The sequence below is a fragment of the Myotis daubentonii genome, chromosome 17 (assembly GCF_963259705.1).
Source record: "Myotis daubentonii chromosome 17, mMyoDau2.1, whole genome shotgun sequence".
Classification (NCBI taxonomy): Eukaryota; Metazoa; Chordata; class Mammalia; order Chiroptera; family Vespertilionidae; genus Myotis; species Myotis daubentonii.
In genome coordinates, this window is record NC_081856.1 from 46378166 (window position 1) to 46522344 (window position 144179).

At 41.1% G+C, this 144179-nt stretch overlaps 3 protein-coding genes, 1 long non-coding RNA gene and 1 pseudogene across 11 annotated transcripts in view; 2 read left to right on the plus strand and 3 right to left on the minus strand.

The window, feature by feature from the left end:
• LOC132219733 (uncharacterized) overlaps positions 1-10073 on the minus strand; it is a 10578-nt gene extending 505 nt beyond the window's left edge. Inside the window, exons 1-3 of one of the 3 annotated variants that reach the window (XR_009449587.1) lie at positions 9421-10073; positions 7287-7458; positions 1341-1446 (exon numbers count right to left, since the gene is read on the minus strand). This is a non-coding gene — a long non-coding RNA (uncharacterized LOC132219733). The remainder of the gene's footprint in view (positions 1-1340; positions 1447-7286; positions 7459-9420) is intronic. The other 2 variants (XR_009449588.1, XR_009449586.1) reach the window with 2 other exon arrangements.
• A 14452-nt stretch (positions 10074-24525) lies between these two features.
• On the minus strand, positions 24526-63446 carry TMEM67 (transmembrane protein 67). 3 transcript variants are annotated; one of them, XM_059672236.1, is made up of 28 exons: positions 63184-63446; positions 61277-61365; positions 58753-58846; positions 57437-57536; positions 55552-55621; positions 55374-55448; positions 53520-53582; positions 49600-49754; positions 49376-49484; positions 48141-48227; positions 47760-47825; positions 45666-45822; positions 44688-44811; positions 42633-42738; positions 39702-39758; positions 38641-38739; positions 36854-36952; positions 36551-36637; positions 34109-34208; positions 33877-34016; positions 31626-31766; positions 30550-30630; positions 29946-30062; positions 29535-29651; positions 29329-29433; positions 28688-28790; positions 26234-26376; positions 24526-25775 (listed from the first exon to the last, which is right to left on the minus strand). In XM_059672236.1, exons 1-28 carry the CDS (start codon positions 63407-63409, stop codon positions 25695-25697), a joined length of 2991 nt encoding a protein of 996 aa, XP_059528219.1. In that variant the 5' UTR covers positions 63410-63446; the 3' UTR covers positions 24526-25694. The 3 variants fall into 3 exon arrangements, with proteins under 3 accessions (XP_059528219.1, XP_059528220.1, XP_059528221.1); XM_059672237.1 differs by lacking the exon at positions 29329-29433 and having other exon boundaries at positions 63184-63436; XM_059672238.1 differs by lacking the exons at positions 33877-34016; positions 34109-34208 and having other exon boundaries at positions 63184-63436.
• Positions 63447-74099: 10653 nt separating this feature from the next.
• Positions 74100-76855, plus strand: LOC132220138 (cytochrome c-like; annotated as a pseudogene).
• A 2263-nt stretch (positions 76856-79118) lies between these two features.
• On the plus strand, positions 79119-88236 carry RBM12B (RNA binding motif protein 12B). Of its 4 annotated transcripts, none has more exons than XM_059672240.1 (3): positions 79205-79220; positions 84042-84087; positions 84662-88236. In XM_059672240.1, the coding sequence occupies exon 3, from the start codon at positions 84692-84694 to the stop codon at positions 87602-87604; it is 2913 nt and encodes a 970-aa protein (XP_059528223.1). In that variant the 5' UTR covers positions 79205-79220; positions 84042-84087; positions 84662-84691; the 3' UTR covers positions 87605-88236. The 4 variants fall into 4 exon arrangements, 3 of the variants coding, with proteins under 3 accessions (XP_059528223.1, XP_059528222.1, XP_059528225.1); XM_059672239.1 differs by lacking the exon at positions 79205-79220 and adding an exon at positions 79236-79611; XR_009449585.1 differs by lacking the exons at positions 84042-84087; positions 84662-88236 and adding an exon at positions 79836-80518 and having other exon boundaries at positions 79119-79220.
• Positions 88237-91207: 2971 nt separating this feature from the next.
• Positions 91208-113801, minus strand: CIBAR1 (CBY1 interacting BAR domain containing 1). The gene is made up of 9 exons (XM_059672252.1): positions 113647-113801; positions 112978-113212; positions 110276-110344; positions 109187-109288; positions 106095-106100; positions 104959-105063; positions 99853-99966; positions 94303-94422; positions 91208-92217 (listed from the first exon to the last, which is right to left on the minus strand). The coding sequence occupies exons 1-9, from the start codon at positions 113736-113738 to the stop codon at positions 92128-92130; spliced, it is 933 nt and encodes a 310-aa protein (XP_059528235.1). The 5' UTR covers positions 113739-113801; the 3' UTR covers positions 91208-92127.
• Between the last annotated feature and the right edge of the window lie 30378 nt (positions 113802-144179).

The following is a 144179-nucleotide window of genomic DNA, read 5'->3' on the forward strand; positions in this document are numbered from 1 at the left end:
TCTGGCACACAGGTGTGCCTTGACGCTTGTCTGTCCTGAAATGACTCGCTAAGTTGTTGGAGATTGAGATTGAGAAGCTGTGAAGGCCCCTTTATTCACACAGTCCAGAGCAACACATTTTGTAATTAAATTAAAAGGGGGTCGAGAGGTCACAAGGTTGTATCTCCTCTTTAGAAAAGTTGAAATGACCTAACCTTGAAGAACACTATTTTGAGTCATTAATTCAATCAACCAATAATTTTTTGACAGTCTGGGTGTCAGACGCTGTTCTGAATACTGAAGATCAAACAGGACCAAGTCCCTGTTCTCGTGGAATTTATAAACTAGTGGGGAAAACAGTACAGAAGACACCCACAGGCATTCATAGTTGAGCCATAGGAACATCCTCAGGGTGGGCTTAGCGGCTTATGCCCCTTTATCACCTTGCTTGATACTCAGAGACTTGGGGCTGTGTTTTCACGTCATTATGCTAATTAGAAGCAGTAACTTCCAGTTAAAGCTCTGCGTGTTTTTGACTTCTCAAAGACGATTGACATGGCTTTAGAGATCTATTTTTGTCTTGCTTTCTCAATTTTATGTCCTTTGTGGTAGCCAACAAGGAATATGGCACCCTGTCACGGTGCTATAGTACAAGCTCTGTTATCCACAATACTTGAGCTCTCTGTGATACTGACATGCTGAGAAGCAAACCTTTGATTTAGCTAATGTAATGTTGTGCTTTAAGCGTTGGCCTTAACCTGCCTAGGGTTTTACTCTTTGGTATATTTAGCTTGTTTGGGTATGGCTGCTTATGTTTCGATGTAAATGTTAATGAGCCAGAAAGTCTTGGCTGAGGCCAAAATCTGGGTAACGTTTGTGCTGGAAAAGTCATGAGAATGACCTTCAGATTTCTTCTGTAGGCTGGTGGCTTGTAAAGGAGGAGGGTTAGCTTGGAGCTTAACACACACACCCTCCCCCGCACCCTTGAAAAAACAGGCAGTACGTTAAGCAGGGCACACGAGGTGTTGCATTTCAGCTACGGAGCGATATCTAATACCAGGTCAACATTTGTGTTTAACTCTGGATGCGCTGTATTAAGCAGTTAAGAACACATTTTCTCGAAAATATCCCACGAAGTATTCATTCATTACAACCAGAAAAATAATATCTTTACAATGGAGATATCTGCAGATAGCACCATCACCAATGATGGTGATTTCATGTTCTTATACTAGTTAAAGTGGTAACTTCCAATTATGTTGATTTCATGACATTATCAATGATATTGATTAGTGATGGACATGTCCTCTCTGATGAGATGCAATGGGAAGTACACAGCATGACCTCAGTCATATTCTTACCAAAGAATGTCTCACCGGAATCGAGTCATTCGGAAAACAGCAGAGGAACCCAGACAGTGGGACATTCTGTCAGGCAGTTGGCTTGGACTCTTCAAAAATATTCATGCTGTGAAAGGCAAAAAACAAACAAAATAAACATGTGTGAATTATGGAGATGGGCTGCTGAATGACGAGAGTGCTAAATCCAAAAATGAAGAATAGGAGAGGAGCAAGGAAGAAAGTCTCTGTAAAGGATATTTGGGTGGAAATTGGAATATAATCTTTTTATTAGATAATCTTTTTGTGTTGGTATTAAGTTCCTTGAATCTGGTGATTATGAAGGAGAATGTCTTTATTTATAGGAGACACATGCTGACATTTTTAGGTGCGAAATGTCCTGAGGTCTGCAACTTTCAAATGTTTCCGAACAAAAGTTAACAAATGAAGTGAGAGAAACAAACATGGCAGAATCTTAATTGTTGAATCTAGGTGAAGGGAATGTGTGTGTCGATTGTATTATTCTTTCAACTTATCTGTAGGTTTCAACTTTGTAAAAATAAAAAGGGCGGAGACAGGGAAAGTCTATTTTAAGGTAATTATTACGGAAATCTACAATGAAAATGTGAACCTAAAGATAAAAGGCCTTTCAAACTGAGAAGCAGGAACATCTATTTGAGATCCAAGAATAGCTGTTCAAAATGCAGTGATTCAGGCAGAAACCCAAAAAATGTTCCAGTTAGGAGGCAAAGGCAATGGGTGTTTATGAGAAAGGGAAGGGGGACAGTTCTATCAGAAGGAAGGCATAGATAACATGGCGATGTTCGTTCTAAAGCATGTTCAGTCTGGTAGGCATCAGTATGGTAATCCTCATATCTGCTTTCTTGCTATTCTTGCAAACCTCTTTGGGACATAGTGTTGCCTGGGTTATCTTGCCCTGTTTCAGACATTCCAAGGCTTTGAGGCATCAGATGTGAAAGGCAGTTCCTCTGGCATTGCAGGTCCAGCTCCACTGTTAAGTGGCTCCATTGATTATTTTTTTGCAAAAACAGATGTAAGAAAACACACATGCACACAGTTGAGTTGCCACACCTCCGAGGAGTAAATCCAGGACCACGGATGACACTTTGCAGTGGGACTCACAAGTGTTTCGTTGTGGTGTGTCCTCTGTCATCACAGCCCTGTGATTGTGGGCAATCTGCCTAAACTCTGTATGCATTTCCGAGGGCTCCCGTAACAAACGGTGTGGCTTAGAAAACAGACATGTATCGTCTCACAGTTCTGGATGCCAGAAGTCGAAATCGGGGTGTCATGGGCTGGCCATGCTCCTCCTGAAACCTATAGGGCAGTGGTTCTCAACCTGTGGGTCGCCAACCTGTGGGTCGCAACCCCTTTGGGGGTCGAACGACCCTTTCACAGGGGTCGCCTAAGACCATCAGAAAACACATATATAATTACATATTGTTTTTGTGATGAATCACTATGCTTTAGTTATGTTCAATGTGTAACAATGAAAATACATCCTGCATATCAGATATTTACATGACGATTCATAACAGTAGCAAAATTACAGTGATGAAGTAGCAACGAAAATAATTTTATGGTTGGGGGTCACCACACCATGAGGAACTGTATGAAAGGGTCTCGGCATTAGGAAGGTTGAGAACCACTGCTCTAGGGGGAAAGAATCTTCCTCGCTTCTTCCTTGTTTCTGGTGGTTTGCCAGTTCCTTGGCGATCCCGGTTCACGGCTGCAGCAGCTCAATGCCCTCTGTGGTCACAGTGTTCTCTCTGCCTTGTCTGCCCCCTTCTCTCCTCTCCTCTCGGAAGTCAGCCGTTATGTTGGGTCAGGACTTACCCAACCCCCTCATTTCAAGCTTGCTTACTAGTACATCAGCAAAGACCCTATTAAAATAAGGTTGCCCTTATAAGTGGTAGGGGTTAAGGCTCTGACATATCTTTTCGGGGGTCACAATTTAACCTATAACATGCTCCATCCTTCTTTCTCCAACCCCCAAACAAGATTGGGGAGCTGATGTGCAAGGTGAAGTCTGAGGTCCCTTCTGCCCCGAGAGTCTGAGACTCTGTGTGTCCACCATTTTCAGTCCAGACGTGAGTCAGCGTTGGACGGCTAAGGAACTCAAGAGAGACTTGGCGAGGAGGAAGTCCCAGGTCATGACAGACCGAGAAATTCGGCCTTTGGAAAACAGGGTTCCTCAGACTTCATCTTGGATCATGACTCATGTGTCCATTCTTGGCATAACGGGCTGTTTTGTTTGCTTGTCACAGTTATCCTCTTTGTCCTCGTTTTTATTTGTCTGAATAATTGATGGTCAAAAGTTTTTAATTTTCTGTAATTTACATAAAATAAGATGCATTAAAAAAACAATTGTCATAGGACAGATGATTTCATAATTTGGATAGGCCACCAACTGGAGCAGATTAATGAGGAAAAGCAAAAACTCTCTGTCCTTCAGGCTTATTTAAAAAAAAAAAAAGGCAAGATAAGAAGAGAGGATGTTCTGTAATGAATGAGGGCAGCCGCACCTTCAAACCAGCCGGCCCCTCCTGCTGGGCCAGCTCTGGCCATCTGGAGGAGGAGACCCTTTGAGGCCTGCGCGGTGGGGGGGGGGGGTGTTGCAAGCAGGGGGCAGCATCAGTGGAGATGAGAACCGTCCACATTCTTTCCTCATGTCCCTGTGCTTCAAAGAGAAAACCGTGTCAAAGCCCCGGAAGGGAAAAGCACTGAACAGCGAGTTGAAAGAGGACTTGTTCCCAGGACCCCGGGACCACAGGTCTCAGTGGGACATGTACACAGAGATGCATCTGCCTTCTTCCGCGTCTCCCTCCGTGCGACCCGAGGTGGACACCAGGCCTGTAAACCAGGACAGGGTGGTGGCCCATCTGGGAGATCTCGGACTTATGAGCAGAAAGTAAATACCTCCCCAAAATGAAATCCCCTCCAAAGTTAAATGATGCTGTGTTTTCCCTGGCTTTCGGAAACTATTTAGATAGCCACTTGGTCATTTAATTATGTTGTCATTAGGAAAGCCTGCTCAGTCACTTGCTGCCCACGCTAGATAAAACCACTGGAAATTCACACAATGTCATTATTATGCTGGTCTTTCTCTGCCATTCACCCAGCATTGGGAATGATGGGTTTGTCAACATTTCCATTAATCCATCCTATTTTCAAGGCCTCCATCTTAGTTGCTGAAAATTGCATTGTACTGGATGGACGCCTAGAGGTAATTTCCTTTAGTGTTATAGCAGCTGCATTCTTTCACGGCTGTATGTGACTTTGCAAGTGATTTCATTCTCTTTTTGTTTAAAAACAGTAATTCATACCTAAGTCTCAACTCTTACTCAGGATTACAATGTGAATCATGTGAAGTAAACATTTACAAACAGCACACAATTCAAGTCTCCATCCATCACCATTTATCTCCCTTACAGCCTCCTCTACCTCCCGCCACCCACAGCTAGAAAGTTTCAAACTCGGTAACCATGCTCTTAACCACTGCTCTCCATTGCCTCTTGCCAAATGTAATGGATGTTTGTGTTGGTGACTCGGTGGTTTCTGTTCCTCTTCAGAAGGAGCTACATGCAAAGCAGAATTATCACTAAGGAGATAACTTATAAAGAGCAAGGAGAGACTTGCTCTTTTAGGAGATAAAGTCAGAGCATGGAGAGACGGTGACATATACGGAAAGGCTAATGGCATCAAGACACACAGTACTGCAAAAATATACCCACTGCTGTGACAAAGCTGTTGAATTTAGGGAGTCATGGAACCCCTTCTGGATACTGCCAACTTCTGCCTCTCTGTGTTGGTGTTTTCTTCTTAGAAATGTTTGACTAGTCAAAGCAGCAGCGCTCTGATCGACCACACTCTGTCCTCCCTTCTCTTCCCTTCCCTTCTCGGGTCTTATCTAAGTCCTGGGGGTCTTATGCCACCAGCACCGGCTCTGTCATAGTAACCTATGAACCAGGAGGTCATGGTTCACTTCCCGGTCAGGGCACATGCCCAGGTTGCAGGCTCGATCCCCAGTGTGGGGCGTGCAGGAGGCAGTCGATCAATGATTCTCTCTCATCAGTTTTGTTTCTATCTCTCTCTCCCTTCCCCTTCTTCTCAGAAATCAATCAAGATATATTAAAAAACACAGGAAGAGCTCCTCCGCCTGGCACTGCAGGCTCTTCCTGACCTGGCCCCACCCTCATCATCAGCATCCCTCCACCAGAATCCTCTGGCCATCAGCCTCCTGCAGACATTTGTCCTACCACCTAGAGACCTCTCCTCCCATCTCTCCCTACGCCCCTTCCCCTGAAAGCTGTCTCTGACAGCTGGCTGCTGGTCTCCTGAACTGGCCCCTTTCTCCTCCGGGGGGCCGATGGTGCCGGACAGCGGGACAGTCTAGCCCCATTGTGTTTAGCTCTGTGGTGAAGGAGTCGCCACACAACACAGGGGTCCTGCCACCTGGCTGCCTATTTGAATTCCTTTATCACAGTATTCCATAATTACCCATTCACCCGCCTCTTTCCCCATTTGACTGTAAACCCCCCCCACCCCCAGTCCTGCGTCGGATCACCGTGGTCTTTTCAGCCCTTAGCTGAGTTCATGGCATTCGAAGCACCCAGTAAATGTTTCCTGAAGGAGTCAGAGACGGAACTAATTAATCCCATTTGTTCTTTATCCAAACGGTGTGACCTTGGGAAAGTTATATAACCCGTCTATAACTTTGCTTCCTTGTAAATTGGGTTAGTAACACCTGTTTGTAAAGGTCAGTGAGATAATGTTTCTTTTCATGTAAATGCTGGGTTGGGGAGTGAATATGAGGGGAGACCCATGTTACATGAGGAACAGACCCACAATAATGATAATATTAGTAAAAGCTACAATTTTTCAATTGCTGTCACATACTAAGTGTTTCAGACCATTCTATCATTAAACACTCCCAAGTCTTTGAGGAAGGGATTGTTGTACCCATCATACAGATAACACAGCTGAGTCCGAGGAAGTGAAGTACCAGCCAACTGGCAGAGCTGGGGTTCACAGCGTGCCTTAGAGGCTATAAGCACTGCTATTTGGGTACCATCTCAGGGGCCAGCTGGCCGCAGGCTCCACGGCGGCGTCAGGCAGCAGCCCTGGTCTGGGCTGTCCTCGGGTCACACTTGCCCTGAAGAAGCTGGAAGAGAGCAGGCACAGCAGGTGCTACAAACACCAGAGGAGGAGAGGGGAAGTGCGATTCGGCTTGTGGAAGTACAAGCCCAACTGGCCACCGGGCACCGACCCTCAGTGAGGGCAGAGGGAAGGAGGGAGGACGGCGAGCTGAGAGGCAGAGAGCAGCGCGTGGGCCGCTGGACTAACCGGAGACGCTGTGTGTAAGGTGACGAGGCGCTGCCAGGCCCAGGCTGTGCTGGGCAGCACTCCCTGGAGCACACAGAGGTCCCTCTCTCTCCTTCGTGTTCACAGAGGCGAGTCCATGACATAGGGCCGCTTACATGCGTGCCTGTGTGCACATGTGCACACACACACACACACACACACACTTTGATACTGAACCCCATCACACGCATGACTCTAACTTTCTTTTCCAAGTTTTGTCTCTGTGTTTCCTATGGTCTCTGAGAGCAGCTGTGTTTCTAGACAGTGGGGTGCAGGTCAGATCAGAGAGGAACTGAATAAAGTAGTCCCCCTGATGAGCCAGTTCCTTAGCTAGAAGCTCTGGGCCTTCTAGTCCAGCGATGTTCAACTGGCATGCTGCAAGAATGTTAGTAATTAGTGCATGCATGCCACGAGGTGAAAAGGGTTGAAAAATCGCCCTGTGAGTCCATCCAGAAGAAATGTCACTTAGTGGGTAAAGGTAGGAGCCTGGGTTTACATTTGTCACCACCTTTTAGTGAAATTAATTACCCCGTGATACTGAATCTGTTTCCTCCACTGTGAAGGGGGAATAGTAATAGCACCTACCTCGCGAGGCTGCGGAGAGCGTTAAACAGACAAGGCTGCTTCTGTGTGAAGCCGTTCCGTGGCTAAGTGGACATCATTGTTCTCTCTAAAGCTGCCAGTGGTCAATGGTGGTGCATTCACAACTTGTCTGTAGGCTTTTTATTTGGATGCTTTTGGATTTTGATGAGCCAGGCTTTGCAAAAAAATTGACAGATTGGAAAAAAGAAAAGCCAGTGCCAGGGCTTTAATAAAATGACCCCAACCTTTGGGAAGCTGGTGAAACGGGTTGATAGAGCCTTATCTCTGGGCACCTCTGGGACACTTCTGCACCTGGCCCGGCAAGGGGTCCTCACATGTGGCCACCTTGGCAGGCCAGGCTTGGCGGGATTCTGCCATCCCCAAACCTTGCTGCCTGCGATGCCTCCTACAGCTGGGAAGTGGTACTCAAACCGACATAGCTCTCTCCCAGCAGGCGACTAAGGCTGTGGACCTGCTCATGGCAAGTGAGGAGGAAGTAGGGTGCAGTCCCTGAGGGTTCCTTCTTCTATTCCTCTATCTGGGGGACTAGTACAGTGCCTGCTGAAAGCCCAAGGGCAGAACGGACACTCTCGGTTGGCTGATTCCAGCAGGGGAAAGGGTGGTCTCCCACCTTCCAGCTAGAAGGCCCGTTAGAGTCATCTAGTCCAGCCTCGCAAAGGCTCGACATCCAGCTTTGCTTCTCTGCAATCTCTGGACCTTGAGAAAGAAGATACCTACAGAAAAGGGCTCCTAGTGGCTAACTGGGCTCAAATTTTATTTTCATTTTTGTAAATATTTGTATTGATTTCAGAGCGGAGAGAGAGAGATAGAGAGAGAGAAACATCAATGATGAGAGTCACTGATAAGCTGCCTCCTGCACGTCCCCCACTGGGATTTGAGCCACAACCCGGATGTGTGCCCTGACCATGACCTCCTGGTTCATAGGTCTACGCTCAACCATTGAGCCAGGCCAACTGGGCCAACTGGGCCCAAATTTAAAAGCAGAGCCTAGCGGCCATGTCTAAGCAGGGGCGTCTCCTGCAAACTGCACTTCAGGGAGAAGCCGGCACTGAACTGCCTGCCTCCCCCGTGTTCCTTCCGTCTGAACCAAACCTTACAAAGGAGTTCCTGGAACAGTATTTCAATCAATAGGACTAAGGCTGCCCGTTCATTGGAGCTGCATAGCTATACCCCATCCATCAGCATCTTCACTGACCAACCAGGACAATGCTTTTTGGACCAATCAAACTTCAAGGCTCTGGAGTCCTCATTTGCATGAGGATGAACCAATCAGAGACGAGGGGCGGGGACTTCTGTCAGTATGTCACCTCCCTTCTGGCTCAGAGACTGAGTTTCCCCGCTGGAGCCTCCACACCCGCTATCTCACCAGAGCAGAGCTGTCAAACCAGTGACCTGGCCCCTGGCCACCTGGCCCCAGGGCTGCCTCACAGCCAAGCTGTGCAGCTTCATAATGGAGCTGTCATCCCTGAGCTGTTCCACAGCCACGCTGGATCACAGTTGAAACTGTTTGCACTGAGTAAAGGTTCCCTCTTCACCGCACCCCAAACTGGGCGCTCCTGCTGGCATTGAACTGGGACCAAAGACCACTGGTTGACACATCTCCTGTGTGTGATGGGCAAGCCCACCCAACACCCCCAGGACCTCTTAGCTCACGGTCCTGGATGAAGAGGACATGTGCAGGAATGTGCAAGCGAGAAGCCACCAGGAGCGCCTTTCTCATTCAAGCCCAAACAAGGAGAATCTGAGAAAGGCGCGCCCTTTGCCGTTATCTGCCATCAGAAGAACTGACTAAGCAAAACTATGAGCAGGCCAAGAATGAGCTTCCTCCCGATTTATGAACCCGATTTCGTTCTTGCTGTGTTTAATCGATTCAGCTAATAAAATGCTTTGGTTTTCCTTTATACCAAGCAGAGAAATTTCCCTATAAAAGTGTCCCAAATGACTGTACTTTTGAGTTAAGTGTGACCCTCCTGGGCAATTTTTGTGCATATTGGAATTTATATAGTGTTACAGCCCTTTTCGACGTGTTTATTGACAAGAATGATCAATGAATAGGATCTCCTGATAGAGAATGAGCGTAGAGCCTCCCTCCCCCTCCCCTTCCCCTTCCCCTTACCTGGCAGGCATGCTTAGAAGCTGACCTGGTACATCCTTCTTTGAGAACTTCTCTCCGTTTAATTATCTGATGGAGATCCTGAAATGTTTTGCCAGATCCCCAAAGGAAGCAGTGGGGAAAGACAGAGTTACCTGCTCAGATGTAAGGAGGTTTCTAGGTGCCCCCCCATGCCAGTCAGGCACAGTGCTCTCTGGCCTGGCACATGCCCTCATGAGCCGTGTCGTCTGAGGCAAGTCACACCACCTCCGTGGATATCAGCTTCCTTATTTCGGCAATAGGAATGTGCACGGCTGCCCTGCATGCCTATACATGGTGGTAGGGGTGACATGGCACAAGGTACAACAAAGGGCGTTGTAGAGGCAGCAAGCTATACACATGCAAGGGATAATTATTGTGCTGTTACGGCGGCCTGTGATTAACTGGCATTAGTCTGGAAAATTTTCTTTCCCCAGGTAAAAACGTCTTTGTTTCCAAGTTAAAATGGTTAACTTCCTTCCAAATGGGACTGGGCATTGATCTCCCTGTTCTCACTCACAATGGAACAGTATCTCTTGGAGATCAGTCTAAATGTTACCTTTGTACCCTCTAGCACTAAAAATAGGTTTGGGACATTATGTCCCTGGATTTGAAAATCATTACCCACAAAAGTCTTTTCCTCTTCAGTTCTGCAGAGCTGTTCTGGGCCCACACAGAGCTGGCGGGGAGAGAGAGAGAGAGAGAGAGAGAGAGAGAGAGAGAGAGAGAGAGAGAGAGAGAGAGAGAGAGAGGAAGAGAAGGGGAGGGGAGGGGAGGGGAGGAGAGGAGAGGAGAGGAGAGGAGAAGAGAAGAGAAGAGAAGAGAAGAGAAGAGAAGAGAAGAGAAGAGAAGAGAAGAGAAGAGAAGAGAAGAGAAGAGAAGAGAAGAGAGAGAGAGAAGAGAGACTCTCTCGTGTTTGAGGACTTCAGGGTTGGGACTGAGAGCACTTCCCTCTACTGCTCAGTTTAGTCAGAGCCGTAAATCCTAAAGTTGGAAAGTGATCTGCACCAAACTCCTCATTTTAAGATAGCTCAAAATATATTAAGGAAGTAACATAGGTATGCTGGCAGGTTAAGTTGTTACTTTTTAAACAATTCGATTTTCTGATTTCCAGGCCAATGGTCTTCCCATCACATCATTAATAATATGGTCAACTTCGACCACCACCACAACAGCTACTGTTTACTGAACAATGAGTATGTATTAGACATTGCACTAAGCTATGTATTTATTCATATATTCACTCATTTGTCTCCTGCAGAATCCAGTGTGGCCGATATTGCTCCTATTTTACAGATGAGGACAGTGAAGCTCAGAAATATTAATTACTTGTCCAGAGTCTCGGTGCTGGTATGTATGTACATTGGCTCACAGTGCAGAGCAAGAAGGGGAATGTGTCCGTGGTTGTTGCTGTTGTTAATGTATAACATTGTGTCTGCATCTCTTAAAAAGTTAAAAATGAACCCCAGCCAGTTTGGCTCAGTGGATAGAGCATCGGCCTGCGGACCAAAGGGTCCCAGGTTTGATTCCGGTCAACGGCAAGTACCTCAGTTGCAGGCTCCTCCTCGGCCCAGGCCCTGGTCTGGGCTCGTGCAGGAGACAACCAATCGATGTTTCCTGTCTTCCCTCTCTCTCCCACTCTCCCTTAAAGTCAATGGAAAAATATCTTCAGGTGAGGATTAACAGAAAGTAAAATTAAAACACACACACACACACACACACAACGTTAAAGATGAAAAATCATTCCTTACCCCAAATATCAAGGGCCCTAGAAAATATACTTGGAATTGAACCGTCACACAAAACTCACCCGAAGCGCCCGACTTTGTATGGACAGGGCTTACCTAGAAACGAGGGAGTGGAGTTTCCATGTCCTTCCTCTTGCCAAGCCTCTAGGACTCAGACGCAAGGTGAGTCAGAAGAGAAATGACAGGCCTTTGGCCACAGTGAATAGACGCATTTCCCTAATTGCTCAGCAGCAAAACAGTGAGGCAACTACTTTATGTGCGAGGAAGGTCAAAAGCATTTTTCAATCTCAATGTTGCTTTACGAACAGTTAAACCAACCTCTGCTGCGCCTGCTGGGTTTTTATTCTGAAGATCCTATACTTGGGCTTTTTCTCCTCTCGTCTTATGGGACTGATGATCTGAGGCTCACCAGGCCTACAGGAGTCAGTTGCAAGTTTGCCCCCTCCTTGATCTCATAAGTTTCCAACTTTTCTTAACAAGTATAATTCCTCTCCAAAGCCTCTCCACACTCTGGCACAACTTAGAGAGCTTGAGTTTTAAAACTCTGAAAAGGATTTAATGATAACTCATTTTTCCAGAAATTCTGTCCTTTCTAAAATGCTAGCTTTACATTAAACAATGCTATGAATGAAAGTCTGAAAAGCATCAGAATAAGTTCCTGAAATTTCTCCAGTACAAAATAAAAGCATAATAAGGGAGGGAGAAGAGCCGTCCCAGAAATCAGCCCAGGTTCCTCAAGCCCAAATAGACACTGGGTAAAATTTGACAAGAATTTAAAAAATATAGAAACAATCTCATGGTTGATTATTGACGGTTTTTGGAATGCAGTATATAATGTTCCTGGGAAAGAAAATCATGAAGGTCATTTAACAGGACATTTAAAGGCGGTGTGTGGCTCAGTGGTTGAGCATCGACCTATGAACCAGGAGGTCACGGTGTGGTTGCGGGCTTGATCCCCAGTGGCAGGTGTGCAGGAGGCAGTTGATCAATGCTTCTCTCTCATCACTGATGTTTCTCTCTCTCTCTCTCCCACTCCCGTCCTCTTTAAATCAACAACAACAAAACATTTTTTTAAAGAGCAGAATGAGCTGTCATAAGTGGGGTCAACATCCTCAGTCCTGCCCACTGTGTCTCTTCCATTCATGTATCATGTGTTCACATATCAGTCCATGCCTAGCATTTCAACACTTAGGGACTGGAGTCCCTACTAAACTCTAAGCTCATGGAATCCAAAACTGAAACTTTCATGGTCTGTATCAGTGGTTCTCAACCTTCTGGCCCTTTAAATACAGTTCCTCATGTTGTGACCCAACCATAAAATTATTTTCGTTGCTACTTCATCACTGTAATGTTGCTACTGTTATGAATCATAATGTAAATATCTGATATGCAGGATGGTCTTAGGTGACCCTTGTGAAAGAGTCATTCGACCACCAAAGGGGTCGCGACCCACAGGGTGAGAACTGCTGGTCTATATCCTTGAGAAACACTCTGTGAATTGGTGGAAGTAGACACTACATGAGACACTATGACGAGCTGTAATACCTGCTCAATGGAGACAGGTACGAAATGGAATGAGGCTCAGGTTGTGAACCTTTGGGGAATCAGGGATGGATTTACCAAGGAGGTGACACTTGAGCTGGAGCTCAAATGCTAACTAGCGGTTAGCCAGCCAGGGAGAGAAAGGGGGAGGGACACTCCCGATGATGCCACCGATGCATGAAAGACCACGGTGAGTTTAGGGTGGTGATGGGGAAGAGGCAGGGAGGCTGAACCAGCAGGCAGATTCTGGGGGCAGATTCCGAAGGATGGTCTCCACATCACCCAGCAGCCAGCCAGGCCGTCAACCAGAGCAAAACCCCTGGCCATTCAGCTCGGCCCTATTCTCAGCACATCTGCTGGCCTCTGTCTCAGTCCCACTCACCTCCCAGGAGAGGGGCATGGGGAGGGGGAAGAGTTGTCCTATTCCAGGCCACAAATTAGGAATTATAGATAACTGAGAACTGGAGGAGAATATCAAGGGAGGACCTGGCCTGCTAGATATACACTGAGTGACCAGATTATTATGACCACCCCATCAGTACAATGAAGTGAATTAGTTATGCAAATAGTAGTAATAATAAAACCTTGAGAATATTTGCTTAGCAAGTTTTCAATATTCAGTATTTTTGGAAGTGTCAATGAAGTACTGATGGGGTGGTCATAATAATCTGGCCGGTCATAATAATCTGGCAACTCAGTGTATATTAGAAAGAGAACTTGGCTAGAAATATCAAGGGTAAGTGGAAAGGAGGGAAGCCTGGAAGCAGAGCAGTGAGGACTACAGGGTTATAGGTTATCCCAGTTTATTAGTCAGGTTCTCCAAGGAAACAGAACCAAGAGGGTGTGTGCATATGTATGAACATATTTATTACGAGGAATTGGCTCACGTGCCTGTATAGACTGAGAAGTCAAGACCCAGGAGAGTTGGGGGTTTAGCTCCAGTTCAAGTCCCAAGGCGTAAGCACCAGGAGAGCCAATGACGTAAGTTCCTGTCCCAGTCCCAGTCCAAAGGCAAGAGAAGACCCATGCTCCAGCTCAAAGATGGGCAGAGAGGGAAGTCTCCCAGCCTTTTATTCCAGCCAGGCCTTCCGTGGATTGAAGGCTGCTTTACTCAGCCTACTGACTCCAATGCTCATCTCATTCAGAAACACCCTCACAGACACACACCCAAGATAATGTTTAACCACATATCTGGGCAGACAGGTTGGCACATTAAGTTAACCACCAACACCCCTGGTCACTGATTTTCGGGTCTCTCCACAGCCTTGCCCCCTGCCAGTTTCCAGAGTGATCTTCCCTTCAAGCCATTCTGGGTCTGCCACCGGCCTGTTTGGCGTCTCCTGCCACCTGCAGGGTACGAGGTGAGCCTTCCAGCAGGGGGCAGGCCCTTGCTGGGGAGGGGCCTCCTGGCCAGTCTCCACAGGCCCATCTCTCCCTCACCCTACATCCCCGCCACACTACCCAGCTTCCTAGCGGAGGCTGCACTCGCCTTCCCCGGGATACTTTTAGCCTTGCATTCCTTTCCCTTCCCACCGCCCTGGCTAACTCCTAATTCATCGCCAAGACTCGTTTTAGGCCATTCTTTAGGCCATGTTTCAGAAAGCCTTTCCTGACTTGGCCTACCTCCTCGCTCTGTTGTCACCCCAATAAGTTGAATAAGGAAGGAATAAAAGAAAGAAATTATCGAACAAACAAAAAGAGCGCCCATCCGTTCCAAAGCATCTTTTTTTATGCCCCTGTTTGGCAGTATTACCCTCAGCATCCCAGACTGCATTCTGTACCTGGACAGATCTTCCTAAAGGAGCACCTCTGCTCAGCCACTTCTGTGTCTAGACACCCCCGTGCTCCCCTCTTGTCGAATGCACTGATGAGGACAATCATGATGGTGATGACAGCAACTTACTATTTGCCAGGCTTGGGACAAACATTGTATACACCTTCAGGAAGCCGACTGAAAAGATCATGGAGGATCTTTTCATGGATCTTGTCAGAGCATTGTGATTATCATGGCTCTGTAGTATCATTTGAAGTCAGGTATACACCACATTTTCTAATGCAAATATTTTTCTTTTTTAAAAAATATATTTTTATTGATTTCAGAGAGGAAGAGAGAGGGAGAGAGAGATAGAAGCATCAGTGATGAAAGAGAACCATTGATTGGCTGCCTCCTGCACAACCCACACCGGGGGTCGAGCCCACAACCCGGGCATGTACTCTGACCGGGAATCGAATCGTGGTCCCCGGTTCATAGGTCACTGCTCAACCACTGAGTTACGCCAGCCAGGCAATTTTTATTTCCTGAGGCAAAATTTATCTTAGCAGACATACCTCAGTGGCATGGACCACTCATTGGTATATGACAGCTCATGAGGGACACAAGCCTGAGGTAGATTTCCTCACCAGGAAACGTTTGCTGGAACAATCCTCATACTTCCTAGAGCATGTGCACTTACTGGCACTCGTCAGTAAGGCCATACTCTTTTCTGTGGGTTGAACATGTCTTTGTCTTCTTTGTGCTGCTTAAAAGTTCTCTAATCAAAGTTGGCTTGGTGCTTGGTCCTTCCTGCAAAAAAGCCAGCTGGGGTGGAAGGTTCTACCAGGAGCAAGTTATAACACAGCCACTCGCCTTTCAACACGACCGCTGCAAAGCCTCTCCTGCGAGGAACCCAAGGCTTTAACTTTATGAATCATCAAAGCTTTCTCTGATACATGATGTAGAATAGCCTTTCCTTTGCAGATGTCACCAAGTGACATGCGCATGGCGTGCAAGCAGAACAAAGGAGAGGTCTATCCCAAGCTGAGCCATTGCATAACTCTCTATAGAAACTCTTGACCCATAAAACGCTCACCTGCTTTGTGGAGTTTAACTAAAGCAGAATGGTGCTCTTTTTTGAAAGATTTGCTTTATGGTTATCTTCCTGTCAGAATTCCAATTATTCTGTGGTTCAGTGGGAATGTGTCTAGCTGGTTTAAAATTCTTTTTTTGGGGTAAGAATGTGAAAAAGATTTTTTTTGAAAAGCCTGTAATGGAAACATTTATATAATAACTAGAGGCCCGGTGCATGAAATTTGTGCAGGGGTGGGGGCAGTCCCTGATTGCCCCTAACCACTCTGCCTGCCTGATTGCCCCAACTGCTCACCTGCCTGCCTGATCACCCCTAACCGCCTGCCTCTGCCTCAGCCCCACCACCACAGCTTCGTCTGGAATGATGTTCGGAAAGTCGTTTGGCTATCTGGTCTAATTTGCATATTACACTTTTATTATTATAGATGCTGAGCTGCCTCAAATACATTTTATTTCATTATTTGCAATACAGTGTTTTAAAAATAATGTTTTGAATTGAGCCTTATGATTAAAGTGGTAAACATTTTTTTTGGTGCACTTGAAAACATGGTAATTCACTTCTGCTCAAGAATCAAGAGGACCCTGAGGCCAAGTCATGAGAGGGATGCCCACACACCAGTCATAAACATCCACAGCATTGAACTTGGAGTGAGAAATAAACTTATATTGTGTTAAACCACTGAGACTTTTATTTTTGTTTTTAACAGTAGCCACTAGTATGTCACCGATTGTCCTTTCTCCTCCTCTCTTTTCCTTGATCCTATTGTATTTATGTGAGTAGGTCTTTCCTTCTCTTTTATTTTTCTTTTTAAAAAATTTTATTGATTTCAGAGAGGGAGGGAGGGAGAGATAGAAACATCAATGATGAGAGAGAATCATTGACTGGCTGCCTCCTGCATGCTCTCCACTACCCACCCCCCCCCCCCCAGCCCAGTGGGGATCGAGCCCACAACCCCAGCATGTGCCCTGACCAGGAATCAAACCTTGGACCTCCTGGTTCATAGGTCAACGCTCAGCCACTGAACCACGTGGACCAGGCAGGTCTATCTGATATAATAACCAGACCAAACTGCTTTTATTGGATTTGGGATTAAGGCCTGGACAGTGTTGATATAAATAAGCAGACTCAATGGATTTAATTAGGAGAAAAAGTTCAATTGATTCAATTTTTTTTTAAAGCATACATGTTACATATCTAGGGCAATTTTTATTAAACAGCTGTAGTTTAAAGATCACATGAGAGTCTCATGGTAATTGTGGTAAATGCAGTTACCTCAGTGCTAGGGGTCCAGCAGATGTGCACGCACCCACCCTCAGGGGATGCGAACCAATGTGCATGGACTGGGAAAGAGAGATTAGCCTCAGCTCTCGGCCAGCGATCTTCACGAGAATGGCACCGTGGCTGCCAGTGTGCAAGCGCAGACACTGTAAGTGTCAGGCAGCGGTCAGAGCAGGCCGGGAAAGATATTAGTGCTGCATAGGACTGGGTGAGGCTTCCAAAAGGATTAGAGTTTCAAAACGGCTTTAAAAAAGTCCCCAGTGAAAATGCCAGTCTGATTTTGTGGAAGCTGCTCTCTTGTCGACGGAGTGTGGCAATGAGCCCTCCCCCTTCTCTCCTTGCTCCAAGTTGGCGGCTCTCCAGCTGGGCTCGGTGACTCCCATTCAGGGGCTGTCTCAAGAGGAGGGCTCCAGGCAACTCATTCCAGATCTGACCAGAAGAGCTGACCCTCCAACCCTCGCCCCGTGAGCTACATGAATGTTAACTCCCATCTTTCATGGGACAAGTATGTGAAGGAAGCCATCATGGTTCTGGTTAATCTTTTCTTTTTTTTTTTCAGTTCCTTCTATTATTCCTCCTGGGGCTTCTCTAGATCCTTCCCACCCTAATCACTACTCTCCAAATAAAACCCGATTTAGGAAGGCCCCGTAGAATCAGTACATTCAGAACTAGACATTATACCACTAGAGGCCCGGTGCACGAAATTCATGCAAGGGTGGTGGTGGTGGGGGGGTGTTGCTCAGCCCGGCCTGCACCCTCTCGCAATTCAGGACTGCTGTATCCTAACCGCTCACCTACCTGCCTGCCCAATCGCCCCTAACCACTCTGCCTGCCTAATCACCCCCAACTGCTCACCTGCCTGTCTGATCACCCCTAACCCCTCTGCCTGCCTGCCTGTCTGATCACCCCTAACCCCTCTGCCTGCCTGCCTGCCTGATCTCCCCTAACTGCCTGCCTGCCTGCCTGCCTGATCGCCCTTAACCGCCTCTGCCTCGGCCCCTGCTGCCATGGCTTCCTCAGGAAGGACGTCTAGAATGACGTCTGGAAGGTTGTTTGGCTGTCCAGTCTAGTTAGCATATTATGCTTTTATTATTAAAGATGCCTAGGATGTGAACAGCACATAGTAGAGCCATTTTCTCCTTTATTTTGGACACTCAGTGAATGGGCCTTACATTTCATTAACAGCCTCATCCTGTGTTGTTCCATATTGAGCTTCTTTGTCAGCTGAAGCTTTTACTCTTTCCTGGAGCATTGCTGTTGGGCCAGATCTCCTCTGGTTTGCCATATCTACACTTACCTCGGGTACCACTGAAGCCTTCACATGCAAGCATGTCCCGTTAACTGGCGTTGTGGTTGTCAAAATGATAATTCAGTTACAATGATGTACTATACTTATTGTGCACTTCCTATTTTAGGCACCATGCTCACAACTCTATTCTCTCCTTCAGTTCTTACAATGACCCTCTTGAGGCAGATGTTTATTCAGTTTTACAGACGAAGAACAGGCCTATCGAGGTGGAAGAGTCTGCTTACGATCACACACAAAGGACAGACAAGTGGGGAGTTCAGATCCAAGTCTCTCAGAATTCAAAGCTTTTGCTCTTAGCTACAATTCTACTCTGCCTCTGTATCCTACGCATACAGACAACAAAAAACAAACAAGCAAAAAGGACTAAATGAGGGCTCTTCTTGCAGCTTTAGAAGAACCAAGGAAAGTGGACAGAATAGATGAAATGGGCTTGGCGTCTGGTTTGGCAGGTTAGATACTCTAGTGCCTAAAATCTATCTTATAACTCGTTACCCTCTGGGTTGAGAGTTTCAGTGGCCTAGTAAGTATCATTGAAAACGTCTCCCTGGCAGCTGGCATTGCTGTGCTCTTCGAAAACAAGGCAGCCGAAAAGCATCCATTGTAGCGACACTCACATAATAATTAAAATATTGGGAATCAAAGTGCCACATAAACTCTGGCGATGGTTATTTCCAATCAGAGCTGGCTTGCGAAAATTTCAGTCGTTTTAAAACTATTTCTTAAAATACCCCGTTCTGCTAACAACTGCTTTTTCCTGCTGCGTCGGTTCTGTCCCTCGGCTCCTCGCAACTAGAGTGGATGCAAAAGAAACCGCCAACAGGAAACCCTGATCAGAATAGCGGCTGACCCCCAGCAAGCAGCGGGCCTTTCCCAGCGGGACGAGGGCACCGGCTCCGGCGATGTCTCCTGAGCTTGGTCTCTCCCTTTCTGGGTAATGACCCTTTGAAACTCTGTGTGACGACGGCTCTGAGAAAGGCTCCGGAAAATGAGAAACGTTCAGTGGTAGAAGCACATTTAGCTAAAGCAAAACACAGTCTTCTTTGGTTGCTGCAATGGGGAAGATAAAAAAGACGAAGTCGATGGAATCAAGCACTTAGTTTTTTCTTGCTTTGACACGATAACCCTTTACTTTAAGGAAAGCCTTTCTCTCCTGTCGGTCAGTTCTGTCCCATGGCCAATGTAGAGCCTCTGTAAACAAAATTGCTCCCGCCTCAGGGACTTGGCACACCTGTTCCTGCCATCGGAGCATCGTCACCCTCATTCCCACCTGTCCCTCCCAGCTGGCTAAAATTCCTCTTCCGGAGGCCATTCCAGGCTACCAAACTGTTTTAGGTGTTGGGCTCTGTGCCCTGCAGATTTGCTTATTGGTGCTTGTGGTGGTTAGAATAATGCCCTCCTTCCACCCCTAACCCCCACCCCCACCCCCACCCCTGCCATATCTATATCCGAATCCCCAGAACCTGTGAATATATTACCTGTTAAAAGAGACTTTGCAGGTGTGATCAAGTTAAGGATCTTGAGATGAAGATTGCCTGGTGGGCCCAGTGCAATCACAGGCCTCTTTATAAGCGAAAGAGGGAGACAGGAGAGGCAGAGGCAGAAAGAAATCTGAAGGTGCTGTGCTGCTGGCCTTGAAAAACAGGCAGAGGCCCCGCGCCCAGGAAAGCAGTTGGCTTCTAGAAGCCAGCAAAGGCCAGAAAGGTCTCCCTTGGAGCCGCTGGATGGACACAGCCCTGCTGACAGCGTTGTTTCAGCCCAGTGAGACCCAGACTTCTGATCTCCAGAACTGTAAGCGGATGCATTTGTGTTGTTTTAAGCCACTAAGTTGTGGAAATTTTTAACAGAAGCTGTAAGAAACTAGTACAGTACTTACAATATCTTTTCTATCTTTTCTGTCCAACCATAAGCTCCATCCAATTAGAGGCTTCTGTATCCCTGGCATCTAGTGCCCAGCATTTGTAAGCACCGGATAAATATTTGTAAATTGATTCTGCTCCATCGAAGTAAGCAGTAATGGCATTATGAGATCTCACCCAGGGCCTCCTCGTTATAATAGTCAATAAGCCCAGCCAGAACGCCGGTTCATTAGTTCCTTCATTTGCTGTTATGTTCCTGTTGTAATTGGGATAGAAGAGTGCGCGAAACACACCTGGTTCCCCCCCTTAATGATGAGAATTTATAAGCGGCGCCACCAGCTACCAGGAGCTCTCTTTTCTGTGACATGGTTGTGCCTAAGTGTCCAAAGTAATCCGACGGGGATGAAGGGGATGAAGTAATTCTTTGGTGAAAAACCGTGTTTATCTTTGCCGTCATTGGTCAAAACAAAACAGTAGATTTATAATGGGAAGGTGTGTATTAGAAAAGTTGACTGTAAGTTCAAATGGTTACTAGAAAGTTGTCTGAGTAAGCATCGATGCCAAACAACTTGGACAGCTAGATGTGCACCCCACCATTCTCTCCCAAAGGAAAAGAAACAGGTACAAGGTAAGGGCAACTGACAGACACCAGACCCAGTAACAGGCTTGTCCAGAGCTCTCAGGTCAAGACTTTGTATGATTGTTTTTCTCGTTTTCTGCGTCCATCAAGTAAAAAAATAAGTATAAGAGATGTAGATTAGGAAAGTAATAGCATAATAGCATTTAGAAGTATACAAATATTATATAAACAAAAATAGGAGTAAAAAACACATATTAATATAATCTTATACATGTGAAAAACATCTGGTAGTCTTGCTTAATATGGTAGCCTCATTTAGAATAAAACAAACAGAGAACCGAAGAGAAGAAAGTGCACTTCCTGGTCTTTGAAACCATACTGCCTTTGGCGAGGTTAAAGTGGCCACATTAGAATAAATATGTAACAGCCCTAACCTGTTTGGCTCAGTGGATAGAACATCGGCCTGCGGACCAAGAGGTCCCAGGTTCAATTCCGGTCAAGTGCATGTACCTTGGTTGTGGGCACATCCCCAATAGGAGGTGTGCAGGAGGCAGCTGATCGATGTTTCTCTCTCATCGATGTTTCTAACTCTCTATCCTTCTCCTTCCTCTCTGTAAAAAATAAACTATATTTAAAAATAAATATATATATAACATAATAGGTCATATATGATGTAATGTGTATCACCTGATGTAAGAAAACGGTCACAAAGAGTTCCATTTGAGGAGATTGTATTTGCAAAAGAGGCATTACGTACTCTGGGTAATGGTTCGCTTTCTTAAATAAAAGTTTTCATGTAAATGTATATTGCATTCAAATGAGGGAAGGGGATTCCATAATCATTAATCAGCTCTTTTTGTTTTTCCCTGCGACGTGACTTATTTTGTGACCCTGTCCCTGGGAGATAGGTGAAAGTATATCTTTACTTTGAGCATTCAGTTCCCAAATCTGACCTGGAAAGCCTCCACAGTACATACGGAGCAGTCCGGTTCATCCTCTGAGCGGTGATCGAGGGGAGGGACAGTGTGGGCACGGTGACAGGCAGTGAAGTGAGAGAGGGAGCAGGGCGTTCTCTGGGCTTCGTGGTCCTGGGAGCTCACCGCCCTCCGGAAAACCTGCTGAAGAGCTTAGGGCGCCCTCTACTGCCCTCTGCTGTCACCGCGGCTGCCATAACAGCACGAACTTCATGTCTTGAATTTACAAACTAGCCCTGTTGAAAGTTTACAGACTAAGACTGAACACCTCACTTCACATAATAAATGTACCAGGAAAGTTCATTTGCTCCATCTACATCCTATCAATACTTGGTATTCTAAGTTTTAAAATTTTATCTGTTTTGGTAGTTCTGTAGTGAGTGGTATGTATTTTATTTTGTCTTCTCATATAAAGGCTGTGTTCTCATATTAAGTATTTATATGTACTTATTTGTCACTTGGAACCCTGTATTGAGAGATGTATCTTCAGTTTCTTGCCTATTTTTCTCTTAGTTTTTCATCTTTTCCTGATTTATGAATTATTTATTCTGAATGGAAGAGCTTTGTCAGCTATGTTTTTAAATATTTCTTATATTAAGGTTAATCTTTTTATTCTTATAATGGTATATTTTGATGAACAAAGTTCCTAATTTCAATGTAAATAGAAAAGTTATATTTAATGTGAAATACACATAAGTGTAAATTTAATGTAGGATGTAAACTTCAACTTACTAATGTTTTCCGTTAAGATTGGTCTTTTGGCCCTAGCTGGTTTGGCTCAGTGGATAGAGTGTCAGCCTGCGGACTGACGGGTCCCAGGTTTGATTCCAGTCAAGGGCACATGCCCGGGTTGTGGGCTCGATCCCCAGTAGGGGGCGTGCAGGAGGCAGCCAATCAATGATTCTCATCATTGATATTTCTCTCTCTCTCTCCCTCTCCCTTCCTCTCTGAAATCAATGAAAATATATTTTTTAAAAATTGGTCTTTTGGGGGATCTTAAGAAATCTTGTCCTGCACAACATCATAAATATATTTTGTTATCTTCTTTATCATTTAACCTTTCACATTTTATATCTATGATATACCTGAAGTTGACTTTTGTGTGTGACAGTGGGGTAGAGATTTTTCCATTGTGATATTCAAATGTCCATTGAAAAACCATCCTTTCCTCACTGTACTGCATGTCACCCTTGTCAGACTATGTACCTGTGGATCATTTTTAGACTCAATCCCAGTGTCATCTGTTTATCCTGGAGCTGCAGAATTATTCTAGGGGCCTATGCATTTCTAGGGGTGATACAAAGTGCACAGCAGCTTGTAAAGAACCTCTAGGTCAGCGGTTCTCAACCTGTGGGTCGCGACCCCTTTGGGGGTCAAACGACCCTTTCACAGGGGTCGCCTAAGACCACAGGAAAACACATATATAATTACATATTTTTGTGATTAATCACTATGCTTTAATTATGGTCAATTTGTAACAATGAAATTGGGGGTCACCACAACATGAGGAACTGTATTAAAGGGTCGCGGAATTAGGAAGGTTGAGAACCACTGCTCTAGGTCAGTGGTCAGCAAACTCATTAGTCAACAGAGCCAAATATCAACAGTACAATTGAAATTTCTTTTGAGAGCCAAATTTTTTAAACTTAAACTATATAGGCAGGTACATTGTTATTAACTTAATGAGGGAACTCCTAAGCTGGCCTTTGCTAAAAACGTCCTCAATCTGATTGAGGTACGTTCGCCGAGGTCGACCCCTTCCAACTCTCCCATCCACACTCGTCTTGTAGACTTGTTTCGTCTCTTTTGTCACCCGCGCGCGATTTGTGGACGCGACTAGCACTAACCACTGCACATGAGACTGCTGACTGACTGGCTCACTCACCTCGTGCATGAATCACATGCGCCTCCCCCGCGCTGCGTCTCCCGTCGCCCCACCGACCGACACCCCCCACTTCTTCAAAATAGACTCGGCCAGGCCGAAAACCGACTTCTGCGCATGGGCCACGAAGTTTCCATCGCACTGTACGTGCGCCCGCATGTGGTATTTTGTGGAAGAGCCACACTCAAGGGGCCAAAGAGCCGCATGTGGCTCACGAGCCGTGGTTTGCTGAACACTGGTCTAGGTGAATCTAGAGTTTGTTTTATCATGGGATGACTCGAGGCCCGATGCCTGAAATTCGTGCAGGGGGCTCGGCCCTCACAGCCCCTGCAGCCGCGGCTTCATCTGGACGGTCATCTGGACGGTCATTCTGCTGTTCGGTCTAACTAGCATATTAGCTCTTTATTAATTAGGATAGAGAGAGTTATCGATGGTTCTAGTAATCAGAAAAATTAGGGATACAGATGCAAAGTACAGTGAGTTGGTGCTACAGAAATAGACAGACAAAAGATTACAAATCTAGTGGAAAAGTGGTCATGTGACTATAAAATGTAAATTATGGCAATGTGAACAAAGGAGTCACCAGTGTATGAAAACCTGAACACATTTTTCTGATTCTACCCAAAATGAAAAGTTAATTCTGTTCAAAACTAGTGCAGAATCATTTTTTTTAAGTGTCTTTTCTCTGTTTTAATTTATCAACGAACCCTATTTTTTTGAAATTTCCATTTAAAAACATTCACACTAATATTAACTTTGTATATGTGGAATAAGAGTTAAGTTTCTTTCATATGCTTCTGTGTAGGTGGTCTTTAAAATTCTGTGCTCGTATATTTATTTATCTCTGCAACTTTTATAAAGGGATTCTGGTACTGTCTCCCTTCAGATACTGGAGTTTCAAATACTTGACTTACTAACCCTCCCTCTTTCTCTTCAACAATTCTCAAGATTCAGGGAAATGTGTAAGATTCAACTTTGGCAATGGCTGGGGATCTCTGCCCCTATATGCTGTTTTCGTCCCTAAATGCTATTTCATGAAAGACACATTAATTAAACAGGAAATAGAAACACCAAATGTTTTATTCTATACTTTTAATTAAAAAATATAAACAATATTTGCATAGTATTACATGTAAGTATTTACATAGCATTAACATGGAAGGCAGTAAGAAATGTTGGTCTGGCAATTAATGATCATTATCCTTGAAATATAAGGTACCTTTCAAGTACATAGTATAAATGAAAAAGACTGTTAAAAAGTTTAATGAAAAAAATCATATAATAAAAAATTATTAGCTACATAACTTAGAATTTACATTAAGTATATTTTGAATCCTAATAGTGTTTCCATATTTAAAAATATAACCCTACAAGCCTACTGTCTTATGAAGACTAAGTTTGCTTTCAATAAACCACCTTGTCAACATAACATGATAAATATACAGTTTATTTATTATTTACAATCGTTAAACATATTAGAAAAGCAAAACTTTGGTAGTGCTTTTAAAATGTTAAGTAATCTAAAATGTATTAAAAAACTATATTGGGGAAAATATCACACATTATATCTTAATTAAGATAAATGACATTTCATGAAAAGAGTATATTGACCTAATAATACAGGTACACAATGGAATGAATATGTAATGTACCATGTCTTGAGATTCCTATTAGTCAAATAGTCAATTAGTCCACTGCCAAGAAGGGTGAGCAATTAAGATGAGGCAAATTGAGTCAGCAATATACAATTTAAATTTCCAAGTAAACTTAAAAATGTTTCTCAACATTTATTTAATCATAAAATATGTAAAACAAGAAAATACTAAACTAAAAACTAGGCTTGAACTTGAAATCAAATAATTTTTTCAATGTGAGAAAATGCAGGCAAATCCAAGCTTAAAAATAATCCAGAGACAAATGATGGGCACTGTTTTGAAATCATTAAGAAGTGTTACGCTGAAAGCAACATTTGGATTTTTTTGGCCCCACTGACAGTGCTGTCTAATCTATGAGTTGGTGAGTTAAATACTACATATAATGGTAACACAGTATTTTCCATTATATCCTATTATATACTTCCAGAGCAAATTATGTATCCACAAATTATAAAAATAAATCTTTCTGTAGTTTAAAAACAAATAAAAATATAATAATTTGTATTAAAAAATATGGCAAACTAACCTGATAATCATGACCTTTTTTGGCTATGATTATATTGAGTTTTTTAGTTATCTATTCAATAAATTAAATCAAAAACCTTTGATCCACCAATGTTTTGGATGCCAAATTCTTCTGTCCTACTGTATTACGAATAAATTTAAAAACCTGGGGGGAAAAATAAAACAATTCAGAATTATAAAAATGTATATATAAAGAAAACTAAATATGCAAATCAATTATAATATCTAAATTAAACTGGCCCTGGGCTAGATCTTTAGTGTTTGCCTTTTTATTATGTTAGCATCTGGTTCAGAGGGTGTATGGGACTCTAATTACTGCTCACATCTGGCACCTACGATATGGAAAATATAAGTGTCTTCCTACTGGATTCCTTTCACATCTGCTCAAGTAACTTATGCCCTCCATAAGTCCCCAGTATTTCATTGACTCGACAGAGTATAGAATGACAGTGGTTGAAATGTTATTCATTTTGGGAGTAGGGTTAATCATATTCTAAACCTTTACAAATTCCGATTGAAATCATTTTCTGCTATGAAAATAAACACATCTACTTCCAACACTTTCTTTTTAAAAAGAAACCCAGAAAAAAGATAAAACTTTACCTCTTGTTGTAGATATGTAAGGAAGGCTGCTAAAATAAAGTTTTGGCAAGCCAAGTCCACAACACAGAAGAACAGCAGATCATAAATAAGAAGAGTGGCTTCATTTCCATAATACAGAACACTGCTGAATGAATAACCATCATCTATTTAAAAAAAACAATTTGTAAGATATAAATTAGAAATCAAAAAAGATCAGTCAAGGAACTCTGCTCATAAAATTCAGTTTTAGCCGAAACTGGTTTGGCTCAGTGGATAGAGCGTCGGCCTGCGAACTGAAAGGTCCCAAGTTCGATTCCGGCCAAGGGCATGTACCTGGGTTGCGAGCACATCTCCAGTAGGAGATGTGCAGGAGGCAGCTGATCGATGTTTCTCTCTCATCGATGTTTCTAACTCTCTCCCTTCCTCTCTGTAAAAAATCAATAAAATATTTTTTTTTAAAAAATTCAGTTTTAACATCTTCATCAAGGGTTGGTAATTGCAAGCAGTGTAAGTTTATCATCAATACCTCTCAAAGACCAAGTAATGACTATCCCTTTCTAACAAAGGCTAAAGAATTGTAGAGTTAAAAAAGCAAAACAAGCCCTAACCGGTTTGGCTCAGTGGATAGAGCCTCGGCCTGCGGACTCAAGGGTCCCAGGTTCGATTCCGGTCAAAGGCATGTACCTTGGTTGCGGGCACATCCCCAGTAGGGGATTTGCAGGAGGCAGCTGATCGATGTTTCTAACTCTCTATCCCTCTCCCTTCCTCTCTGTAAAAAATCAATAAAATATATTTTTTTTTTAAAAAAAAAAGCAAAACAAAACCAACAAGGACTATAATTTGTGTCTCAAATAGTCCTCTCAGGTTCTGCTCTGAAACCTCTTCTCACTTCACAAGGAAACGTTTTTCCTTTTGGAGATGTAAACGCCCTTTTAAGATTCTGATGGAAGCTACAGACCTTTCAGCAAAAGGAGAAACCGTTGAGTACACATACGCGAATCCTGCACACAACATCAGGGAGGTTCAGAGACCACTGAACTGCATATGGAACCCAGTTAGGAGCTCTTACACCAGGGACACCTGGCGTGGAGGCAATGTTCTTTGTTCAGGTGCTAGTTACAGGGCTCTATTCAGTTTGTGAAAGTTCCCTGGCCTTTATGTTATATGCCTACAAAGTGTGTGTGTGTGTGTGTGTGTGTGTGTGTACACAATTTACAAATCAGCTCTGCTTAGGACTTTTTGATGACATCCATGTTCACTTCCTTCACAGCAGTTTCCAAATTGTTCTCAACATGTATCTCTATCGGAATACAGTGCTGAGCATGCAGCCCACCGTAGGCATATTTCATTAATCACTACTATATATTATACATTTTAAAAAATATAAATTAAAAATGGAATTGCAAATATACAAATAGACATTTTAATATTTTCTTCTCAAACCTCCAAGGAGCAATCTGCACACCTCCTATGGGACAAAAATTAAAAAAAAAACTATTTTGGAAACTGCAGGCTAGAGGAAGGGTATCAGACAAAGCCTTGGGGTTGGGTCTCTGCCTCTCTCTCCCTCAAGAACTCTCTCACTGTGTCCACTTCATACGAGGCTTCACTCATAAAGCTCTTCACTCATAATGCCCTTCTCCCTCTGCACAAATGTCTTTGCCTCTCTTCCCTTGACCCTCCTGCTTGACAATAGCAACTTATTTTTGAGACCCAGCTCAAACTCCTCTGGCTTCACCCCATGTCTGGTTGGATTTTCTGCTTTCCCTGCTGTATCCAGTGCAAGCGGTGCCTGCGGACGTCTATTCCAGCATCTCTCCACTTCCCCATTCACAGGCTGACCTTTCCTAATCTACTAAGAGGCTGCTCCAGGGAGAGACCACTGTTCTGCGTGGTCCGGGACTGGGACACGTGACACTCAGTGAGACACGGGTGAGTGTAGCTGGGCCAGGACACTGGTTATTCACAGCCCTTCTTACCAAGCCAGACAGGAGTTCACCAGTCACATAAGAAGGGGCACAGACAGTAATTTTTTTAATGTTAAGAAATATGTTTAGTCACTATTCCCATCACAGATTATCTGCAATCTTTAAGCATTTGGATAAAATGAAAATTAAATGTTTAAAACCAGTCACAAATGTTATTCTTCAAGTCTTTCATAAGTTTGCTACTGAATGGACATTCCAATAAAATCTGAATTTTATTTGTTTTACTATCTCTTCTATGTGCGCCACTGCTTTTGAAATTCAGCTTTTTTACTTTCTTATACAATAATTATGTTTTATGTATTTGTTTCTAGCTACATGACATGATAAAATAGAAATGAGAAACTACTATAATTCCATGAAGTTAACTGAAACCGTTTCTTCTTTATATAAATTTATAAAATCAAAAGAAAAATTAATAACTATGACAATTTTTTCTTTCAAACTTTGAAAATAGTAATCAAGTTCTGCAAAGGCAGTTGAACGATACCATTATAAAAGATGCTTTTTTCCATTGGTTCCATGAATTCTATTCCAAGAATTTTTTCAAGAAGCAATTTATCTTTTATAAAGTAGTCCATGTCCTTATGAACCTAATACAAAAAAGCCAGTCATTTAAAAAAATAGCATTGAAATAAACGTTTCCCAATTTTTTTTATCAAAAGAAAACAATGAATAGTACATACAGAAAATCTGTTCTTCAAAAAGACTTAATTTACTCCATTAGGCTTTATAACAAAATTCCTTTTAGGAATAATTTTTTAATGTCATCAGTAGTAATTAGGGCTAGATATACTGACAATTAATTTTTAAGAAGTTTTTCAGGAATACAACCATAGCATAACATATTTCTATAATGAATAATATAGAAGATTTTGGTAGCTGGCTAACAAAATTCCAGTATTGACATATAGACAATATGCTAACAGACATGTAAAATTTCATTTTACTTTTACATAGTCTAAATCTATATCCTTAAGCCACATTATTAATTTTAATAGCAAAAAAAAAGGGCGGGGGAGGGGACTGTCCTAAATCCACCACCTTGCTTAAAGAAATAACTGGTATTCTTGGTTAACTTTTTAAACTGCATTTTGATTCTAGCTTAACTATAAATGCTGACATACATACATGATCGATGAAAGAGCCAAGGAATTTATTCATAGTATTATAGGCCTTTATACTCTGCTCAAAAGTACTTGCTGATGAACTCAGTAGTCTAGCAGGGCCATTTTTCTAATGTGAAAAGAGACAAGAATAAATGCAAATGTCTTACATTCTTGGTATTTAAACATAAAATACTGGCAAAATGTATCTTAATTATATTGTATACAAACCCTTGTTAGCGTCTCATGAATTCTGTCATAGTGCTGTCTCATCTGGCTAGAAATTGCAATCTGGAAGGTCTGACCCTCTGTGTTGGGCACCAAACCTCTCTGGCTACACAAGTTTTCCTGAAAAGTTAAAGGATTTAAATCAAGATCAAGATTATGAAAATTTCTCCTGTTTTAAATAAACACACAACTTTTTTCTTTTAGTTGGTATCACATATTACAAAACTCATGTTGTGACCCAACCATAAAATTATTTTCGTTGCTACTTTTATCAATGTTCAGGGTGTAATGAGTTGGTATCCTAGCAACTTTCAAAGTAACCAATGAGGATTAAAAAAGTATATTATTACAAATCCTAGATTAAGAAAAGTGAACCTATCCTTCAACTTAAAAAGATGTAAAGTACATTCCTACCGCTTCTCTTTTCAGATTCGTATTCATTTCTTCCATGTTAGTATCTGCATGCCCGTGTACTGATCTACCATGAATGTAATATCCAAAACATTTGTGGGATAACAGAAACACTGATATCTATAAAAAAAAAAAAAAAAGAATAAGGAGCAATTAGCAACTCATCTGCAAAGCAGTGAAAAGAAACTTTTCTTAAAATTGCTTCCTTTCAAAATAATGAGGGCAGAATTCTTGGAAAATATATAAAGAAGATAAGAAGGTAATAAAGGATAGTGAGGTTATTTTAAAAAAGTAGATGGAGAAGAGATTGAAGATATTTTCTAAGAAAGGAAGAAATAGGGTTGATATATGAAAACTTTTCTCAGCTGGGTGAACTATTTGGTGGCATAAGGAATTCATAATTAAGAAACTGCAAATAAAAATGAAAAAATGAAGACAGAAAATATTAACTTGTAGCTCATTACAACTATCTCTGGAATTAACAACCAGTGGAAATTAGACTAAAAATCCAATTATACCAAATCACTTTTAAAGCCTCTCTTAATGTATTCATGACCTTTAAAAAGGGAAAAATAACAGTTGCAAGATAAAGTCAGAAAGTACTTACATTGCTCATAGAGCATAAATCCACAAACTGCCGAATTTTATCTTCTATAAATCTCTCATAAAAGACAGCAAAGAACACGATCTGAAACATTAAGCCAAGTTCAGGCTTATTAGCTTTTAGGATTTAATTTTCTTTTATAGTCACAGTGTAGTATCTTAAGACAAAAGAAGTTCCAACCAAGAACACAGTGGCCCTAATGGTTCTTATGGGATAAAATCCTCCTCATTTCTGATTTCTTCTGTCAGATGGGACCTGAGGCTGAGAAGATTTATTTTTAGCTTCAGGTATTTCAATAAATATTTTAAAGGAAAATTCACCAGGAGTATTGGCAATTTGAGCGAGTTTTAATGATATTTAAGTAATTGTTAATAAGAAGTTATATTTCAGAGGAAAAAAGAATATTAAAGGTAAATGAGCCATCCTGTCGTTATGCATAAGCTAAACAAGGAGTCCATCATCTGACTAGAAAGCTGCCGACTTCGGAAGCCTTCAGAGCCCCCTATTGATAAGAATGTGTCTCTGAAATCGGACTGCCTGGGCTCCAGCTGCAGCTCTGCCAAGCTCTGACTGGATCGCTCAGGCAACTCTTCCTTTCTGGGCCTCAGGGGCCTCATCTGTAAAATGAGGTTACTCATAGACCTGTCTCTGAGGGCTGCTATAAAAATTTAAAAAGTTAACCTGCACAATGCAATTAACACAGTGCCTGGGTTATAACCTTACATAAGAATTAGTTATTAGCTATTATTGGTCTTATTGTCAGTTATCAGAATGTGGTCAATATTGAAGGATAATCAGTATGTAAACAGTTATAAATATAGAGAGGCAGTGTTGCTTAAAAGTATAATCTCTGGCCCTGACCGGTTTGGCTCAGTGGATAGAGCGTCGGCCTGTGGGCTGAAGGGTCCCAGGTTCGATTCCAGTCAAGGGCATGTACCTTGGTTGCGGGCACATCCCCAGTTGGGGGTGTGCAGGGAGCAGCTGATCGATGTTTCTCTCTCATCGATGTTTCTAACTATCCCTCTCCCTTCCTCTCTGTAAAAAATAATGATAATAAAAAAAGTATAATCTCTTGTTACCTGTATCATTCCAATCACTAGCCAGAGAGCGGAAGACACTGCATATCTCAAAATGCGACTATAAGGAGCTATGTAGCTGGATGGGTCTCTGGAAAGACTAGAGGATGAATCCATTAATGCTAAGTTCTTAAATCCCACAACCTGTAGTGAAAAGGAAAAATAGTAATTTAAACAGACAAGAATGAAGGAAACTTCTCTAGTTTAAAAACTAAATACCTTACTTACCTTAAAAAATGAAAATATTCAAGTTCATACAAACAGTAGAAAATCTAGATAAAAACAATTACCTGGTATTTTTAATTACAAAACACTTAACATAAAATAGTTCATCTGGTATTTTCTTCAATACAAATAAAGGCCAACTATAACCCTATTATCATTTACACTGAAAAAGCTCAAAAATTTGTCAGAAGAATGAAACTTTCTTCAGTAAACTACCAATGAAAAACCAACATTTCATGAGATTTTAACATATGCCAGACACCATGCAAAATTCTTTTTATGGTAAAGAAATCTACATGACTATTGAATCCAGTGTTTTCTCAACTTGCTTGGATAGAAACTTCTTTCTCATGTAATGCCCTTTAAAGCTTTGAAAAACACTACTATAAATGATGGAGATAGTGTTCGTATGTCCTAGGGACACACATTCTCCTAGCTTTAGAAAAGGAAAGAAAGAAGAAAGGAGGGAAAGAAGGGAAAGGGAAGGAAGGCACATAGACATAAGATTAATGATTCCTGAGGAAATCTGTTACCTGTATAAGTAGTTTCCATATTTCAGTCCCATATTCAGTATTGAATACTTCCTTTAATAATTCCAACCAGACCCATGAAATAGCTATAAAGGGCACTGACCCATTCATTGTGTCTTGTTCAGCTCTTAACACAGAACACACTTCATAGTAGGAGTTCAATAACTTGTTGGAAAATTTCAATCTTATAATAGTGGTTCTAATACAGGAGTAAGAATATGAATCATGGAGCGAAGGGACTTTTTCAAAGTACAGATACCTGGGCCTACCTCAGAGCTACTGAATCAAATATAGTCCCTAGGGGATGAGGCTAGGCGTAGGTATTTGGTTAGTAAAAGCTTTCCCAGGGGATTCTGCTATAAGCCAATGGTTTAAAAGCCACTCCTTACCCAGAGCAATCAAATTCAGAGAGACAGCCGTAACCGGTTTGGCTCAGTGGATAGAGCGTCGGCCTGCGGACTGAAGGATCCCAGGTTTGATTCCGGTCAAGGGCTTGTACCTTGGTTGCAGGCACATCCCCAGTAGGAGGTGTGCAGGAGGCAGCTGATTGATGTTTCTAACTCTCTATCTCTCTCCCTTCCTCTCTGTAAAAAATCAATAAAATATATTTTTAAAAAAATTCAGAGAGACAGAAAACAGAGTGGTGGTTTTCAGGGGCTGGAGAGGATGAATGGGGAGTTACTAGTTAAATGGGCACAGTTTCAGTTCTGCAATATGAAAAGAGTTCTAGAAATTGTTTGCTCAACAATGTGAATGTACTTATTATTGAACTGTATACTTAAAAATGGTTGATGATAAATTTCACATTATGTATATTTTACCAGGATTTTTAAAAAGCCACTCCTGTGTGTTTTGTTTTTTTTGTTTTGTTTGTTTTTTAATTTAATTCTCACCCAAAGAGTGAGGATCCTTTTTCCATTGATTTTTAGGGAGTGGAAGGAAGGGGAAAGAGGACAGACAGAAAAACACTGAGGTGAGGAAGATACATCAACTGGTTGCCTCCCACTCGTGGCCCGACTCCACTGGTGGCCCGACTGGAGATGGGGTTTAAACCTGCAGCCGAGGCATGTGCCCTGCACCACAACCCCTCTGTCCAGGGCCGACACTCTAAACACTGAGCCAAACCGGCCAGGGCAAAGCCACTCCTTTTTTTAATCATTTGAACAATATTTCAATCTTTTTAAAAAATATATATTTTATTGATTTTTTACAGAGAGGAAGGGAGAGGGATAGAGAGCTAGAAACATCCATCAGCTGCCTCATGCACACCCTCTACTGGGGTTGTGCCCACAACCAAGGTACATGCCCTTGACCGGAATCGAACCTGGGACCCTTCAGTCCGCAGGCCGATGCTCTATCCACTGAGCCAAACCAGTCAGGGCAATATTTCAATCTTTAGAAAACTCTTCTGCTCACATGAAAACTTAGCTGGAATTAAATTAAATGAACATTTATGTGGTACCCACAAGTTGCATACAATTATGTCAAATAGTTTATACCTCCAAAAAGAAGAGGACAATAAGTACTTGAAAAAGTGGATTAATTTTTCTCACAGTCTGAATTTCATTCCATTCATTTGCTACAAAATATGTTCTCCATATGCTTACGGGAACGGTAGCACTCCTCACACCACCCTCACCTGGTCAGGGAGATAAAATGAGTGAAAGGGTTACTTCATCTTTGTTCTGCAAGGATAGCAAGAGAATTTTGGCACAAACGGTTACTTGTTACCTTCGACAGCTTTGAGAACCTTCCCTTTAGGTCGCTCCCAATCGATAAAGAATATATCAATGGTAACCTGGGATACGAGCTTATGCAAAAATTGCAGAGCCTGAGAATGACAAACAAAACACCTAAAAGCATCCACATTAAACCTACTTATAAAACCAATACTAATTATTTTCTGTGTGTTTATTTTTTTGTTAATCCTCACCCTCACCCGAGGATATTTTTTCCATTGATTTTTTTTAGAGGGAGAGGGAGATAGAGAGGTGAATGTAAGAGAGACACATCAATCATTTGCTTCCCATACACGCAACCGGGCCAGGGATCCAATCTGCAACCCAGGTACGTGCCCTTGTCCGGGAATCAAACCCACGACCCTTCCATACACGGGTTGACACTCTAACCACTTAGCGACACCAGCCAGGGCACCAATACTAATTCATTAGAAGCAAATATACTGCAATCATAAGAACATATAATTTTCACAAGTGAAAAAGTTGTAATACCATCAGAAGTCACTAGAAGTTCATAAAGTAATATGGAACCACCTAATTCACAGAAATTTTATACACATGTTATTTTGTCTTCCCTTCTTCCATCTTTGTTTGCAATAAGAATATGAAAAAAGGAGATATACTGCCTCTCCTATACATGGGCCTTGCATAATTGTCTCTTTTCCAAGGTTTCCAGAAATAGACTTTGTTTTCTAGATAATCTGACTTCTTTATAAGTGAAGATATTTTCCCACTGTAATTTGCTTGTTCTAATCAAAGTGTTAAGATATTTTCATAGTCCTTTTTTTTTCTATTTCTGGTGTTGAGATTTCTGATTTAAAAAAAAAGTGTGGCTGAGACACATATTTTTCATTTATAGAAAGTAGTATGTTTAAAGTGAGGCATTCTTCCTAGTTGATGCATTATTAATTAAAGGATAAAAATCTAAGTATGGGATGATTCCTCTCCTCAGGGAGGTCACAGTAAGTGGGAAAAGCAGTTACTAATCACCGTACAACGAGATGAGATCTACCACAGAGGCATGCAGAGAGCTTCACATACACTGACAAACAATGACCTGAGGAGAAGGGATGCTATGGGAAGAGGAGGAAAGGACTATGGAGACAGAAAACAAATTCTAAGATTTCAGTACCTTTTACTTTCAATTTACAGAAACAAAATTCATGCCTGAAGGCATTTTGTCCCTGTTGTGAGTGCATCATCAGACTTTAAAGAAGAAAGTCATAAAATGAAATATTATTTTTATCAAATTAGCTACAACTCATTTAATTCAAACATATTTATGGCTTCCTAGAAAGTTATTTAAACCAGATTTTCAAAATGAGCTATTATCCATAAAAGTAGTATAGCCCTAGCCAGTTTGGCTGAGTGGATAGAGCGTCGGCCTACAGACTAAAGGGTCCCAGGCTCTATTCTGGCCAAGGGCACATGCCTGGGTTGCAAGCTCAATCCCCAGTAGAGGGCGTGCAGGAGGCAGCCAATCAATGATTCTCTCTCATCATTGATGTTCCTATCTCTCTCCCTCTCCCTTCCTCTCTGAAATCAGTAAAAATACATTTTTTTTTAAAAAGTAGACTTCCTGTGTAAAACAGTAACTCATACTTTCTTTCAAAATCAAACTAAATTCCAAAGATTTTGAAAGTACAGTCAAACCTCGGTTCTCGGAGTAAATATTCATCTTGAACAATTGGTTCTCGACCAAGTTGTTTCAAAAAAAGAGTCTCAGTTGTTGAACAAAACTTCTGTTCTCTACCCGACAACCCTTGCATGTTGATACCTGTATGATCAGTCACATGTCTCCCAGGTGACAAAGGAGAGAATGTGCGATATGAGTCCGTTTACCACTAAACCTTTCCTTGTTAACATCTCAGGAAATTGTGCTGTGAATATTTCAGTCGGGTGTTTCTGGGTTTTTTTTTTTGCTTTTGTTGCTGCTTATTATTATTAAATACATACAGTAAGTCATCATGGGTCCTAAGAAGGTTAGTGACAGCAGCAAAGTGAAAAGAAAAGCTGTGAGAATAATGACAGAACTTAAAAAGAAATAATTGCAAAGTATGATAGAACTGTTTGCATGTCTGATCTGGCTGCCGACTGGCATGGTGAAATTGATGATTAGCACAATTTTAAAACATAAAGAGGCCATTAAGAATGCTGATGTTTCTAAGGGTGTGAAAGTGCTCACAAAACAAAGATCACAGGCAATTGAAAAAGGTTAAAATGTGGAATTATTTGGGAAACTAGAATGGATTAATTTAATCTATATTCTTTCTAATGGAAAAAAATGATCCCGTTTTCAATCAAATCGCTCCTTGAACAGCCTTCTGAAATGAATTAAGCTTGAGAACCACAGCTCCACTGTACTTTAACTTTAAAGACTTACAAGTGTATTAGCAGGCCTTTTACATTTTTTACCCTGTCCTTTGAAACATACCTTCAGAGCAAAAGCACATCCCACAAAAGTAACAAAACGTTCTTCCTGAGTCGGCGTTGGCAGAAACACAGAGACAGCCTTCTGTGCCTGTGACAAAAATTACACCAGTAAAGGTAAGCACAGACGGCTTTTACTCAGCGTACTTCCAAAGAAAGCGTAAGGAGGAAGGCGGTAATGCTCGCAATAAACACGGCAGACTCAGTGCTTGTCATCAGAAATCCTCCCAAATAAAAACAGCTCCTTTGGAACGAGCACTTACCAGTTAGTCATTGGCATTCAGGTTAAATTCAGCAACTCACTTACTTTGAAGAAAATAAGCCAATAAAGACCCGTTGCCACAGTGATGATAACAAATACATTGGTCAGATCACCAGCATAGTACACCATGAACTTCATAACTGTCTGCAATTTAAAAAGAATGGCAGCTGTTATAGACTCAGTGCAGTTATACTACCACTTTGAGCAACATACTCTGTACCAGTTTCTCAAGCTTGCAGCCTTGCCGCATGTATGCATGGATCAGTTAGCAAGACCAGCTGCGGCCACTCCTAGATACCCTCGGGTCCTTACCGTTGGTCCCAGTCCCGACAGCCTGTTTTATTCCACCCTCCTCCTCTTTCACCACCTGAGGCAGAAATGCTTCCTAATTTTCTCCGTTTGGAGCCCTCCTCCTCGTCTATCCTCCACACGACCGCCAGAGTCAGCTTCCTCAAGTGTAAATTGGACGGATTGTCACTCTTCACCAGTGACTCTTCACTGAAATATAAATTCCTAACCTATAAGGTCCTTCACAACCTAGACCAAAACGAACTTTTTTTTAGCTTCATCTGCCAGTGCTGGCCGTTTAATGATTGGCCACCCCACACTTTCATCTCAAATATTTTGTGGAATGAAATGGGTACTGTTTCATCACAAATTCTTCCCTTATTCTCTCTGGTAAACTCTGCGAGCTCTGAGGGCAGAGGCCACGTCTGTCCTTGCTCACTGCCACTTGCCCTCGCACCTGGTAGAGGGCCAGGCACCAGCAGTGGCCCCGGCGACGGCTTGTGGAAATCACAGATGAAAATACACCAGCTTACACCCCACCTCTCTGGGAAGCCTTTCCTGTCCATCCCAAATGTAAGTCAAAGCCCCCTCCCCTGAATCCCTCGGCCTGTTCGCTTTGGAGTCGCAAAGATATTCCAGCACAAACAAGTTACTACGTTGCTTTTTCATGTTCTTAATCAGCTAGATGGAAGTACCACCTATCACTGAGTTGCTATAAAATTAAAGGAGTATAAAATTTACTTAATGTCTGCCAAAGTTTCCTCTGTGGAAAATGGGAATAATCATACCCAACTTCATACAGCTATTGTGAGGATTAAATGAATTATACAAGTAAAGTTTTAAAAAGTGCCTGGCACATGGTAAATATTCAATAAATGATAGATAAAAATTAAAATCTATTTTAAAAAAGAAGCAAAACTGCAAAGTTAAAAGAATAAAACATGGGAGAAAAATATTTTTGAACTTGAGATGGGAAAGGCTTTCTTAAGCAAGATCTTAAAAGCAAAATATATTGTAATATGAAAAACTATTCAGATGTGACAGTATCAAAATTAAGAGTTTCTGTTAAACACAGGAACACACAGATAACAGATGGGTCACACTTGGAGAAGAAATTTCAACATAAAAAAAAGGGGGATTCATATTTAGAAAATACAAGAAACAAACAACCACCTTTAAATAAATAAGAACAATAAACTGGCAACAGATATAAACAAAAGGGAAAACCCAAATGATGCATGAAGCATGTGAAGAGCAATCAGACAAATAAAAATTGAATCAACAATGACATACTCCTTACACCCCCAGGCTGGCAAGGAATGGAAAGGCTGGAAAAATACAAGTGCTGGCGAGGACGTGAGGAGGCAACAGCAGCACTGAGCGGGGAGGCAGACTGGAGGGCAGCCACGTGGGAGGGGAAGGAGGTATGTTTCTACCCAGAGAAACTCCAGGCAGACTTTTTACTCACCCACTAGCTGTGTCTTATCAGAAGAACATGCAATGGTCAAAGATAAAAAAGTACCTAAGACCTCCTGAGACCATACCTGTAGGTCAATCATAGGACTCCCAATGCGCCTCTTCCACCCCGCCGTCTTCAAAAGAGATGTTAAAACAGCGAGCCCACCCAACACACCCAAAGCAATCTAAGGACAGAAAAGACAGTTTAGGGATTTATGTAATTTCCCTCATCAGTGCTCAAAAAGAACACTATAAAGTCTAAAAGTACTAAAAAAATGGTGGTGGCCACATCTGGAACAATTTAAGCAAGAAAATAGTAATGGACTATAATCACAAGAATAAATAGGTATCCAGTAGTCCTTACTGGTTTAAGTAAGTAAACAAATAAATGTGGGCAAAAAACCAGCTTGTCTTTATAGGATTTCAATCGACAAATATAGAAGAAATGATGGAAACAGAAAATCACCATCACACAAGTATCACAGTAATACTTTTTACAGGCAAGAATTGTCAATAGATGCTAAAATTAGAGGTCAAAAGAATAACTGTGATATCTGCATAATCTCAAAGTATCTCTCCCTAAGATATTTATTATTTACAAATGGTAAAATACAGTGGAGAACTCTGCAGATAATCACCTTAGTCATACGATCAAAGTCAATATCAATAATAAGACATATGGACATCAAATATTTTCTAACATGATTCACTGAGAAGGGCATTGCATCATTTCTGTTATATCTGTTCTAAAACTACATTTAATCATGGGAAGATATCAGATAAGCCCAATTAAGAGCCATAATAATTCAAAAATGGTAGGGTCAGGCATTAAAGACAAAGAACAACTACAGAACTGTCACAGATCAAGGGAGAAGACGGATAAAACAATGTGCAACCCTGGCCTGCATCCTAAACAAAAAAAGAATAGTAAAAAAACATGTGAAATTCAAAGATTAGTTCATAGGCTCATATCAATATTAATTTCCTGGTTATGATCGCTGTACTAGAGTTATGTAAGATGTTAATATTAAGGGGAGGCTGGGTGAAGGATATAATTCTAATCTATTTTGACAACTTTCCTATCCATCTAAATTTTTTTATTTAAAAAATATACTGTAAATATTTCAACAGGTTAAAATAAACTCACATCTGTCTGGATACGTGCTTCTTCTTGATTCATTTCATATTTGACAGAGAAAGAAACCTGATATTTAAAATAAAGCAAATTAGCCATACTGAAATTATGTAACACAAATCTACTTTTACTATAAAAATACTTTATAGCTGGATTTTTACCATAAATGCCATATTTTTGAACTATCAATACTACTAGAGTTGACCCTAACTTATACATAAATGGATATACTTTGGGGAATTATTCATGCTGCTTAAATATTCCTTTTGGACACACATTCAGAAAAGGGGGTTTCATTAGAAGCTAGGTTAGTTCATTAACAGCAGTCAATCCAAACTAATATTTCATTTTCTGATAGGTTTCTGTCACTGAGGAATGTGACAGAACTTATAGTATCAAGCATTTAGCAACTGGCTAAACAGTCACATCCTAAGAAGGCAGATGAAACAAAGGGTTGAACAAGAATCTTAGGGATACCTCCGCATTAAGGGACAGGAAGAGAAAGAAGAACCGGTAAAATATAAGAAAACAGTATTGTGAGAGGTAGGAGAGGCAAGATACGTAAGTCTTACCATGGTCAGGGAGTTTCAGGAACAAGAGTTCAGTGTCAAATGTATAAGTGTCAAGTTAAAGAAATAAAGCCATTGTATGTGAAATTCATTGCAGACCTTCATGGAAAGAGTTTTTTCAAAGGATCAAAATGGCCCATTTGTTTATTTTTTCCTTTGTTTCTCTTGCCATAGGCAATGTATCGGGTGAAAATTCTGCTATGTGAGATGTCTGATATTTTTCTGCCTATATTTTCTTCTAGAATTTTTATGGTTGCTGGACTTACATTTAAGTCTTTAATCCATTTTGAGTTTATTCTTGTGTATGGTGTAAGTTGGTGGTCTAGTTTCATTTTTTTTGCAAGTATCTGTCCAATGTATTGAAGAGACAGTCTCTATTGTATGCTCTTGCCTCTATTGTCAAGTATGAATTGAGCATAATGGTTTGGGCTGATTTCTGGGTTCTCTGATCTACATGCCTGTTTTTATGTTGTTTTTATTATAGTGGCTTGCAAATGATGAAAGAGTAAATGGTTGGAAAAATCAAGGAAAGGTATACAATAGCAAGCTGAAAAGCTAACAAAATTAAGGAAGCATTTTATTGTTTTGTGTATTTTAGTTCGCTTTTAAGATGGGGTAACCTGAAAGGTGTTATAAGCAAAAGAAAGGGACTAACAGAAGCTGATTGAATAAGGGGTTGGGGTGAAACAGAACACTGGAGAAAGTCTGAAAACAAATGCAAGTACATTAGCTGAAGAAAGGAGGAAGGATCTTTTCTTTTTCCCTTAGAAATAGGAAGAAGAGACAGGAAGGATAATGAAACACAGGAATATTAAAGAGGAAATTCATACTGAATAGTCTCAATCCTCATAAAATATGAGGGAAGGTTATTTGCTATGTGAGATGTAGCTGAATGCTTAAAACTAATGTAGAATTTTTTAACAGCTGTCATAAGAAATTAAGAAATGATGAAAGAACTGCATATTCTACAATTAGAATGAATTTGAGGTGGACTTTTTCAGTACAGTTTTATGATTCTCTCAACTCTTATTTCCCAATTTGGCAAGACTTAGTTTGGGATATTTTGGACAAGAAGAGTATGTAAAGAAAAGATCCAAAAATGTTTTATGTTAAAATAAATATACTCATACTCTTGGTTACCCATAATTCTCACTCCAGGAAATTTTAAACCGAGCAGTCTTTTGTTACTAAGCATGCTTCTGGATTTTCTCCCTCTCTTATTACAGTGTATGTAAGCCAAGACAATGAAAACGGATTTTAACGTTGGATTAGGTAATACAAATGAGGAAGTAAACGTTTTAGAGAAAAGCTATGTTATGTGCCTTCTTTTTGCTTAATGAAAGCCTAAATCCAGTAATACCTGAGTACAAGTACCAGCACAACAGGGAGGGCAAAAGCCCTGGCTGAAGGAACTAGAACATTACAATTCAGAAAAGTAAAACAGTGGAAATTACAAGCTACTCGTGAGTCTTGGAGGTAAGAGATGCTTATCCCCCCATTTTTCATGTTTTTAGAGAGGCAAGGGGATGACCACTTAACCTCTCCGAGGAAAAAGCAGAGAGGGATCACCTTTGGCTTGAGTCTCCATCCTCTCGCATCTACCCCTCTTCAAAGCAGAAATGCCTGATCTACTGGAGAGGAGGCACTGCGCATGTATGGCCCCGCCTTTTCCATGCTCATGCTCTTTGGTGTAGCCTGTTGTCAGGGTGTACACGGTCTCTCTCCCATCTGCAGACCCTGCCAAGCAGGGGAGGCCCTTAGTTCTGCGGCGAAATTTAATTGAGTTGGGGAAGTAGTAGGAAGCCAACTTGGCTGCAGGTCCAAACTGCATTCTCTAGTTCATTTTAGCACGAGGGATAAAGTTGATCACTGGCATTTCTTTTGCCTGTTGAAGTGTGTCTTCAAGTGGGCAAGACCACCCACCGTAAAGTCTGAGCTCCTGGCTTAATTGGAAAAGAAGACAAAATCTTTTATTTTATTAATTTTTTGATTTTGAGAGAAACGTCAATTTGTTGTTCCACTTATTTATGCCTCCATTGGCTGGTTTTTGTAGGCCGGGCAAGGAGAAGACAAAATCTTAACAGCAGCAAGGCGGCCAAAGAGAACGAGCAGCTGACTCTGCATCTCAGCATCCTGAATAGGGATGCCCAGCTGGTGGCGACAATGTCTACAAAAACCTTAGTCTTGCCTTTTTAATACTCAGGATCCATAAGAACTCACCTCTGCCCATCATCAGTAAAAACCAATTAACACTTGACTATATAAAGAGCAGTGTTTATGTAAAACCTGAAAAAGGACTAATTGTCCTCTGGCTGTAATGTAAACTGTATCCCATATGAATGCATATAGAGGCACTGATTAGTAAAGAATTCACCTTCACAAACTGGCTGTTGGGATCTTTGACATCAATGTCACTGTAGCCAATGGTTATTAAGGGAGGGTAGATGTTTCCTTTTTTTGTGTTGGGTACAAGGTGGATGCTGTTTAAAAGAAAATACATTTCTCGTTATAAGTACATCTAGGCCCTTAAACATATATTTAACTTATCATTTATTGTTTCTTTTGAACTTAACATGGACAATTTTGGTAATCTCAGAACCAACCAGTTAATAAAGACTAGGGAAAATTAAACATAAACCAGTAGTAATAACACAAGCTATCTTAAGTAGTTAAAACTTCAATATGAAAATAAAACCTCTGTGCCTGGGCAGTGTGGCTAAGTTGGTTGGAGCGTTGTCCTTTACTGGTATACCAGAAGGTCGCGCATTTGATTCCTGGTCAGGGCACATACCTAGGCTGCAGGTTCTATCCCCGGTCAGAGCATTACAGGAGGCAACTGATTGATGTATCTCTCTCACATCGATGTTTCTCTCTCCCTCCCTCTCTTGTTCCCTCTCTAAAATTAAGAAAATAAATAAACCCTCTGAGACAAATTAGAAACTCTTCTTGATATAGGTCCTATGAAATTTACAAATGAAATCACTGAAATATTGTGAACCATTTTTGAGAAATATTCAAATAAGTGGTACATAAGCCCTAGAGAAAGGTGGATAAATCCTAATGTTCAATGAATTCTTAATAAAACAACATATCAGCTCTAGTACTGTTTATGGCACATAATAGGGTACATTTTGCTGAATTCAATGCACTAGTAATATACAGCTTGTAAACTCAAAAAGGAAACTGCCAAGCTCCAGGGGCCAGCATGGTTTTACTAAAATCAAGTCAAGCCTGACTAGCTTTGACTTCATTTTTACTAGGGATACATTAGCAGGGTGAGGGGATACTAAAAACACAGTACATTTAGATTTCAGCGAGATACAAGACAAAGTTTCTGTACTGCCTACCTCATAAGATTGCTATGAAAATCAAAATCAAAATAAAATAGCAGTGAAAAAAATAATATATACTGAAGTGCAGACTAATGTAAGATGATAGTGCTGATTTTCGTCAGCGTATTTAGGAACGCATCATTAAATATTGGAATGGAAAAGGTGTTTAAGATCTTAGAGACAGTAATCTCACACTGGAAAAGAGAGAAATGAGGGCTGCATGGTGAAGTAATTGGGTCATCCTTAAAGTAGCCAAAAAAGGGGGATGAAGATATGCCTACTGCCATCGCCTGGCAGGCTCTTTCTAACATACCCATTTCAGCGCACTAATACCCACCCTACCCGCCACCTCTCCACCCACTCTCATTCAGCAGGTCTAGAGGGAGGCCTCACAGAACGTGAATTCTGATAAAGCCCCACAAGCTCCTGCTGTCATTCTCCTCCTGGCTCCTCGCCTCTGTTGGCCTAGACCAGCGGTCGGCAAACTCATTAGTCAACAGAGCCAAGTATCAACAGTGCAACGATGGAAATTTCTTTTGAGAGCCAAATTTTTTAAACTTAAACTATATAGGTAGGCACATTGTTATTAACTTAATTAGGGTACTCCTAAGGCTTACGAAGAACCACACTCAAGGGGCCAAAGAGCCGCATGTGGCTCGCAAGCCGCAGTTTGCCGACCACAGATCAATCTACGGCACAGATATCTAAAATAACCTTAGGCCGAAACCGGTTTGGCTCAGTGGATGGAGCGTCGGCCTGCGGACTGAGGGGTCCCAGGTTCGATTCAGGTCAAGGGCATGTACCTAGGTTGCGGGCATATCCCCAGTGGGAGGTGTGCAGGAGGTAGCTGATCGATGTTTCTCTCTCATCGATGTTTCTAGCTCTCTCTCTCTCTCCCTTCCTCTCTGTAAAAAATCAATAAAATATATTTTTAAAAAATAAAAATAAATAAATAAATAAAAATAAAATAACCTTAGGTCTTGTTTCAGTTCAGTTGTCCTTATTGTTTTCATTTGATAACTACTGGTAAACATGTGCTTTTATGACATTTTGCTTTATACTTCAAGCCTAATTTAGTGCATTAGACATTTGTTCACCTCAGTGATATCCGCGTAGCAATTCGAATTAATCTCGGCTGATTTCCCAAGTCATTTTCTCGTCCACTTAGTGCATCCACTAAGAAAATGCGCCGAGTCAGAAGCCACTTGCCAGAGTTACTGTCTATTATTATAAAGAGAGAAAAAATGGCATTAAAAAAGTACCTTCAACTGGTTCCAGATCTGCCCCGCTGGTGAGGCACAACGGTTGAGCTTTGACCCAGGAACCAAGAGGTTGCTGGTTTGATTCCCGGTCAGGGCACACACCCAGATTTCGAGCTCAATCCCCACTGGGGGGCGTGCAGGAGGCAGCCGATCAATGATTCTCTCTCATCGTTGATGTTTCTCTCTCTCTCTCTCTCTCTCTCTCTCTCTCTCTCTCTCTCTCTCCCTTCTCTCTGAAATCAATACAAAATGTTTTTAAAAAATTGTTCAAGATGGCTCTCAAGGAGAAGCTTACTGAATAAATTTAACACACAAAGTTAGTACATTTTGTTTTAGATAAAATTGTTGCAAACACACACACAAAACACACCTATTGTAAGAAATTCCTACTAGATTTTTCTACCTCATTTGAATGTTTTCTGATTGTTTGCACTTTTCATCAGTTTGGAAGAACTGTCCCTGCAAATTACCTGAATAAGCAGAATTTTATAATATGGGAAACAATGAAAGAAATGAATTTGTCCCAAAAACAGCTTCAGGACACCTTGAAGAAGCCCAGTTCTATTACCTTTTTCTCAGAACACACTTTTAGCAATAATATAATTTCTTAACAATAAGCCTGACATATTTTGTAAAAATTTCTAAATATACCAGCAATCTAATTGTTTCACTTTTTAGCATGCTATATAAAACCAAACAGTAAGAGAGAACCTATGACCTTTCTTATAATCCATGGTATATTAAGTTATCAGGTTGGCTGACCTATTTATTGAGTTCAGCTCAGAGAAAGAATGGTATAAATGGATGTCTTACCTTGGTTCACAAATATTTTATTGTGTTGAAGATTTAGGTTTAACACAGGCAGAGCCCAAATATATTGGTGTTGATTTTCATCGGTATATTCAAGGTATAAATCAAAAAATATAGGAGTGGGGAAGTCAGTTAAGATCTTAGAGACAGGAATCACACACTGGAAAATAAAAATAAAAGCATCCCGACTGAATATTACAAAACATATTTATTATCTTTAAAAGACTGGCTTTTAAAAATTTTTTTATAAAATAAAGTATCTTTAAATTACCTTGTCTATGTGCATTTCCTTGTGCCTTCCAAAACATGAAGATATAAATATGATTTTTTAAAAATAAGGGCCAAAAACCCCCACAAAACTAACAGTAAAGAACTGCCTGGCTCTTGTCCTACAACCCGGCTTTAGAGGATATGCCTTCATTCTCAACATTAAAGGTACAGCAGTGAAAAGGGATGGGGTCCTGGTTCTTTTTCCTGATGTGCAATGCTGTCTGTGATTTGGCTCCCTTAACAAAGCCAGGCTCATTTCTCACTGCTCCCTACCAGTTTATAGTCCATTCATACTAATCAACTTGCTGTTCCTAAATATGCTAGGCTACTCTATGTCTCTGTCGTTGCAAATATTGCTTCTGCCTGACAGTCCCTTCCCCACTATGTTCTCCTAGACAACTCATATTCATTCTACGAGCCCAGTAGGAAGCCCTTCTCTACTCCCTCAGGAACTGCCAACGATGTACCTTGTCCATACCTATCAACACTTACCATATTCTTTGCAAGTTTCTGTCTATATAGCTGTTTTCTCTACTACTCCGTGAAGTACTTGAGAGGCAGTCAAGTTCAATGGAAAAACCACAACTGTTTAACTTAACACACAATTTACTTGATGCAAGACCTTAAGTAAATTACCTAACCTCACAGAGCACCATTTCCTCTCTGTGAAGCACAGATAATAATTATCTCACATAGGTATTTCATGGCTCAGATAACAATGATAAAATGCTGAACACACAGCAGCAGGCATTTAACAAGTATTGATTCTTCTGGCCGTGGTAGACACATTTATTTTTCTTTTTTGGGGGAAATAATATATGACATTTCTGATAATAAAAGTGAATTCATATACATGATAGAAAATTTGCAAAATATAAAAAAGAAAAGAGCCGAAACCGGTTTGGCTCAGTGGATAGAGCGTCGGCCTGCGGACTGAGAGGTCCCGGGTTCGATTCTGGTCAAGGGCGTGTGCCTGGGTTGCGGGCATATCCCCAGTAGGAGATGTGCAGGAGGCAGCTGATCGATGTTTCTCTCTCATCGATGTTTCTGGCTCTCTGTCTCTCTCCCTTCCTCTCTGTAAAAGATCAATAAAATATATTTAAAAAAAAAAAAAAGAAAAGAAAAGAAAGGCACATGTAATTCTATCATACAGACATAACCACATTAAAAATGTTTATTTTCTCCCAGTGTTTTCTATGATAGATTTCTCATTGTGGCTTTACCAAAACTGGAATCACAGTTTTGTTTTATGGTGTGTGTATATACATTTAATCAAGAAGTATTTTTGTAAACTACTGAATGTTTAATGGTTCATAATATTCCTTTGTACAATACTGTACTTTCAAAATGGATTATGAAAAGATGAAAGGTCAGGGAAGGAAGGAGAAGGAAAAGATTTAAAAAAGCATTTTATTTGTTACTGGGAGGGTGAGAGGGAGGAGTGAGTAACCTTTTTATTAGTCACTAAAAACAAAGTAACAATTTTATTTATTCCCAAACTCTCAGAAGTACATTTTGTTTTGAAGACCTATATGCCTAGAATCAACAACTGATTATTAAAATCTAACATTATATGATGTATAAAACTCTGTGGAGGACAAGGTACTCTCTTCATGCTAATTAAGATTTTCTGTACTCAGTTAATAAAAAAATGTCAATCAGTGAAGTTCTTCATTACTATTAAAAACATTTCCAATTTCAAACATTCAAAGATTATTCAATTATGCTAATGTGAAAATGAAACTAAAATACAGACTGTTTAAAAAAATAAATAAATAAAATAAAATAAAATACAGACTGTTTAACGCAGTTCAAACTTAAACTTACATCTTGTTGATAGGTTGTTCCAAAAGAATACGCTGCATTTAATCTTGTTTCTGTGTCTGGACAAAGCTACAGCACAAGAATACAACTGATGAGTATCTCTCACAAATGTTTTCTTGGATTGTAGTCAAGAATTCTCAAATCCAAGCTGATCTCCATATAAAGTATTATACTTTATATAATACTTACCTAATGTATTAAAGGTATGAAAATTAAGAAGGAAAAAAGTTAAATGAAAGTCCTAACAAGGTGCTTTTGAGAAATTCCAATTTAAAGCACAAGAAAAAATCAACTGTAGCATGCAACTGATACTCCATTATTCAAGCAATAAACTAATCTTTTCCTCAGGCAAAAATAAGGCACTTAAGTAAGAATCATGCTGACCTGTAAAACACCACCTTCTAAAGTTTGCCACTTGAGAAAATTTCCTCTTACATCATAGGAAGCAGCAACAAACTTCATTTGTGTATTCTGATTAAAGAAAAACAAGAATAAAATAATGTCACATACTCTAAGAGCAATATAGTCTTCTCTATATATAAAAGGCTAAGTGACCAGCCATACGTCCATCCGACCATCTGACCGGCCAGCCAGTACATATGACGCACACTGGCAATTTAAAAATAAACGTTGACTCGCACATGTGCGATACATATAAAGCTCTTGCGCCAATCTAGGCAGAGTAGGAATATTCCTACCTGAACCCATTTTTGGACATGGTCAGTTATATGTTGCTTTCTCTCGAGTTTGAAGAGCATGTGGCATTATGTTAAAGTTGTAAATACTTCATCACAAGGGAAATTAGTCAAGCATTCTGAAAGTGTTTTTCCTCTTAATGTGGTATACAGGGAGATATTAGAATAAGTTTAATCACTTTATCAGTCACTGTTTTTATGTCATGTTGTTGTTGTTATTTCTTCTAATTGGTTTCCTTTCAATGTGCACAAACCCGTGCACTGGGCCACTAGTATTCTATAAATAAATTGTTATTGATGACTGACTGATCTTTTCTTTTTCCAGAGATCAAATATTAAATTCAGTTATCTTAATTTTGAAGCAAAATTAATCCCAGTGTCTCTATGACTGAACACACCTAAAATAAATAGACCAGATTTTGTGTTTTTTGGGGGGCACAAAAACTATTGTTTCAGAATTGAGGGGCAGTGCTAGTGACAACCTCCTTTCAAGCCTGTTAAATAGGGTGTAGGGGTAGGGGAGGGAATAATCTGTTACTTCATTCTACAGAGTCAAAAAACTGGAGGTGAGAACTGGGACCGGTGAAGTGCTGGGGAAGTGGCAGAGAGCCCTGGTCTGTGTTTGGAAGTACTTCGTAAATATGTAGAGATATAAAGGGACAGAGACTGTTTTGCATTTGGTGATGAGAACTATCTTTCCCAACCCCACAAGTACTACTTGCTGCCATAATCACATAATCCAGACATATACATATATGTACTCAAATAAGATAGCTAAAATCTATTTTGTTTAGTTACTATGAATAGTTGATACTTAGATTTAGTAATTAAAATTGAAAAACAACCTAAAGAAGCAATACTTATGACTAGTAACATTCTTACTCCCTTTTCAAATTGAAAATAAAAATGTCGTTATGCTTGTACCTGGTTTTGCCCTTTAAAACTGAAATTGGAAGGAAGAGGTGTAGTAGTGAGGATCTGAGGTGCTAATCCAAGCTGATCTCCATAGAACAGCCATGGGAGATTCTGTCTCCTATGAAAAATTACAATTGTTTTAATAATGGGGAAGCACTGTTTATATTAATATTTGTGAAAGTAACTGCACTGAATTTGGCAAAATGACAGTTCATCCATCAGACTATCCTCACCAAAATGAAACAGAATGAACAGTGCGCAGTCCAGCAGTATTTTCAAAGACAAACTGAAATAGTCGACATGCATCAAAAGTGGCAGAGTTATAAGAATTCATGTTCATCACACAAATATTTCCAAGAGCTTGGCAAGATGTTAGATTGGCATATACCTACAAGAGAACAATGACAAAGAAATGTAACATGGATTTTAATATCCTAAAAAAAGTTGGTAGAATAGATTATGCTCGGTTTTAATTTTACCTATTCTACAAATCATTCTTTTGGGTATTCTTTTACTTTTTGATACTTTCCCTCTGTTTGCGTACAGAAGAATTTTCTATATGGCAGAAGAATAATGTGTACATTTTAATTGTAAAGTTAGGCTGAAATTAAAGACAAGCAATTGAAAGAACTAAAACCTTATAGCATGACATTAAAAAAAAACTGTTAAGTAGAATAATTATATTTGAAAGAATAATTTGTTTGCATATTAAATCTTATTTATATATATAAAAGGCTAATATGCAAAGTGTCCCCTCGGGAGTTCAACCAGGAGACCGGGAGTTCAATTGCTCGCTACGTCGTACACTGACCACTGGGGAGGGGGTTGCAGAATGAAGGAAGGCCCCGACCAGCAGCCAGCAGCTGGGGAAGGGAGGCCCTGGCTGGCAGCCAGGCCTAGGGACCCTACCTGTGCACGAATTTCGTGCACTGGGCCTCAAAAAATATATATATATATATATACATACACATACATATATGTATATATACGTGTGTGTGTATATATATATATACATATATATATATATATATATAGCCATTAAGTAATTTGTTTTATAAATAATAAAATAAGATCATTTGTTGAGCCCCTCAAACTCCTTTCTCAGTTTTCCTCATCGGAAAAAGGAAACCCCATTTTTACAGTTATTCAAGTCAAAACACTAGAGTGATCTTTTCTCCCTTCCCATATCCAACTCATTAGTAAATCATGCCAGCTCAATCTCCAAAATATAAGCAGAAGTATATCATTTCCACAGTACCATCCTTGTCCCTTACTCAGATTACCCTAATACGCTCCTAACTGGTCTCTCAGCTTCTGCCCTTGTCCCAACAAAATCTGCTCTCCATGCTATAGCGGTCCTTTTAAAACCTGATGTTCAATCATGTCTTCCTTTGCAGGAAATCCTTACCTCCCTTACAGTAAACCCCAGATCCTTGCCACAGCCACTCCTATCATCCCTGAACTCACTTCTCCACTTCCCCTGCTCTCTCTGCTCCTGCCACTCCAGCCTCTTTCCTGTATCTTAAGCATGAACAAGCCAGGTAACTCCTGCTTTGGGACCTCGGTATCTGCATGATCTTTGCTTAGAACATTCTTCACTTTATGTGGTTCACTCTCACTTCCTTCAGATTTCCACTCAAATATCACCTGTCCTGGTCACCCTATATAAAATAGCACCCTCTTCCATTCTCAACATGCTTTATCCTGATTTATTTGTCTTCATAGCACTTAGCATCACCTGACATTTTAAAATGTCTTTTTCTGAAATACATAACCTGATTTCAGAACAGGGCTGGGAACAGAGTAGGTCATCAATAAACATTTACTAAATGACTGTATGAATCAATTTCAGATGAATAAGCTTAGAGACATTCATTCAATCTTATATAACAAGATATAAAATTAATAACATTTTCTTTATATATTCTCATTCAATCCACTAGAAAGGGTTTATTCTTCTAATAGTCAAAGAGATAAATCTACTTAGAAAACTTTTGTGATCTGATGGGGAAAAAAAAGTGTAATTCTTCAAAATTATATACAAATATACAACTGAGGCCTGGTGCACAAAATTCGTGCACTTGGGTGGGGGGGGGAAGGGGGTCCCTTAGCCTGGCCTGCGCCCTCTCGCAATCTGGGATCTCTCACTCCTTATACTCAGCTTGCTGCTCCTTAGCGGCAGGCTACTTACCACTCGGCTCACTGCGCCTTAGCCCTGCATCGGAGGTGGGAGAGACTCCCGCCACTGCCGCTGTGCTTGCCAGCCATGAGCCTGGCTTCTGGCTGAGAGGCTGCTCCCCCTGGTGGTCAGTGCGCATCATAGTGACCAGTCGTTCTGTTGTAACGGCAGCTTAAGCTTTTATTATATAGACTAGAGGCCTGGTGCACACAAATTTGTGCACTGGGGGGGGGGGGGGTCCCTCAACCCGGCCTGTGCCCTCTCACAGTCTGGGACCCCTTGGGAGATAACGACCTGCTGGATTAGGCCTGCTCCCAGGTGGCAGAGGGCAGGCCCAATCCCTAGGTGCAGCCCCTGGTCGGGCTCAGAGCAGGGCTGATGGGGAGTTGGGGCACCGCCCCTTGCCATGCACAGAGCAGGGCGGATTGGGAGGTTGTGATGCCACCCTCAGTCACGCTCAGGGTAGGGCCGATTGAGGTTTGGGGCACCGCCCCCTGTCACACTCAAGGCAGGGTTGATGGGGAGGTTGCGGCACCACCCCCTGTCATGCACAGAGCAGGGCCAATCAGGGGGTTGGGGCGCTGCCCCCTGTCACTCACAGAGAAGGGCCCATCAGGGGGTTGGGGAGCTCCCCCCTGTCATGTACAGAGCAAGGCCCATCAGGGGGTGGGGGAGCTCCCCCCTGTCATGCACAGAGTAGGGCTGATCAGGGGGTTGAGGAGCTCCCCCGTCACTCACAGAGTAGGGCCGATAGGGGAGTTGGGGCACCGCCCCCTGTCACACACAGAGCAGGGCGGATCAGGGGGTTGGGGCGCCGCCACTGTCACACTCAGGGCAGGGCCGATGGGGAGGTTATGGCTCTACCCCGTCACATACAGAGCAGGGCCCGTGGGGGGCGGTTGTGGCGCCGCCCTCTATCACCCACAGAGCAGGGCCAATGAGGGGGTTGGGGCGCTGCCACTGTCACACTCAGGGCAGGGCCGATGGGGAGGTTATGGCTCTACCCCGTCACACACAGAGCAGGGCCCGTGGGGGGGGGGGGTGGGCTTGGGGCACCGCACCCTGTCACACACAGAGCAGGCCGATCAGGGTGTTGGGGCGCTGCACCCTGTCACACACAGAGCTGCAGAGCGATCAGGGGGTTGGGGAGCTCCCCCCTATCAGGCACAGAGCAGGGCTGATCAGGGGTGCCTTCCCCTGTCACGAACAGAGCAGGGCAGATAGGGAGGTTGTGGCTCCGCCCCCTGTCACACACAGAGCCTCAGGGCCATCAGGAGGTTTGGGCGCTGCCCACTGTCACGCTGATCCCGGTGCCGGGAGGTCTCGCAGCTCCACTGATCCCGGTGCTGGGAGGCATATTACCCTTTTACTATATAGGATAGAGGCCTGGTGCATGGGTGGGGCCGGCTGGTTTGCCCTGAAGGGTGTCCTGGATCAGGGTGGGGGTCCCCACTGGGGTGCCTGGCCAGTCTGGGTGAGGGGCTGAGGGCTGTTTTCAGGCTGGCGGGTGACTGAAGCTCCCAACCGCTCCTTTTTATCTTTTTCTTTTTTAATTCTGGGCCAGCTTTAGCTCTGAGGCTTGGCTCCAGCTCTTAGGCCTCGGCTGCTGAAAACAGATATCTGGTTTGTTTGGGTTCTATAATCGAAACACTGTTTCAACTCCAGCTCTGAGATCCCGGCTGGCTGAAAGCAGGTTTCTGGGGTTTTGTTTAGCTTCTATATTTATAACAATGTTTCAAACTGCAAGCTTAGAGGCTGGCAGCGGCAGGCGGGGAACGCTGGAGTCCTCCGTCACTGAAGCAAGCAAGCAAGCCTCATGTTCACTTCAAGCTGCCTGGCTGCTGGCCGCCATCTTGGCTGGCAGTTAATTTGCATATCACCCTGATTAGCCAATGGGAAGGGTAGCGGATGTACGGCTAATTACCATGTTTCTCTTTTATTAGATAGGATTATCTTTTAAAAATTCAAACTTACCCAACAAGCAGCTGCTGATGAATGCAAATACCTTGCAAACCATTCTGAAGTGATGGACATGCCCTGCAAACAAAAACATGAATTTTAGTTTTAAATTCAAATAAAAATTCCTTAATACTACAATGTTAGGAAGATGTTAATATGCATATTGTTGAATGCAAAAAGACTAACATGACTTCCTCAATGTGATTAAAAACATAGATTCTAATGGGAATATAAGAATTAATTCTAGCCCTGGTCGGTGTGGCTCAGTTGGTTAGAGCGTTGTCCTATGCACTGGTCAGGGAACATGCCTAGGTTGCCCACTCCATCCCCAACAGGGGGCGTACCAGAGGCAGACAATTGATGTTTCTCAAGGCAGTATTCCCCACCCCCCTCTCTCTAAATATATATATATATATATATATATATATATATATATATATATATATATATATATATATATACACACACACACACACACACATACATATATATCAATAAAATGTATTTTTTTTAAATAAGGTTTCACTACCTTCAAAATGAGAGATTAAAAAGAGCTCCAAGGTATCCCTTTGGAATTAAACTCCTATTTAATACTAGAGGCCTGATGCATGAAATTCATGCATGGGTAGTGTCCCTAGGCCTGGCCGGCAATCAGGGCCCATCTGTGGGGTGACGGGGGTGGGGGGGGGTGTGGTACAATCGGGAGCCCCTGCTGGCACCCGCCTTGGCCGGCCTGGTGCTGTCTGCTTCTGCTGGCATTCTGGGTATCCTCCATGCTTATAACTAACTCCCAGTCAGTCATCTAACTCCTATTCTCTTGGATTTATGACCTCTTCAGTTCCAATTCATTCATACTTCCCATTTTCCATCCCAGATGCTGGCATCACTAGGATCTGTTGCAAAAGCTCTAACTCTATGCCACCATGCCCTCATCTATAAATAAAGAACCTGGCTGGATATGAATAATCCTCATTTCTCCAATGACTACCATGTATAGGCACTGTGAGGTAGGTGTTATTATTATGCCCAATTTCCAGTCAATGAAACTGAAGTTTAGAAATGTTAACTAAATCCAAAGATATAAAGAAGATGACTGGTAAATCCAGAGTTGAAATCTAGTCTCTGGTGCTCCTAATTAAATTATACTGCATTCTTTACATGACCTATAATGGACCTTTCAGCCTAAACAGTCTGAGATTCACTGAAAAAGGAATGAGCCAAAGTAGAGAAGACAGGAACTGAACTTATAAAGTATAATGCTGAGTTGTTAGTCTGTTTCTTAGACTGATAGTTTCTGTTATAAAGTGATTTACAGTCCTAGCTGCTTTAGCTCAGTGCATAGAGAGTTGGCCTGCGGACTGAAGGGTCCCAGGTTCAGTTCTACCAAGGGCACATGCTCGGGTTGCAGGCTCGATCCCCAGTGGGGAGCGTGCAAAAGGCAGCCAATCAATGATTCTCTCTCATCATTGATGTTTCTATTTCTCTCACCCTCTCCCTTCCTCTCTGAAATCAATAAAAGATATTTTTTAAAAAATAAATAAAGTAATTTACACATATATGTTCCTTATTTTAATCCCCAGTTAATTACCAAAAAAATGCAGAAATATTCTTAATGAAACAAAAAATTTAGCCGAAACCGGTTTGGCTCAGTGTATAGAGCGTCGGCCTGTGGACTGAGGGGTCCCGGGTTCGATTCCGGTCAGGGGCATGTGCCTGGGTTGCAGGCACATCCCCGGTGGGGGATGTGCAGGAGGCGGCTGATCGATGTTTCTCTCTCATCGATGTTTCTGACTCTATCTCTCTCCCTTCCTCTCTGTAAAAAATCAATAAAATCAATAAATAAATAAATAAAAATTTAAACATACTCACAAGCTCTCCATAACGTGCAGGTGAAATCATAGGTGGAGGAAAATTCCCTGTGCTGCTGAAACATAAGCCCCCTGTCTAAAAAATGAACAAATGAATAAATAAATAAAACAGATTTTGGAACAGTATAAGCAATTTAATTTTAAAATGTTATATACTTTATCAATTTGATTAGCCTTACTAAAGTGTTAGGTTCTAAACACGCACAGGACCTGCTGGTATTAATGAATGTTGGCTCACATCGGACACACCTGTTAATATAACAAAAATAATATTTTAAATGTCAATGAATTATGCTAAACCTGAATTTAATCATGAACTTGTCTTCCTAAACACTAGATTAGATTCATTCAGCTAAGCAATTACTTGTAATAAGAAAACAAATTAAAAATATTAACACTGACTTGAATAGTTTAATCCCACTCTTAGTAATGCAAGGCAAGGTATAAATAAATAAAATTAACCAGTAATACAAGTGTATTCTTTTGAAACCGTATGGGATGTAAGGAATAAATAATACTGAATAGCTAAGATGGATAAATCACTCAATTAACAAACGAGCTCAAAAACTCGTATAAATGAAACCCAATCCATTTTTATAAGTACTTATATCAAATATACTTTCCCTATTTTATCTGCCACAAAGCAAAAAAGTAACATGCTGAAAAGAAACATGTATCTACCACTTATCAAACTTAACCAACAATTTTAAAGTCTATTCATCATTGTTTATTTTAGGTAAGTATATTTTTCATTAATGAACACTATAAAGGGACAGAGGACGTTAAACTAGTGGGGACACTGATGGTTTTAGATGGTATTTATTACTTGCAAGGTAGAGCAGGTAGGAGGAGGGGGTCGGGGGTGGTACAGAACTCTAACTAGGCTTAGAGAGGTGTTGGAGGGGAGGATCTGAGGACCCGCCCAGTAGTCCGTATTTGGGAGCTACAATGCAGGGCAGCCTGAAAGAAAAGATGATCCAACACTAAGTATCCCCAGAAGAAGCTGCTCAAGTATTTTCTATCTGGAACTTGACAATTGAACTGAAAACTGTACTTAAAGGGCAGTAACCTCTAAAACTGAAGAAATTGAAATAGGAATAATGTGTTTGAGTTAGAGAGAGGGAGTGGTGTGTGTGCATGCATGCTTGGTGTGTACGTATGCATGCACAAAGGGGGAACAGGAAGTGATAGAGAAGAGGGCTACAAGAGTGTAACTAAATTATATTTATCATTACATTTATTCATATGTTTTCTTACCTGGTTTATAGTAAGTACGATGTAAATATAAGTTACTATTATATATTGTAAAGGGTGTCCCAAAATTCACGCAAGAAGTAATTTTGATAGAAAACACAGATTTATAATTAAAAATTGTAAATTTTTTATTGATTCATAAAGTATACGGTATAGGGTTATGTATGGAATAGCACATCGGGTAAATGGCCTCCACGGCTTTGCTGGCATATACGCAAAGCCGTGGTCTTCATTAGTCTTCATTGTCTCTGCTCCTGGGCCATAATTGGTACTTGGTCATGCTTATCAAATTGAAGGGATTGAAATCAAAGGGCAACAGATATTAGAATCTGATTCAATAAACCAAGTAAAATTAGGCTTTTATTTTTTGTTGTTGTTGTTAATGCTCACGCAAAATTCAAATCTTGCGTGAATTTTGGGACACCCTTTATTACAGATACATACAAATTACATAATAACAAACAAAAGTAGCTAATGTGCACTTACTCTGGAGCACCATGCAAAGAACTTAACATATTTATTTCTAAGCTGTGATAACAGCCTATGAAGTGGGGGGAGGTACCACTCTAAAGCAAGGAGACTGACCTATTGAGCTCTCCAGGGTCTAACAACTGATAAGAGACAACATATGAACCCTATTCTGTCTCATTCTCGAGGCCTCAGCTTCTTTAGCTGTTAATGTCTATTGCTATCCTTCCTTGGGTTATTGTGAGGAGAAAATGATATGGGAAAGTACTTTAAAAAGGTACAGAATCTGCATAAATATAAAATGATGCAGTTAATGCAGTCAGCACGCAGCACACTGCTTACCTGTTTCCTAAGGCATTTGCTACTGTAAAAGAGTTTTCCGTTCCATCACAGAGCTTACAAGTTGCTTGAGACAACAACGCTCCATTTACATCTCTTTCCACTAAAATATAAGAGCAAAATTCAGATGTAACTCATAGCCAATATTCTAAGCTTGTACATACTTACTACATCTCACTTGCAATTCTAATAATTCTCAAAACATTATTTGCATTAAAGTCACGTTAAGCACCTCAATTATATAGAAAAGTGAAATCCTCCCCATTCACATAAAAACATACAAAAATGAATTCTCCAAATCCTCATAACAATAAATTAATATTTTTTCTTGAAAAATTTCCTTACCTCTTTACCTGTATGTTCCTGCTACACTGAGAATGGGGAAACAAGCATTTTTTCAGACTGCTGCTAAGTTTCTGCCACTTAGAGGGCTCTTGATAGTATCGACTAAAATTTTAAATTCACATACCCTACAACACTACAATTTCATTTTTAGAGACCTAACCTACTGAAACATATATACATGCATATAAGGGTATTCATCGAAGCATTGTATTTGTTAGAAAACAATCTAACATGTGGTCTATCTTTATGAAAGAACCATGTACACTTAAGAAGAATGTATATTCTGCAGCTTTGGGGTGAAATGTTCTATAAATGTCAATTAAGTCCATCTGATCCAGTGTGTCCTTTAGAGTCACTGTTTCCTTGTTAATTTTTTTGTCTGGAAGATCTATCCAGTGAAATTAGTGGGTGTTAAAGTCCCCTAGTATGATTATTGTTGTCGATCTCTCCCTTAAAATCCTCTAGAAGTCTTTTTTATATATTTAGGTGCTCCTATATTGGGTACATATATGTTTACCAGCATTATATCCTCTTGTATCATTGATCCTTTTGGTATTATGTGATGATCTTTGTTGTCTCTTGTGATGGCCGTCATTTTGAAGTCTAGTTTGTCAGAGATGAGTATTGCTACCCCAGCTTTTATTTTTTTCTTTTCCATTTGCTGGGTCCTGACATTAAGAGGAATGCTTATTATTTTTCCTTATTAAGCATCATGTTGGCTTTTGAGTTGGAACTTATATTTTATCATATTATATTAAGGAAGTATCCATCTAATCCTACATTATTAAGAATTATTAAAAATCAGATAGGGCTTTTTATCTTCTTCCTAATGCCTGCTGCTGTTTCAAACATCATTAAATTTTGAAAAAGAGTAATAAAGAAATTGTTAAGAAACCACCATGCTATTTCAATTAATGCCCTTATCAAACACAAATAAAGATGTGTTACTATTTCACAAGAAGTCTACTTCTTACCTAGAATATGGCCAGGAGGGCAGTGGCATTTTCCTTCTGCAGTCAAACCACCAGGGCAAGAAATGCAGTTCCAGCCATCTGTGGTAACACCTTTCTAAATTAAAAAAAAAAAAAAAAATTTTTTTTCTCCTTAACTTCTTCCTCCTTTTGAACATGTAAGTCCAAAAGCCACAATACTGTATAATTTGTAGTTTTTATTCACATACATAATATACATATAGGCCTCCTAAAAGTTTTCCTGTGTAGCCAATTTGTGTTTATATTCCAAAATTAAGATAGCCCTAACCGGTTTGGCTCAGTGGATAGAGCATCGGCCTGCGTACTCAAGGGTCCCAGGTTCGATTCCGGTCAAGGGCATATGCCTTGGTACCCAGTAGGGAGTGGGCAGGAGGCAGCTGACCGATGTTCTCTCTCATCGGTGTTTCTAACTCTCTATCCCTCTCCCATCCTCTCTGTAAAAAATCAATAAAATATATTTTTTTAAAAAATTAAGATATACATTTATAGCCGAAACCGGTTTGGCTCAGTGGATGGAGCGTCAGCCTGCGGACTGAAGGGTCCCAGGTTCGATTCCGGTCAAGGGCATGTACCTGGGTTGCGGGCACATCCCCAGTAGGAGATGTGCAGGAGGCGGCTGATCGATGTTTCTCTCATCGATGTTTCTGGCTCTCTATCTCTCTCCCTTCCTCTCTGTAAAAAATCAATAAAATATATTAAAAAAAAAAAAGATATACATTTATAACCATGTATTGGCTACTATTAACTCTGGGCAATAGTTCTTTCTTCTTCATGATTTTCAGTTCAAATGAGTCCTTGCTTTTATAATTAATACTGTCATTCAGTTTTTTCATTTACAAAGATAAAACAACATTCAACAGAATTTAATAAGTAGCCAATTAAGTTTAGTCTTACTTGTCGTAAAATAATTATTCTAATCTCTAATAATCCAAATACATTAGCTTTTAAAAATTAAGTTATGATTCAAAATAGGCTAATGTTATGGTATATAAGTGATACGTAAACAAAGTTGTTAAAATTAAATTATGAGGCTATTTCCTTCCATCCATTAATAGTTGGTATCAGTAAAATATGACATCATTCAAAATTGGGCTTATTACATGATTTACAAAAAAATATGAGACCAAAGTACAGTAATTACATTACAAACATGAATGTAGCCGAAATTAATAGAGAACAATGGCAATAAAAAAAACAATGCCACAAATTATTTTAAATTTGGGTTGAAAAACTGGATATATCAATAAGTGCTCCTATATCTGGCAGCACATTTATATAAGACTACTTAAAAATTATGACTTCTTAGTAATGTCATTGAAAAACAAATCTCCTTTGGCATCATTTCCTAATAGTGGCTATTTATCATAAGGTCAATATTTCCAAAAGTAAAAAATAAATATCAAAATGATCATCAAATCTATAAGTACTAGCCATAAAGTAGGACAACTGGTAACTGTATTATATTCCCAAATTCAAGGTTTTTTTTTTATCACAGATAATGAGAAGATATATTATTAGAAAAGTCAGAACTGGCACACAGAAACTCTTAATTATCCTAAATCAGAGGTCCTCAAACTACGGTCCGCGGACCACATGCGGCCCGCCGAAAACATTATCTGGCCCGCCGGGTGTTTTTGCCGCCACTGCCTGTCCTGCTTAGCAGCCAACTCATCCCGGGCCCACAGTGCACGTGTGGAATGTCTGAGGGACAGTGAACTGGCCCCCTGTTTAAAAAGTTTGAGGACCCCTGACCTAAATGATTGAAAATATATTCCTGTTAAGAATCATCATATATAATAACTGTTAGCTTCCTAATTTCCCCCAAACCCTACATCATAAAAGCATAGTATGCAAATTGTCCGCTTGACCGGGAGTTTGATCAGGGGGTGGGGCCGGCCGGCAGCAGGTGGCCAGGGGAAGAAAGGGAGGCTCCAGCCAGCCACCTTCAGCTGCTAGGGACCCTACCAGTGCACGAATTTCGTGCACTGGGCCTCTAGTTATGATATAATGAAATGACTAAGAGAATAGCACATATATTATTTAACCTATTTAACGATGCAAATTGTCATTTCATGAACTTACCAATGTAATATCATTACAAACACAAATTATTACATAAAAAATTGAAATATAGATCTAAGACACCAAACTCAATTTGTACCAAAGGATACACATACTCCAAATTGCTGCATATATGTATCATTCATTTATTTTTCCCTATAACTGAATTACTCTATGAGGAAAAGTAAAAACACACCATTTTTGTGAGAGTTTATTTCAAATTTTAAAAAAGTAAAGCAATAGATTCCCATGTACTCCAAATTTGCATAATATTTTACCAATCTCCCAAAATTTACTCTAGTAAAATAATAAAAAAAAAAAAGTTAGCTTTATAATGTTAAAGGTTGTGGGGAAATAGTAGTGTACAGTATCAAATGGTAGTTTAAAAAATGCATTTAATTTACTATTTGCACAGTAAAATTATTTAAAGATAAATACTCTATACCTTGTCTTCTGGGCACTTTTTACAAATAATATCAGCTCCTCCATTATTAGAGATCATCTGAAATCCTGGTAGACACACACATGAAGTTCCTAAAAAGAAGAGAACCAATGGTGACCTTGGTAAATAAAAATGTAACTCCAAGACAGGGAAACTTTTAGTAATTCTTAAGATCTAGAGAAGTAGTATAGTAGTTTAGAGCAAGACTCAGGAGCCAGTACTGCCTAGGTTCAAGTCCAGAAACACACTCCTGGGGTTCTAATCTTGAGCAAGCTACTGAACTTTTCTGTGCTCTGACTTGCACTTTGATAAAGTGGAAAAAAACAATAATTCCCTCATAGGGTTAATATGAATATTAAATTAGTTATTATATGTAAAGGTCTTAGAATGTGTGGGGCATACAGTAGGTATGGTGTTTGCTACCATTTTTAGTGCAAGCATAATAAATTATTGAACTATTAAACTAATAATATTGCCTGATATGGAAATTTCACATTTCTATTTCACCCAAACATACACACATATCCAATAAATTTAAATTTACTTTGTCAAAACAAAATCTTACTAGAAAAGTTACAGTCATTCCAATAAATTACCATACTCTTCTGTTTGCACAGATAGTAAACATTATGGGATAATCACTATTCAATTTGCTGGTAAAGGCATCATTCTCTAAGGAAGCCTGAAGTGGAAACGGCACCTATAGGAATCTTTGTACTAGAATGCATATATCCGGGTTCATAATTATGAAACTAACACCAGGCATTCTAGAGTCTGTGAAAGTCTTTCTCATTCATATACTCTCACCAGAGGGGCCTGACCTGTCCTATATAATGACTTAAACGGGGATATGTCAACTTTGAAGATGGCAGAAATTTAATACCATGGGTGATCAAATCGAGATTGAAAGCATCTGAGACTTTTCGATCTTGATTTGGTCACCCCAAATAAATCCAGATAAATAGGAGCATGGAACAGATTGACAAATTTCAGAGGGAAGGTGGGGGTGGGTGGGTGGGGAGAGATTAATAGGGGAACTTATAATGTATATATCCATAGGCCATGGACACATAGTGTGGTGAAGGCCAGGGAGGGGCAGGTGTGGGGTGGAGGGGGTGATAAAAGGGGGAGACATCTGTAATATTCTCAACAATAAACTAAAAAACAAACAACAAAAAAACATCTTAGGCTTTAGAACATAGGAAAAGTCTTATTCTAAGCAGTTTCCGTGAAGAGAACCAAGACCAAATGATGGATGTTTCAAGCAAAAAAAATAAATAGATAAAAATTAGGCTTCACTGAAAGAGACCTTAAGGTCAATTAGTAATATTCAATAACAAAAGGAATAAGTCCTAAGGAAACCTATAATATTATAGACACATGCTCCAGTGGAAATACATAGGTCCAGGCCCAGGGCAGAGAGACACACGCTCTTCCAGTCCTCAATTTCGGTGGCAAAGAGGACATTACAACCTCACCGGGGGTCCATGTCCCCGTCTGAACAGTGAGGGGACGGGACCTGCGGGAGGGTCGGGTCCCTTCCAGCGCTAAGGTTCTGGCTCGGGAAGAGTAAGACAAACGGTGGTGCCAGCCCCAAGGGCTCATTTGCAGTCCCTCCCCACCTGTCCTGTCGCCTGCTCTCTGTGCCTCCGATGGCTTCTCCATGTTTTCTCCCTGCGCTAGGCAGCTTTCTGGGTGCTCCCTAAAGACCCTTCGGCGGGGGAGTGGGGGGGGGACACTGGCGCCGAGGAGCGGACTCGGGGTCCCCCAGACTGCAACCCTCCAAGGAAATCTGGACAGTTAATTGTCCAGAAAGGCTCTTCCCGCCGACGGAAAGGTGTTCCAGCGACGCCGGGGACTGGGCACAGCAGCCAGCCGGGGTGTCCGCGGGGCCAGGCCCGCCGTCTCACCTCGGGCGTCCTGCCGCTGGTGGGCTCCGCACGGGGCGCAGGAGAGCGCGGAGATGTCGAAGTACTGGCCGCGGCCGCAGGTCTCCGGCTGCCGGAAAGGGAAGGAGAACGTCTGGGCCTGTGAGACGCCAGGGAGGACCCACTGGAGGAACACGGTCACGGCCGCGGCCGCCCAGCTGGACCGGAGAGCCATCGCCACCCCAGCCCGCTGCTGGCCCGTCACCATGGAGCCGACGCCGCCCCGTCAGCCTTTGCGGCGACTCTGCAGAGCCGATTGGACAACTCCCGCCTGAGGTTCCGGAAGCGTCTGCAAATGCTGCGTGGTTGCTAGGTTACCAAAGCGGCGCGCGGGTAGCTGGCTGTTTCTAAAAATGGATGGGTTGGTGCACTGTGCGCTAACCCTGAAGCCCGGCAGGGAGACACTCTAACAGGTTTGTTTCAAACTCTGGGGCGCGACCCATAGGCGGGATGTGAAGTCAATGTGGAGGTCGGGAAATAAAATACCACCGGAAAGAAAACAGCAGATTGCATCGCACAAATTACAAGTATTGTTTCAGCCCTAGCCGGTTTGGCTCAGTGGATAGAGCACTGGCCTTCGGACTGAAGGGTCCTTGTACGATTCTGGTCAAGGGCACATGCCCAGGTTGCGGGTTTGATCCCTAATAAGGGGCATGCAGGAGGCAGCCAATCAATGATTCTCTCTCATCATTGATGTTTCTATCTCTCTCTCCCTCTCCCTTCCTCTCTGAAATTATATATATATGTTTAAAAGTATTGTTTCACTAAATTGTTATATGATATTTACATCAGAATTTATCCAGACTAGGTCATTTCGTGTTAAAGGAGACAGTCCAAAAAAGTATTTGGCAAAATACATTTGTCAGAAAAGTGGGCACAATACTGATATGCAATGCTGGAAGACTGGACCAAAGAAAGATATTTGCTGCCAGACCTTTGTTTGCGTTTCTACTTTCCTTGTTTTGAGCATAGGAAATCATGTATGTAAAATGCAATCATATGTATCCAACCTGTGAATAAAGAAGGAAACTCGTATTTTAAAATCAAATTTATATGTACATGAATGTTGTCTTTCAAAGTAGACACCCTTTAAAAAAAACTTTTAAAAAGTTGTTTTTTAAGGCAAAGTAGACACCCTCAGAGGCTATTAGCCCCAAGCAATTCAAAATGACCTTCAGAGCCCGTTTATAGGTCATCAAAGAACATTTTATTCCTTAATATTTAAATCTCACTTGTTGTTATTGTATTTTGTATTTTTGTCCCCCACCCCCAATGGTCTGGCATTATTTTAAACCACCTTATTCAGCAGCAACAACATAAAACGACTTTTGGCTTTCTCAAAAACAAACAAAAAACCCACTCATTTTGTAATAAAAATGATTACTTGTCACTCATAAGGAAAATAACACATAATATTTTCAATGCCCATGAAAAAATGCATCTAAGGATGTTAGATAACTTTATTGGCACAGTTAGGCCTAGTAATTCGCACGTGATCATCCCCAAAAGATCAGCATTCGCTCAGTCACTAATGTCTATGACACAGGAGGTGTATGTTCTGAAAACCCTTCCTTAAAGAGGAATTCTAAAAAATGTTTGAATAATTACTGTGTTGGTAAAGTGTCTAATCTGAAGTAGAAATCACTTACTGAATACAGTTTGGTAAAACCATATGACTGTATAAATGTTAATGGGGACTCAGAAAGGGTCTGGTGAGAATAGTTGAGATTTATATGTAGAAGCTTCCTATGGGTGAATAACTTTAGTCTTCCTTAATGAAATGCATACTATTGTTATATGCTTTATAAAAAAGAGCAGGATAATAAAATGTATGCATTGCCTACTATATAATTAAAGCACTGAAAGATCTCCCACTCATGATGGTCTTCTTTCTGTCCCACACAGTGCACTGTGCTAGGCACTTGAGAGCATGAACCTTAACTCTTCATAATAACTCTTTGAGGCAATCTATTTCTTTGAATTCTTTTACAAAAAAGGAAGCTGAGGATCAAAAAAAGTTACATTAGCCTGGCTGGTGTGGCTCAGTGGTTGAATATCGATCCATGGACCAGGAGGTTATGGTTTGATTTCCCATCAAGCATGTGCCTGCGTTGCTGGCTAGATCCCCAGTAGAGGGCGTGAGAGAGCAGCCCATGTACTAGTATGAGTCCCATCATTGTTTCTATCTCTCTCTCCCTCCCTCTCTCTGAAATCAACAAATACATATATATTTTTTAAAGTTTATCACCCTGGCAATTGTTGCTCAATGGTTAGAGCACCAGCTTGCACACTGACGGGTCGAGGGTTCAGTTCTCAGTCAAAGGCATGTACCTGGGCTGCAGCTTCTATCCCGATCCCCACCCACATGGATCTTTCTCTCTCTTTTTCTCCTCTCTCTCCCTCTCCCTTCCTCCTTCCCACCCTTCCACTATATCTAAAAGTAATAGAAGAGTATCCTTGAGGATTAACCAAAAAGAAAAAAAAGTTACATTATTTAAGAAGTGGTGAAACTCAAATTTACCTCCATTTGTTACCTCTGAAACCTGTTATCTTTTCAATCTATTAAGCATTTTTGTGGAATGTTTTGGCATAGTCTACAATAGTACAAACCTGTTGTTGTTACTTAACAGTGGAACTATGATTGTGTAAGACCTTTGGACACTGCACCTAGCAAAACTGCTCCCAAAGAGCTAGAGAGCTTATTTGTAGGAGAAGGATTAAAAATAGATACAGTTAGTTTCCCTCGTAGGTGATGTCAATCATGTCCAGGACTTCAATGACCACGTGTTGCAGATGACTCACGTAATTACATATCTCTAGGTCAAGTATCTCTTCTGAGCCCTGAACCAGTATTTCCACTGCTTGCTTTAAAACTCCAATTGGGTGGGATGAAGTGTTTATATTTTATTTTACTTTATATTTTTTAATATATTTTTACTGATTTCAGAGAGGAAGGGAGAGGGAGAGAGAGGGAGGTAGAAACATCAATGATGAAAGAGATTCATTGATCGGCTGCCCACTGGGAACTGAGCCTGCAACCTCGGCATTTGCCCTTGACCAGAATCGAACCCGGGACCTTTTAGTCTGCAGGCCCACACTCTATCCACTGAGCCAAAACAGCTAGGGCATGAAGGGTTTTTAATTCAAGGTGTCCGAAACAACTCATGATCTCCATCCTTTATCCAACCCCCAATTTTGTCTTTTTCCCATGTCATATCTGGGGGAATGGTAACATTGTGCAATCAACACTAATAAAAGAGAAAAATGGTAATTGGAGTACGACGATACCCTTTTCATTGGCTAATCAGGGCTATATGCAAATTAACTGCCAACTAAGATTGGCAGTTAACTGCCAACAAGATGGCGGTTAATTTGCATATGTAGGCACAATGCAGGGAGGCGAAAGGGAAAGCAGGAAGAAGCCCCCTGCCACTGACAGTGATCGGAAACCCAGGGCCGCCTTTGCCCTGCCCCCCAGCCATGATCGGAGAATCAGGCGCCTTTGCCGCCCTGGCCAGTGATAGCAGGAAGTAGGGGTGGAGCCAGCAATGGGAGCTGGGCTCGGTCAAAGCTGGCAGTCCCAGGAGTTAGGGGCCCCTTGCCTGGGCCTAAAGCGGAGCCCACGATCGCGGGGCTGCTGCAGCTGTGGGTCCCCGCTGCCCGGGCCGAACGCCTAGGCCAGAGGCATCAGGCCTGGGCTGGGGGCAGAGCCAGTGATGGGGGGAAATGAGGGTCCCCTGCCTAGGCCTGACGCCTCTGTCAGTGGCGTCAGGCCTGGGCAAGGGGCCGATCCTGCGATTGGAGAATGATGGGGGTCAATGCCTGAGGGTTCCCAGTATGTGAGAGGGGGCAGGCTGGGCTGAGGGACACTCCTCCCCCCACACACACACCCAGTGCACGAATTTCGTGCACCGGGCCCCTAGTCTATAATATAGGCCAAAAATCTAGAAGTCACTTTTGACGCTTTCCTTCCCTTCATCTACTCATTTCAGTCCATTAGCAAGACCTCTTGACTTTTATCTTCTAAATATCTCTTGCATTTACTGCACAAAATCCCTTAAATTCTTTTAACCTCTACCATCACTACCACCCTAAAAATGCTATCTTCTCCCATATTCATTACTGCAATGACCTATTTTAAAACTTAGTTTTTTAGTTTTCGGCACTAACAACGGACTGCCCACTATGAAAGATGAAGATTTGCTTTCTACCACATTTTCTGAATCCCTTCATATTTCTAATATATTTATTTTAATATTTAGAGATTGAGTAGTAAGTCCTTTTCCATTATTGTGACTACTTAAGTGCTATTTACAATTGAGTCATGTACCATGCCACACTTTTTATCTTTTTCTAATGTAGGTATCTTTGCTTCTTTACTTATCATGTGCTATCATTAATTCCTAATTTTTCCTCAGAACGATTACTCTTCTTTCAATGTATTTAACACATTTAGTATATGCCAGGTTCTCCTCTAAGTACCTGTAGTCCTCATCATAGCCCTTTAAAGTAGATACTATTATCCCGAATTTATAAATGAGGAATTTAGACACAAAGAAAATCAATAAAAACTTGTATTAGGATCCAAGAATCTATATATTTTTTTTAGGAAAATACTTTATTTAATTACTTTTATTGAGTTACAATTGACATAACATTATATTAATTTCAAGTATACAATATAATGAATTGATATTTATATATACTATGAAATTATCATAATAAGTTTAATATCCATCACCATACAACCATACATAATTACAAAATTTCTTTTTCTTGTGTGGATGGGGGGGAGGGGGGGGCGGAGAAAGGCCACATGATAACCTGACTAGTTCAGGGAAGCCTGCATGGCTGTTTTGCAATCTCAAAGACCTAAAGTAAACACAAACAATCGTCTGAAATTAAAACTTTAACTAAAAGCAGTTTACAGTGGATAGTCATGTCCTAGACCAGTATCTTCCCTGATAAAGGTCAATCTTTACCTTAATTGAGCCTATTGTCGCGCCACCAGGACAGAGACCATAAATTCCTTCATTGTTATTGTTATCATGTTAATTGTTGACTGTTTACTATCCTGCACCCACCTTAGTAAAAGATGTTAGAAAAATAGAAGTATGTGTCCATCATTTTACTTTTTATCCAATCCCAGAGGTTATCCCCCGCCCCTTTTCTTTCTCCACCTCCCTAATCTATCACCAATCTCCTCCTTAGATTGTAATGTATAAAACAAGATAAAAAACTGCCATTCTCCAGAGCATTATCCCAATCCGTTGGGATTCTGCTTCCTGGCAATTGTCAACAGTTTGGCTCAAATAAACTCATAAAATATTTCTTTACAGATTTGAATGTTTTTACATTAATACTTGTGAAGAGCACTTTTAAGATCTATTGTCTTAGCAACCTTCAAATATTCAGGACAGTGTTATTAACTGCTAGAGGCCCAGTGCACTCGGGGGAGGGGAGAGTCCCTCAGCCCAGCCTGCGCCCTCTCACAGTCCAGGAGCCCTTAGGGGAGCCCTCGGGGGAGCGGGCCTAAGTCCTCAGTCGGACATCCTTAGTGCTGCCACAGAGGTGGGAGAGGCTCCCACCACCGCTGCTGTGCTCGCCAGCTGTGAGCCCAGCTTCTGCCTGTGAGAGCGCACTGACCACCAGGGGGCAGCTCCTGCGTTCAGAATCTTCCCCCAGGTGGTCAGTGCATGTCATAGCAACCGATTGTTCCACTGTTTGGTCAATTGGCATATTAGCCTTTTATTATATAGGATAGTCACTATGCTATACATTACATCCCCATGACTTATTTATTTTATGATTGGAAGTTTGTACCTTTTGACACCCTTCACCCATTTTGCCTACCTTCACCCCCTGTCTTTTGCAACCACTAATCTGTTTTATCAATGAGCTTGGGTTTTTTGTTTGGTTGGTTGATTTCTTTTTTTCTTTTTTAAGATTCTACATATAAGTGAGATTGTATGGTATTGGTGTTTCTCTGGCTGACTTATTTCACTTAGTTTATGCCCTCAAGGTCCATCCAGGTTGTTGCAAACGGCAAGATTTCATTTTTTTAATGGCTAAATTATATATATATATATCTCACATCTTTGTCCATTATTCATTGATGGACACTTAAGTTGTTTCCATATCTTGTCTATTGTAAATAATGCTACAAAAAACATGGGAGTGCATAATTCTTTTTAAGTTAGTGTTTCATTTTCTTTGATAAATACTCAGAACTGGAATTGCTGGACCATGTGGTAGTTATGTTATTGGAGAAAAGCGTGGGTGGTCTTTCTCCATTGCTAGTGGGAGTGGGATTCTTTTTTTTTTTTTTAATTAAATCTTTATTGTTCAGATCATTACATTTGTTCCTCTTTTTTTTCCCCCCCATAACTCCCCTCCTCCCAGTTCCCGCCCCACCCTCCGCCCTCACTCCCCACCCACTGTCCTCATCCATAGGTGCACGATTTTTGTCCAGTCTCTTCCCACATCTCCCACACCCCTTTCCCCCCCAAGAATAGTCAGTCCATTCCCTTTCTATGTCCCTGATTCTATTATAATCAACAGTTCATTCTGTTCATCAGATTATTTATTCACTTGATTCTTAGATTCACTTGTTGATAGATGCATATTTGTTGTTCATAATGTGTATCTTTACCCTTTTCTTCCTCTTCCTCTTCTCAAAGGACACCTTTCAGCATTTCATATAATCCTGGTTTGGTGGTGATGAACTCCTTTAGCTTTTCCTTATCTGTGAAGCTCTTTATCTGACCTTCAATTCTGAATGATAGCTTTGCTGGATAAAGTAATCTTGGTTGTAGGTTCTTGGTATTCATCACTTTGAATATTTCTTGCCACTCCCTTCTGGCCTGCAAAGTTTCTGTTGAGAAATCAGCTGACAGTCGTATGGGTATTCCCTTGTAGGTAACTGAGTTTCTTTCTCTTGCTGTTTTTAAGATTCTCTCTTTATCTTTTGCTCTTGGCATTTTAATGATGATGTGTCTTGGTGTGGTCCTCTTTGGATTCCTTTTGTTTGGGGTTCTCCGCGCTTCTTGGACCTGTAAGTCCATTTCTTTCACCAGGTGGGGGAAGTTTTCTGTCATTATTTCTTCAAATAGGTTTTCAATATCTTGCTCTCTCTCATCTTCTGGCACCCCTATAATTCGGATGTTGGTACGCTTGAAGCTGTCCCAGAGGCTCCTTACACTATCCTCGCATTTTTGGATTCTTTTTTCATTTTGCTTTTCCGGTTGGATGTTTTTTGCTTCCTCGCATTTCAAATCATTGACTTGATTCTTGCGCTCCTCTGGTCTGCTGTCGGGCGTCTGTATAATATTCGTTATTTCAGTCCGTGTGCGCTTAATTTCTCGTTGGTTCCCCAATATAAGATCGAGGGTCTTATTAGTTTTCGTGTAGATCTCATTAAGTTTATCGACAGCTTCTAAACAGTTCTTGAGAGACCTTAAAAGTGTGGTTCTGAACTCTATATCTTCCATTGACAATTTTGTCCTGTTTCTTTGTCTCCGCATTTTGTTATGCTTCCTTGGTGTACCCCCTAGTGGTCTTTGTTCAAAGTCTTATAGTTAAATCTTGACTGTTGTAGCTAATTCCAGGGAGGGTTTGACCTCCAGGCCAAGTGGCTATGAGAATCAGCTGTGTCAGCAGTGAGAGAACTTCTGTCCTCTAGGGAGGTGCTAATCTAGCCTTTGCCTGAGGCTATCTGGCAAATGCCTCTGTGCAGGGCTTGGGTAGGGCGGGTCGCACAGGATCAACAGGGTGGGCCGGAGAGAGCAGTTATGGCGGCTCTCAGTCCTGTCCCCAGGGGCTCTGCCTCTCTGAGTCCCAGCACCCGCTGCAAAGCTCAGAGAGAAAGCTGCACTCGCTCTGACCGAAGCCAGACAGTCCCGCTTCTCCCGTTTGAGTCTGGGTCCCTAAAGACTCGCCCGGATCTGGTGCTCAGAGTCTGCGACTCCCTCCCGATTGAAAACAACAACCGCGCCCTCCGCCGCCAGCCCGCTCCGCGCACTCCGCACCTCAGAATTTGACTTCACCACTGCGCCTCCTCTGAGTGTCCGTGTGCGTTTCTCTTTCCTCCTAGTTGTAGGACTTCCACTCAGCCAGCGTTCCTGTGGTTCTGGGTGATGTCCGTTCCGTGTTTTAGTTTCACTTTTGAAGTAGTTGTTCAAAGCAGCAAACTCCGGCGTTAACCTATGCCGCCATCTTGGTTCTCTTGTCGGGAGTGGGATTCTTGGAGTACTGCTGGAATAAGCATTTCTGGAGGCCTCCATGGGAAGATATGATATGGTAGAAAGCATTATTTCCATGGAATTACATCTCTTCAATAAGGCTAGAAACATAGAGTCCAGAGTTTCTGTTCCATGTTGAAGTTGGGTCTGATATACCATCAGGCTACTTGCAGTCCATTAGTCCATTGAGAAATCTCTGTAATATATTCCATAGTAGCTGCACCAATTTACATTGCCACCAACAGTGCACAAAGATTCCCTTTTCTTTACATCTTCTCTAACACTTGTCATTTCTCATCTTTTCTATAATAACCATTCTATCGGGTGTGACATAATATCTCACTCTGGTTTTGATTTGCATTTCCCTGATGATTAGTGATATCGAGCACCTTTTCAGGTACCTGTTGGCCATGTGTATGTTTTTGTTCTTGAGAAATGACTATTTACATCATCTGCCCATTTTTTAATCAGATTGTTTGTGTTTTTGCTATTCATTTGTCTGGGTTGTGTATATATTTTGGATATTAACCCCTGATCAGATACATGATTTGAAAAGATTTTTCTCCCATTCCATAGGTTGCCTTTTTATTTTTGTTAATGGTTTTCTTTGCTGTGCAGCTTTTTAGTTGGATTTAGTCTCACTTGTTTATTTTTGCTTCTGTTGCCTCAGGCATTTATGTTCTTAACCACTATGTTGGTCTCTATAAGAATAGTTGGGATTTCTTGACTGGACTACAATGTGTGCTGTGATTTGCCTGGGCTGGTCATAGGGCATTTCCCATGTATTTTTTTCCTCCTCCTCACCCCACTGTTGTGCTCATCAAATTCCCCAGAAAGAATCCTCTCCCTGGAGGATTTAAGCCTGGCTGCTGCCAGGTTTAGTGGGAAAATAGGGTGTGAGTTTCATCATTCAGTTTCATCATTCACATAATGTCCTTCTTTTATATATAGACCCACTGATCTCATCTGAATCAGTTGTCCCCTAGTCATACTTCCTCTGGAGAATAAGCTTTCAATTGTCTACTCTAGCTGGTTTCCTGGTGGGAAGGAAGTCTTAAATGCATGTCTTTAGTGCTTTATAAATTGATGTTCAATGAACTCTGTTTTCATCTCTTTCCCCAGGAGAAGCTATTGAGGACTCCCACATCTTTAACAACTTATTTGTGCATATCAAGTTGCCTTTTAGCTTCCCCACTGTCAATTTAGGATTCAACCTTTTGGGATTCATGAAAGAAATGATCACCTTCTCATCTGCCTCCTGCTTGCAAAGTTTTTTTTGCTATTCCCTCCCACCCTATTAGCTTCATTCTTATCAAACACTTACTTCCATTGTATTTTGGTATCAGAATTGCCAAATAGTCTATCTATACTAATAAAGGGTAATATGCAAATTGGTCACGACCAGATACGCTAATTAGTCACGACCAGTATGCAAATTGACTGTCGCTCCAACACACAAGATGGCTGCCCCCCATGTGGCCACAAGATGGCCTGCGGGGGAGGGCAGTTGTGGGCAATCAGGCCAGCAGGGGAGGGCAGTTAGAGGCGACTGGGCCAGCAGAGGAGGGCAGTTAGGGGCAACCGGGCCAGCAGGAGAGGGCACTTGGGGGCGATCGGGCCAGCAGGGGAACAGTTAGGCATTGATCAGGCTGGCAGGGGAGTGGTTAGGAGGTGATCAGGATGGCCGGCAGAAGCGGTTAGGGGTAATCAGGCAGGCAGTAAGCAGTTGGGAGCCAGCAGTCCTGGATTGTGAGAGGGATGTCCGACTGCCTGTTTAGGCCCGATCCCACAGGGATTGGGCATGGGATTGGGCCTAAACAGGCAGTCAGACATTCCTCAAGGGGTCCCAGATTGGAGGCGGTGCAGGCTGGGCTGAGTGACACCCCCCCCCCCCCCCCAGTGCACAACCCAATCAGGGCCCCTCCGGCTGGGGGGGGGGGGGGGGTGCCTTTTATGCCCTTTCTTTTCTTGTTAATCCTCACCCGAGGGTATTTTTCCATTCATTTTAGAAAGAGTGGGAGAGGGAAAGACAGAGAGAAATATCAATGTGAGAGGAAACATTGATAGGCTGTCTCCTGCACGCCCCCCATTGGTGGAAATCGAGCCTGACACCTGAGCATGGGCCCTGACTGGGAATGGAACCGGCAACCTTTCTGTGCACAGGATGATGCCAACCAACTGAGCCACACCCACCAGGGTTCGAATGACAAACTTCTTAATGACCTCGTCCCTGGGCGCAGCTGGTGCAGTGAATAAGCTGCACATGGCCACCGCCTTTTTTGGCACAACCATTGTTCCTTCTTTTGTTGGTTATCTTAGAAGTGAGGACCCAGGAGAGCTCCTTTGTATACTTTTTAAAGGGAGTGGGCCTCAGAGGACAGAATCCCCTCCCTTTGTAACAGAGGACAGGCATACCTCATTTTATTGCACTTTGCTTTTTGTGCTTAGCAGGTATTATTTATTTAAGAAATACATTTTGCAAGGCTATATATAGCTGCCATAGGTAGTGATTCCTCTAATGGATCCGGGCAAAGTAAATTGAAAACCTTCTGGAAAGGATTCACCATTCTAGATGCTATTAAGAACATTTATGATTCATGGGAAGAGGTCAAAATATCAACATTATAAGAAGTTTGGGAGAGATTGATTCCAACCCTCATGGATGACTTTGAGGGGTTCAAGAGTTTAGTGGAGGAAGTACCTGCAGATGTGATGGAAACAGGAAGAAAACTAGAATTAGAAGTGGAGCCTGAAGGTGTGACTGAATTGCTGCATCTCATGATAAAACTTTAATGCATAAGGAGATGCTGCTTATGGATGAGCAAAGAAGGGGTTTCCTGTGATGGAATCTACTCCTGGTGAAGATGCTGCGAAGATTGTTGAAATGACAACAAAGGATTTAGAATATGACATACGCTTATTTCATAAAGCAGCAGCCAGGTTTGAGAGGACTGACTCCAATTTGGAAAGAGGGTGCGTAAAATGTTATAAAACAGCATCCCATGCTACAGACAAATCACACATGAAAGGAGGAGTCAATAGATGTGGCCAACTTCATTGTTGTTTTAAGAAATTGCCACCGACACCCCAACCTTCAGCAACCACCACCCTGATCCGCCAGCAGCTATCAACATAGAGGCAAGACCTTTGTTAACATAAAACAAACAAACAAAAAAACCCACATTCACCCTATTGGCTCAGTGAATAGAGCATCAGCCTGAGGATTGAAAGGTCCTGAGTTCCAACAGGGGGATGGGAGCATGAGTGTGCGGGGTGGCGGGGTGGGGGGAGGTTGGGGGTTAATGGGGGAGATGAGGACACATTTGTAATACCTTAACTAATAAAAAAAAAAAAGAAAAAAAAAAGAAAGGTCCTGAGTTCGAATTTGGTCGGGGGCACATGCCAGGGTGCGGGCTCAGTCCCCAGTGGGGGGCGTGCAGGAGGAGGTGGTTCTTTCTCATCATTGATGTTTCTGTCTCTCTCTCCCTCTCCCTTCCTCTCTGAAATCAATAAAAATATATTTAAACAAACAAAAAAACCACATTCAAACCTGTAAAGAATTTTTGTGAGTTTATTTGAGCCAAACTGTCAACAATTGCTGGGAAGCAAAATCTCAACGTATTGGTAGCAGTGGTCAGCAAACTGTGGCTCGGCAAACCGTGGCTCTCGAGCCACATGTGGCTCTTTGGCCCCTTGAGTGTGGCTCTTCCACAAAATACCAACTTCTGTGCATGGGCCACGAAGTTTCAATCGCACTGTATGTGCGTGCCCGCATGTGGTATTTTGTGGAAGAGCCACATGCAAGGGATCAAAGAGCCCCATGTGGCTCTGGAGCCGCAGTTTGCCGACCACAGATAGTGCTCTGGAGAATGGCGGGTTTTTACCTTGTTTTTATAAATTACCATCAAAGGAGGGGCCGTAAATGGGTTACATGAAATCCATTGGTGATAGATTAGGGCAGTGGTTCTCAACCTGTGGGTCGCAACCCCTTTGGCGGTTGGACCCTTTCACAGGGATCGCCTAAGACCATCCTGCATATCAGATATTTACATGACGATTCATAACAGTAGCAACATTACAGTTATGAAGTAGCAACAAAAATAATTTCATGGTTGGGTCACAACATGAAGAACTGTATTTAAAGGGCCAGAAGGCTGAGAACCACTGGATTAGGGAATGGGAGAAGCAAAGTGGGGAAACCTCTGGGATTGGATAAGAAGTGCGATGATGGACACTTGTTTCTTTTACATAGATGGATACAGGAGAGTTAACTGTCAACGATTAACATGATAACAATAACAATGAGGGAATTTGTGGTCTCTGCCCTGGTGCCACTTGTTGTGTCCTGAAAAAGGAAAGTTATAAGTTACCCTGACATTTCACAGGTATGTTATCTTAGATGCAGAAAGACAATAGGCTCAGTAAAGATGGAAGCTGATCTTTGTCCGGGAAAATACTGGCCTAGGAAATGACTACCTACTATAAACCGCTTTTAGTTAAATTTTAAATTTCAGACCATCCTTTGTGGTTACTTTAGGTCTTTGAGTTTGCAAAACTGCCATGCAGGCCTTCCCTGAGCTAGTCAGGTTAGCAGGTGGCCTTTTTTAAAATTCATCCATACCTTCCACTAGCAAAAAAATTATGAGTCCCTGAAGGCTCAGATAATGGTTAGTATTTTTAGCAATACAATATTTTAAATAAAGGTGTGTACTGTTTCTTAAACATAATCCTATTGCACACCTAATAGATGATAGTATCAACTATATATAACTTTTGTATACATTGGGAAACCAAAAGATTCATGGGAATATTTCATTGAGGTGTTACCTTTATTGCAGGAGTCTGGAACAGAACCCACAGTATTTCCGAGGCGTGAGTGGAGTGCCCTCTGAAAGCAAATCACCAGGATTCATTTCTGGGCCGGTGCTATTTACGTAACCTCGGGCAAGCTATGCACGCCTTTCTGCCTCAGTTTCCCTCATTTGTAAAATAGAAAATCTATCCCCACAAGCAGTTGTAAGAATGAAGAGAGAATGGGACATCCGACTCGCGAGCAGGAACTGTATTTCAAGATGGAAGTGTGATTTAAAAAAAGGGTGATGTTGAGAAGGGCCAGAAGATTTTTGTTCAGCAGTGTGCCCAGTGCCATGCTGTGGAAAGAGGGAGGCAAGCACAAGACGGGGCCAAAGCTCCAAAGTCTGTTTGAGTGAAAGACAGGTCAGGCTCCTGGATTTTCTTACATGGATGTCAACAAGAGCAAAGGCATCACCTGGGGAGGGGATACACTGATGGAGTATTTGGAGAATTCCAAGACTTGCATCCCTGGAATAAAAATGATCTTTGCTGGCATCAGGAATAGTGCAGAAAGGGCAGACTTGCTAGCTTACCTCAAAAAAAAAGTTACCAGTGAGTAATAGTTGGCCTCTGCCTTATTTATTACAAAACAGAAATGTCTCATGACTTCTTCTTTGTGTACAAATTTAAATTGACCTCATGCACCAGGATTTAGACCACGAATAGCTGATAGGACATTTCTTTTGGGCAGTCCTGATTTAAGTAAGATTAGTTTTGGGGTTAAATGAATATGATCAGCTTTTTGAACTCTGATGGTAATTTTGGTTCAACAAGTGCTATCATTGTTTACCCCTTCTAAAAATGATTGGACTTGGTTAGTAAAGTTCAACTTTTCACAGAGACAGTATGTCATCTCAAAACCTGTAGGAGATTTGCTAGAGGCTAAAGCAAATAGCAGTTAGCATATTAATGCAAAAAGATTGGAAGACCAATGGACTTTGATATTCAGCAGGGCTGAAAATCAGCAAAATACTGCCCTGCTGTGGGTTCAATGGCTCAAGGCAATTTCCTAACCTGATAATCCTTTTACTGTTTACCAAACTTTACCTTTGATCTGTCTGTATGCATTGCTGAAGGGCAAATGTGTATTCAAGTAAATAAAAAGTGGACCAGGAGAGAAGTTGGTGTATCTCTTCAAGAAAGAGGCTCCACCTGGTCCCCAATGCCTTCTAAATTCATATTTCTTGAAAAGCATTTTAATTTGTGCATCGGCCCCTCATTCAGATCCTGAACCCCGCCGTGAAGGTCGCGGCAGAGATTGGTTTCATATTTAGCTTTATATAACTGGTTATATTAATATGTTTAAATAATGAGGAAATCCCTTTTACTGTCTCTTAGAACAGCAAGACTTGCTTGTGTTTCACATGTGTTCATTAGCCTCTTTAAAGGCAAGGGCTGAAGATAAGCACTAGCAGGGTCCTTTATCTTTTTGGTCCTAACTATGCTAAAAAAAAAAAAAAAAAAAAAAAGGAAAGATAGAAAGGAAGGAAGAAAGAACAGAATGAGATAATACTGCACAGGGCCTGGCATACAATAAACCCTCAAACAATGTTAGCTTTTAAGTTCAGGTTCCTGAGCTTGCCAGGCCAGGACCCAACCCTGGACTGTGGGGAATAATCAATGTCAATGCCACCTAGTCAATGAGCCTAGCTTCCCAAGGGCTTGTCCCTGGATCACCTTGACATCTGAAAAAAGTCACTTATACTTATGTAGTCTCAGATACGTATCTACTTCTATAAGTAATTTGCCCAAGTCAGTAAATGGTGGCTCTCACTCCAGGAACCACCTATTGTCCATTTGTTAAGCTGCCTCTTCTTTCTCACAATTATATCACTAAATTAAAGAATGGGTATTTTGCAGTGAGCTAGGGATTGAAAACTCAATTTTTCTTTCTCATCTGTAAACTTTAAACATAGGATGTTTGCTTTCTTAGTGAGCCTTTTGAATCAACAGATAAATGCATATATAATTATGAACCTGGTGGGCTGCCTTGTGATTTGTAAATAATAAAATAATATCACATGCGAGGTGGTTCACCAGCTATTACAGAACAGGCATTGCAGAACATGCCCGTAACTGCTTTTTACTTCCCAATTTTCATGGTTGGCCTTTCTGTTCTCATGTTTCAAAACACCATAAAATATGATCAACAAATGCAGGCATAAAGTTATTAATGCCTATAAAGTTGAATAGAGTATGCATTTATTAAGCCTCCCTGGGTGTTGGCATTTCACTAGGCGCAGTGGTCGGCAAACTCATTAGTCAACAGAGCCAAATATCAACAGGACAACGATTGAAATTTCTTTTGAGAGCCAAATTTTTTAAACTTAAACTATATAGGTAGGTACATTGTTATTAACTTAATTAGGGTACTCCTAAGGCTTAGGAAGAGCCACACTCAAGGGGCCAAAGGGCCGCATGTGGCTCGGGAGCTGCAGTTTGCCGACCACGGTGACTCAGGGAATATATAAAGGCAGTAAAACTAACATTTTTTGGCCTTTTAAAGAGTTTACAACGATCCTTTTGGAAGTTGTTTACACCACACAAATAACTGTGCAGCGCTGTAAAGAAAAAAAAAAAAGAAACCGCCAACTTTTCTCTGCCTTTACACCCCTTAACTCCTCGAAATCGGGAACGTCTGGGCGCTGTACTCAGGCAGTTCTTTATCCAAGCTTCTGAAGACCACAAATTAACCTCCCAGTTTTGGCTCAGAATCTCTCCTTCCCGTGATTGGCTGGAACCTGGGCATGCGCAGAAGCTCCGCGAAGCCGCGCGGGCTCGGGCTGGCGCCGCCCCCACCCCTTGACAACAGGAAGTGGGTGAGCGTCACGGCGCGTGCGCAAACCTGGTCGGGGCGCCGGGCCGGTGGGTGACGCCGGGAGAGCGCATGGGCAAAGTGTACGTCCGTTTGTCCGGAGTGGAGGGGTGAGTGGGCGCCATCTTCTTCTAGGTTCACTGAGGGGCCCTTCTGGGAAGGCTGCCGCGACGAGGAGTGTCCCTCCTCCTCCTCCTCCCCGTTCCCCCGCCCCACCCCCCCGCCCGTGTGTCCGACTCGGCGGCAGCGGTGTGTGCTTGTTGCCAAGCGCGAAGGCAGTTACCGTGGGGGCGCGTCGGGGGTGGGGAGGGGTCGGCCACGGAGACGGAAGAACCGCGAAAGGCGGGGCCGGCCGCCGCCCCCGCCCGCGTCGGGCACCGCTCTCCCGTTAGGGCACCCTCTTCCCTTGCTCCACACCGGCTCTCCCGTCAGCCTCCACGTGCTGTTGTGTGTGCGCTTCCCAGGTTTCTTTAAAAGTGAAGATTTCGTCGGATTTCCTAGGTATTTTTTTTTTCCCTCCCTTTGCTCTGTCATCGTAGTCGGTGTTGGCCGGAAAGAAGGCCCGGCTCGTTAGGCGCAGGAGAAGGGGCCGGAGCGTTAGACGTGGGAGCGAGCGGTGCGCCCCGCGGCGCGTTCCGGTGGAATGTGTGCCCTTGGCACCCGGTAACGGAAAGGCGCGGAGGTGGGGCGGTCCAGGTTAACGTGAAAGCTGGTTTTGTCCGAAGGTTCCGGCGACGGCAGCGGATCGTGCAGAGCGACGCCGGCCTGGCGCGAAGCAGGAAGCCCTGACCCCCGGCAGCCGGACAAAGGCCGTGGGGCTCCGGAAGCTGCGCCCCCGGCTGCTCCCCGGTTGGGGATGGATGGATGTGTTTGGGAAAAACCCGTGCCACGTGGAGTCGCCTTCATTTTCAGTGCCTGTTGGGGACCCCGGCTCTGTACCTTCATGCCTTTGGTTTCCGTTTTAACCATCTACATTATTAAAGGATAAAAGGCAGGTCATCATAACTAATTGGGCACAAGGGGGTAGATTCTTTTCTGCAGGGGAAACTCACGCCTTCAGAGTTTGAGTGTGCTTTATCGTAACTCTGGGCTTTAAGAAGTCGCATTTTTCTCTCCTTGACCGCGTTTGGAAAATGACTCGTTATTCACTAGTTAAAATCAAATGGATCTGAAATCGTGCCTTTTTAAATTTAGCCCTCCTCCAGTTGTCCCGTTCCCCCCTCCCCCCAGGCTTGATTAGAATATACTCATTTCTTGTTGTTTAGTGATAATGGTATTAGGGGGATGAATTTTGGCTAAAAATAGCAGCATAATAAGTTTATTAATTTCACTGACTTGCCCTTAAATGAGCTCTTAAGGACCCATTTCCTTCTTTTCATAGGTTAGAAGTTCTAACCTATCTCTGTCTTTAGATCAGCAGTTACAAAAAGTACTTGTACTGCATTCAGAAGTAGTAAAACTTTATGTGCTTTAGAGTATTTGTGTTTTGTTTTTTTTGTGTGATGTTCTAAGAATAGAAGTTCTGCAAAATTTACTTAAGGAAATTACATGGCAACTACAGGAAAAGTGCTTATTTTGAGAACTGATCTCTTATAGGTAGTTGGTGGTCTCTTAAGTTATTGTAGAGAGATAAATGGTACATTACCCTAGTACAGTGGTCGGCAAACCGCTGCTCCGGAGCCACATGCTGCTCTGTGGCCCCTTGAGTGTGGCTCTTCCACGAAACACCACGTGCGGGCGCGCGCGTAGAGTACAATTGAAACTTAGTGGCCCATGCGCAGAAGTGGGTTTCGTCCTGGGCCAGTCATTGTCATGATGCAATTTTATGGATATTGTAAGGTAAATTGTAAGGAATTTAATTTTATCAATAAATAATATAGTTATTAAGTATGATATCAAGTTTTATTCAACGTACCTATAGTTTAACTAAGACTTAAAACTTTAAGTAAAGTTTATGAAGTTAATTTTAGGGAACGTTGTGGAGTGAAAGAAGATGCAGTGTCGAGGATTGAGAAAGGTATGTTGAGATGGTTTGGACATATAGAGAGGATGAACGAAAGGAGACAGACGTAACAAGTATACAAGACGAGTGTGGATGGGAGAGTTGGAAGGGGCCGACCTCAGCGAATGTACCTCAATCGGATTGAGGACGTTTTTAGCAAAGGCCAGCTTAGGAGTTCCCTAATTAAGTTAATAACAATGTACCTACCCATATAGTTTAAGTTTAAAAAATTTGGCTCTCAAAAGAAATTTCAATCGTTGTACTGTTGATATTTGGCTCTGTTGACTAATGAGTTTGCCGACCACTGCCCAAGTATCTCAAGGCAAAAAAGTTTAAGCATTTGTTATATTTAATTGTGACAAATTGAAACAATTTTTAGTCTGCTTAAATTGAATTTATAAAATTTGCGCTCATTTTAACTACTTAGTTAAAATAATTGTTTTTAAATTGGGATATATTACTAGAAATCTTTTGAATTTGACATATAATTACTCATTGAAACATCCCTAACTTTTCTTGTAGATTTATTTATGTTCTCAGGATAAATCTTTTAAAAAATAAAATAATAAAAATTTGGCAAGGACAAATGATGTGTACTTACACTGCTTTCTAAAATATTTTAAAAGTAAAAAAGGAGCTAACTCAGTTTGCATAAGAAGGAGTCTCAGAACTTGAATGGAAACAAGTATTCCAGAAGCCATTTATAGTTTTTGTTAAATTGCTGGTGTGGATGTTGGTATATTGAATAAATTAGGCTGTACTTGATTTTTTTTGATACTGTGCAGATTTTTCTTTTAAATACATATTTTTTTAGAGCAGTGTTTTTTAAGTTCACAGCAATATTGAATAGAAGGTACAGAGATTTCCATATACCTACCATGCAAATATTTTAATAGTAAATCACAATATTTTTAATACCAATTTGACATTGATAATTAAGATGTAGACTGCCAAATAATTTCTTGATAACTTTTTTAGTTTAGCTAATAGTTTTTTTAACCAGTGGACCCTTTTCAAAAGAAAATAAACTTTGTAGACCTTAAAGTCATCTTCAGATCCTACTTTGTGGAAGAGTAGTACTTAACTGTAAGTACCGAATTAAAACAACATTTATTTGTCCATTAAGAACAAATTTATAATTATTAGCAGGTCATAAAAACTTATTTGGAAAGACTACTTTGGGTATCTCAAAGTATTAGATGTGAATTTCCTTAAACACTAAGTTGGGATTTTTCAGTAGTTAATACTGATAGTTCCCAAACATTCCAAATTAATGTATTTTTATTATATTTTTACTTTCCTACATTGTCATTTGTGTTTCTTCATTAGAACTCAGGACATAGCTTAAGGAGATTATCTGAACATTTTTCTGTTTGGCTTGAGGTGAATTTTATTTTTTTAAATATATTTTATTGATTTTTTACAGAGAGGAAGGGAGAGGGATAGAGAGTTAGAAACATTGATGAGAGAGAAACATTGATCAGCTGCCTCCTGCACACTCCCCACTGGGGATGTGCCCGCAACCAAGGTGCAACCAAGGCACAAACCCTTGACCGGAACCAAACTCAGAACCCTTTAGTCTGCAGGCTGACGCTCTATCCACTGAGCCAAACCTGTTAGGGCATTGGTTCTCAACCTTACTAATGCCGCAACCCTTTAACACATTGTATGCGGGAAACATATTCATACGTTTTACGTAGACTGGTAGTAGAGCGCGGGACACGTATTTTATAGACGCGGGATACGTTTTTTTATAGATTAGCGGTAGAATGCGGGTAACGTATAAATACGTAAACTAAAGTTATCATAATTTTACTGAACGTTGCCATTTGCGCAAAAAATTAGCAGAAATGGCCCGCACCACCTGTTAGTGCACGATAAAAACTACCCGCAAACAATGTTAATACAGTTCCTCATGTTGTGGTGACCCCCAATTTCATTGTTAAAAATTGAACATAATTAAAGCATATGATTAATCACAAAAACAATTTGTAATTATATATGTGTTTTCCGATGGTCTTAGGCGACCCCTGTGAAAGGGTTGTTCGACCCCCAAAGGGGTCTCGACCCACAAGTTGAGAACCGCTGGGTTATGGCTTGAAGTGAATTAAGAGTAATTCTTTTAGGAGTTTAAGGAGTAGTAGTTGAGTTTAAGATAGGGAGTGGTAGTAGTTGAGATTTTTGATTTTAGGGATATTTTACTATTTGCCTTAATTATATTTTGTTCCATGTTTGGAAGTGTGAGCTGTGTATGTAGAACTTAGCATTGTATCCAAATCATAGCCATTGTTTGGATTTTGCTTTAAAAATTAGTGTTTGAATTTGAAATGTTAGTGTTTCATTAATTTATTTTGTCATATTGAATGGTTTTTTAAAATTTGATTTGGTCTTATGTTTTGAAAGGGAGGAGAATTGCAAGAGAGACATAAGTTAGGTGTTGGGTCTTTTCATGGTTGGAAGAGATTGAAAGTTTTTGGGAATTTGCTGGTGTTTTTAAATTGTCATTTTACTTGTGGAGCAGTTTTCTTTTTCTTTTTTAAGTGAATGTAAAATTTATATACAGTGAAATGCACAGACCTTAATGATAGAATTCATTTAGTCTTAATAAATTTATACACCCATGTAACCTACAGTCCAATTAAAATATATAACATTTTCATCATGCCTTTCCTTGTACCATCTCAAGTTTAGTTTATAAAAGGCTTTTGTTTTTAAGTAACTTGCAGATGTCTATTCTGAACGTGTACCTCCTTTTTGCTAAAAGATGATTCATTTCCTCTTGGAATAAAAAAGGTCATCTTGTAATGTCCATAGTTGTGGTTCCTTCACTTTTTAAGTAGGTCATTCTGAAGTGACTATCCTAATCTGGCGTTGTTTAAGATCAGTTACAGGGTCCTGGGATTAATTATATTTCATTTTCTTTCCACAGTTAAGTTGCTTTTACAGAATTAACAGGTCTCCAAGAAATAATAAAAAAGGTAAGATATTCAGAGCTTAAGGCTTTTTACAGAGGCTTGACAAAAAAAAGTAAAAGTAAAATAATACATCTTAGGTATCCATGCCTTCTGTACTTTATGTCTGGCCAGTACTGCACTAGTGGTAAGCAACTTAAGAGCAAAAATTATATACTGACCATAGATGGCTTTGTAAATATGTAAAATTCCTTGTGGTAAAATTCTTTAAACCACAAAGTTCTTTCTTACGTGTCAATAGAAGATATGTTTCTTAGTGAGTTTGAAAATAGTTTGGTCTTGGTGTGAAGCAGCACTTGGCAGACTTACAAGAAGATTTGATATTTTTATTGTTCATACTATATAGGATAGGTGATATGAAAATGTATCTTTGAAGTAGTTGGTTTATTTAGATGTTTAGATAGGAGGAAGTTTATTCCTTTTTTAAAAATTGGATGCAGTCAATATTTTTGTGAACTTGTATTTTGTTTTCACTTATATATGCTGAAGAAGGTAGGAACCAAGTAATTATTAAGCTTAGTGTGGGATAAGGTACTTCAAAAATAAGACTTGCTATTATGTGTACCTTTTTGTCTGCAGGTCATTATTGCTGTGATTTGAGCTCAGCATGGCTGTAGTCATCCGTTTACTGGGGCTTCCTTTTATTGCTGGGCCTGTGGATGTTCGTCACTTTTTCACGGGATTGACTATTCCTGATGGAGGAGTGCATATAATTGGAGGGGAAAAGGGGGAGGCTTTTATTATTTTTGCAACAGATGAAGATGCAAGACGTGCCGTAAGTCGTTCTGGAGGGTTTATCAAGGATTCATCTGTAGAGCTCTTTCTTAGCAGTAAGGCAGAAATGCAGAAGATTCTAGAAATGAAAAGAACTGATCACACAGGAAGAGAGCGGCCAGGATCTGGGGCATCAAGGGTTGGCTGCTTAAGTAATTTTGTTGAGGATGTTAAAGAAGAAGCAAGTAATTCTGGATATGGCTCTCCGATGAATCAAGATGCTGGGTTTCATGCTAATGGTACAGGACATGGTGATTTAAGGCCAAGAAAGACACGGCCATTGAAGGCTGTGAATCCTTACTTGTTTCTGCGAGGTTTGCCTTACGTAGTAAATGAAGATGATGTACGTGTCTTTTTTTCTGGTTTGTGTGTGGATGGAGTAATTTTCTTAAAACATGATGATGGCCGAAATAATGGTCATGCCATGGTAAAATTTGCTTCATGTATTGATGCTTCAGGAGGTCTTAAATGTCATAGAAGTTATATGGGTTCCAGATTTATAGAAGTAATGCAAGGCTCAGAACAACAGTGGATTGATTTTGGTGGTAGTTCAGTTAAGGAGGGTGACATTCCTGTGAGAACTGAAGAACATTCTCCACCAAGAGAAATCAATGATAGACATTTTCGAAAACGATCTCATTCAAAATCTCCCAGAAGAACTCGTTCTCGTTCCCCTCTCGGGTTTTATGTTCACCTAAAAAACCTGTCCCTAAGTATTAACAAAAGAGATTTAAGGAATTTCTTTAAAGATACTGATCTGACTAATGAACAGATTAGGTTTTTATATAAAGATGAAAGAAGAACAAGATATGCCTTTGTGATGTTCAAGACTCTGAAAGACTATAACAGTGCTCTGGGTTTACATAAGACTGTTTTACAATATCGTCCAGTTCTTGTTGATCCAATTTCTAGAAAACAAATGTTGAAGTTCATTGAATGTTACGAAAAGAAAAGACCAGCATCAATAGAGAAAGAGAAGCTTGGACGTGTTTCACAAAAATACTCTCAAGAAGGCTACTCTGGCCAGAAACTGTGCATATATATAAGAAATTTTCCATTTGATGTTACAAAAGCTGAAGTGCAAAAGTTCTTTGCAGACTTCTCTCTTGCTGAGGATGACATTTACTTGCTTTATGATGACAAAGGAGTTGGTCTGGGAGAAGCATTGGTGAAATTCAAATCAGAAGAACAGGCCATGAAAGCCGAACGTCTAAATCGTCGAAGATTCTTGGGGACGGAGGTATTGTTAAGACTCATATCTGAAGCACAAATGCAGGAGTTTGGTGTAAATTTTTCCAGTAAGAGAAGGCAAGACCATTCACAGTCACGTGATAGAGAAGACCCTGCCCATTCATTTGACTCAAATGACCCACCAGGATACACAAGGGGCCATTCTGTAAACTTTAGGCATCAGCAGGAAGATGTGAGGCAGCCGGACAATTTCAAGCATGCCCAGGGGGATTTCCAGTGGCCTGAGCGGTGCCCTCCAGAAGACCTCAGGCGCTCCCCAGAGGACCTCAGGCACCGGCGAGAGGGACATTTCCGGAGGCCTCCCGAGGAGGACTTGAGACGCCGCTGGGAGGATTTCAGGTACCATCGGGAAGAGGGCTTACGTCACCCCAGGGAGGAGGACTGGAGGCGGCCACCAGAGGACGATTTCAGTCCTCCCAGGAGGGACTTGAGACGATCCCCCGAGGACTGGAGGTGGCCCTCGGAGGAAGACCGGAGGCGACCTCCCCAGGGCGAGTTCAGGCGGCCACTGGAGAAGGATTGGAGGGGCCCCCCGGAGGAGGATTGGAGACGACCCCCCGAGGCTGACTTCAGGCGGCTTCCCCAGGGGGAGTGGAGGCGCCGACCCAGGGAGGACCTCAGGCGGCCCCCGGAGGAGGATTTCAGGCGGCTCAGGGAGGAAGACTTCAGGCGGACTCCCGAGGAGGACTTCCGGTGTTCTCCTGAGGAGGACTTGCGGCGGCTGCCGCCCCTGGAACACCGGCGGCCCCAGGAGCACTTCCGGAGGCCGCCCCAGGAGCACTTCCGAAGGCAGGAGCCTTTCCGGAGGCCGCCCCCGGATCACTTCAGGCACCCCCCGGAGGAGGATTTCAGGCGCCCCCGGGATGAAGACTTCCGGCGCCCACGGGATGAAGACTTCCGGCGTCCTCGGGATGAAGACTTGCGGCGCCTTCCGGATGAAGACCTTAGGCACTCCCGTGAGGAGCACTTCCGGAGCCCCCAGGAGGAAGATTTCAGACGCCCTGCTGATGAGGACTTCCGGCGGCTCCCAGAGGAAGAGCGCGGGGAGGCTCCGGAGGAGGACTTGAGACTTCTGGACCATTTCAGGCCGCCCGGGGAGGAGTTCCGGAGCCCACCCGATGATTTTAGAAGTCATCGCCCTTTTGTGAATTTTGGTCGCCCAGAAGGTGGCAAATTTGATTTTGGAAAGCGTAACGTGGGAAGTTTTCCTGAGGGGAGATTTATGCCTGATCCAAAGTTAAATTGTAGTTCCGGTAGAATAACACCTATTAAGATAATGAATCTTCCATTTAAAGCTAATGTTAATGAAATTCTAGACTTTTTCCATGGTTACAGAATTATACCTGATTCAGTTAGGATACAGTATACTGAGCAAGGATTACCTACAGGGGAAGCCATTATTGCTATGATAAACTATAATGAAGCCATGGCTGCTATTAAAGATTTAAATGATAGGCCAGTTGGCCCGCGCAAGGTTCGGTTAATTTTGCTCTAGAGAGCACTTTCGAAGTCGGAGTTACCTCTTCCCAGTATTGATGCAGTAAAATGCTTTCATGTTTTTTAAAAAAGTGTTTATTTTAATTATCTAATGAAACTTTTTAAAATTGACCTGTGACTAGAACAAATGTAAGTAGTAGAATGTAAGTCGTTTTCTTTTGCTTGCAAATTGTCGTTTTTTTTCCTAATTAAAATTATATGGTTTTCTTTTGTTTTTTTTGGTTGTTGTTGATTGGCAGTAGGGAAGAGGACTAATTCCTTGAGTGCATTAGTTTTTTTGTTGATATCCTGGGTAAACCTCAAGACCTGTATGAAGTAGAGCTGTATTTGAATAAGATACATTTTATATTCACTTTTGTTTGCATTCTGTAGTCTGCATCTTTTACTAAAAATGTATAAGGAAATGGTCAGTAACTGGTTGTTCAGGTTTAACATTTTCATGGGGACTGCCTGCAGAATTAATGCCCTCTTTCTTGTCTGAGATATTACTGTTAAGCTTCCCATTATCAGTACTTCAAAATGAACATACTGTGAACTTGAAATTTACTTATGTAAAAAAGTTAGGAGATTCTTAGTTTCTATGTTCATAACTTGAAAAGTTTTATAAAAATAAAAAAAATTAAAACTGGAGAGACCAACTAATTAACTTGTATTTGTATAAAAGGTGAAAAGAATTACAACTTCTTTTGTGAAGTTTTTCAGCAGCTACATTAAATATTTATGTTAGTGCAGAGTGTTATGTATAGTTCTATGATTTCTTCAACATCTCATCAAACAAACTGATAATTTAACTCAAAATACTTAAAAGACAAAAAGTAATTGTAGATTCAAGGAGACTTTCAGGCTTATGCTGGGAACAACTGATAAATGGATATAGTTTGTGTTTCTAGGAAGAATTTTCTGATGATCCATATAACTTCTATTTACTCTTAGGTTCTCATTTTTTAAAATTCAAAACTTTGTATCAAAAGACTTACTAAATATAATGAGACTTGTGAGATTGAATTTTGACTTTGATATTCAATATTTAGTGTAGACATTTTTGCAAATACTGGATTTGATTTTTCTATACCCATAATAATAATAATGGCTAAAAAATACTGGGCACTTACTGTGTGCTAGGAAACATAAGTGCTTTACATGCACGATTTCGGTATGATAAGAATCATGAGTATTATTTACCCCTGCTTCACAAATGAGATAATGAAGTTTGGAGAGGTTAAATAATACTTTAAATCATAGCTAGTAAATCATGGAGCCAGTTACAACAGACTCACTGCTGACTTCAGTTCATGTTCTTAACACTTTTGCCTGCTAACTTTGTTAAATGGTACTTTAAATTTTAGTAAGACGATGCTAAAAATATTTTCAAGCATGAGCCCTATTTTCTTCCATTGTTTTAAAAATAGCGTTAAAAATTAGTATTCTCAAACATTGTTAATAAACAAAGTAACTTTGAAAGTTTTTATATATCGAGGGTTTCTCTTGTACACTAACATTACATATTGGCTTATTTAAAATTGTTCATTTTACCAAACTAAATTTGATTGTGGGCTTTTATAGTTACATAAAAGGAAGTTAATTTTTTCAATTCTGTGATCTAGAGATTATCCACATTGAGCAAATAAGTATAAAATTTGAGTTTATATACTGTAGTTATCATTTAGTAATAGGGTATTGCAGAAGTAGAATATATTTAGTCAATTAGTACTCTAAGTATTTTGGATTCATCTTCAGTGATTTAAAGTCAAAGGAAGCCAACTTTGTTTTTTGTTTTTTTAATAGTGAATATCCTGCTTGCCGCTAGAATGAGTAAACTGGTAAATTTGTTTTTTAAAAAAAGCACATCAGTATGACTCCTTAAATTAGTAAGCTTTTAAGTAGCTAGGAAAATGATAAATTAATACCCAAACCAAGCACAATGAACAAAATAGATATTTTTAAGTGCTAAAAGATTATATAGATGGTTCATTTGACCAGCATTCTTAAGGAATGTATGAGAGACAAAAACATACTAAATACATATCAAAAGCTAAAATGAAGCTTAAAAAGTGAAATATCACAATGTGGAACTGCTGAAAGTAGGCTGGGGTGGTGTGATAGTGGTAGCTGAGGCCAACAATAGTAAACATAAGCTTTAAAAAAAAATCCTTACCGGAGGGTATGTTTATTAATTTTAGTGGGGGGAGAGAGAGGGAGAAACACGGTGTGAGAGAGATCAGTTGCCTCCCATAAGTGTCCCTACCCGGGATCAAACCCATAACCATTTTGGTGTTCAGGATGCTCCAAACAACTGAGTCACCTGGCGAGATGTAAACATAAGCTTTGTATTTAGATTATAAATGTAAGATTAATGAATTGATATGAATAATTTTATTCCATAATCTATCAGTTTAATATATTTAAATTTTTTTTTAAAAAGTTTATTATGCAAAGCTGTCTTCTATTGGTTGGGAGCCATTTTTTCCCATCTTTTCCCAGCTCTGCCTCCAGTGATATGTTAATGAATGAAATTAGCCATGGAGTTTTACAACATGGAAATTGGCAAATGAAACAAATCGGGGTGCTTTCTATTCTAGAGAGCCAGCTTACCAGCAAACCACCAAATTTCAAACACATAAAAGAATAATATGCTAAATCCTCATATCCCCATAATCCAGCTTCAGTAATTATCATCTCATAGCCAGTTTTGTTTACTTTCTCTTAATGTGAAAAATATCAGTTATATATAGGAAGTAACCAATCCCATAACCAGTAGTTGGGTAATCTTTTTAGGAGTCTACTTTTATCAATTACTGAGAACATGGTCAAGAGCAGTGGTTCTTAGTCCATATATCATCTATTAAGGAGTGACTCTGTCACCTCCATATTTGTATTAAATGTTAGCTATCATTTATTGAGCTGCATTAGGTAATATATATGTATGATCTGTAGTTATATATGAGTTAACTATATCATTTAATCCCAATAACCTAAGAACCTAAAACCTGTTTTGGAGATAAGAAGTAGGCTATGTAACTGGTTGAGGTGGTTGTTTCTTTTTTACAAGAAGGCTAAAAGAAGTTTTAACATTTTTAAAGATTGTTACATTTTAAATGGTTGATTTTTGTCTCTCGGCCCACGAATATAAAAAAATATTTACCATCTAGCCTTTAAAGAAAAAGTTTGCCAATCTCTATTTGGTCTAAAAGAAACTTAATTTTACATTGATGAAAGGTATTATCATCTATAGTATCCTTTTGTCCTCAGAATATTTCTTTGAGGTAAGCAAAGCATACATTTTATATCAGAATCATTTGCTAATTGCTTTATATATCAGACAGTTTTGACTTTACAGAAAGGGCAACCGATGCTCAAGAGAAAGTGATTTGCTATTGTAAGCAGCAAGATAAATACTACAACACTGTTTTTTTCCTCAAGTGCAACACCAAGATTAAATACTGGGACATAAAAATGCAATAATATCCTCAATTTCTTAATATCAATTTAGGATTTTAAAATGTGTTGAATATTTTAAAGTTCTTAAATAACTTTACCACATAGGACTATTCTCAGGAAGCAGTGCTTTGTTAAGAACAGAACCATGAATAACAGTCAAAAAAGCTTTCTAGAAAGTCTTTATTTTTCTGTAGTTTTCCCAAATGACTATAAATTTCATAGTTTTTATATGTCGGACTGGGACCCATGAAATAAAGTACAATGTCCTATCCAAAGAAACAAAAGCAGCATCATACTGAAAGGCTCTGATTAAACTGTTTTAATTTTTCAGGAATAAGTGAAATTTTAAAACAATTTTATTAGATGGTAATTTGGTAGCATTTTTCATAGAATGTTTAATGACTTATGGTTTTCCATGATGCTTTCATAGGCAACATTTCACCAAATTACAGGTTCCTAGAAGTTGTAGTACCACAACTTTAGTATGATAGTTTTGCTTTAAAACCAGAATCAGGCTGAATGTGGCTTACTTTATAAAGCTGAAATATATACTGTGTGTATAGTTGTAAAACACTGATACCCTAGACTTCCATTACTTTTAATCAAGAGTGACTATACTCTTGTTGAAAAGTAAATTTATGTATTAAATGAAGGAATTTCAGGTTTTAGTAAAAGTGAAAAAAAGATGTCTTTTTGATTAAAGCTTAATGGAATGGAATTTGTGTCTTAACCTAAGAGAAGCCAGTGGAATTGTTTTTCTTTTTTGTCACCTATTTACTATTGCAACCTCAACTAGGTATATATAGTGCATTAATATGAAATACTTTTAAAATACATACTCTTAAAAAAAAAAAAACGGAACCTATACAAAATGTTCACATACCACTTGACAGGATGTTGAAATGACTGGTGTGTAATGTTTTTTAAAGCCTCCATTTTTTGTCAACATAAATTTATTTTACATTACTAGAAGGATTTCATTTTGAAGTTTGATTGTATCAAGCCAGTATAAAGTTTTACAATTTAGTAATTCTGGATTCCAAGGCATTTACGATAAAAATGGAAATGTGAAGTTTAAGAAAATTAATTTTCTTCTTCTGTTACATCTATGTCTTCATCCTCTTCCTCATCATCGTCTGCTTGTTGATCCTTTCTTAGTCGACAAGTGGGTACCTGTTAAAAAGCACATTTTAAAGAATTCTAACTTAAAAATATTTTTACATGCTTGGTATCTTAAATGTGCCCTTACAGAGAATGGTACATAGGACAAGTATTTCAGAAAAATGTAAGTAATAATTTTTAGTAATGAAAATTCCCTATGAATTACTGTATTTTAAGGTAAAGAACAGTCAGAAGATTTTTTGCTTGTTATTTTTTGAATAAAAATGTGAAATTAATCATTCCAGTAGGATACCAGTACTTCAATAACATAAAATACTTTCAGAAAAAAGTATAGTCTCAGTATATTATGAATGTCAAAATAAGTTTAGGTTAAACAATTCTTGGTTTCAAAACAGGTATTTGAATGAGAATGATCAAAGGGATAGCAAAAACAAGGATATTTCAACAAGGCAACTGAAATATTAAACTTTAAAAATAGTGTGTTTTAAATGGAATGAGTTGATAAACAGAATTCATCACTTAGCATCAAGTCCTTACTATTATCACTTGGGTCATCTTGTTTCAAACCTTTCTGAGAGTGATTCTACCTCCTAGGGGACATTTGGCAATGTCTGGTGACACTGTTAACTGTCAGAACTGGGTGTGTGTGTGTTACTAGTCTCTTGTTAGTAATGACTAGTGATGCTGCTCAACATCTTTACAAGCACAGGCCACTACTACCCCCTCCACCACCAAGCTGTCTGGCCCCAAGTCTGTATAGTGTTAAGGTTGAGAAACCCTGGGATATCTAAAGTGCTACACAGATGTTAGCTAACTTGGGTAGCATCATTAACTGTACGTCACACAAAACTTTATATGTACTGTAATACTAAATTTATTTAGTTTGTTTATAGCACTTAATGCTGGAATCATAAAAATGTAAGTTGTTTAAGGGGAGAGATGCATGAATATAAAGTAGTAAGCAAATGCTTAGAGGAGAGTCAGATGAAAACAAAAGTACTGGGTCGAATTTACCTAAAAAAGGTAAAAAGTTGTATTTTGAAAATATTTTGCTCAATTTTAAATTCTGAAGGCAGATATGAAAACACAGCTCTCTCAATTAGGAATGGGCAAGCTATGGCCCAGTTTGCCTGTTCTTTAAAAAATAAAGTTTTATTACAGCACAGCCATTTTTATTTTTCAAATTATTTTAAAAAATATTTTTATTGATTTCAGAGGAAGGGAGAGAGAGAACCATCAATGAGGTGCCCTTGAGTGGAATTGAACCTGGAACCCTTCAGTCTGCAGGCTAATGCTCTACCCACTGAGCAAAACTGGTCAGGACCATTTTGATTTTTTTAAAAAAATACATATTTTATTGATTTTTTTCAGAGAGGAAGGGAGAGGGATACAGAGTTAGAAACATCGATGAGAGAGAAACATCGATCAGCTGCCTTCTGCACACTCCCCACTGGGGATGCGCCCGCAACCAAGGTACATGCCCTTGACCGGAATCGAACCTGGGACCCTTTAGTCCGCAGGCCGACGCTCTATCCACTGAGCAAAAGCAGTTAGGGCTTGATTTTTTAAAATGTATTGTTTATGGCTGCTCTTAGTTGGGATAGAGGAACATAGACCATGTAGCCCACAAAATCTATTATTATTTTCTGTGGTCCTTTAGAGAGAAAGGTGGTTGACCTCTTCATGCTCTATATACCAGGTAATTTAGACTTTCTGGATATGGAAGAAATGGGAAAACTGGCTCTCTAAAGATCTGTGCTGGATCTATAATAATGTTCAGGAAAAGCCCTTTTTAAGTATAATTACTAATGGTGACAGTGGGGCTTAAACCTTAAGCAGTTTGACTTCAGAATTTGCTCTTCTTACTATACCAGAGAACAAATTCAGATTAGCATTCTCCTGTCCTTTCCACCTTTGCTCTGAAGTGTTCTGCTTTAGAGAATATTATGTGTTATAATATACACAATAATATAAGAAATAACAGAGCTGCACTTAGTGCAATCTGACATCATTTTACCTAAGAGACAAGAAAGGGTAGTTATAGGAGGTCATATGACTTAAGGGAAGTATTTTTAGTACTGAACAATCCCAAAGGTAGCGGCTCAAATTCTTCTTAAATTATGGTTTCTAGCTTACCTGTCCTGTTCCAGATACACACTTAGTTGACAGTGATCTCTGAAGTGGTGACTTAGAATTTGCTCTTACAATATCTAAACGAGATGAATAATCTGGTGGATACAGAGAATTTCGGAAAACCTGTTGCAATGAAAGGAGATATTAAACAACGGAAATCTAGAAAGCCATGTTAAATTCTTCTTACATGTTATTTTTTAAAAGCACCCACCCCAATTCCCTGGTACAAAATTTCTATTACTTATTGTACATTTAAAACAAAAATACCAAAAATATTTTAAGTTGTAAAGATGAAGGCTAAAAAAATTTATTTGAACCATATGTGATGATTAGCCCTGAAACAATCGAGTGATTTTCCTGGGAAAATGTGCAAGTTCCTACCCTCAAAGAATATGCAATCCAATAGGAAGGCTGCAAGTCCCCCCTTTGATTCTCTCTGTTCTGCTGGTCCTCAACTCAACTCATCAATTTAACTTCACTGTAGTACAGCACATCAGAGTAAACTGGAACCACTATAATTTATGGATTCGTCTCACTAGGATCTGGATTGCCATTACTTTCAGTCCTTTTTCCTTAACTTCCATAATTTCCTTAACTTCTGTGGTTCCAAATCTTACCACTTCATTAAGCCTCCTTTTACCGGTATCTTTTCTCTTCCCCCGTTTCTCTAACATGCAGACTGATGGGTAAGGTTATCAGATGTGTATTTCTTCAACTTCCCTCCCTTCTTCCTTAACTTCACCCCATCTTTTTTTAAAAGTAAATATTCTGATTCTTTCAAAGGTACATTTTTCCTTTGTCCAAAATTTCAAACCAAACCAACAAAAAGCTTTATTTCTCCACAGATTGTCTCCCCAGCAAACAAGTTCAAGATCAATCTTCTCCCGTCTCCTGCTTTAAGTCACTTCAAGATATAACTTTACTCCTTAAGAAACTTCTCAAATATTCTACTTCTCCATTCTTTTGTCAATAAACTACAATTAAGCTTTCACCTTCCGCTGAAATTGCTCTTGCCAACAAAATCACTAGTTATCTTTTTGACCTTGTACTGAAACTTACCTTCCATGCATGTGCCATTGCTACACCCTTCATGTGCCAGCTACCCTATTCCTTCACATCTCACACTGTAAATATTTTTAAAGAGTTTCCCTTAGGCCATTTTCCCCTTTTTTTGAAATATATTTTTATTGACCTCAGAGAGGAAGGGAGAGGGAGAGAGAGAAACATCAACAATGAGAGAGAATCATTGCTTGGCTGCCTCCTGCACGCCCCCAACTGGGGATTGAGCCTGCAACCCAGGCATGTGCCCTTGACCGGAATCGAACCCAGGACCCTTCAGTCTGCAGGCTGATGCTCTATCCACTGAGCCAATCTAGTCAGGGCGACTTTTCCTTTTTTGACACCTTTCTCTGAAAGATCTTATTTGCAGTGTTTAATGGCTCCCCTTCCACCATTCTCTATGGACTCTCTTCTGACAGTTGTATCTGTACACCCAATGCCTTCTGTTCTCCTAGACCAGCACTGTCGACTAGAACTTCCTGCAATGATGGAAATACTTACTGTTTCAGAATGTCCAAAAAGGCTGCATGTGGCTCTGAGCCTTTAATTTTAATTTAAGCTTAAATAGCCACACATGCCTAATCTACTGGACAGTATATCTCTAGATTTATCTTTATAATGAAAGACAGTACCACAAATTTAGTAGACTGAGCTAGAAGGTGGGCATCATTCTACCTAAATTTGTCACCTGAGCTATTTCTGTTTTAATTTTTAACTATACATTTTTCTTTATGGTTTACTTAGAATTATCTTATTAAAGACCAAAATATGATTCTTATATAAAAAAATTTTGTGGCTCCTGACTACCCAGAGTCCAAATGTCTTAGGTGACATCCAAGGCTTCAGATCACCCAAACCTACCCATCACTCTTCACGCTAGCCTATATACCTGCATGCAGAACATGCTGTACTCTGACTTTGCAATGCTGATTTCTCATCCTGGAATTCCAGAAAACGTACTCATCTTTCTAAAGCCAAGTCAAATTCCATCTCTGCTTTCCCCTATTCTCTAGCCAGTAGCTCCCACTGTTCATATACTCAGTACAGCTTTCATCACACCGTTTTGTAATTATGTATGTCTCCACAACTAGTTTTAAGTTCCTCTAAAGCAGGGGTGGGGACCGTCTGGTCTACGGGCTATATAAGGCCCTCGAGATCATTTGGTCTGGTCCTGCCAAGGCATTAGGGGTGAGTTAATGAAATGCCTGACCAAATATAGCAGGCTAGTTTTTGAGTTGATAATTTTAAATGGCCTGTGAATGATGTTATCAATATCCAACTGGCCCTTGGCAGAAAAAAGGGTTCCCACCCCTGAAGGAGCCCTGTTTTATCTGCGAATTTTCCTAGCGGAAGACAGCGACCTGGTAAATTAATGATGTTAACATAAACTTAATTCTGAACTTTTTTGGGAAAAGGAGAACACAACTAGAGGATATCTATTCATTTCTTTAACCAGAAATACAGAACACAAAAGGAATCAAGGAATGAAACTTAAGAGGCAAGACTTGTGTTTTAGGGAAATTCAGGCATGCTAATTAGGTTATTTAGCAGGTTACCAAGGACCCAATTGTATTTTGGTGCCAGACATGGAACATTGGCATCCCGGTGTGATATAAAAACTGGATGACTTATCAACTAATATTTGGAAGGGATATATTTTTGTTAGAACATTATTTTTTAAACTTTTCTAGTGAAATGAAGTACAATGTAGGAAGTAGAAGACAATATAAACCCCTGGGATAAAATTTTAAGCCGGTTAAATATTAATCTTACTGAAAAACTACAGATTTACTGGCAATAATGCATTTTCCAATATGGTCCAAGAACTCTTCTTGGAATGAGTCTCAAGATCTGAATATGCTCTGAAGTGACTGCACAGAGAAAATGGGCCTGTCAGTACTTTTTATGTGAAGTACAAATAAGGCAAGATGGTTTGATATAGATAGATGCCTAACTGCGAAAAATTAGGTGCTGCCAGAATAAGTCGTGGTGGTTCTCATAAAGCATGGACTACCTAAGAAAATCAAGTAATTTCTCTGTTCCTCTCTGCATATTTTCTCTACTTGTTTCCAAGAAACCTTGCATTTAAAGGATACTTCCTCTTCTCAGTATCCGTTTGATACAATTTTACTTCCCCTGGTCCTATAACTCTCCCAGGCTACTGTCCCCTCTTCTCCACAATTTCTGTATGGCATAATAGTAATAGTTTATATCTATAATTCATCATGCCTCAGAACCTTTGTATATCCTCCCTGTGCCTAGAAGTTGTTGCCAGTCATTCTACTCATCCTCAAGCTTCTAATTAAATCATTCTTTTGATGCTTCAGACTGTTTAGAATCCTCCATCACATTTCACTCACAGCACACTATATTTTCTCTATGAGACTGACCACATTATAAAATTTAGTTACACAGTATATTTTTTTTATTGTCTGAACTCCATGGTAGATTTTTAAGTTTCTAGTCAGACCATTTCCAACTTACAAGGCTAAATCCTCAGCAATTAGAATGGAGCCTGGCTTATAATAGGTGCTCAGTAAACAGCTGTTGAATAAGCATTTTATGAGGTAAGTGCCCTAAGAATCTGTTTTAGAGATGAGGATGCTGAAGTGTGGAAAAATTAACTTGCTCAACATTTTCCCATTAGAAAGTGGGAAAATGATATTAAAAAATGCACCTACCATGATGCATCTACCACACAGCTCTGAGAACTTTAGTTTTTTTATGATTCTCTTCCTCCCACAAGCTACCAATCTAGTTGATTAAAAACAGTGGTAAGAGACGTTGTAAAGGAAGTGGTGGGACAAAAATGTATCTTAGGACCTCTGGAATGAGGAAAATCCTGGGGTCCAAAGGTCTTTAAAGAACTTTAGTGCCAGTTAAATGGCATGTTAAGGGTATTGGAAAAAGGAGAATGAAAATATTTGTAAAGGGGGCTCCAGTCTTACAGGAAGAGTGGGGGATCAATTCTGAACCTGCTACTCAATGCAGCATTTTAATATCACTTTCCTACTTTCTAATTTCCCACTTTCTAATTGTTCCTGCAGGAAATGGTTCATGTCACTCAGGAAGAACCATGCTTCTGGCATTATAATGTAGAGAGGATAAGAAGTGTCTATTATGAGGGTACTGGATTTGGATCCTAGCTATGGGAACCTCTGGGAAGTTTCTTAACCTCACTGTGCCTTGGTTTTCTCATCCATAGAAAGGACAAAGTTTATCAAAGTTGATGTAAGGATTAAAATAAAGTGCATAGATCAGTAGCTGGTCCAAAGTAAACACTTGCTATTTTATTCCACAAATGACAGGTAAAAGCTTGATAACCTAGTTTTAAAAACATAGGACATGAAGTGAAAATTAAGAAAGAGCTTTAGTATTTGGAAGAAATGGACACTTAGGAAGCCATCTGTTGACAAACAGTAAATATAAATATGGTCATGTATAACAAAACAGATTTTGGCATTGGAAAACTACACGAACTAAACCCCATGTACATTTTTCATATACTCTGGCTTTACTCTATTAAATTTCCTGGAACCAGTGGAGTAGTATAAAGCCTGTAAAAGTTTAAGTTAGTAAAAAAGAAATTGGGGGAATCTTCAAAATTGTCAAATGGCAGACCCTCCCAAATTTCACCACTTAATATAGAATTCTAGTTATATCTCGAGAATGCATGGCCTTTTTCACTTCTACTGTAGATATAATATGTACAAAGTATGTCTCAAATATTTTATCTATTTTAGCAAAAATACTTTTGTGCCTCCCCTCCCACCCCCCTTGTAAGGTAAGAGGTTAGGACATACATAAATTCTTCAGATATGCTTATTGTAGCCAGGCTTTGATATTTAACTGCTCTAACGTTAGTTGGCCAATCAGATTTATTTGCATTTAACTATTGGTACAAAGGAAGCTATATTTATTATATATATCTATGTTTATTTCATGGCTTACTGATGAAGTCCTAGAAAACTGGTTAGCATCCTGATTCTGCTGTTTACTAGCTAAGTGGCCACAGACAAGTTATTTAAAGCCTCTGAAACCTGTTTCTGTAGCTCTAAAATGAGAACAACAGCCCTACCTCACAGGATTAAGGAGTGAATGAGAAAATGCACGTAAAGCGTTGGGTACTGTGCGTGGTGTAAACACTCAGATGTTAGTTATAATGAGTGCTTTTAGCACACTTAACTGACTTACGTTACCATATTAAAATGATGCATTATTTCATGTAATGGCTTTATTTAGGTTATATTTTACTGGTATTAATAAGTTGTCTCTTAGAACTTCACTGTGGTTAATTTGAAAAATCAAAAATAAAGAGAAAAATCATACGAGTTCAGCTATTTGGAACTGCTATGTATTCAGTACAATAACAAAATTAACACATTAACCATTGTAGAATTCTGATTTAAGATGTTTTTACCCAAATAAACTAATGCTCTTTTTAAAAAATGTCGATAATAATAGAAGTACTAAGCTTAATAGACAAAATCCTACCTCTAAATCTTCTTCTTCATCAATCTTTTGTATATTTTGGTAGGCAGCAGTGTAGACCTCCAAAGCTTTTCCATGAAACAGCATTTCAATAGTGATAAATTCTGAAAATATAGTCTAAAAAAAACACAAAGATTTGAATTTAAACAATCATAAGAATTGCATTGTGAATGTTCTGAAATTTTTCCTTTCTAGATAGTCTTGCCATTTTATGGAATACAGAGGTATCTTTTTTTTTACTACAGGTTAAAGAAAAACAGTTACAAGACCTTTTGCAGCAAAACCTTCAAATTATGCAAAATATTTCCTACCTTACCATTTACTTACCTTTTATTTTTTTAGTCAGTTCTACTTATGCCTTATAATTGACATGTGTAATAAAAAATATTCTGAGTTAAATGTATGCCATTATGTACTGTTGCCACATGCCTATAATTATTAGGTACAGCAGCTCAGTTCTGAAGCTGGTATTTTAGCAACTACAACTGATGTTTACACAAGAGAATGTTTTTTGGACAGGAATTACATCCCACCATATTTTTTTTACTATATGTTATTTACATTCTCTAACAACAAAGGAATTACGTGGTAATAATGATATTTCTACTACTGATAATAATTATACATTTGCATAAAGCTTTTTAGCTTAGAAATATATGACTTGCCCAGTGTTGCTCAATTGGAATGTTGAGGTTTGAATCTGAGTCTTCAGAAGTTATATAGTTCTTGCTCACTGTACTAGTTGTTCTTGCTGGAAACAATATTTCCTTTACAAATAAACTGTGCAGGTAATCTCTATGAACATGTTGACAACTTATGACAAGGAATATTATAAGCAAAGAGAGTGAAGATGTACATGTTGACCTAAACAGGTGAGATAACCCATAGGCAGAGAAAACTACAAACATTGTTAAATTAAGGAAAATTCACATAATTGGAAAACATCTCATGTTCATGGATTAAAATGGTAGTATTCCCCCAACTGATCTACAGATTTGATGCAATCCCTATCAGATCCCAGCTGACTTCCTATAGAAACTGACAAACTGATTCTAAAATTCATACTGAATTGCAACAGGTCCAGAGTAGGCAAAACTATCTTTAAAAATACCAAAGCGGGCCCTTACTGGTTTGGCTCAGTGGATAGAGCGTTGGCCTATGGACTGAAGGGTCCCAGGTTTGATTCCAGTCAAGAGCATGTACCTTGGTTGTGGGGTGTGCAGGAGGCAGCTGATCGATGTTTCTTTCTCACTGATGTTTCTAACTCCATCCCTCTCCCTTCCTCTCTGTAAAAAAAATCAATAAAATATATTTAAAAAAATACCAAAGAGGAAGAACTCACATACCCTGATTTTAAAACTTAACACAAAGTAATGCTAATTAATCAAGATAGTATGGTATTGGCATAAGGATAGACCTATAGATCAAAGAAAGAGAACAAGAGTCCAGAAACAAAACCGTATCAACTGATTTAAATATTTAAAAGATCAACAAGGGTGCCAAAACTATTCACTGGAGGAAGAATCGTCTCTTCAACAAATGGTATCAGGACAACCGGACAGTTACATACAAGAAAATGAAGTTTTAACCCTTAGCTCATGCCATATACAAAAATGGATCAAAGATATGAAATAATAAAAACTAAAAACGGTTAGGAAAACAGGGATAAATCTTCATGATCTCAGATCTGGCAATGGATTCTTAGGTATGACACTAAAAGCATGAGCAACAAAAGAAAAACAAACATTGGACTGTCAAATGTATGTAAAACTCAAAACACTCCGAGAAGTCTGTTCTCAGTTAACTTTTGCTTGTAGAATTCTGTTTAGAGATACTACTCTCAACTCACATTAAGTTAAAGCACTAGCATATAAATCCTATTGCAATGAAACAGACTAATTAAAAATAAATTATGCTTTAAGGAACACCATTAAGATAGTGAAAAGAAGCCACAGAATGGGAGAAAATAATGCAAATCATACATCTGAAACATCTGATAAGGGACTTGTATCAGATTATACAGAGTACTCTTATAACTCAATACTAGAGGCCTGGAGCACAAAATTCGTTCATGGGTATGATCCCTAGGACTAGCCTGCGATCAGGGCCATCTTCCCTGGCAGCCATCCCTGCCCCCCTGCCACTCCCCACCCCTGGCTCCCCATTTGCCATTGGGCAATTGGAACCTGCCGGCCAGGGGGAAGGAACTGAGAGGTTGGTCCCCTGTGGGCGGGAGGCAGCTTCTGCATTGAGCATCTGCCCCCTGGTGGTCAGTGCGCATCATAGTGACCAATTTGCATATTACCCTTTTATTATATAAGAATATAAAGACAACCCAATTAAAATATGGGTGAGGAATTTGAATAGACATTTCTTCAAGGAAGATAAACTAAATGGCTAATAAACATCAGCAGGGAAATGTAAATCGAAACCACAGTGAAATACTATTTCACACTCACTAGGATGACTTATAACCATAATAGCCAAAAGGTATGAACAACCGAGGTGTCCATACCAGAGGAGTGGATAAGTAAAGTGTGGCAATATCCATACAATGGAATATTCAGCTGTAAAAAGGAATGAAGTACCGACACATGCTACAAATATGGATGAACCTTGAAAGCATTATACTAAGTGAAGGAAACCAGTTACAAAAATCATATATTTTAGGATTCCATTCATATGAAATGTCCAGAATCGCCAAATTCAGAGACATAAGAGTAGAGGTGGTTGTTTAGGACTGAGATAGGACTATGGGGGGAGCAGGGCGGTAGGAGCTAAAGGGTACTAGATTTCACTTCAAAGATGATGAAAATGTGAAAATGGTCTAACATTGAGTGGTGATGGTTGCACAGAACTGAAAACATAAAACACTATAAATGGGTGAATTGCATGGTGTATGAACTTTTTAAAAAGGGGTTTCTTCATGTCCTTTTTTGAGTGTGTGACCACCAGCCTTCCCTCTTCCAGGGGCATGATACAGCAGGCAAAGAAAAATTTGGAAGCCCTTTTCTTCCCTGTGCACCCTCACTGTGCAGTCCCTTGCTCCATGTCCTATTTCTTTAGGAAATCCCAGGTATTAGAAATTGCAGTTGGAATAATGCACTCACTCTTGCCTTGTTTATGATTGGTGGTGCTCAGGGAATTAAAAACACCTGCAGAGGTCATCAGCATGCAGGTGGAACACTCAAGTGAGCCCAAAGATCAGAGACACAGATGGCCATGTGTGAAGGAAAAGTCTGCAGGCCCGAGGAGCACTGGTGAGAGAAAGGAATTAGATTCCCATCACCGAGGAAGCCGGTAAGTGGCAGCGGAATCAGGCACACCTCACAAGTCTCCGTTCTCACTTTTTAGGTTAAAGCCAAAATACACTATCCTGCTCCTGCTCTCCCATCTCAGGAAAGACATTTGTCTCAGGGCAGCTTCCTGAGATGCTTGTCATGCGTAGCAATCTACCATTACACAGCAGAACGAAGACTGAATTGAGGCTTAATAAAGATTTTTGGTCCTTAGGACCAAACCGAGACCTCAGAACCTGGCTATCAGTGAAACTGAAATTCTGAAATCTTTTGACACTGGCAGGGAATTAAAGAAATTAAAGGTGCAAATGGATTTTGTTTCACAGATTGTAGAGAAGAATGATATAATTAAGTGGCAAAAAATGCTTATTGATAAGAACATAACTTTTTGAGAGCAGGATGTTTCTTTGTTAATAGTTGTAAAATGACAAAAATACTTGTTCCAGGAAAATCCACAGTAAATCAAATGACTTGTATTAAAGGACATAATATGGTCAATAAGCAATCCTCAAATCTTTCCAAGATGCCTGGACTCTATGATCCTCAAAGTTTCAAACTGACTGATGTGTTACAATAAAATAAGGCAATTCTTGTGACACCTTATCATGATGGATGCAAGTTTACATGGTTGGTTATCCTTGCCCTATTTATTTATTTGAAAATGTGTAGTAATTAGAAAGCTTTATGCTATAAAGACTTTAATAATAGTGTATTTTTATTATAATGGGAAGCACAGATTTTTAAAATACGTAATTGATTTATAGTTCAAATTTTGTCTATACTCTGGATAAGTTACTTTATACTTCTAATTTTTTTATAAAATATGGATAATGCCACCTCATTCTCATGGGGTTGCTGTAAGGATTAAAAGATAATTTATATAAAGTGCCTGGAACAGTGCCTGAAACATAAAAAATTGAATATCTGGTCTCTGGTTGGATGTGTAGCCCCTTTATACCATTTTTTTTTCCATAAGAAAGTAACATCTGATATAAGATTTCTTAAGTATCTTTTTTCACACAGACTCGGCTAAAAAAATCAGAGTAAGTTATTCTCTAAGTCTGTTACTGTTTTGTTTATTTTGTTTTTTACATTCCACATATAAGTGTAATCATGATATTTGATTTTTTGCTGTCTTATTTCACTTAGCATAATACCTTCTAGATCTATCCAAGTTGTCACAAATGGCAAGACTTCATTCTTTTTTATGGATTGTATTATTGCATTGTATATATTTTCCACCTCTTTATCCATTCATCTATCAATGGACACTTAAGCTGCTTCTATACTTGGCTATTGTAAATAATGCTGCAGTGAACATAGGGGTGCATATATCATTTTGAATTAGTGTTTTGGATCTCTTCAGATAAATACCCAAAAGTAGAATTGCTGGGTCATAAGGTAGTTTTATTTTTAATTTTTTAAAGAACCACTATCATGTTTTCCATAGTGGCCGCACCAGTTTGCAATCCCACAAGGTGAGGACTGGGTAAAAAAGTGGAGGTTTTAAGAAGTACAAATTGGCAGTTACAAAATAGTCATGGGGATTTAAAGTACAGCTTAGGGAATGTAGTCAATAATACTGTAATAACTATACATGGTATCTGACGGGTTGCAAGACTTATGGGGGGGAATCACTTTATAAGTTATATAAATGTCTAATCACTATGCTGTATACCCAAAACTAATATAAAATACCACTGAATGGCAACTGTAATTCAAAAATAAATCAGTAATTTAAGTTTTTCATAAATTTAAATAAAACATAAGTTAGAAAACATGTTTTGAACCTTAACAGTTACTTTATTACCTTTATATCCTTTATTTTCTGCTTTTCAAAATTGTCAATAGTTTCCTCCAGCTGACGAGTTGTTCGAGTTGCATCCATTGTAGCTCTCTGCAATTCGGTTTCTGCCTACAAAAATATTGCCCAACAAAAGATATGAAAAAAAAAATCAAGTCAGAATCCATTAATTTGAGTTAATTTGTAAATACTAACATTGCAGTATTGGCTTTTTGGCCTAACAGTGTAAATGTATGATAATATTTTTTGCTACATAAAATAAAATGATCTACATAAAAAGCACATGCAGAATAAAGTTAAATCTATGAAGTTACATGATTCATGATCTTAAACAAAAGAAACCAAAACTCTCTTTCTACTAAATCGTTTTCCCTCCTATATCACCTGGGATGATTTACTATATTTCTAATTCTGTGATCTTCTAATCGGGTGGAGTAAAATATATACTATATTGGGTTTCTATTTATATATTCTTATAAGCTGACAATATTACACTGTTACTATTAGTTAATGCTTATTACATGAAATACTATATATACACCAGTAACTAATAAATTAGATGACAAGTCTAATGCTTTACTTCATATACTCTAATAAGTACTCATACTATCTAGATCTGTGTTGTACAATCAATGGTGGCACTAGCCACATGTGACTCTTTACACTTAAATTGATTAAAATTAAATGAAAATTTAAAATCTGGTTTCTCAATTACTCTAGTCACATTTCAAGAGCTCAATAGCAATATATAGCTGTGGCTGCAGTTCTGTAAAGCGCAGAACATTTCCAATCTTATCATGTATTTCTTTTAAAAAAGCATCTCTTCCAAAGACAACAATTAACCAAAAATATTTAAGAGGTTTTTGTTAAACAGTAACAGATATTTTAAAAGACAGACCAATTTTCTTATTCAGTTCTTTTTAATAAAGTTTTATTTCCTGTGCTAGTAATATAATTGCTCAAAAGTGTCACATATAATCATTTAGTAGTTAATCCATGGGGAAAATTTGCGTCTGCCACCATTTTTGACACATAATATTGACATTTAGCCCTTGCTTTCTTTTTCCAGAAAATGTATAAATTGAAATAAGTAAAATGGTTTACTCTAAGGATCCATCTCGACACACCACTTTATTACCCACCTGTGACTGAAATTTGTCATAAAGGAAAAAATACATTTCAAAGAGAACAGTTTTTTTTCAATAAATTAAAATCATATACTCTTAAAGAATTATATATTCTTACAATTATACATGAATTATAACTCTTGATTATATACTCTTACAATTAGGTTAATTTAAAAACAATTCCAAGATAATAAGCATTTAAAAATATATTCATTTATACCTATGTGGTTGTGTGTAAAATTTTTAAAAAATACACAAACTTTTAACTTTAATCATAACTAGTAACCAAAAACAATTCTCTATGTTACTGGGCTCAGGATTTTAAAAAATATAACTTCATCACAGGAAATTCAAAAGTAAAATAGAGCTCCCCAGAAGATTCATTAGAATGAAAAAACTTCTTACAGTCATTTGATGTATGTTAAACTTTTACTAATGGGAGTTTCAAGCGGACTAACTTCTTAGTATTATTTGTGATTAGGCAATTCTTTACTTGTAAGTACTTTCTTTGGATTCACGTCTTTCCCCTTCCCACTTATTGATAGTTTCATTTTAGATTTGGGAAAGGCAGGTAGATTTGGCAAAAGGAGGAACGAATGGGGAAGCAGAAGCTATTGGGAATCGGTATCTTAATCTACCACCCCCCAACAACTACTTTTCATTTCTTAAAGTCTCAAATCCTTTTATTCCAGCGTAACATCTTGCCCAAAGTTACACAGCTATTTTTAACAAAGAGGATATAGATCTGTTTCTTCTTTTTGTTGAAAATTCTTCAAAATCTATACTGATTTGAGTAGGAAATGGTTTTAATTAAAATACTATATGACTTTATGAATATCAGTATATCTCATGAGTGCAGAACAGCATATAAAGGGGTGAGTCAGATTGGTGTTTTTCAAACTGTGATCCAGGCAGCTTGTTTAGAAGCCTCCTGGGTCTTAGGGAGTAAGGAGGCAGAGCCCTAGGATTCTCCTTTACCTTACCCTCTTGTACCAGAGCTACACTGTTTTATTTTACACTACAGGCCCAGTGCACGAGCACAGGGAGGAGCTGCTACTGCCTTGAGCATCTGTCCCCTGGTGGTCAGTGCACGTCATAGCAACCGGTCAAACGGTAGTTCGGTCACTTAGGCTTTTATATATATAAATATTGAACTTTAATGTGCTTCTTTAGAATAGTCTGATATATTTTAAGGGCCTATCCTGATTAATATTCTATGATGCTATGATTGAATATATTTACATATATATTTACATCAAATGCATTTATATGTAGATTGTCCTTTATTTTCTTGTCTGGGGTTGTCAAAATCCATTGGATTCACAGATCTTTCCCAGTGAGCATAGCAATTCACGTATAGCAATAAGCTATTCAGTTGTTGCATTTTTCTCCCCATGTGAATCTGCAGACCTGCTTTATCTATGGTACAAGATTATTTCCTCCACAGCAGTGTTTAAAGAACAGCATCTAAACCAGTAACATCTGTGTTTTAGGAATAGATTCATTTCTGTGTTGAGAGTGTCAATATTAATGTCCCTCACTCAATCTTGCCAACCACTCAGGATTTCAGATGTGACATTTTTTTCTGCCTTTATGTACTCTTCTACAAACAACAAAATTTTGACCTCCGACTTCTTAAAAACTAGTGACATCCCCTGGCCTCTGCCTTAGTCCCCATTTGTCAGTGATAAATTTTCTAGCATTCTTTGTCTGACTTACTTAAAACACAGCCTCTATTATCTCTGGTTCGCTGATCTTAAGCCTCAAGTACTGTCTAGATCAGTGATGGCGAACCTATGACACGCGTGTCAAAGGTGACACGTGAACTCATTTTTTTGGTTGATTTTTCTTTGTTAAATGGCATTTAAATATATAAAAGTAAATATCAAAAATATACATCTTTGTTTTACTATGGTTGCAAATATCAAAAAATTTCTATATGTGACATGGCACCATAGTTAAGTTAGGGTTTTTCAAAATGCTGACACGCCGAGCTCAAAAGGTTCGCCATCACTGGTCTAGATGTTCCTGTCCTAGCCGCCAATGGGTAGTCCCAGTCCTGTGGCTGCCCATTTTTGTTTATTACAAGGTTGGGCATATGTACCTTTGGTCCAAAGGAAGGAGGACCAGGCAATTGGCGTAGCCCCAAATCACTGCTCAAGGGATTCCCCTCAGGAATGGAGGTGTTCTGGAACCTCAAGTGACCCCAAAGAGCCACTCCTCAGGTGGTTTCTGGCTGAGCTGGGCAGTAAAAACCTTAAGGAGGTAGGAAGGAGACATAAGAAATGGGAAAAAGAGGCAGTGGGATAAATTAGTACTTTCTATACAATTGCACCTATCCCAGTTGCTGGCAATTTTCTATTCTTTTGTTTAGTCATGAACAAGGCACAATCCAGTTTAAGAAACAGTCATTCTAACAGAAGAACTTTGTTACAGTAGACACTCCCATCTAGATCACTTTGTGCCCAGCTGTGGCCATCAATTAGACTCTTTAAATCTCCTCAGGATTTTGACTGGCAGTCATAACTATGGTTTCATACAGTGTTTTTGTTTTGTTTTTTAAGATAAAGGGTATTATTTGGCAAAAAAAGAGATTTTTCCTTTCCTTTTTTAAAAACAGGGCAGATGGCATTGCTAAATTATAATCAAAGATCTTTAATTTTATAATTAATACTTAGTCATTATCATTCAAAAATAATCTCAGAATCTTGTACTCTTTATAAAAACACCTACATTTATGAGTGTTTTATTTTTTGACTACCTATTGTGAAAAACAATATAAGGGGAATTAGGTAGAGTATTCTCTTTAAAGTAATCTAATTTTTATTGTGGAAATTCATGAATGCGTATTTCTTTTCGACCATTATATTCAAACTAGAGGCCTGGTGCACGAAATTCGTGCAAGAGTAGGCTTTCGCAGCCTTGGCCCCCGCAGCTACGGCTTCGTCATTCTGCTGTTTGGCCGGTGGGTCGATTTGCATATTATGGTTTTATTTTTTAGATTCTCTGCACATTTAAAAGTAGAAATGCGTAATTTCCATATACATTTACTTTTGTACTGCATACCTTACAAAATGTTTTTTTAAAGATCAAAATTCAAAGGATACAATAACATGTCGGTCAGATGGGTTTCGCTGGCGTGTTCTTTCTAACTGAGTTAACTGTTTGGCTTCTCGATTCCTTGCTGTTAATGTTGCTTTGAGGTCATCCTGCAAATAGGCATTTTTTTTTGTTAATAATAATCTGTGATTTTAGAAATAAAATACACACACTCTGATTTAAGAATGGGAGAATGGTCTTATTTGATCCAGGCATCATTACCGCAGGAATTACTGCTGCAGAATTAGTGTGTACCTCTGTATGTGACAATGTACACATATGTATTTCTTTAATATCATCTCAAAATTACAATGACCAGATAATTTCAATGCAAAATTATAACCATGTAAACAGATACATATACGTATATATACACACATATATTTACATATATATAATTTTGATAGTGGCTACATATACACATTAGTCAAAATTCAATTTAGACTTAAAACGGGAGAATTTTATTACATGTAAATTATACCTCGATAAAGTTTATTTAAAAAATAGAACTCTGAGGATGTAATGTACAGCATGGTGACTATAGTTAATAGCACTGTATTGCATATTTGAAAATTGCTAAGAGAGTAGACCTTAAAACCCTATTCACACACACACAAAAATTGTAATTATGGTGACAGATGTTAACTACACTTACTGTGGTGATTATTTCACAATATATACAATTATCAAATCATTACGTTGTGTACGTGAAACTAATGTTATGTCAACTATACCTCAATTAAAAAATACAATTTTACTATACCCATTTTTAGTCTACATTTTATTACCTGTTCTAAAACAAAAGTATAAACTCATATGTATTTAGTAAAATAATCTCTGCTCATATAGTCTTCATGACTATAAATATTAAAAGTATCCACAATAAACAAAATATTTCTTTATGTTGCTACAGTGGTATATTTAGTAAGCTCACTAAAAACATCTTTTCATTCTCAAAGTTCTAAGAAATAGCTCTTCAGAGTGTATAAAAAATGATTAAACACTACTTTATACTTTTTATTAAAAGAACAAATTGGGAATCTTATACTTTTTGCTAGGATACCTAGTAATAGTAGAAAAAGAATGAATTTACTTACTCGTTTCAATTTTACAATGGTTCCATAAGCTTTCAGTGGCTCAACTACTTTGGCTTCAAGTCTCTCAACCTATTAAAATTATAAAACATAACTGAAAAGAAACATAGATCAAAATTTCAATTCTGAAATAAAAGCTGTGCTGTTTATCCTAAAAATAATTACTATACAGACTAATTTAAAAAAATTTTCAAATTAAAATGTCACAGTTTAACTTATTTTCAGTAATCACCAGAACTGATAAGACTCAGAATCTAAACTTAAACACATTAAAAAACTGGTAAGCTGTATAGTAATAATTAAAGCCGAAAATCACCTGGTGCACGATATGACAAGAAAATCCCTCAGGTTTCCAAGGAGCGCATCCTTGCCATACCATCTCTGTATTGCTTTCGTACCTTATAGTAAGTAGCTTTTGGGTAAGTTTTAAGGCATCTAAAATTTTTTTTAAAAATGTTTTTTTATTGATTTCAGAGAGGAAGGGAGAGGCAGAGAAAGATAGAAACATCAATCAATGATGAGAGAGAATCATTGATTGCTACCTCCTACCTGCCCCCGGACTGGGGACTGAGCATGTGCCCTGACTCGGAATTGAACTGTGACCTCCTGGTTTATAGGTCAAGGCTCAACTACTGAGCCACACCAGCGGCAAGACATCTCAAATTTAATACAGTTAGCAGTTTGAGTGTTTAGCACAGTGCTGGGTATTTTAAATATATATTCTCCAAAATGCAATAGCCTAATCTTCCAGATAAGAAAAGCAAAGCAAAGCTGAAAGATACAGCATATTGGAAACTTTTAAAGCAACACAAACCTCAAAATCAAGAAAGCTTAGAGACCACTGTATTAGCTGCAATTTTTTCTGGGAAGCCATTCATCAATCATCAAAGCTTAGGGAATAAGATAAATGGTCTCAGGTGTTCCTGAGCTGTCAACTGTACGGTTGATCTTTTTTATTTAGAAGTAAACACTTATGAAACATTATAGTTTTTATCACATATTGGGCAATTCTTTTACTAACAGTTTTTTAAAGAAATGGATTTTTTAAAAAAGCAAGTATATAGCGTAAGAAAAATAACTTCTGGACATTAAAATTTCCTTTTCCAGGATAGGTAATACCAGCTGACATGTATTTAACTGTTAAGAACAAATTTTACTTTTGTAGCAGGAAAAGGGCTTTTACTGATAATACATGTTTAGATAGATAATCAGTGAGTACATTTCATATTGATTTTTCTTCAGCTTTTATAAATAAAATGTATCAGAATGTTTCATTTTAAAAGATTTTAGGAAAAACAAAGGAAATCAAGTTCTCATTGAGCATTTCAGTGTTAGGAATCCTAAAGTCAAAACCATGAATATTCAGGATAGTTTCTATACCAGTGGTTGGCAAACTGCGGCTCGGGAGCCACATGCGGTCTTTGGCCCCTTGAGTGTGGCTCTTCCTCAGCCTTAGGAGTACCCTAATTAAGGTAATAACAATGTACCTACCTACATAGTTTAAGTTTAAAAAATTTGGCTCTCAAAAGAAATTTCAATCATTGTACTGTTGATATTTGGCTCTGTTGACTAAATGAGTTTGCCGACCACTGGTTTATACCATTTTGAATAATCCATACACTGATTACTCAGTGGAAGGGTTAGCCAAGGCTTTTTTCTGTTCTCCTTTTTGTTGCCTACCTTTTGTTCATTAGCACCTCCACCATTTGGTAAGCAAGGGAAATAAAAAGGAGAACAAATGTGAATCAATTCACTTTGCTATTTGACAAATAGCATAAAGGGTTCCTAGAAAAGGACATGGAAATGACTGGTTAACAAGGGATTTTAGGGTGATCTGTCAGTATAAATTATTTCTGAAACAGTAAGTCACCAGTTAGTTATGTGTAACTGTGCGAGTTGCTTGTTTATTACAGAAGTATATGACAAAACTCAACAGCTCTCCAAAAAAGTACACCCAAACGTAACTACTCAAATTTCTGTATGAATAGCAATTATAGGTTCAAAAATCATTATACTCATTTTGTTTTTACATTTTTTGTTTTATAATTGAAATTTCTGTGTTAGGCTTTAGAAAAAAAGACCAAAAGCACTAAGGAGAAAAGGGCCAAAGAAACAATGCAGCTCTAATTGGACAACTTCTGACAAGTCAACCTGTGTCTTGAAACCTAAATAAATATAAGTGAAAGTGCTTGTGAGGTATTAAAGGGAAAAATGGGCTTTTGGGAGGAAAACAATTTCACCACCACAAAGTCTCACGACTGGTTTGCATTCAAGATACGAAGCAGTGCCCCTCCCTCCCCCTCAGTGGAACACGGGTCAACTTCCCTGAGCAAAGGAACAGCGGAGATCTCTGGCCCGTTTACTCACTCACATGGCCATCCCCACATCGTCCATCTCCAGACATACTTTACACTTACTTGACCACAAGCCACAAGTCCTGCTCCTCTTCTTCCCCAGGGACACTATGTTTAAGACCCTCCTCCTTGGCCAAAAGTTGGAACATGAAATGGGGAAAGTCTAGATTTCAAGACACCCTAACGTTGAGTTTGAAACTGGTAAAATAACAGGAAGCTTCCCTTCAATAGACTCACACAGTGGCACAGACAGGACAAGGTAGGTCTGTCATCAGGTGAGCGCTCCCGGTTCCTTCATCCACCTACTTCGGGGCTCATTCCTGACCATGACGCTGTGCCCGCGCTCCATACCTCTGCTTGGCGATAATCCTGAAGTTTGGCAAACTCGTCAGCAAAGTTTTTCAGGCCCTGCTTTAAATTCGGGGTCTCTGTGGCGGCGTACACGTTCACTTCATTCACCAGGAGGTCTGCTTTGTCTCGCAGCCTGGCAGTTTTGCGCACGTAAGCAGCAAATATTTGGCACAGCTCTCCAAAATGCTTCTCCACGTTGGTGACGGCATTTTGCAGTTGTCTGGTCTGAGCATCCCTAGAGGAAAAGGTGACACACAAAGCAAGTCATTCTCAATAGGGACAAGATGGCTTCATCTCCACGTTAATTTGACAGGCAAACATTCCCGGGGTGGTTTTGCAGCTTCTCCGAGGCGGATCCCCCTCTTCTAGGTCCCCCGTCCCCCTTCGGGCCCGGCCTCAAAGCCCCGCCGGAGTGGGCGCACGAACGGGCCGGGCTCCCGCCGCCGCATCGCAGCGGGCGGCGGCTGCATGGGCAGCTCAGCCCGGACGCCCGGCGGCCACCGGGTCTCCCGCGATCGGGGGAGGTAGGCCCCACGGCGCCGCGTGCAGGACCCCGCCGCCGGCCGAGGCTCGAATTCGGCGGGGAGGCCCCACGGGGAGAGGGTCCGTTTCCCGCACCGAGCCTTCGCGGGCGGGACCCCCCTGGGCAGCGGGGGCTCGGGCGGTTACCGGTGTTCCAAGTTGCGCCTCAGCATCTTGCCTCGCACACCACCTAGACCCTGGACCGGGGCCCAACGACCGGATCCGAAGGGCCCGGGCATGCGCGGGGCGCGAGCTGCGGCAGCGGGAGCCCGAGAGCCCGCCCCGCGCGCCGCCGCGTCCCGCCGGCGTTTCCACGGCAACGCGGCGCGCGTCCCGGAAGCCAAGGCTGGAGTCGGCGGGAGCCCGGGGTGAGGTTCCGAAGGAAGGGCGGCGCGCCGTGGGCCAGTGTGAGCCAAGGAGGAAAATGCCAGGCCAGCCCACCAGAAACGCGAAACAAGGCCTGTGGGGGCCCGTCTGCTTCTGCGGCATTTACTCTTCACACATTTGCTCAACCTGTCCGATGCTCCGTGTTCCCTCTGAAAATGAGCCTTTGCCGTTGGAAGGAGCAGTGCTTTCCACCACATCTTTAACTTTTCACTTATTAGGTAAGTATTTATTGAGTTCCTATTTTGTGGAAAAAAAATTGTGTTGGACACTGAGAATAATTCAAAGATCATAAGAAGACCCCCCCCCCCTCCCCCCAGGAGACAGATATTTAAACCGGGACAGTACTTTGAGGTAAATAACAAACTGGAGACTTTTCCTTACCTTTAAACACCCGTGTCTTTTGGGCTCTCTTGGCCTCATCTGTGCTGCTCTTACAAGTAACACCTTTTCAACCTTTCTCTCTCTCAAGAAATCTCCCCTGACAACTTGCAATTTTAATTTTATATTGCTCAGAACCATGTACTGATAAAAGTTTGTTTTGGACAAATGTATGTCCTGAGTCCTTTGTTACCTCTCTTCTAGAACTTTTATTCTCTCATGTTACAATAAATACCTGTTTTCTCCCCTTCTACTCATTCATCCAGTTACCTATGGAATGCCTGGTGTATTCCAGATATTATGCCTGGCCCTGAGCATGGCGAGTAATCCAACATTAGAAGAGTCTTTGCTTTTACAGAACCCACAATCTCCTGCACGAATAGGCAGTTATCAAACAAATACATAATACTAGAGGCCCGGTGCACGAAATCTGTGCAAGAGCAGGCCTTCTTTCCCCTGGCTGCCGGCACCGGCTTCCCTCTGGCACCGGGACCTGGGCTTCCCTCACCGCCCCAGCTTCGTCTGGAAGGTCGCCCAGAAGGACATCTGGTCTAATTAGCATATTATGCTTTTATTATTATAGATTGCAAACGAGATATGTGCTACTGTATCAACTTTTGCTGCTTAACAGACCAACACAAAGCCTTGTGGCATGCAACAATCCCTTAGCGAACTCCGGATTCTGTCAGTCTGCTCAGCTGGGCCGTTTTAGTCAGCTGGCAGGTCTGCTGGTGGCTGGATGAGCTCGGATGGCCTCACGGAGGCAACAGAGGCAACATGTTAATGGGCACTTTTGCAGCAACATAGCACAAGTAACTAGGAAAAAGTACACAGCACCAAGAGCATGTACTGAATAAAGGGTGTCCCAAATTCACGCACGATTTGAATTTTCCGTGAGCGTTAACAACAACAGCAGCAAAAAAATAAAAGCCTCATTTTACTTGGTTTATTGAATCAGATTCTAATATCTGTTGCCCTTTGATTTCAATCCCTTCAATTTGATAAGCATTACCAAGTACCAATTATGGCCCAGGAGCAGGGACAATGAAGACCAATGAAGACCACGGCTTTGCGTATGTGCCAGCAAAGCCGTGGAGGCCATTTACCCTATGTGCTATTCCATACAGAACCCTATACTGTATACTTTACGAATCAATAAAAAATTAACAATTTTTAATTATAAATCTGTGTTTTCTATCAAAATTACTTCTTGCGTGAATTTTGGGACACCCTTTACAAAAGTTTGGTTTGAACTGTGTTGTCGGGAAAAGGACTTCATTGAGAAAGTGACATTTGAGCTGAGATCCCAAGACTGGGAGGGGGCTAACTAGTTGACGAAAGAGGGAAAAACAGTTCAAAGAGTGGGACAGTGTAGGCAAATTGCCCTTCCCAACCCCATTCTTAGCTCTACCTAATTTACACTTATCAGAAAATCGTACCACCCTCCAGCTGATTGTTCCAGTCAAAAAACCAGTAGTCATTTTTTTCTTTTCCCCAGGCACACTGGCAATTCCTGTGAGTTGCTCTTCCGAAACATATATTCTGAGTCATTCCTTCTTCTCTTCTTCTCCATCACTGTAATCCAGGCTACTACCATCATTCACCTTTATTACAAACCTTTTTACGGGTCTCTCCATGTCCACAGTTACACACGGCAATGCAAACTAAAAAATGTAGATCAGCCGAAACCGGTTTGGCTCAGTGGATAGAGTGTCCGTCTGTGGACTAAAAGGTCCCGGGTTCGATTCCGGTCAAGGGCATGTATCTGGGTTGCGGGCACATCCCCAGTAGGAGATGTGCGGGAGGCAGCTGATCGATGTTTCTCTCTCATCGATGTTTCTAACTATCTCTCTCCGTTCCGCTCTGTAAATAATCAATAAAATATATTTAAGAAAAAAATGTAGATCAGATCATGCCAACCTTTCAAAGCCTCTGCTGACTGATCTGAATGTTTGTGTCTCCCGCAAATTCACGTTAGAATCCTAACCCCTAAGATAATGAATGGTATTAGGAGGTGGGCCTTTGGGACGTACTTAAATCATGAGAGTGTAGCCCTCTGTACTATGCCAAGAAAAAGAATACAAAAGGTGGAAAAATTCATCCATCAACCAATTCATCATTTTGTGTTCAGAGTAACTGGTTTGAAGGTTGTTTTTCTCTCTTTCTCTCCCTCAACCCACTATAACACTGCCTCGCCGAGGGGCAACTTGGCCGAGTAGTGAAAGTTACCAGCGGGCAGTGTGACTAACATCAAAGGTCTCAGAGCGGGAAGACTGGGCATGATGATTGTTGACACTCAGTGCTGGACTAACACTCTATTCTTCAGGAAGCTCGGGCCTTCTTGTATATGATGCCAGCGTGCTTGCCTGCTGGGTGCGTTGCCCGGCCTTCGAAGAGGTGGCACAGCCAGGCAGGGATAGTCCGTTTGGACAGCATTCTGTGGCTGGCTTGCCTTCGCTGGGCATCAGGGTGGTGGCTGCAATGGCAGTTAAGGGGCGTTTAGTTCAGGTTCCCCTTCTTCATACCAGGAGAGACGGCTCCACTTGAGATTTCAGAGACATCAAAAGGCTTTCTTGAGTAGGTTGTGCTGAGGCAACCAGGGAATTTAAATATTTAAATCGAATAAAACAAATGTGTAACAATAGGATCATCTCAGCCAATAATGGATTCATGTTAACCCTCCTCATTCAGGTTGTTCGCGAGAGGCCACTAGCTAGTTCTATTTTGGCTCAAGGCTGAGGACTTTTCTCATTTGCTGTCCCAGTTCTTGCCAGCCCACCTCTGGTTGGTGCTCCCTGTTGGTTGTTCTGATACACGGATCCATAAAACATTTTAAAAAATCGAATAAAACACGTTCATAATACGTCGGACCTCCACACAGAGTAGAGCCGTAGTTATTTCCTCTCCATGTTCTCCATGACTTCCTCTTACCCTCCTCCCTTTGTATTTCTTGGTTCTTCCTTGATCTGTTCTGGGATTATCTACCTGTAACAACCTGGTGTATCTGCTCGCCTGTTCCCTGCCTCTCATTGGTACCTTTCCTCTCAGCTTGTAGTCTTGCCTCATTCAAACCCAACCCAACCCAACCCAACCCAACCCAACCTAACCCTAAAACTGGTAACACCCATAATCACCAACATGGCCCTTGTATGCCTGAGAGCTTCACAGCCAATAATTATAGGAATACATTTCCTTTTCCCACCATAAGCACCCTATGCTCCTGTAGTCCCTCAGACACAGTGTCCTCTTTGGTGGTTCTATTTCAAAGTGTTCCTGTACTGGAACATGTGTGCTGCCCAGAGAGCCCCCCCTCCCCCCCTAATAGAGCTCAGTCGCCTCTGCTGCAGAGGTTTACACTCTCTCGTTTCCAATCCTCAGCGTTTGTTCTTAATTCCATCGCTGTGCTGATTGCTTTGTTTTTGTGATGGCTTGTTCCTCGATCCCAAATGGTGCCGTTGCCATTTTGTATACCATGCCCCTTGAATAGCCCCTGTCACAGAGTAAGCCCACAAAAGGTTGAAGAATGCATGTGCTGCTCTTGAAATGTTTTTGCAACTTTAACAGTCCAGGATTATATAAATGTTGATAAAATAATGGCAGCAAATTCATGGAATAGCAACTATTTAAGTGTGCCTACTGTGTGCCAGCCTCTGCCCTGGTGCTTGGCATGCATCAGAGAACAAACACAGATCCCTGTGGCCTTGAGCAGCGGTTCTCAACCTTTCTAATGCCGCGACCCTTTCATCCAGTTCCTCATGTGGTGGTGACCCCCAACCATGAAATTATTTGCGTTGCTCCTTCATCACTGCAATGTTGCTGCTGTTATGAATCGTCATGTAAATATCTGATATGCAGGGTGTATTTTCATGGTTACACATTGAACATCATTAAAGCATCGTGATGAATCACAAAAACAATATGTAATTATAGATGTGTTTTCCGATGGTCTTAGGCGACCCCTGTGAAAGGGTCGTTCGGCCCCCCAAGGGGTCGCGACCCACAGGTTGAGAACCGCTGCCCTTGAGTTTACTTAGTGATGCGATGCAGGCAAAGAATACTAGATGGCGTAAATAATCCAATTCTGAAGTATGTTAGAAGGCAATGACTGCTACAACAAGAGACAAAAAGTAGAGCCGGCCAGAAAGATTAGCTGTGCTGGTGCCACGGTGGACAATTTCCAGTTCCTCCCTGTTGTTTTTAAGTATGGCATCTACTGATAACCAACACTCGAGCTAAACAGCTGCAGCACTTTATGAACTCCTTTAATTCTCATCCTACCCACATAAGGTAGGCATTATTATTCTGTTATCTTTATTAATATAATTAGGAAGTGAAAACAGAGATTCAGGAACTTGACTAAGGTTACACAGCTAGTACACAGCAGAGCTGGAATTTGAACCCAGGCAGTCTGATCTAAAAGTTCATGTTTGTTTGTTTTTTTAAAAAATATATTTTTATTGATTTTTTTTTAGAGAGAGGAAAAGAGAGGGAGAGATAGAAACATCAATCGGCTGCCTCCTGCATGCCCCCTACTGGGGATCAAGCCTGCAACCTGGGCATGTGCCCTGATTGGGAATCGAACCAGTGACCTCTTGGTTCATATAGGTCAACACTCCACCACCGAGCCACACCAACTGGGCTAAAAGTTCATGTTTTTAATCAGTATTAATTAGTACTCTGATATCTATAGAAGGTAATGCATTTCCTAACTTCTCCACTTTTTCAATATACAGTGATTCTTTTAAAAACAGTAGTTTTATTGAAAGATAAGAAATCTCTGTACATCCAGGGGGCAGCAAGCTATTGCTTTTTAAACTGTTTAATTGTAGTTAATAAGCCCTCAAATAAGAAAATGAAAGTCTTTTCTGGGCTTTTCTTTATTCTTTTAGAGTAAAATTAATTACTGTTATGCTCTAAGTAACATTTAAAATATTACTTTGAAGTCATAAATTTACAGGAAGAGTATCATCATTTTGATCTGAATTGATTGAAATATCAGCATCACAAATATTTTTCCACTTTGATTTTATATTTTAAGATGCCAGAATGTGTTTATTCTTTACATATGTTGTATTTGCTGTTTTCAAAAGCAGAGGATGGAATAAAATGGGTATTTATCCTTATGTATTCTTAATTAGAAATGAAATTTAAAATATATGTATATAAAATATTTTTTAAAGTTTTAGAAAGGAAGAAAGTGGTGTGGAAAATGACCACCAACTCCAACTTAAATATTAATTTAGGTTTTCTGAGTTGTGAAAGAGTATATTTGCTAGATACTGTACATGAAGATTTGGGGTTGCATCTTTTTAAAAAATTAATTCTCAACTGAGGATATTTTTCCATTGATTTTTAGAGAGAGTGTAAGGAAGAGGGAGAGACACATAGAGAGAAACATCCATGTGAGAGAGACATATCAATTGGTTCCTCCCACATGCACCCCTACCAGGGCTGGGATTGAGCCTGCAACCGAGGTATGTGCCCTTGACTTGAATTGCACATGGGACCCTTTAGTCAGTGGGCTGATGCTCCATCCACTGAGCCAAACCGGCAAGGGCAATTTGGGGTTACTTTTAATCCTCACCCAAGGATAAGTAGGGCTGGGGCTAAGGAGGAAGAGAGTTGTTCACAGCAAGGACCCCTGATGAGGGAGCCAACACATAAATTCCTGACGTAAGAAGGGGTGAGTATGGTCATGTCAAAGGCCTACATTTGGAGGGTAGGGACCGTGAAAAAAATATACATTTCATGATATTTGCTAAATGGTTGTCTTTTGCTAAGGTGAGAGAAAGTAATTATCTGGACTCTTCTGGGTTCTAAATTAACAGTTGGATGCCATTTCCTACCCCTCCTCTCATCTCCATTGATAGGACTTGATATTTGACAAAGAACTTTCCACTTCCCTTTCTCAAATAACAAATATAAGGAGGGCCCCTTTCATAGATACATTTGAGGAAAGTTCTATGCCCAGGGAAATGTGATATATTTAGTATCTGTGCAAACATCTACACTAATAAAAGAGAAAAATGGTAATTGGCGTACGACGATACCCTTTTCATTGGCTAATCAGGGCTATATGCAAATTAACTGCCAACTATGATTGGCAGTTAACTGCCAATAAGATGGCGGTTAATTTGCATATGTAGGCACAATGCAGGGAGGCAAAAGGGAAAGCAGGAAGAAGCCCCCTGCCACTGACAGTGATCGGAAACCCAGGGGGAAGCTAAGAGCTGGGGGGCAGGGCAAAGGCGGCCCTGGGGCCGCCTTTGCCCTGCCCCCCAGCCATGATCGGAGAATCAGGCGCCTTTGCCACCCTGGCCAGTGATAGCAGGAAGTAGGGGTGGAGCCAGCGATGGGAGCTGGACACGGTAGAAGCTGGCAGTCCTGGGAGCTAGGGGTCCCTTGCCTGGGCCTAAAGCGGAGCCCACGATCGTGGGGCCGCTGCAGCTGCGGGTCCCCGCTGCCCGAGCCGGACGCCTCAGCCAGAGGCGTTAGGCCTGGGCAGGGGCGGAGCCTGCAACCGCGGGGAGCTGGAGGTCCCCTGCCCAGGCCTGACACCTCTGTCAGAGGCGTCAGGCCTGGGCAAGGGGCCGATCCTGCGATTGGAGGGTGATGGGGGTCAACGCCTGAGGGCTCCCAGTATGTGAGAGGGGGCAGGCTGGGCTGAGGGACACTCCCCCCCCCCCCCACACACACCCAGTGCACGAATTTCGTGCACCGGGCCCCTAGTAATTTATATATAAGGGAAATATTATACAACTAGAGTCCTGGTGCATGAAATTTGTGCACTCGGAGAGGTCCCCCCCAGCCTGGTCTGTGCCCTCTCACAGTGCGGGAGCCCTGCGATCGATCGCCCCAAAGAGGTAGGCCCCACCCACCCATCTGGAGCTTCTCGATGGATTGCTCTAAAGAGGTAGGACGGAGCCAGGGGTCCCACCTCTGTGGCTGGCGTGGGGCCGTGGGGACCCTGGTGGAAGCTGCACAGAGCGGCCGCCAGAACCTGCCTCCACTGTGCGAGCAGCCATATTGTGACGGCATGAGGGCATCACGATGTGACAGTGTGAGGACCACCTAGGCTTTTATTAGTAAGATACTTATTTTTATAAATTTACATAATATATATACATAACATTTCATATTTATATTTTGGTCCTAACTCTAGTTGGCACCGTGGGTGCTGCTTTATGGGCCTACATGCTTTGTACAGACCCCTCTCAGATTTGAGCTTCTCCTTGGACCCCCCTCCCCCATCCCCTGCCACACACACACACACACACACACACACACACACACACATACACACAATTCAACCCCACCTTGCCCTGCCTGTTGACATTTTTCAACTATGTTATTGCTATGGAATCTGAACTGCTATGGAATCATGTTTGTATCTCTCATCCAACTCTTAAAAGAGTCTAGTTGTTACCAGTTTTAGTACATTGTGTTCAAGGCTTCCTTACCAGATTTCAAGCTCTTTAAGCTTATTTATCTTTATACTAGAGGCTCAGTGCACGAAATTTGGGTTCCTAGTGGCTGCTGGCTGGGGCTTCCCTTCCCCTGGCTGCCCGCCACCGCCGGCCCCTGGTCGAACTCCTGGTCGAACTCCTGGTCAAGGGGACAGTTTGCATGTTAGGCTTTTATTATATAGGATGCTCTGCAGTGCTCAGCACTGACGAAGCAGTGTTCCTCCCTTGCACCTTTGCACGTGCAGTTGCCTTTGACCAGGGGTCCTTAAACTATGGCCCGCAGGCCACATGCAAATACAAATATTGTATTTGTTCCCGTTTTGTTTTTTTACTTCAAAATAAGATATGTGCAGTGTGCATAGGAATTTGTTCATAGTTTTTTTTTAAACGATAGTCCGGCCCTCCAACGGTCTGAGGGACAGTGAACTGGCCCCCTGTTTAAAAAGTTTGAGGACCCCTGCCTTTGACAGTGTCCTTCCCCCAGATATCTGCATGACTAGCTCCTTTGCTTCTTTAAGATCTTGACTCAAAAGCCACTTATCAGGCCCTAGCTGGTTTGGCTCAGTGGGTAGAGTGTCGGCTTGTGGACTGAAAGGTCCCAGGTTTGATTCCAGTCAAGGGTACATGCCCAGGTTGCAGGAGGCAGCCAATCAATGATTTTCTCTCGTCATTGGTGTTTCTATATCTCTCTCCCTTCCTCTATGAAATCAATAAAAACTATATTAAAACAAAAATCACTTGTCGGTTCCTGAAATCTCTCTGTCCCACAGCATGCTGCAGTTTCCTCTGCTGCTTCATCTTCTTCTTCTCAGTGCACTTAGCGTTCTATATATTTTACTTATTTACCCGTTTCCTTTTCTGTCTGAGTTACAAATTTTACAGCATTCTATATATTTTACTTATTTACCCGTTTCCTTTTCTGTCTGAGTTACAAATTCTACAGCATTCTATATATTTTATTCATTTATCTGGTTCATTTTCTGTTTGAGTCACAAATTCTACAGCATTTATATATTTTACGTATCTGTTTTTTTTTTTTTTTTAGTTATAAATTCTACAGCATTCTATATATTTTACTTATTTACCTGTTTCCTTCTCTGTCTGATTTACAAATTCTACAGCATTCTATATATTTTACTTATTTACCTGTTTCCTTCTCTGTCTGAGTTATAAATTCTACAGCATTCTATATATTTTATTCATTTATCTGGTTCATTTTGGGTCTAAATTACAAGTTCCACGAGGAGTTGAGATTTTTATCTATTTTGTCCAGAACTGTAGCTTAAGTACTTAGCACAAGTACTTAGCACACAGTTAAATATTTAACAAATAAAGGAAAAAAAAAATAACAGCATTAAATAACTATAGTAGAAATGAATCAGAGTATATAGACATTGGATCTGAGCCCAGAAACGAATTCAAGGGAAATGAATGGTTCTTTCCAACATGTGTAAAAGGGCACCAGCTAAATTAATTCACTTTTACCTGGTTCTGCTAAGTTTATGAAAAGCTAACTAATTGTTTCATTAATGTTTGCTATACATATAAATACTTTTAATAAAGAGTGGGTTTATAAAGATTCCCAACCTATTTACACAGACAAAGGGAAACAGAGGCCTTTGCCTTATGGATTGTCAGAGTAATGATTATGCTCCTAAGACATCTGTTCAGCTGATCGTATTTGTTCCCCTGTGGTTTATACAGTTGAGCCCATTGGTACATGTTTGTTTACATGATAATGGCATATGGTACCGGTCAGTTCTGACCATAGAAACGTCCTGAAGATTTGTGGCAGCACTGGGCCTTATGATGTGTGGTTTTGTAATTGAAAAATTAGATAACATTTCTATTTTGGTAAACAAGTGAGTACTGAGCATATTGATGGGCATTTCAAATAAAGGTATTTTGATTTCTCACCCCACTGTACGAGAGTGAGCTGCAAGAAGATTATTTAGTGAGCTAACAGTAAATAAGTAGTTTTTTTCCACTCATTGAAGGAAAGCTTGGATCTGGGCAAATTTGGGGAACTTGAAACTCCAGGATGACATTTGGAAAATACTGGCACTTTTAGTAGAAATTGTAAAAAAAAAAATCAAAAAAAAAATCACTATTCATTTGAATGCAAGTTTTTTCTAGAAAGCATGGCCCTCGAACAGTTTTGAAATGTTATCTTGGGTGGAGAGTATACAGGCGTTGTATGATTTTGCTTCTAGAGCAAGAAGACTTTATCTTGTAACCCTGATGTTTTATTTAGTCCATTTGCTTCAGCTTTAATCAGAATTTTGGTTTTGTCAAACAAAAAGCAAATCCAGACTGGGTATGGAGAGACTTTATTTGAAGGGATTACTGCAAGGCGGGAAGGGACTGCAGCAATGCTGCAAGGGGCTACTGCATTAGGGAGAACACTGTGACAGGGGATGTACACGTATGTCCGGAGTTAGGCAAAAAGGGCATTTCTTTTACAGGAGAAGTGAACAAGGCTAGCAAGACCTGGGTGTTGGAAAATGGGAAGAAAGAAAGGATGGCTTAGTCCTATGAGGTTTGGATCAGTGGATAGAGTGTTGGCCTGTGAACCAAAGGGTCCCCAGTTCGATTCCAGCCAAGGGCACATACCTTGGTTGCAGGCTCCTCCCTGGCCCCAGATGTGCTTGGGGCGCGTGCAGGAGGCAACTAATCGAAGTGTTTCTCGATGTTTCTCTCCGTCTTTCCCTCTCTCTTCCATTCTCTTAAAAAAATCAAGGGGAAAAATATCCTGAGGTGAGGATTAACAAAACAAAACAACAAAAAGAGAAAGGATGCCTTACAGAACAGTAGATCAGAGGCTCAAGTTCAGGGACCTAAAGGACGGAGATAGGTCAACCAAAGTTTGGTTAACAAGCATTTTGTTCTGATCAATGGGACATGGGGTTCAGCTAATCATTTGTGAGGCAAAGGCTAGCTTTGTCATAGGTAAGAAGATAAGCATTGATGAGTTTTACCTAAGTCATAGGAGAAGGGTGGCTCTTTGTAGTACGCCATTTTCCAGACACAAAAGGGTGAGAAAATTCCATTAACCTTCACTGTTTTCTCAGGTAAAATTCAACATGGCCAGCTTCTATACTTAGAATCAATTTGGAAAATACTCGTCTTTATAGAAGGATTACAATGAAAACAATCTTAATAGTTGCTAATTCTTTTTTTTTTTTTTAACATTGGAAATTTCCTCTCCAGGGAGTTCCTGAAAAAAAGAAAAGATGAATATATAAAGCATCTCATGAAAGGAAAGGTATCTTTGGTGCTTTATTCTGGCAGATAAAGTGCATATTAAAAGGTGTGACTTTTGTGGTTTATATGGTAACTGACTGGCAGAGGCATTACATATTTAATTATAGGACAAAATAAATCTTTAAAACGTTGATTAGCCAAATTTAATATTTAGAAACTTCACCATAAAGGCAAATACCCAGGTCACCCAAAGCTACTTGGTTTACAATAAAAATAAAGATTATATCCTGACACTCTAGGAAGTTTCATTTCATAATAAATGGCATCGTTATGGCAGAGAGCTGCATAAAGATAGAAGGAATTAAAGATAAAAAGCTAGGTGTTTCATTTGTTGTATTGTGTTAGAAAAGACCATAAAATCACAAAATTCAGAGTTAAATCAGTGTAGTCTTTTCAGAAATGTATTGGATACATCAACTTCGAGAAAACTGCCAGTTTTATTTTCTCTTGTAGCTATGTATTTACATTAAATTCTGATTTTCTTCAAAATAGCTCTCAGAAAACATATGAGAGAAATGTATAATTTTTATTTAGCCTCTGAAATTCCAAAGATATGCAAAACAAATAAAAACAGGCTGGAGGTGGTGAAACTTTTGAGGAACATTTTGTAGGCGTGGCCACATTGCAGGAACATTTATTTATTTTTATATGTTTTTAAAAATACATGTTATTAATTTTTTACAGAGAGGAAGGGAGAAGGGTAGAGAGTTAGAAACATTGATCAGCAGCCTCCTGCACACTCCCTACTAGGGATGTGCCTGCAGCCAAGGTACATGCCCTTGACTGGAATTGAACCTGGGACCCTTCAGTCCACAGGCCGACGCTCTATCCACTGAGCCAAACCAGTCAGGGCTTCAGGAACATGTATTCTTCCCGGGCTCAGTCTGCGAGGAAAACGTGTGTCCTTGTTTGAGTTCTGTCACTCACCGGCTGGGTGACCCCAAGGTCACCTACATTTTCCTCGCTTCAGTCTCCTGATCTATTCAGTGCAGACTAGATGGTCTGTAAGGACCTGTCTAGTTTTAAAAGGTTATTGTATTGTCTCAAAGCCAGAAATTCCTTAATTTAGGAAGCACTTTAAAAAATCCTTGGATCGTCAACAGGTTTCCAGATCTAAAAGATCCTTAGAAGGTGCCATTAGGGAGGAGGGAGGGAAAGAAGGAAAAAGAAAGAAAGGCATAGAAAGTAATTAGCACAGGAGAGGTTTCTCCGAAAAGAGCCAAGCGCTCAGGGAAACTGGAATTCATGCTGGTGACACTGCCCAGGATGCTGTACGCCTTCCTTACCTCGCACAGAGGCTCATGCTGGCCAGATGTTGCTACAGGGTCACCACATTTGCCAAGGCAACTGCCTCTTCCTGTTTTCCTGTCTCCCTCCTCCTCCTCCTCCTCCTCCTCTGCAGAATACTCAATCCCTTACCAGCCAGGACTCACCCTGGTTTCCTGCACCTGTAACAGCCTTGCCTCCCCCCACCCAGAGCCCTGCACGCGGCGTGAATGCAATGGCTGCAGTTGCAACTTCCAGACAGTAGATGGCGCTGGCCAACTATTAAAAAAGGTGTGTGCGGTTGTCATCTGTGTTCCCAGGTCTCTTCCCCAGCAAGTTCTGTGTTGAACCACCTTAGCGTTAGAAATGTCTGATTTTCATTTGTTTGCAATCATATCTTCTAGGCAGTCATTTCACGCATTTTTGTAAAATACGCAAACAGTGCTTCCCCGCTGCACACATTTCTGTAGGAGAGTTATTTTCTCACGGTGATGCCAGCGGGTGAGGGAAACTGACTCCCTGCCTCAGAGAACGTCGCCACGTCATGTCACACCGGGGAGGTAGGGAGATGGCGCCTTTTGGTAACGATTTAAAAAACACACGAAAACTTGTATAATCGACAATATCGCCCAACTAAATGTTTGAATTTCTAATTTTTTGAAGAAACCTTTCGAATTGTGTCACCCATTTGCTTTTGATGCCTGTGTATATCTCCCTCCCTCTTGAAGCCATAAGATATTCTTCAGTATTAAAGAATGCCACTGGGAATCAGTTTTCTGGAAACAGTTTGCCATTTTCTCCCTAATGCCGATCCAGGAAGAGATATGCGTCTCCACGAGAGAGAAGTACAGTGCCATCGGGAAGGTCTGCCTACCTTTTGTAAGAATTTCTTTAAAAAAAATTTTTTTTTTATTGTTGCTAGTATTACAGATATCTCCCATCCTCCCCCTTCCCTCCCCTCCTTGTAAGAATTTCAAAGATGCTCATGGGAAGTGTGTTAAGAATTTTCATGAAAAACAAAATTATGTAGAATCTGAAGGAATTTTTCTTACCGTTAATAAATTTATAATTTTTGTATCTCCAGTGGCCGATGTTCCCCGTATACAATTCCATCATTTCATTGAATGTGTTTTAAAAGTTCTCTCTTCTTTTTCACCCTCTTATTATTTAACTCAATGCTATATAAAACCCAAAATCTAAATGTATAAATTAAAATAAGAGGGCTTTAAGTGTCCTGAAAAAGTTTTTAAACCTCATAGTTTTCCACAAAACCCTGAGTATATTAGCTTTTCTGGAAAACGTCTTTTTAATTAAAAAATTAATCAATTCTTGGTGTCATGGTTTGAGAGGGTAATCTAAACATATTTTAGGAGATAAGTTAAATCTTTGATAAGCTGTGTGCTTATCATTAAAAAACTTAAAGATCGCCCTAGTCGGTTTGGCTCAGTGGATAGAGCATCGGCCTGCGGACTGAAAGGTCCCAGGTTTGATTCCAGTCAAGGGCACATGCCCGGGTTGTGGTCTCCATCCCCAGTGTGTGTGTGTGGGGGTGTGTGCAGGAGGCAGCCGATCAATGATTCTCTCTCATCATTGATGTTTCTATCTCTCTCCTCCTCTCCCTTCCTCTCTGAAATCAATAAAAATATATATGTATTTTTTTGAGAGTTTTAGAAATTTTATTTTTAATACACACTAATATATCCATTTCAGCAAGCAAGAATAGGGAGGATGGGATATTTATGTCTCTGTGTGGGTCAGATGTAGGTGCAGGAGGTTGTAGGAAGCTGAGTATAGAGCTGCTTTTCTCAGCCTCGCAGTTGTCTCTTGTGACACCTGAAATGGAATAACAGGAAAACAGAAGAAAACAGGAGCCTCAAGCAGGGACAACAAAAACGTACTGAACGCAGGGGAGAAACTCAGGGCAGGAGAAAGGTACAGAACATGCCTAACAGGGTTTGGCTGGCCTGGAACCCAACCTGCGGCTGGACCCGCTGCTGCTGCATGGCTGCGGGTAGCGTCCGTATCCCTGAGGCTGCTGGAACTGGGCGTGTCCTGCCAGGCCTGCAGCCATGCCAGCGCTGCCTTTCTGGTGTTGCTGCAGCTGCTGCTGTTGCTCCGCGGCATCCCTCTTTCCTGTGGTTCGTACTCGCCACGCTGGCGTTGGGCCCCGGGTTCATGATGCTCCAGGCCTGGCCCTGGGGGTTCAGGCCTCCATTGCTTGCTGCTGCGGAGGGACAGCAGGTCGTGGCCCGCTGGCTGGCATGGTGTTCAGGTTCTGCAGGCTGGGCTGGAGGCTGCGCCGGAGCTGAAAGTCAGTGGGCTTCCCCGTAGACACTGTGGTGGCGGGCTAAGTTCTGGCCATGCTGCAGAAGCTGGCTAGTGACATGCCTGCAGGCGAGGGCCGGGACTGAGTCGGAGGCTGCGGTGTCTGGGGTGTGTTAGGCTGCAGGGGTGCATGGGGTGTCCAGGGGGGTGCTGAAGGAGGGGGAGGGCAGACTGCTGAGGCACTTTATGGGTGTTCATGGCGCATGAGCTACCCTTGCTGCAGGTGGTTCCGGATCAGCTGCTGGCGGAGGCGGAGCCACTGCTGGCGGAGCCGCTGCGGGCGGAGCCGAGCTGCTCCTGCGGAGCTTCTGTTTGATGTGGAGGCAGAAGGGAACGGGGCATGGGTTTTCTTGGCATTGTTTGGCATGGTAGCAGCAAAGGGCGATGAGCTGCTTGCACACCGGGCAGCCTCCATTGCTCTTGCGCTGGCAGCCCTGGCTGTGCTGCACAACCCGCTTCATCTTCTGGCAGGCCGCCCACGAGCAGTTGGCGTTGCGGCACTGGCAGGCGTGCACCAGAGCCTGGATGCAGCGCTGGACGCTCTGGCACAGAGACTCCCCGGGGCTCCTGGGCAGCAGCTCACCCTGGTGGCCGCCCTCATCGCCCCCCTTGGCCTCTTCATCCAGGCCCAGCCCCACCTTCACCATCTTGTGGGTGTGGCCCTTCGTGCTGTAGCAGCTGCTGCAAAGGCTGTAGTCGCCGCACCCAGGGCAGTGCCAGTGTGTCTCCAGCCACTGCTTGCACTCACTGCAGGTGCGGACACAGGGGGCCCGGCCCTGGCTGTGCAACTCCACCGACATCGCGAAGGTAACTCACTTCCTGCCTCGTGCTGTTCCTCTTTCGCCCCTTCAGCGACCCTCGCAAATGGAGGTACTGCAGGTTCAGTTCCAGGCCGCCAAGATAAAGCAAACGTCACCACAGCGTGAGCTGTAACCTTTTTGCTGGTGAAGGGTCTCGCCTTCAATTTGTGAAAAACGCAACGTGGTGTTGCTTCGAAGAAAGTGAGCCTCCCGGGACCACTGAAGTCTTCCGAGACTGCAAAACAGCCAAGAGACGAGACCACGCGAGATGAGAGGGCACAAGAAAGGAACAGCTCGCGGGAGGAGGAGAGGATGACGCGAGATCAGGGTCCGGGAGAGGAAAAGAGATCCCGCGAGAGGAGAGGAGTGCCCCGGAAGAGCAGTGATCACGCGAGAAGAGGTGAGCGAGGAGATCACGCGAGAGAAGAGGAGTGCCCCGGAAGAGCAGTGATCACGCGAGAAGAGGTGAGCGAGGAGATCGCGCGAGAAAAGATAATGCGGAAGAGCACAAGAGAGAAGAGCTGATATCAATAAAAATATATTGTAAAAAACCCCCCAAAACTTAAAGATCTTCCATAGACTCTCAAACCCGATGGTTTTGAATTGGTTATAATCTACAAAGCACCTGATTTCTCTCCCAACCTCGGGTCCTGTCACTTTACTGTCGGTTACCGGAATGCCTCCACACGGAACCCCTGTGCCTTGACCGGTGTGTGTCGCTGTCAATTCTAGATTTATCGCTTGGTTCGGGAATGAGCTGTTGCCATGGCATGTGCCCCACCGATCTCTCAGAACGAGCGGAAACTGTTCACCTGAAACAAAATATTAGTCTACACCTCCCATGCCTGCAATGCTGAGATTATGTAGGTGTGTGTCTGTTTTTTTTTTTTTTTTCTGAATAAAACTAGAAATCCGAAATGACAAGAAAAATTTCTTAACTTTATCCTAACTCTGCGATATTGCTGTCTGGCAACCGCCACGGCCAGGCCCACGGTTTAAAATTCCAACGTCGGAGGTGAGAAAGCATCTTCGAGAGCCAGAGTCAACACGGCGGCAGCTGCACCGCTAGCCTCTACAATGCACGCGAGGAAGCACATCACAGGCCCATGGCCCCAATTGTTAATTTTCTAGAAGGAAAACACACGAAGCAGATGTGCTTATAACACGAATACAGTGCGTGCCGTGGAAAATTGCTTTAACTGGCAATAGTATATAGTTGGTGAATTATATTTTCAAGACATCGGAATTCTTGTTAATTCGTACTGTAGCTGTTCCATAACTACATGTACTTGAGGAAACCAAGTGTCTTTCAGAGCTGACGTTCTGAAGACTGGGACGCAGCTGCATTTTTTTTTTTTTTAAACGTAAGAATGAGAGAAGAAAAGGTCGGGAAGAGGTAATCTTTCCTCCTCCTCCCTTCCCCTGCGTGTTTCCCAGGACCGGGCATGATTTGACAAAACCGTTCCCCTCAGATGTTCTGTTTTCAAGTTCAGTATCCCAGGCATAAATCAACCTTTCTCTCTTCCGAGCTGCAGTATTTTGAATCCCCTAATGTATGTTTCTTCCTTCAGGTTAAAAACTAGTGGCTTTTAGAATCTCCTCTCTCGCTTGTCCCTTCCCTAAACCCTTGTGGTCACTGATTCTATCTCCGAAATAATTCCTTTTTTGGGTTATTAAAATACATGTTTTTACTCTCCCCTTCACATCCTACTTGATAGGTTAAAGTTTAAATGAGTCTTTTTACAACATTGTTTTTTAATGTCTCTCTCCCCTTCCGAGCTCTGTTGCTGGTAAGAGCAAATATAGAATTTGCTGTTAGATTTTTTGTTGTTGTTAATTCTCACTGGAGGATATATTCCATTGATTTTTTTTTTTAAAGAGAGAGTAAAAGGGAGGGAGAAAGAGAGAGAGAGAGAGAGAGAGAGAGAGAGAGAGAGAGAGAGAGAGAGAGAAACATCCATGCAAGAGAGACACATCGATTGATAGGTTGCCTCCTGCACCGCCCACAGGTGCCCTGGCCAGGGCTGGGGATTGAGCCAGCAACCGAGGTATGTACCCTTGACGAGAATCGAACCTGGGGCCCTTCAGTCTGCAGGTTGACTCTCTAGTCTAGCCACTGAGCCAAACCAGGGCTGCTGTTAGATTGTTTTTTTCTTGTATATTACTATTTAATTCTTTCAAGTATTTTTTTTTTTATTGTTTAAAGTATTACAAATAGTAGTACATATGTATCCTTTTCCCCCCATCGGCCTCCCCCCAGCCACCTCCCCCTTTCCTCCCAGCACATGCCCTCACCCCCCAGGGTCTGTGTCTGCTGTTATATTTTTAAACAATCTGACCCAGCTGGTGTGATCCTTACTACTTTCCCCACAGTGACAGCGTCCTTTCTGGGACAATACCTCCTTCGTTCCCTCTGTTCCTGCGTCACTGCCCGGCTTCGTTTCACTGACTCAGATTCCACACCGTCTTCATTCAAAGTCACGAAGCCACTCCCAGATGCTGCTTGTTTCTCCAGAGAGCGCCCGCATGGCCCTGTCCCTGCTGGGAGGTGTTTGCTGGGACGGGGAATGTGCACCCTGTGACTTTCCTCGTGTTCGTACCGTGACCATGGCTACATTGCCAAGTGTATCTCAAACGCTCCAGGTTGAGGGTATTGATGATCTCCTTCAAAGCACCCACCATGTTTTATTATTGTTGCTGGCATTTTCTGCCTCACTCAGAGTTCCAGTGACTGCACCGCTGAGCCATCTCCACGCAAGGTTGTTGTTCATGTGTAGGTCCCTCCCTTCTTTGGAGAGAAAGGGGGAGAATTGGTGTGTGATTTGAAGCTGAGCCTCTACCGATGGCTTTAAAAGCGGCTTTATTGAGGTACTAGGCGGCTTGGTGCACGAATTCGTGCACCGGTGGGGTCTTTTATATATATAGATGATTTACATACCATCACATGCACTGTTTTCAGTGTACAAACCAGTGGATTTTAGTAGTATATCTACAGAGTTGTGTAACCTCCACCACAATCTAACCTTAGGATATTTTTCATCACCTCTAAAAGAAACATTATATCCATTTTCAGTCATGTCTTTATTGGTTGGTCTTCAGCACACCAGTATTTTAAAATATTAAGTGTATGAGAACGTCATTCAATAGTGTGGCTGTTGTTGAGGGAAAGCTGTTAACCAGATTTTGATGCATCTTTTAATCTGTTATAAAATTTCCCATCATTCACAGAAATGGGAAAAACATGGGTTTCTTCTAAATGGTATGAACATTGCTTTATAATATTGTTAGTAATTAGAGGTGACAGAGTGCTTTATAATGTTGTTTGAAAACTCTGAACTAAGACATTTAGCTTTAAAATGAACATCATTTGTGAAAGTTAAGTTACTGGCTTCTGGGGTTTTTACAGTAAATCCATTTCTTCTTTCTTTTTGGTACTGAGTTAAAACTTTCTGGTAGGTGACCTTCTTCCCAGTATGAAGGCAGATTTGAATAACAATCTTTTTGAAATTGAAAAAAAATGGCAGGTGTATTGATAAATTGTGTGATTAATGGTTGGGTAGAAATCATTGACATTGCATGGTGAATTACAATTTAAAATAAGGCTTAATTTTCATTATTGTACTCATTCTTGTAAATTAGACTCAATCTCATGCCTTTGCTTTTTCTATCTCTATATAAAAGAGCTTATTTTAAAATGAGACAAAATTTGCCTCAGAGGGAAATTGAGCAATGGGGAGAATGAACTTCCTTTGACTTGGGATAAATGAAAAAGTGATCTCAACCAAAAATAATGTTTCTCCCCGCAGAGCAGGGGGTAATGTATGGAGATAACTTTGCCGCATCCAGACGTGTGATTTCGGGATGCTGCCAGATGTTCCGTGTGCTTGGGATGCCTCGCAGAGTTGGGTGGGAAGTGTGGACTTGGCAGCCTGAGCCGCACACACAGAGGACCATGGGCCAATAGGAAAGCTGCTGTGAGAGGAGGCTGAGGAGCACACAGATGCTTACCTTACCGGAGGCAAGGCCAGTTGGGTGGGGAGGATCAGGTCCAAAACCTCTAATTCTTTTCCTCTTCCTCCTTCCCTTGGCCCTGGGAGGAAAGGGCATGTAAGGAAACAGTTCAAATCAGGCAGAGTTCACTTGAATTTAAATTTCAGGCCCTTATGCTATGACTGCATTGGTTAAGCCTACCGATTACATATGTTCTCCTTTTGGTCATTTATTCCAAGTGGGCGGATTTGTTTGTTATTTCCTCATGTCTTGCTTCCTTTCTTCATTTAGCTGTCGAACGTAAATCACATGATAATTTTGCTAGGAGCCGATGGGAAACTAAGGCAGGAGTGCAGGCCACAATGACCCTGTAAGTGGGTGTTAACGTCCGCCGCTCAGGGAATTCAGCCCGGTTGCGGACACAGTAAATTGAATAAATAGCTGGATTAGAAAGAAATGAACGGGGGGTGGCTGTTGTGGAAGAAATAAATGTGGTGGTGGTGGTTGTGAAAGAAGGAACAGGACACAAGGAGAGAGAGCAACGCCGAGGAGAGAAATATTGAGATAGGTGGTCAGGGACAGTGTTTGAGCAGAGGGCGTGGAGGCTCACAGTGAAGATAAAGTGGAGTCAGCCATGCAGAGAAGTGGGGGGGACTTTCCAAGTGGAGGGAACCGCATAGGCAAAGGCCTTGACCTTTGCATTCCCTGAGGTGCGCAGGAGCTTGCTATTTTCAAGACAGGAACTGAGAAAGCAAGCCACTGCCTCCTCATACGGGTCCGCTGGAACCTGGGAGTCAGGGAGAGGGTGGCACAAACTGGGGAGGATGGGTGGGCGCCTGCCAGGCTTTGCAGAATCTTTGAAGGTGAGGCCAGGAGCTTGGGTTTTCTTTGAAGGGAAGCGCAAAGCCATTCAAAGGGCTTCGGCAGGGGAGAAATATGGGCGAGTGTGTGTGTGTGTGAAAAAGAGCGCTGGGCCCGCTGCGTGCAGGGGGCAGGAGAGGGAGCGGGGAGAGCGGCAAAGAGGCTCCTGCTCTGGCCTGGGTGACAGGATGGGCACTGGGCCTCTGGTTCCCTTCACTGGCGAGTTTACCGACGTTAATCAGGGTGTGGGGGAAGAGAGAAAGGCTGGAGCGGGCAGTGGGCAGCCCTCATGAAAGCATTTCTCCCACCTCCGGACTCCGCGAAGAAAAGTGGGCTAGTCCTAGGGAGAATATGTAAAGGGGGCATTCGTAATAACAGACCGTTTCCCAACTATCTAGTATTTTTTTGGACAAGGAAATCAAATTTTCTCTGTGGCCTCATAACATTTACTTCACGTATTCGTTGGATACTTTCCGTCACTGCGGCCCATGGCGATCTGACTTTTCAAAGGACAAGGACACGTTTTCGGAAGGGAATAGAGCCCAGGTGGGAGCTGTAATTCCCATCCTCGGACACTGGAGTCCTTCAGCCGAGGTGCTGACGACCTAGGTGTGGACCCGGCGAAAACCTCAGCTTGGAACCACAGCTCCAGTCCTTGTCCGTGCCCGGTAGGCCGGTTGCCGAACGTCTCTGCTCCTCAGTTTCTTCACGTGCACAATGTGGATCGTCCCATCATCCTCTCGATGTTGCCGTGAGGATTAAATGAGACAATAATTGTGAAGCCCCTGTCGGCACCTTTTCCCGCCTCCTTCAAAGTTAACCTTGAGTTCTGTCTACTTTGGGAAGGCCCTCCCTGACCACTGGAGCCCACAATGGGTACACAGTTATTATATGTTGCTATATACTACCGGTTACGTATATATCTGATGTTCTTAACTAGTCCAAGTAGTTGCCAAGTCTTTGAGTATATAGCATAGAACTTGCATTTTTTGGTGTAGCTACTATTTTGTTATATATATATATATATATATATATATATATATATATATATATATATAACATACCTGTTTGAGATTCTATCTATCTATCTATCTATCTATCTGTCATTATGTTGTATAGTTAAAACTAATACAATGTTATATGTCAGTTATATCACAATAAGAAAAATCCCTAATACATCTTCTTCCAATTTGTTACATCCTAGATGGATCAAGTCTACCAGACCTTTCAAGTGGTAAAGTAACCTTACAGAAATTTCTAGACTCATAGAGAGTTTCTGTTTTGAGATCTAATGAATATTTCTGTGAATGTGTGTGATGGTTTCATTTCTTTCACAATTGTTTTATAGTGCGTACATGTGTGTTTTCACTTCGGAAAATAGTTAAAAACCTTATTGAAAAACAGAGAGACTACAGGATGGCTTGGTTCATAGCTCACCTCTGACTCATATCTTGCGACTGTGGGCAAGTCACTTCCCTTCTCTGGTCCTCAGTCACTCCAGTTGTGAAGGGAGAGAGCTGAGACAGGACTTTTGGTTTGTATGGATCCTTATAAAATATGTGATGCAGCCTGTGTGTAACTGAGCTTTTAGTGCACATAGACCATTGCTTATCTTTTCCACTCCTCGCTACGCCGTGGGTACTCATGTGGAGGAGTGCAGGGATGTGGAGCAGGAATGAGGAGAAAGATGATACAGAAGATGCCCTGATGACAGCAGTGCCCCGTGAACTGAGGCGTGTTCTTAACCCAGCTCTGCCCCCGTGGCCCCCCACACTGGACCAACTGAGCCGTTCCTAATCTATCTAATTGCATCAAGCAATAATATCTCAAAAACCATGTTCGGGAATTGACAAATCATTAATGTAAAACCATAAGAAGTCTGGTAGGATGCAGCTTACCTTTATTTTTATAAATAAAATGACATTCCAATATGTGAACTCTAGGGAGCTTATATTATCAGAAAAAAAAGATTGTTCTTTAAATGGAACAAATTTATCTTTTGAAAAACTCGTCGCCTTGTCCTTATTTTTTCTCACTTTTCCTTGGACTGGTGAAATAGTCATCTTGTATGTTACAGGTTTCAGGACCGGTATTTGTTTGTTTGTTTATTTCTGTAGCCCTTACCTCTTTATTTTTCAATTTATTTTAATGTGCTTTTTAAACTATTAATATTATTTTGTTTTAGTTTCGGGTGTACAGCATGGTGGTTGGACAATCATATACTTTACCAAGTGTTCCTCCCCTTATTTTAAGTACCCACCTGATACCTTCCATCGATATTCCAATATTATTGACTCTGCGCTCTGTGCCATACTTCACATTCTCGTGACCGTTTTGTAACTTTGAATTGGTATTCTTAATCCTTTCACCTCTTTCACCCAGCCCCCCAGCACCGCTCCCCAGTCTACACTGCCTGTGAGTCTAGGACTGGCATTTAGAAGACAGTGAGTCCTTTCCAGAATTCGCCCTATAATTCTTGTTTGTATTTTCTGGGACGGAACTATGAGGTGAGTGCTCTCCTAGGTGTGTTTAAAATCCCAAGAGCCTAACGTTCAGGGGTGCTAGTCGTGCAGGGACCGGAGGGGCAGGACAGCTCTGCTTGTCTCCATCTTGGGACCGCAGCCGAGCCGGCCGCTCTGTGTGTCTGGAGAGGATGCTTGTGCGAGCACATGTGCCTTTAGAAACAGTGGGGAGCACTGCGGTGATACCGCCATAACCCTGTTGGGATGATCATCTTTAGCTCGAGTCCCACAATTAAAATCGTATAAATAACATAAATATGCTGATGGTGATTTACCTTGTTGTTTTTTTTTTTTTTAATTTCATTTCCTGAAGTTTTATGACTTGCATTTTGTGAAAATCTCCATGATCAGTTGGTGGGTAGTCCACCAATATCAAATTATTTGTTGATTGCCTGAGAAATAATTTTTCCCCCAGGAAGTCCAGCATTGACATAGCACTGCCTTAATTGTTCAACCATTCTTGTTTTCCCTGAGCCTTTCGGCCATGCGGAGCTCTGGGTTCTGGGGGCCCTCCCTCGCAGGGCAGCAGTGCTGTCCGTGGCATCCACACTTGAGTGGGAAAGCCTGCGTTCGGGGGATTCAATTTCCTCTTTGTGTTTGCGAGGATGATAACAACCAGAAAGTCATCGTCTGGAGGCAGAGATAAGAGCATCCCTCTATCCTATCACGACTCCCTAATGTAACTGGGCTCACTACCAATGCATATTTAGAGTGTGAGCTTCCTTCAACCTGAAGTCATGATTTCTTGTTGCAAAGTTGCAGTATGTATAGTGGTAGAATCATTAACACTCCTTCAAAGGACACTAGAAAGCACCCCGGACTATTTCTCTTAGCAAATGCGAGTCTTCTAAGTCTTTTTCTGGTAGGGAAAGGGCTGAAGCTAGTCTTGGCCCAAGGCACACCACAGTGGGGACAGGGCGAGTAAGGGATATGTCTCCTGTTCTTAAAAGTCACACAGGGACCTTAAAAGACGTTTCTCAAATGTTTATACCAAGTTACTCTTTCCCTCAAAGGGGGCTGTTCAGTTCATTGAGTGGAGATTTCATTCTGCTCATTTCCATCTGAATGTTGTATATAATTAAACTTGCTATCTTCTTCTTTTTTTTTTTTTAAAGAAAATTCCTGTCCTGGTAATGAAGTAACTTTAAAAATAGTCTCTTTGTTTTATGAAAACAGGGCCCTTTAAAAAATAGTAAAACTAATGCCTGCCAGAATGGCTAGCATAAAAAAATCAACAAACAGCAAGTTTGTTGGCGAGAATGTGGAGAAAAGGGAACCCTCATGCACTGTTGGTAGGAATGCAGACTGCTGCAGCTACTGTGTTGGAGTTTTCTCAGAAAATTAAGAATAGAACTGCCTTTTGACCCACCGATTCCACTTCTAGGAATGTATCAGAAGAAACTCAAAACATGATTTGGAAGAATATATGCACCTCTATGTTCATTGCAGTGTTATTTACCACAGCCAAGATCTGGAAACAGCCCAAATGCTCATCGGTAGATGAGTGGATAAAATAGCTGTGGTACATTTACACCCTGGAGTACTACACGGCCAAAGAAAGAAGGAACTCTCTCTTTTTTTTTAAAATAATTCTTTATTGTTGGAAGTATTACATATTACATTCCCCCCCATTGACCTCCTCCAGCCAGCCCCCGCCCCCCACTCCAGACCCTCACCGCCCCACTGTCTGTGGCCATGGGCCATGCATATATGCACACAAAGTAGGAAAAGAAGGATCTTTTACCTTTTGCAACAGCATGGATGGACCTGGAGATTATTATGCTAAGTGAAATAGGCCAGTCAGGGAAAGACACATATATGATCTTACTTTTATGTGGAAGCCAATGAGTAAAAATATTTAACAAAATAGAGAAAAGACAGAAAAACAAAGGGAAGCGGTCTGTATAGACTGACAGGTAGCAGCCTGGAAAGTGTGTGAGTTGGTTCTGTTAGACCAGTGGTTCCCAAACTTATTTGGCCTACTGCCCCCTTTCCAGAAAAAATATTACTCAGCGCCCCCTGGAAATTAATTTTTTAAAAATTTTAATAGCAATTAAACAGAAAGATATATGTATTAATGTTTCTACCTTTTTCGTAAAATATAGTAAAGAAAGGTGTAAATTAGAAACATTGAAGTTTGAAATTATGAAACTATTTATTGAACTCAGAATAGAAAGGTAATACAAAAAAAGTTAAAACAAATGCACCTGTGGCCATCACCGCCCCCCTGGATCGCTGCAGCGCCCACCAGGGGGCGGTAGCGCCCACTTTGGGAGTCACTGTTAGATAGTGGTTCTCAACCTTCTGGCCCTTTAAATACAGTTCCTCATGTTGTGACCCAACCATAAAATTATTTTCGTTGCCATTTCATAACTGTAATGTTGCTACTGTTATGAGTCGTCATGTAAATATCTGATATGCAGGATGGTCTTAGGCGACCCCTGTGAAAGGGTCGTTCGACCGCCAAAGGGGTCGCGACCCACAGGTTGAGAACCGCTGCATTAGGACTTCCAGCCTTTACTCTCATCATGCTTCCTCCTCCCTGCACAAGGCTCATTTTCACTCGAAAGCAGAACTCGGCCCCTTACACACCTTCATTCTGCCATGCTCTTGGTCTCAATCAACGAAACCATATAATTTCCACCTTCCACAGTAAACATTTCACACCATTTAATTTTCTTTTTTTTTTTTAAATTAAATCTTTATTGTTCAGATTATTACATTTGTTCCCTTTTTTTCCCCCCCATAACTCCCCTCCTCCCAGTTCCCGCCCCACCCTCCGCCCTCACTCCCCACCCACTGTCCTCATCCATAGGTGCACGATTTTTGTCCAGTCTCTTCCCACATCTCCCACACCCCTTTCCCCCCCAAGAATAGTCAGTCCATTCCCTTTTTATGTCCCTGATTCTATTATAATCAACAGTTCATTCTTTTCATCAGATTATTTATTCACTTGATTCTTAGATTCACTTGTTGATAGATGCATATTTGTTGTTCATAATGTGTGTCTTTACCTTTTTCTTCCTCTTCCTCTTCTTAAAGGATACCTTTCAGCATTTCATATAATCCTGGTTTGGTGGTGATGAACTCCTTTAGCTTTTCCTTATCTGTGAAGCTCTTTATCTGACCTTCAATTCTGAATGATAGCTTTGCTGGATAAAGTAATCTTGGTTGTAGGTTCTTGGTATTCATCACTTTGAATATTTCTTGCCACTCCCTTCTGGCCTGCAAAGTTTCTGTTGAGAAATCAGCTGACAGTCGTATGGGTATTCCCTTGTAGGTAACTGAGTTTCTTTCTCTTGCTGTTTTTAAGATTCTCTCTTTATCTTTTGCTCTTGGCATTTTAATGATGATGTGTCTTGGTGTGGTCCTCTTTGGATTCCTTTTGTTTGGGGTTCTCCGCGCTTCTTGGACCTGTAAGTCCATTTCTTTCACCAGGTGGGGGAAGTTTTCTGTCATTATTTCTTCAAATAGGTTTTCAATATCTTGCTCTCTCTCATCTTCTGGCACCCCTATAATTCGGATGTTGGTACGCTTGAAGCTGTCCCAGAGGCTCCTTACACTATCCTCGCATTTTTGGATTCTTTTTTCATTTTGCTTTTCCGGTTGGATGTTTTTTGCTTCCTCGCATTTCAAATCATTGACTTGATTCTTGCGCTCCTCTGGTCTGCTGTCGGGCGTCTGTATAATATTCGTTATTTCAGTCCGTGTGCGCTTAATTTCTAGTTGGTTCCCCAATATAAGATCGAGGGTCTTATTAGTTTTCGTGTAGATCTCATTAAGTTTATCGGCAGCTTCTAAACAGTTCTTGAGAGACCTTAAAAGTGTGGTTCTGAACTCTATTTCTTCCATTGACAATTTTGTCCTGTTTCTTTGTCTCTGCATTTTGTTATGCTTCCTTGGTGCACCCCCTAGTGGTCTTTGTTCGCAGTCTTATAGATAAATCTTGATTGTTGTAGCTAATTCCAGGGAGGGTTTGACCTCCAGGCCAAGTGGCTATGAGAATCAGCTGTGTCAGCAGTGAGAGAACTTCTGTCCTCTAGGGAGGTGCTAATCTAGCCTTTGCCTGAGGCTATCCGGCAAATGCCTCTGTGCAGGGCGTGGGCAGGGCGGGTCGCACAGGATCAACAGGGTGGGCTGGAGAGAGCAGTTATGGTGGCTCTCAGTCCTGTCCCCAGGGGCTCTGCCTCTCTGGGTCCCAGCACCCGCTGCAAAGCTGGGAGAGAAAGCTGCACTCGCTCTGACCGAAGCCAGACAGTCCCGCTTCTCCCGTTTGAGTCTGGGTCCCTAAAGACTCGCCTGGATCTGGAGCTCAGAGTCTGCGACTCCCTCCCGATTGAAAACGCCAACCGTGCCCTCCGCCGCCAGCCCGCTCCGCGCACTCCGCACCTCAGAATTTGACTTCAGCACTGCGCCTCCTCTGAGTGTCCGTATGCGTTTCTCTTTCCTCCTAGTTGTAGGACTTCCACTCAGCCAGCGTTCCTGTGGTTCTGGGTGATGTCCGTTCCGTGTTTTAGTTTCACTTTTGAAGTAGTTGTTCAAAGCAGCAAACTCCGGCGTTAACCTATGCCGCCATCTTGGTTCTCCCTAATTTTCTTATGATTTTGATTTTTCACATTTAATCCATTGCTAAGTGAAGGAGTCCGTCCCCCCCCCCCCCCGCCCCCCGCCAGTATTCTTTCCATTCTCATCATAATTACTTTCTGCCTGGGATCCAACACATTCCTCCTAACTGACTTCCTCAAACTGCCCCTTAGCTGTTTCCGTCCATTGAGTGGACTTGGTTTAGGACTTCCCTTTTCTCAACCCCATTCACCTCCTCTTCCCTGACCTTAACCAGTCCCCAGGGCGCAAGTCTCAACTCTAGTGTTTGAGCTTCTCCAGATTTATCTGCTCCGCATGCATTTTCTGAGTACCCCTAGTACACCAGGCATGGTGCTAAGGCCTGTGGGTGTAAGAAAAAGAAAAAGCCACCGAAACCCGTTTGGCTTAGTGGATGGAGCGTTGGCCTGCGGACTGAAGGGTCCCAGGTTCGATTCCGGTCAGGGGCATGTGCCTTGGTTGTGGGCACATCCCCAGTGGGAGATGTGCAGGAGGCAGCTGATTGATGTTTCTCTCTCATCGATGTTTCTGGCTCTCTATCTCTCTCCCTTCCTCTCTGTAAAAAATCAATAAAATATATTTAAAAAAAGAAAAAAAAAAAGAAAAAGAAAAAGCCCATGTCTGATGGAACGGGAGGGGTGGAGGTTTAAACCATTTTTAAGTGTGTGATTCTGTGGTATTAAATACTTGCACATTTTTGTGCAAACATCACCACCACCCATCTCCAGAACTTTCTTTAGCTTCCCCAACTGAACCTCTGCACCCCTTAACACTAAACCTCTACCCCTCCAGCTCCTGGGAGCCACCATTCTACTTTCTCTGTCTATGAATTTGACTACCCCGGGCACCTCGTAAAAGGGGAGAAATACAATATTTGTCCTTGTAACTGGCTTTTTTTCCACTTAGTGTAATGTCTTCAAGTTTCATCCATGCTGTAGCATATGTCAGAATTTCTTTTCTTTTTAAGGCTGAACAATATCCCCTTGTATGTATGTACCACCTTTTCTTTACTCATCTATCCATTAATGGACACTTGCGTTGTTTCCACCTTTTGGCTCTTGTGAACAATGCTGCTATGAACATAGACTCAGATACCTGTTTGAGTCCTTGTGTTCACTTAAAAAAATATATATATATTTTCATTGATTTCTGAGAGGAAGTGAGAGGGAGAGAGAGAGATAGACACATGAATGGTGAGAACCATTGATTGGCTGCCTCCTGCACGCCACCTACTGGAGATCGAGCCTGCAACGTGGGCATGTGCCCTTGACTGGAATCGAACCTGGGACCCTTCAATCCACAGGCTGACACTCTATCCACTGAGCCAAAGTGGCGAGGGCTTGTGTTCACTTTAAAAATATATATATATTTTGTTGATTTTTTTTTTTTTTACAGAGAGGGAGAGGGATAGAGAGTTAGAAACATCGATCAGCTGCCTCCTGCACACCCCTTACTGGGGATGTGTCTGCAACCAAGGTACATGCCCTTAACCGGAATCGAACCTGGGACCCTTCTGTCTGCAGGCCGATGCTCAATCCACTGAGCCAAACTGGTTAGGGCATGTGTTCACTTTTTTATGGTGCTTCTTTTAAGATTACTTCACTCTATGTTACACAATTTGATGTGAAATAATTTATCGTCTCATTTATTGCTGATATTATTTTGTGACAATTTTGGTCCCCACTAAAGTGGTATAGAATAGGTGCTTCATGTATAGCAACAACCATAGCCGTGAGCATTTACTGAGCACTGTCCCAAGCCTCTTCTGCATGCTTTGCATGTAGGGACGCATTTAATCCTCAGAATAACCTCAGGAGAAGAACACTTGTATGTAGTTTATAGGTGGGGCAACAGAGGCACTGAATAGTTGTGTAACTTACCCAAGGGCATGTAGCAAGTAAGAGGTATGTATGAACTCTCACAGCAACTCAGAAAGGCAGATATCATCATCTTTCTTTATTCCGATGAAAACAATATTGTTCTCATAAATGAAGTGACACACCGAATACTGCCCGGTTTCGAAGCAGCTGAGTTCAAATGCAACCCTAGCTTTCCTGACGCCGAGTTCCATGCTCTTCCCACTGCGGTGTATTGTATTGCATTTCATCTTTAATTTAATTTATTTTTAACCAGATGGCACATTCTTTTTTTAAAAAAATTTATAATAGATAATATTTAATGAACCTACATCTTTGTGAGACCATTTCTAATTCTTTCAAGTGGTATTTTATTTAATTATTTTGAAAGCCTTATAAGAGGATGTAGTGGTTATAGTCACCATCCCAATTTATGGTGGGAGGAAATGGATGACTATAGAGTTTAAATAGTTGACTCACTGTCATACTGCCACGAAATGGTGGGGTCTGTGTTGACACCCACGGCTGTCTGAACACAGGCCCTGACGATTTAAACATTTAAAAATGCTTCTTCAAAGGTCATTACATGCATTTGCCAGGAAACAGAGGATTAACAAGACTCAGTAACTTCGAGCATAAAAACCCAGGTATTTATTGGAAGAATTGGAATTTAAGTCTAGCTATTTCTCCACACTGTGCCATTGCACTCTTGGGTATTATAACGGACTAAGTACTCGGCACCCAGCTCATGGGATATAGAAAGCTTGAACACAGGAGCCTCTGAATAAAGAGGGACTCTGAACGCTACAAGGGTGCAGATAAACACACGCTGCAACCAGGTTGCACATCCTGGAGAGAAGAAAGCATCCTTCTAATTACTGGCTATTTCCAAGCATGCAGCGTCAGTGATCAATAAATATTTGATTTCCTCTTGTTAGGTCAATATGCAGATGAATGTATGGG

Excerpts from the sequence above, each read along its gene's own strand:
- TMEM67 (XM_059672236.1), bottom strand. The coding sequence starts at position 63,409 with ATGGTGACGGGCCAGCAGCGGGCTGGGGTGGCGATGGCTCTCCGGTCC. Across the intron at positions 30,631-31,625 it reads TAGTGATTGGAATGATACAG|ATCGTGTTCTTTGCTGTCTT; the intron begins GTAACAAGAGAT and ends TTAATGTTTCAG. Across the intron at positions 26,377-28,687 it reads AAAAAGCATCTTTTATAATG|ATGATGGTTATTCATTCAGC; the intron begins GTATCGTTCAAC and ends TTTTTTAAATAG.
- RBM12B (XM_059672240.1), top strand. The coding sequence starts at position 84,692 with ATGGCTGTAGTCATCCGTTTACTGGGGCTTCCTTTTATTGCTGGGCCT.
- CIBAR1 (XM_059672252.1), bottom strand. The coding sequence starts at position 113,738 with ATGCCCGGGCCCTTCGGATCCGGTCGTTGGGCCCCGGTCCAGGGTCTA. Across the intron at positions 94,423-99,852 it reads ATGAAGAAGAAGATTTAGAG|GTTTTCCGAAATTCTCTGTA; the intron begins GTAGGATTTTGT and ends TCATTGCAACAG. Across the intron at positions 92,218-94,302 it reads GTGTATCTGGAACAGGACAG|GTACCCACTTGTCGACTAAG; the intron begins GTAAGCTAGAAA and ends GCTTTTTAACAG.